This window comes from Astatotilapia calliptera, chromosome 2, assembly GCF_964374335.1.
Source record: "Astatotilapia calliptera chromosome 2, fAstCal68.1, whole genome shotgun sequence".
Taxonomy (NCBI): Eukaryota; Metazoa; Chordata; class Actinopteri; order Cichliformes; family Cichlidae; genus Astatotilapia; species Astatotilapia calliptera.
Window position 1 is genome coordinate 23,248,789 of NC_137423.1, and position 144,179 is coordinate 23,392,967.

A 144,179-nucleotide genomic window follows, 5' to 3' on the forward strand; every position below is an offset into this window, starting at 1 on the left:
CTGTTAAAGATAGGCTGGTTAGCTTCCAGAGCTATCACTGACTCCACACACCAAGTTTCACCACAATCAGACCAAAATTCACTGTATGCGCCGCAAAAGAAGATCACAAAAACACATAGCGGCGCAAATGCGCTAAGACAGAGATTGGCTTACTGTCTAGATTTCCTCCGATATTTTCACCGGTAGCTGGTAGCAACTTGGTTATCAGAAGTTACCACGCCTACCTAGCCGCATCAGAACCATTTTCCGTCAACAACGTCCATTTTAGACCCACCTACAGGCACGTGACTGGACAGACGCCACATGCAGAAAATTTGGGCCCACGTGGATTGTGGCATTGCAACGTCTGATTGGTTGAAGTGTCGTGAACGGGCATCATTACTTTGATTCTATTGGCTAAAACGATTAAAAAGAGGTGTCAATCATGCAAATTGACCAAAAGAAACCAAAGTTACAGCCCCTCGGAGTTTAAAGGGCCCATTACCATGTAAATGTGTGGTTGTTGCATATAATTTAATTTTTGCTTGATGCAAAACTAAGATTAAAACTAATAAAACAAGTTCCAAAAAGAGACTTTTCCATTTGATTACATCTTTTATGATGGATTATGCAGAAAAAGTAGAATTGGGCTGAAATATCTATTGCTTTATTACCTATTCAGGTTTTAAATCGTGTTTTTAAAAAGTAACTAAGTAATTAAGTAATTAATTACTTTTGAAAATAAGTGATCAGTAAAGTACCTTTTGGGGAAGTAATCAGTAATTAGTTACTGATTATTTTTTTCAAGTAACTTGACCAACACTTGTTTTACACATGTTATTTCAGACATTTTTTCCACTTTTGGTAGAGATGTATATGCTGATTCGAGGTACACAGGTCTGGCTGTGAGCACAGAATCCCTACGCACCTTTTGTTCAAGTGTTTTGTTTGCAACAGGCAGCCAATCAGAAGAAAGATGGCTTAAAGTGAGGAACAAGGAAGCTAAAATAGATCAAGGCTCAGTATATGAAAAATAAGCATTATGTTGAACTTGAAATCATGCAAAGCTATGAATATGGAGCGGGGTCTCTTTAAATAAATTTTGTCTACTCTAAGCATGAAACACTGAACATTTTTAATTGATCAGTGCATTTTTTCAGAATGCTTATAAAATGATTTTTGTATAATCCTATCGGTCTTTGTTATTGTGGTTAGTTTTGATAGTTAATTAGAGTCAGTTGTGATGTTATTATCATCGTATTATTTACAGCAGACTTTTCTTTGGCTGGTTAATTACTGGAGTTGTAGCTAGGTTGTATTATTTGTATATTTTTATATATGCTTGCGCTTTTAGAGACCAACATTATTTGCAGATTTTCTTAAAAGTCACAATTATACAGGAAATCATGCATAACAAGCATTCACTTTATAGCACATATCATTTATATATTCTTTGTCTATATGGGTGCTAAGCATGCTATCCAACTCATATAGGGTCATCCTCACAGCACCCCACACTTGAAACATGTTGCCATCCACACTCACAAAAGCGACAGTAATTGAACTCCAGTCATTTGCTTTACTACAAATAGACCTCTGATAGGTTAACCTCTTTTATGAGAGCTTTGTATGCACAGAGGAAGAAACAGAGTAATAGATGGATTGGGACAAGAATGGAGAAGCAGGCCTCGGCCAGACATGCAATTAGAGGCATGTGGAGACACTGAGGTGGAGTCAAGGGTGATATTGCTAGTGGACAAATGCTAAGAAAAAACAAAATCCATAAACATGTCCTCTGGATCCCTTCAGTCCATACAGTTTTTTGTTTGTTTGTTTTGTTCTCCATTGCACTATAATTTTGATGCTTTTTTACTTATTTCAATAAGTGTACTCCAGGGGTGTCAAACTTATGGCCCAAGGGCCACATCCAGTCTGGAATGCAATTGTATCTGGCCCGTGAGATAATTTCATAGATCAATTATTAATGGCCTGTTGGTATGTGGTAGCCAGATCTTCAACCCTGCTGAGGATCCTTGCAGGCAGGGGTGGGACTTTATTTTGATGGGCACACTATGCAGCCAATCACATGCAAAGACAGACTGGGATCATACCGAAGGATGCTACGCAGATGTTCCTCAGAAAGCAAGTGCAGCGGTACAAGCCAAATACAAAGAGAGAAAGGGAGCTTTGCATTTAAATGCAAAAGTGTCAGGAAAAGTAAAGAAATGAGTGACAACATAAAATAAACAGTATGGCTGCATCTGAATGATATTGGAAACTGCAAAGCTGAGTGCATGTATAAAATTAGCAGCTGGCTAAAGTGATACCCATTTATATTCTCAGGTATTTTCCGTTGTGGAGGACAAAAGGTTTCAAACCTGTCAAGGTCTTAAACCTCATGTGTGTTCTCCATAGTAGTAGTAAATGCATAAAAATAAGACTTTTATGAAAACTTGCTTCCTTGAAAAAGACTAAATTTACAGTTCAGTAATGACTATTACATAAATTGTATACAAAGTGTCTCTGAATGGCAGAGATGCAGAAATATCTGCATGAACCACAAACCCATGGCTCAGTGTCTGAGTGTCTAAATGAGCCTCACAGGCCTGAATGTGCGCTTGAGGCAATTTATAATTCTTAACTTGTTTGATCTGCAGCTCACCACAAACAAGTACAAGGAGAAATTTTGGACTTTTAAATGTAATTTCATAAGTTTTACAGCTTTTCCTGCTGATAAAAACCTCTCATATGGCCATTCATACTGAACAAAGTAACTCAAAGTGACGTTGGATTGATGTCTTTTATGTGTCATTTTTGGATTTTCAGTTTTAGTCCACTCAAGGGGTTGTTTTGTAATGCCAGACAACATCTTTTTTTCGACGTCTACTGAACCTTAGTGTACGAGCTATTTGAAGTTCAAGTGTGGTCGTAATGGACGTCTTTTCGATGTCAAACTTAGACTCATTTTATACTTTTTCTACAGGCTCTGTAATCCCATGTTTCCAGGGGGTGGAGGACATGCTTTCTATAGTCCACCAGTTAATTTTTCTGTAGGTTTATTTACGCTTTCATAAATAAATAAATTGAATAAATAAACCACTTAAAGAAAAAAAAAACTGCCATTCATAGCATGCTGATAACAGAGAACCAGGGTTACACTAGTAACCAAGCATTTTAATGTACTTCTTTTTTTCTTTTCTTTGCATTTGTGAAACTACAGAATGGCAAAAAAGGAAAAACCCAAAACCTTCCCATATTTTTATCTAATCAAAATGTAAGTAAGTATACAAGACAAACAATCCTAACCTTAACCCTAAACTACCCTACTGTGTTGTTGTTGGCTTGAAAGAGTTATTCAGAGGGTCTGTCTGTTTACAATTAGACAGCTCTTTCAAAAATAACTGTTTAGTTTCGGTTCTTTTTGTTAGACATGTGAGATGTTTATCTCCTGGTGTGCTATCTTATACTTGTATCTTACAGAACAAGTGTCTAAAGCTCTACCTAATGAGTTTCAGAAAAGCTAAATGTAACCCGATACACACATATGCCAGTCTTATTGTGGTATCACAAAACTTTGAGCAAAAAAACCCCAACAAACCACTGTGGCTGAAGCTGTTGTGAGTGAGCAAACGAGCATGCCTTTTTCACTTTTCAAACCCTAATCTTCCCGGCAATCAGTGGATTTGAGCCAGTGGCACTTTTGATCAAAAAATTTCTTCTCCCTCATGAAAAATGCAAGAATTTCCCTTATGATCAATAAAAGCCTGTACCACTGGATCCCAGGTGATCAGACACAGTGCATAATACACCCTGTGTGTGACAGCCACGTATTGTAGAATGATTGAAATTGATGCAATGTCAATGTTCAGTAATCACAGAGCTCCCTGTCTCTACTCCTTGATCATTCAGAGTGAATCAGACCCAGTCTTTGATCAGTCTCTGGCGCTGTACCCGGGGACCAAGAAAAAGAGACAGCTAGTACAGAGGAGAGGACAGACACAGCCATGTATTTACCCCTGCATTTCAATTTCACTAATGATTATGCACGTCCAGTCACTGTATAACAGCTTGGAGGAAGCCAAGTGCTGAGCCAAAGCCTTTATTAAAGAAGATCTGAGTGAACATTATTGCTTTTGCTGCATGAAACAAACGCTTCAAGCAATTATAATGATTATCATTATCTGCTGAGAGACATGCTCGACGCAAATTGGCTCTATGTCAGTAATTAAGTGATGCACCCCTTTTTTGAGGGAGGTGAGTGAAGTTTTCACAGTGCTTTTAAAATAAAAAGCTTCAGTAATGCTGTGCAGAATTTTAATATCCACTCTATGGGGGATAATTTGACCCATTCTCTCAAAAGGTTCTGCATTTGAGTGTTATCACCTTTCAGAACGGCTAATTACATGTAAGAAAAAGCAAGAGGAAGAAAAAAAGTGTGGCTAATTTGAATATTTCTAATCGAAGTGGCCAACCGACACAATAAATGTAGTGTCCAAGTCAGTTCTGAGTTCTATAATTTTACTTACAGAAGTTCTTTTTTTTCTAATTTCCTAATTCTTTCACTGGAACTTGGCCAAAATTGTGTGTGACAGTGTGTAACAGTCTAATTTCCTCTCCATGTCAGGAAAAGAGAAAGTAGCTGCATTAAAGCAACCTGCAATTGGGGGGACAAATTAAAAGCAAAACCAACATAAAGTCTCCCAGTCACGTTTTAGATCCACTACGTGCCGCCTGAACAGCTTCAGTGCAATTTGGCATTCATTCCCATAATCTTCAATGTCTTATTTGGTGTGACCGCAGATATGCCATAACACATGATTCACAACTTTTATAGTAATTAAACAATTCATTGACTACTCACACTATCTTGAAGGAAACACACACAACAAGATGATATTTGATCATTAGGTAATGGCGATTTGCGAGAACAGTTGATTGATTTGCAGTGACTCTTACATCTGGAAGGGCAAGTAAACACAAATCAAGGCTGCAAAATTTTCCCCACAGCACCCCTCACCCTGTATGGTCCAAGTATCCAGGTGTTTCCTTTAATCCTTCACACACTTAGTCCACAGTTATAGTAGCAGCCTTCCAGCTACAGTAGCCCTACCAGCTAGTCCAGGTGTGAGTTTATGTATACAATAAATTGGATATTAATTCTGATTTTTATCACCTTCCTATGCTTCCACTAGGGTGCTGTTGTGACAGAATGAGGTTAGGCGAAACATGACTAAAAGGGTGACTACAGTAAAACACCAGCGACTGAAAAGCCAAGAACCAGATGCTGTCACAGAAGAGTATTAGTTGTTTACATCTGACAGGCAATTCTTTTTGCACAAAAAAAAAAAAACCTCTACAAAGTTTTCCTCACTTCACACGTAATGAAAACTTTGGAGAGGATTGTTTCAATTTAGAGTATTTTGGAGTTTTTTGGCAGGCAGAAATGCGAACTGAGTGCAATTTGCTTACAAGGGCAGAATTAGCGTTGAGGATGCCATTCTTTTCATGCTTCAAGTATGAACACTTAAAAAATGCAGATAGCTCTGTCAGGGTGTTGATTTGATTTTTCAAGTGCTTTTAACACAGTCCAGCGCTAGCTTCTCTTCTTCGACCTCAAAGACATGCTGTTTCCATCTTCCATAATAAGCTGTGATTATCAGCCAGCCTAAAATTGTATATGCAGTACTATACTACACACCCCATCATGATTACTATCTCTGTTTCGATTTCCTTTGTGCACCACTAACTTCCTATCCAGCGCCATGTGTCTGATGAGTAGTGCATGAGTAAATCAGTTGCTCATTATATTTATAGTAGTAAATGCCACATTTGACATGTTTTATAACACGTAGAGACAATGAGACAATATGTTTTACACAGCACCAGGCTGCTAACTGAACATAAAAGATACTCAAAGGCACTCATTTTGAAACATTTATTGTTCTCAGATTGACATTTTAAAACTGGGTGTGACTGTATTTGGACACAAAAGTATATTCAGAGCTTTATCAACTAGCACTGGCTAGCTAGCTTAAACAGGTGCTTGTAATTCACTATGATTTTAAAATTGGAAATTTGGTGGCTACCTTTTCATACAACCTGAACAAGACAAAACAACATACACCTTTCACCAAAAGTGGCCACAGCCTTAATAAATTTACAAGTTTAGGCCTTAAAATAATTTTAAAAGTATTTGAGTTTTTTTGTTTAAAGTTCCTTTAAATTACTGCCATCTTGAGGCCACAGTCAGCTGTTGTCTCTGGAAGCAGGCATAACTCTGCTTGACTAAAATCCAATGCAGTCTACTTCCGTCTGTCCAATTTGGAGATGTGTGCGTGTTTCATTGATAAAAGCTTGTCCAGCTGCTGAGGCCAGTACCATTATCTCAAATTCAAATTTTATTTGTCACGTACACAGTCATACACAGTACGATATGTAGTGAAATGCTTGGACAACTGCTCGTGACCTAAAGAAAACAAAAAAGGAATAACTGTACAACACAAATTAGAATGAAGGGTAAATTTAACTGGGAAAGAATAAGATAAAATATATAAATTAAAGTTGAAAATAAAATAACTGTACAACAAAATACACAATATAGAACTATATAAGAATGTATGAAGAAATCTAAATATAAATAAATATATACACAATAACAGCAGCTGTACAAGTATTAACCGGAAATGAAGAATGTAGTGACCAGTGTTGTGCAATCCACATTATGTCTTTTGCAGTGCAAATATGCTTAAAGTGATTTAAGTGATGAAGTGAAAACAAAGTCCAGAAAGTCCAGTGTGTGTGTAAGAACTGTATGTGTGGGTCAGTACTGTGTGGTGGTGTGATTGAGAGACTGTATCGCCTGCGGGAAGAAGCTCCTCCTCAGTCTCTCTGTGTTGGTCTTCAGGGAGCGGAATCGCTTTCCTGACCTCAGAGAGAACAGTCTGTTGCTGGGATGGCTGAGGTCCTTCACGATCTTCCTGGCCTTGGTCCAGCACCGCCTGCTGTAGATTGAGTGCAGGTCAGGGAGCTCGGAGCGGATGGTGCGCTCAGCTGACCGCACAACCCTCTCTAGAGCTCGTCTGTCCTGCATGGTGCTGTTCCCGAACCAGGTTAAGATGTTTCCCGCCAGGATGCTCTCTATGGTGCAGGAGTAAAAGTTCCTGAGCACCTTGGAGGGCAGTTGGAAGTCTCTCAAGCGTCTGAGGTGGTAGAGACGCTGTCGGGCCTTTTTCACCACGGTGTTGATGTGACAGGACCATGACAGGTCCTGCGTGATGTGAACTCCGAGGTATTTGAAGCTGTCCACTCTCTCCACTGGGCACTCGTTGATGACGGGGGTCTGGTAGTTCCTCTCCTGCTTAGTGCTGAAGTCCACTATCAGCTCCTTTGTCTTACTGACGTTTAGAAGGAGGTTGTTCCTCTGGCACCAGTTCTCCAGATTCCTAATCTCCTTCAGGTAGGCCGTCTCGTTGTTATCAGAGATCAGGCCCACCACGACGGTGTCGTCAGCAAACTTGATGATGGTGGTGGAGCTGGTAGTGGCCACACAGTCATATGTGTACAAAGAGTACAGCAGGGGGCTCAGAACACACCCCTGGGGGGCTCCAGTGCTGAGAGTGGTGGAGGCTGAGACATGTCCGCCCATCCTTACTGCCTGTGGTCTGCCAGTTAGGAAGTTGGAGATCCACTGACACATAGATGAGCTGAGTCCCAGATGCTCCAGCTTGGTGGTGAGTGTGGAGGGAATTATAGTGTTAAATGCAGAGCTGTAGTCTATGAAGAGCATTTTAACATAATTCCCCCTTCTAGTGTCCAAGTGAGTGAGTGATGTGTGGAGGAGATGAGAGATGGCATCGTCTGTGGAACGATTTGGACGGTAAGCGAACTGTAGTGGGTCCAGTGTGTCTGGTAGTGAAGAAATGATGAAGTCTCTGACCAGGCGTTCAAAGCACTTCATCACTACTGAGGTGAGGGCTACAGGGCGATAGTCATTGAGAGAAGCAGGGTGGGGTTTCTTCGGGACAGGAACAATGATGGACTCTTTGAAGCATGTGGGGATCACCGACTGAGATAAAGAGATGTTGAATATCTCAGTGAACACAGGAGCTAGCTGGTATGCGCAGTCTCTTAGGATCCGACCTGGGATGCCGTCTGGTCCTGCTGCTTTCCTGGTGTTCACTCTTTTGAAGGCTCTCCTTACTTCATGCTCGGAGATGACGAGCACGTTTCCGGTGCTGGCAGTATCTTCCTGTCTGCAGCCGTTAGCGCCACTAGCACTAGCATTGTTGGAGTCCTTAGCTGCAGCCTCGAAGCGAGCATAGAAAGTGTTCAGCTCGTCTGCCAGAGTCACGGCCGCGTTCGTCATACTGGTTGTTGGTGCTTTATAGTCCGTTATTGTCCTTAGTCCCCGCCACAGGCTCCTAGAGTCACTCTGTTGGAGTTGTGACTCTAGTTTCCCCCCTTAGCGCTGCTTCGCCTCTTTCACCGCCCTCCGGACGTTATATGACGCGGCTTTGTACGGGTCCATGTCCCCCGTCGTGAGTCCCGTGTTGTAGGCAGCGGTGCGGGATCTCAGAGCGTCGCGGATGGTTTTATCCACCCACGGCTTCTGGTTGGGAAACGTTGTGATAGTCTTTGTCTCCACGGTATCATCCGCTAGTTTCCCGATGAATCCCACAACCGCTTGCGTAAACACGTTGACATCATCATTGGAGCTGTTTCTGAACATGCCCCAGTCTGCGTCATCGAGTGCGTTCTATATTAAACCTCAGTTTAATATATTTACTACCTGTCATGGCTGTGTGCAGGCAGGCAGGGATGGAGCCAAAAGCAGGACTTGGAGGCAAAAAGTGCACTTCAAACTGCTTTACTGCAGTTTGAAGTGCAGTAAAGCAGTTTGTACTGCAACATATAACAAAACTGAAACTGAAAATACAAATAAACTAAACAGGCAGGCAGGCCCGCACACAGAGAGTGGTATGATGGTACGACACAACACTGGGCAAGGGACGACAGGGGACTAAAATACATGACGGAGTAATCAGGAAACAGGAGACAGAAGGGAAACACGGCTGGTACTAATTACACAGAGATGGGGAAGAGAGGCTGAACATAGAGCAGGACTGTCAAAATAAAACAGGAAGTACACAACAGACACAGAGACCCATGCTGTGTCCCAATTAAGAGACTGCACGCTTGAAGTACATGCACTACAGTACCACATAAGTACTATAAGTATGAGAAGTGCAGAAGTGAGAGGCTTGTGAAATGGGACGGTCTAGCCTTCGTGGTGCTGTTCAGGTTGCCTAGCAACCATGATTAAGGTCGACTATATATATATATTGAAGTAGAGGCTTTAAAACCAAGTTAACGCTGAAAGTACAAAACATCACTAATGTCACATAACTTTGCCGACATGTGGCCAACAGTAATGTTTTAATGTTCTTCATTATTAAACATTCGCACATAAATAAGTGACATCATATTCAGTACTTACTTTTGACAGTTCACTCTTCGGCCGCTCCCGTCTGCCGTCTGCCGTATTTTGCGGCAAAATTATCCACACCCACCGCCGCGCTATGGATTGTGGGATATATGTGACCACGAACCGTGCACCGGACCACGCTTGATATTTGGGGAAATCGACGGCGCATTTGGAGTATGCATTTGAAGTATGTATTTGAAGTACACTTCGGGACAGCCGTCGTCGCGTGGCGGTGACGTAATCGCACTCAAAATGCGTGGGGCACAGGGACCAAAACCGAAGTACCAGAAATCTCAAGCCAAGGAGAACATAAGAGCTAGAAGTACAAACCGAAACTCAAAACACAACCATCCTAAGAGAACAAAAGTACAAACTCAAAACACTAGGTCACCGACCCAGGACCGTCACACTACCTTATTGTAGAGTAAGTCAATCAGTGTTAACCTTTGCTCTCATCAGTAGTTGCTTTAATTTTCCTCTTAGAAGTTGAGAAAAGTTTAATTTGGGACTCACCCATTCTGCATCTCCAGCAGTTAATTCACACTTTGCCACTTTTAGTTTCTAAATTTTACCATGTACCCTTATGCTGGTATGAGACAAAGGCCAGGGTGTTATTGCCAACGTCATAGACATAAAACCAAAATTATGTACAAGATGCTGACTTTAAATTATTTGAATACATGTAAATTTTATTTAGTACAATGGAAAATGTTACATTTAATGGAATCTGGTTAAATGAAATTGACACTGATATAGATTCTGTTTATCCCATGCTTAGTTTTCTTAATGATTAAGTATTTGAATAAATAAAAATGTTATTCTATATATTTTAGTTACATTTTACTCAAAATTATTGCCAGAAACATAAAAATGTAGCAAGAAAAAGTTGGTGGATTACTCTACCTTTGGTAACTAGTCAAGTGTCGGTGCCAAGTTAACACGTAGTGGACCAACAAACTGATATTAACCCTACATCGAATTTCCTGAACTAATAACCCTGTTGTTATATATTATGGTTATAAAGAATGATTGAATGAACGAATCCATGCATAATAATAACAATAATAATAACTAAAAAGAGTCACATTGCTGTAACACAGATGTATTGTGTGAGTGCTAAAAGCTGCAAAACTGCATCTATGCTTCAGATAAGTATAGTTGTTTTTTTTTTAAATCTTTTTTTGAAGCAAAAGCTTTATATGTGACAGAAAATGATGGAAAACAAAGCTCTTCTGATTATTCAGACAAAGTGGAGGTCACAAATGGAAGTGGGTGGGAGACTCATTATGTGATCCTCTGCCAGCAGGTAAGTATTCCTCATGCGTTTAGAGGAGAAAAGGGAACAGCGATGTAGAAATGCAAAAGGGCACAAAACGAAATGCACGACAAACATTTCACAGCAGATTGAGAGAAAGGGTAAAAAGGTGAAAGGATAGACTGAGTATTCTAAGACTGATGTGAGGCTGAAGGAGAGGGAAGACTGAGTGGGTGGGTTGCTGGGTAAGTTTCTCGAGTGCAGGCGACTGGGGAGGGAGCGAAAGTGTGAATCCATGGGATATTGGATGTTCTGACCTGGCCAGTGGAGGGCGTGAGGATGGATTGGCCACCACGGACCATCTGAGAAAGCATGAAGAGAGAGAGAGAGAAAGATGGGGTGATGGAGATGTGGAGAAAAAGAAGGGAGTAAGGAGAATATCAATGGCCAGACAGAGACACGTATGGATTTCTCTTTCGTCTCTTCAGAGCCTAACTTTACAGCAGCACAGGAGCGGATCGAATTGGGAAAGAGAGAAAAAGTGCCTGCTGATCCTCCCCAGAGAAATCAACACTTATGCATGAAAAGCTTCTTTGACTGTTAACTTTGTTTGCCTGCTCGTCGTTCAATAGGATGCACTTGTTTTTTTCATGTCCTTCTGTTTACAAGTCGATACAAGAAAAGCAGCATAAGGTGGCGACAGGAAATAATGAATGCCACATAAATGATGAAAAGTCCATGCCTCAGAGTGAACTAATAATAAAAAAGGAAATTTCTGAATAAGTGTGGTTATTACAGAGTCCTGCCTTGCAACTATTTGCATAATTCCAATTACAGCACAATGACACAGTTCCTTCCTGATGTGATTTGTGCTGACTGTTAATACCATCAGCCTAAACAAAGGAATATTATGTTGATTCTGAAGCTTTGTCTGTCAGTGTATGCATCAACAGTCATATAATGTAGAACGTGAAAAGATGGCCAGAGGTTATCTGCTTTAAAGGAAAAATAGAAATCTGTCACTCGTAACTGTGCCTTTTGTAACACTAGCAGCAATTCAGTCAACAGTGAGAACAGGATAGAGATTTCAGACGGTTAATTATTGTCATTTTACGTCAACGCCACCAGCTGTCCGGTCCTAAAACGCCAGTTTGGCATCAGTAAATGTGGCACATCACGATGTGGGATTGTTGACAAAAAGTACATACTGTGGACACAGCATTTTTCTAGCCATTGTCAAATTTTTTTGAGTGAACTTTTCAGTGGATAACTGCACATACTCAGAGTCTGGACACTCAAAAGGATTAGTGAACAATTTCCAGCCAAGTCAATGTCACCTCATGGTCCATTAGCTGCCTTCCCTGTGCGTTCTCAAAGATCTGAAAAATGTCATTAGGAAGCTTGGTCTTTCAGGTTCATCTGAGTAATCGACAAAGCTCGGCGTCAGCTTTTTCTATTGAGAATATTTCACTGGTGCAAAGTGGTTCTCATTGTTGAATTTCTTTCCCCCTCTTTTTTTTGAGTAAAACCAAAATAGCCTGCATCCCACCGACGCTTGGAATATTCATACTGTTGGTGAACTGACGCTTTAAGCTTTATCTGTTCGGGGAGTGTCGTGATATCACATTCCATTTGCAGCACAATAGAGCTAAATAGAAGCGAGTAGAGTGCTGGCCGTTGATCCCCTACAGGGGGATCGCCTGTGAAGAAGATAATGAGGAAATCAATAAGGCTAGTTGTAAAACTCGGGCTAAGTCATGCCTGCTCAGCTGGGGGTAAGCTGTGTCTTACCGTCAGCCTTCCAGCATCAGCTGAAACATAATTGCGTTACATGTGCACGTGTGGGAGTCGGCGTCTCAGCTTGTGTCCAAATATATACGTACGTGTTTCCAGATATCACATGTGAAAGGCACTGAGGTTATAGTTATAGATTCATGCAGTTTCACTTGCCACATCTCTGCTTAAATTCATGGCATCTCATCTGACAGGAGCCAAGCCGGAGAGAGGGGGGTTCCAAAATAGCCTCAGTGCTGCACTGCATGCTAAGACAAGCATCCTTTCTCACTGTGGGGAAGTGTGAGTGAAGAGGAATGGTGAATTGTGATACCGGCAATATTTCGACATTCTGGAAAATGCACGTGTTCCCCTGAAAAGGTCAAAACCGCTCAGATATACTTGGTGGTAAATACGAAGCTACAGCCAAAAGTCAACTAACTCAGGATAAACACTGGAAACAGAGGGAAACACCCAGCCTGCTTGTCTCTATCCAAAGGTGAAAAAAGATCAGTAAAAAGCAACCCAGCTATATCTTGTTGTATAAAAAGCCCTAGAGGTGTCTGAATTGAGTTCTTTACCACATCTTCAGTCTTCATACTAAGCTAAGGTAAAACAAAAAGAACAAACAAAACAAAAAGATATACATGTGAAATCCACATAATGTTGAATTTTATCTCTCTTGTTTGTGTGCATTTGATTAGCATTCTGACTTACCCAATAAGACACCGAGAATAACCCTGCTAGAAACACATTTTATCTGTGTCCAGTAACTTTTGTCGTCAAGCCTAAATATTTTCGAAGACAGCATGCTGCAAATTGAACACAATCATTTCCTCACACTTATCAGCGAGAGGTTAGCAGGAGGGAACATGCTGACTCTTTTTATATTGCACAAACAATGCTTTCGTTATAGCTGCTGGACATTAGGCAAATTTACAAGAGAAGGATCTGACATGACTGGTCATGTTCCTTATTACTCTACACAGGCAACACATACATTTACTGTATTTAGCCCCTAATTGCCGTTAGATAGGAGGACCATGCAGATTGAAATGCATGCCACAGAAATACTTCAGGTGTTTAAGAGACTGATGCTGCCACAGGGAGATGGTATACATTTTATGAAATGAATTTCACACTATGACGGATAACAATAGAACCTAACCTCAGCTTGGGGAGCAATGTGAGGCAGCTACATGAATGATCGCTTGTGCATTTAATATTTGTTGCTGTTTGATCAGTCAGTCCGTTTGATATTTCACTCGTATAAAGTTCAGTTTAGTGAAACAGTGTTGCAGTGTTCCAGGGGGAAATGTACTTTATCGTAGTTTCATACAGAAGAAAATAAATAAATAAATAAAATAAAGGATTTTGTTTTCACGTTATGGTGCACATTTACCTCATTTTCTGCATTTTTATTTGGAGCATTTTATATTGTGTATCAAAACGTGTCTTGACATACACTGCTCTTTCCCATCCATGCTTATAAGCAAGTCATAAAAAATGCATCCCTAACCATGATTTCTACTTTTGACCCATTTTACATCAGGAAAGCGACGTGAGTGAACTGCACAAGCTTGCGTGCTTGTCATGTGCTATTCTCATTATCTAGTTGACATCAAAAAGGTGTCCAGTAAGAATTTAAAAAAAAAAAGAAAAAAGAAAAAACGATGTTAATATTTTACAGTCGCACAACTCTGTAATGGCAATTGTGCAGAAGGAGAGGAGAGGAGAGCAGAGGAGACCTTGGGCTGGTTATATATTCAGGAAGGAGCCTCGCTCTAATCCAGATACACTCCTGCTCTGTCCCCCATGTGTGCCCTGCCCTTAAGAAGACAAACAATGGATATCTTTCACTCTTCTCCAAATCACCTCTTTCAACACATTATCCTTCATCTACTCATTCTTGATCCTTTTCATGTACACCTGCATCTGTATATCTGCATGTACAGCAGAACCCGAAAAAGAGCATGCTCACATGAAAAAGATTTTATTTTTTAAAAAGGGTGAAGAAGGAGGAGAAAGGGCCTGGCTCACTTTCTGTTTGTGTAAGAGGGATTTTTAGTTAAGCCCAATTTAACAGTCAGTGAGTTTAAGCAAAGGTGCTCCACACTTTCTATTCTGCAGCATAAACACTCAATATATGCTAAGCCTCATTCTCTTGGTGTGCATAATGCTGCCTGGATCTCACCGAGCTCCTGTGGACCTGCACACATGGCCCCATCCTCCTCACTCCTTCTGCCAATAGCTGCCAAGGAAAATCAATATGTCAATACACATTGCAAATGTTGGGTCTTGACTTTGCAAGGTAATGTCCGCTTGTCTCTTCAATTTTGCTCTGTGCGCAAAAGGTAAAAAAAAATCTTCCTTCATTCTCCCACAGACATCGGGTGATGAAAAACACAAACACTGTGGGTATTCACTGTTGCTTCTTGGCCTCAAATATGACAGCGACCTTCTTTCTGTTCATCCTTCGCATACTCGGAGGTTGCAGTGCACAAAACTTGAGTTTTACTTTGCTTTTTTCTTTTCTTTTCTTTTTTCTAAAGCCTGACACCCACAGAGCTGGTGATCAGAAAGAGTGGGGAGCACATATTATCTATGCTTCTAGCTATCCATTAGCAGACTCCTCTCCCCTTCACTGCTCTTAGAAAAAAATATATATATAAAAAGACAAAGATTCAGGCTGATTTCAAATGGAAACCATAACCTTGAGCCTACAGTACTGTATCCAGGTTTCATCCCAAGGCCCAACAGTGTTTAAGCATGGTGCTAAAAGGAGTGGGAGGGAAATGCCGAGGAGGAGAACTGGGGCTCAGCACAGAGAGCCCAGAGACCCCCGTGTCTCAGAGAGATCGGTTCTACTCTGAAAACTCTATCTACACTTAATCCTGTCTCAGAGGGACACACACCCACACGGTGCCCATACAAATGTAAGCACAGAAACACACGTGCAGCTGAATAATTCATACACAGTCACACACAATGAGTGCATATTGCACATTATCACAGCTGCAGCTGCACGAGCACCCTATCCTCAGTGGTAGAGCTTGCACTGATGAGTTTAGAACAGCTAAATGAGAAATAATGGTATTTTTTCAGGCTTAAGACTACTTTCTTATTATGCACTAGTTCGAACACGCATATCACAGCCGAGCTGGCTAGGGGGCTGATGGCTTGCCAAAAGCACATGTTGAAAGGAGTCTTTTGCAAAACATACGAACCTTCTCCCAGTAGAGCTTTGCACAGTACAAAGTGTGTGACAGATGAGTAAAGCTGGAACACTTTGAAACATCTTCAAGAGTCAGGCTGCCCTACCTTAACATGTGAATATGCATGAGATTTCAAATTAGCGCCCCCCCCTTCTCCATTTCAAATAACATCCATGCTGGCTCTTCAGCTGTCACGTACTGTGCATGTATCTGAGAATAAACAGCAAACTTGTTTTCTTTTTAAATGTTCTATTATCAAGCACACAGAGCACTGATTTTACTTGCTTTTTTGTTTTTTTTAAGGACAGTTTCATGAATAAGGTCACTAGGGAGAGACCAAACAACCCTGTCAGACACAAGCAGTTTCTGAAGCCCATCAAGGTTGTGTTGTCTCCAGGGATGGTAAATCGCACTCATTCTCACTGTCTTGTTGTGTTTTGATCCAGGCTTAGCTTTTTGGACGATCGCTGATTTTTGCTGTTAAAGGTGACTCATGAATAATGATATGTTTTCAAGTGAGGTAAATTAATTCTTTGGCATGATGTCAATAACAACACTCTGAATAAATACAGCATTGACACGTCTCCAATTTTTTCAGCAAATTGCCAGAAAGGAAACAGCTGTTGCTTTTGAAATGATTTCCAGCCACTCTGGAATGCACACAACAAATTGTAAGCACAGAAAGTATTCACACGGTGTAAGATGACAGCATGTGGAATCATATATTATTAGCCATTGGAGAGCAGAATAGTAGAAAAGAAAGTAGACAGAGCCATAATAAAGTGCAGTGCAAAAGTCTTTAGCCACCTCTCATTTCTTTGTGTTTTTCTTCCAAGGAGCCAGACTTTGATCTTGAGCAATAGTTGTCAAGGATTTCTGAATGTATTTAAAAGTTTGTCTTTGGACACTGGCTGTTTTTCCACTCAGTTTAATTCCAGTCCTTGCGCTTGACCATTTTCTGACGAACATTTTTATATTTTTCTATGACTTATTCCAGTATAAAAAAGGGCACCTAAGTCTACGTCCACACTAATGCATTTTTGTTTGAAAACGCATCGTTTTCTCTCCGTTTTGGCCTCCAGTCCACACTGAGATGGCGTTTTCTCTCGAGGAAAAGGCAGCGTTTTGAAAACGCTCTCGAAAACGCATACATTTGAAAACGGTGCTTTCGCGTCGCAATGTGAACGGCGAAAACTGAGACTTTTTAAAAACGATGACACATTTTAGTCATGTGATGCAGTCAAGTGACCAATTAAACTAAGATAGCGGAGGGCGTTATACAGCAGTTGTTTTGTTTGCTCTCAATTGTGAGATTAAAGATTAATATCAGTCTGTACATGCTCCAAACAGCTGTTCTTCAAATTCTTTAATTCTCACTTGCTTTTGCAACTTTGTACTTTTGTGTTACTCGCAGCAACAACTCCACCTCATTAATAGTCCATTTAAAAAACTCGGTGCGTTTCCTCCACGTTTTGTTGTGACATTTCAAGAGCTGGAAAATAAATTAACTGCAGACAGAAATGAGGCAGGTTGAATCGTCTTACGTTTCATGCATGCGCAGGACTGGAATGTAAGCGTTTTTGGCCGTTTCAATGTGGACGCACAACTCTGTGAAAACGACTGAAAACGATAGTGTGGACGCGGAGCGTTTTCAGACGAAAATGCCGTTTTCAAATCTATCCGGGCTAGTGTGGATGTAGCCTAGCTCAAGGGATCTACGAGAAATGCCAAGATAACCAACACGTTCTCACTCCCAAAGCGTAACATTTTACGCTAGTTGACAAATCATCTGTATATTACGCTTCCGGGCACCCAACACGTCCCTGTATTACAAGATTGAAAAAATGAGGAAACATGAGAACCATTTGCAATGAATCTACACATGTACATTCATTTACGGTACTTAAATTCCTTTGGAAAACAGTAACTCAGGTTAGGGATAAGGTTATGGTTTGGGCTGGAATAAATGGGTGGAAGGTGTATTACTGTGGGAGCGTCATTCTACTGGATTTCATCCATAACCCGGCACGTAGCATAAGATCTATCAGCTGAAAGCTTGGCATAAAGCTTGGTATGTATGCAACGTATTCTTAAAAGAGCTGAGGAAACTGGACAAGTGGAAGACAAAAGAACAAGTGGCACCGTGAAAAATTACCTTTATAGGTGAAGAGTATCCGAAAGTCTTGTTCTTAAGAAAAAATCCAGCAAAGACCTGACGTCTTTTGCTGGGGCAAAGACCTATGTTGGAGATCTTGTCAAACCTTGATGGAATTGTGAATGCAGAAATTTACCATCAGATTTTGATCCACCATGCAATCTAAAAACTGGCTGGTAATGACTTAACTTTTCAGCATGACAATGGTCCCAAACACACTGCCAATGCAGTAAAAGCATACCTAGATAGAAAAACACACAATGCACATACAATAATTTATGGATTGGTTTCACAAACCCTGGGCCACAGTGATAGAGAAGCGGTGTGGGATCATCTTGATAGAGAACAGAACAAAGAGAAGAGCTTCGAACGTCCTTCACGAAGCCAAGAGATCTATTCCTGAAGACTACTTAAAGAAATGACAAGAAAGCTTGTATAAGAGAGTTTAGACAGTGTTGAAGAATAAAGGTGGACAAATATTGACTTTCAAGCTCATTAGAATTGTGTAAACTCTGTTTTTACCTCATATTTACCTTTTTTCTCTCTTCTTGGCTCTCGGCGAAGGCGGTCGCACTTTTCTCTTCTCCTCCTTCCCCTTATCTTTCCTGCTTAGCCTCTTGTGTCCTTGTCTTGTCTCGTGTGTATTACTCTCCCTCGAACAGTCTCTCACTGTCATTCTCTAAAACCTAAAAGAGAATTATGGATTTGATCAACTGGTCTCTGAATGCTATTGACACCCTTTTCTCAATGAGAAGTCTGGGCTCGGGAGAGCCCGAGTGCCCTGGAGGGACTTTCCCTGCCGGATACACGATGGACGGGGGGCAGAACTGGAGGGTCATGTGCCTGGCGGGACTGTCGATCGAGGACGCTGAAGATATCTACCTATTCGGAACCATGATAACAGGGTTCTTGCTGATCGGAGCTGGCTTGGCCCTGGCTTATCGGAGAATTAAGAGAGCTGAACCAGCTGTTCAAACCCCCCCCTCCAAGGCTGCCCGCTGGAATCGAAGCGATGGGACGAGGCGCGACCTCTCACAACGAACGCAGCATGGTTAACACCTTGGAGACGCTTACAGCTGCCACGAATACTCAAAATAACACCACTGAGCGTATGATGGGATACATCAAAGAGAGGCCTGCTCAAAATGAGACCCTTGAGCGAAAGTTGGATCACATCGCAGATAGGGATGGGTATTGATAAGATTTTAACGATTCCGATTCCATTTTCGATTCTGTTTAACGATTCGATTCTTTATCGATTCTCTTATCGATTCTTTTTTTTTTTAAAAAAAGGAGAACACTAAGGTCGATTAGCTCAGAGCTTTGTTTTATATCTTCTCTTTGAACAAGATAGAAATTTAGGAGTAACATGGCCTTACAAACCCAACAGTGAGATCTTGAGAGATCCAGCCTACGGCTCTTCAATGGGGTGTCACAGGGTCCCCAGGAAAAAAAAATTGTAAATGTAAAATAATAAAATAAATATTCTTGTGAGACATATCACATATTGACGGGGTCGGGTTATGTTAAAAAGTATAAATTGTTATACTTTGTTCATTGGTTCAAAGGTACCCCACACTTCTTTTTTTGTTTGCTTGTTTGTTCTGGTGTATTTTTCATTTGAACTGTTACTCTGCCAGAGTACTCATATTTACAAGATGGCATTGAACGCCCCATTGGTGTATCAGGAAAACTATTTTGTACGTATGTTCCTTGAAGGGGATTGAAGTTGTTCTTTTTTCCACCGCAGCGAAGGGCTAGGAGTAGGAGAGGAGCTGCTGTATGTTTTTGTTATCGAATCGATCTGATTGTGAAATAAAGCATATGCAGTGAGAAAGCAACTCCAGGAGTCATCCCTGCCTTAAAGCTGCAACATTCTTCTGTAGCAATAACAAAGTATAACATAAATTGTTCTGTGGCAATTACACAAGAATATCCAGTAATGTCCCTGCCTACAATTAAACACATTCACTTACCAAAAATCGGGGGCATCTGCTGTCAGAGGTGTGGACTCGAGTCACATGACTTGGACTCGAGTCAGACTCGAGTCATTAATTTTATGACTTTAGACTTGACTTGAAAAAATGTTCTAAGACTTGTGACTTGACTTGGACTTTTACACCAATGACTTGGGACTTGAATTGGACTTGAACCGGTTTACTTGAAAAGACTTGATATTTTACCCCAAATATAAAATTTAACATGCATATTATATAGAGATTGAAAATGTGACGTCATTCACGGGTAGAACCGCAAAGGATTCTGGGAACTCGTGGCAAGCAGGCTTTCAATTGAAATCAGTCACACAGCGATAAAAAGAAACACAAAAATGTCAAGAAGCTGTTGTATTATTAACTGCAATAGCCGGTCGCATGACAGCCACGGGAAGCCGACGAGTAAAGAGATCGGTTGTTATCGGATTACGTCGTTGAAGAGAAATTGTTCGAGCCATGTTTCCGAAGTAACAAAGACGCGACGGATGGTCTGGATTGCAGCCATTCAAAGATCAAATATAACGTCCCAGAACACTCCAGCTCACAGGTTAGTCTGCTCCAAGCATTTACACGAAGGTCAGTGTTTTTTAGTAGTTAATACGTCATTTTCATAACATAATTGGTGATATAGGTTACAAGCAAGTCTGGCGCTGAACAGAAATGGTCACGCTATGCTCCTTTATTTATTGTGCATAAATAGTAAATTGTCCTGACACAATATTGCGTTTCGCTTCTGTTATTATGGTACATTGACAAAAACATATACTTTTATTCACAGGATAAAACAGGTTTTTTGTATCACTAATTGCCCAGTACGATTACAGCATACAATATTATTGTCACTGCTACATTTCTGTGATGCTACCAGAAATTATTTCCACTACTAATTAATTACCGTTGAGCTCAAAGGTCCTATTAATAAACGGTTAACGAATGTGTATTTATGACGACGATTTGTGAGACTGGTAAACTTATGATACGTACGATGGTCTTTACTTTCTACACGGTGCATTTCAAGGTCCTGTATCCATCCGTCGGTAAACTGTACCTGGGCTTGTTGCAGTGACCGGAAGTTACTAAACTTCATGAGTGTATGCACTCACTCCAAGAACCGTATGATTATAAATATGCATATAAATATGCTACGATGAGATAGCTGACTTCATCTAACTAGCAAATGTTTTCCAGGATACGTTGGTGATGCAGTTTTTTTTAATATGTATGATATTTTTGTCATGCGATTTTAAAGCCGGTCCTACAACCGCATCCAAGAATAACATGCAGCTTATCTCAGAACTGTCGGTGAAAATTATTCTTGGAGCTAAGTTTAATTGAGCTGCATTTTAAAGAGGTGCAATTTCACAATTTGTGTATATTTTCTAAGTTCACTATTTTGTCATGTGTTGAGAAAAACACAGATTAAAAAATTACATGGTCTAATATTTACATTTAGCATAACTGCAACATTATTTTTTCGTTTTTTTTTTTAAAGACTCGAAAGGACTTGAAATTCAAAGTTTCAGACTTGTGACTTGACTCTGACTTTTACACCAGTGACTTGAGACTCGACTCTGACTTGCCTGACATTACTTGAGACTTGACTTGAGACTTGAGGATAAAGACTTGAGACTTACTTGAGACTTGCAAAACAATGACTTGGTCCCACCTCTGTCTGCTGTGGCAAATGGGTGCAAGCCTTTGACCACAAACTTAGACACTGCTCGGTGACATTAGTCTATCCTGGCCTGAAAGGAGACGCTACCGGTAGACTGCAGCGAGAACTGCCAGCGAGCGCCAGCCAGACTCTGTCTGTCTCTCTCATCATGGTCACCTACATGTACAGTAATGGCAGGTCTTGTAATAAGGCAGATTGCGCTAACATAATATGCACTGTTAGTTGATTATTTACCTGCCGCATTAACGGGAGAGGACGTGCAAACGTTAGCGCTGCTGCTGGGTTGAGAGTCACGAGTCCGGAGCGGAATTAAAAACGCGTGTCATCGCGTGTTTTGTGAGCAAATGCTTTTGCATATTCGTAGTGTTTCCTCCCTTAAATGAAATATCTACTTTGCAAGTTGCCCTGTTGTCATCGGTTCTCATAAAGTATAATCAAACTTTTGAGCGTTTGAGCCGCTTAGGCGCCATGTTTCCTGCCAGGTAAATGACGCTCCGCAACGTGGTGACATCATTCGGGGCGACTGGAATCGATAAGGGAATCGTTTGCCATTTTTGCAAACGATTCCAAGGAATTGAAACAGTGGGAACCGGTTCTCAACAAGAACCGGTTTTCGATACCCATCCCTAATCGCAGAAAGGCTCACTGCAGTTGTGGGGTCTCAGAATCAAAAGAATGACAACACCACGGAACAGAAGTTTGATACCATCATGGGGAGGCTCGCGGCTCTCCAACGGGAGATTGAGAGACCAGTGTCGGAGTGTTAAAGAACAGCTTTGAAATTCTCCTGAGCTGCTCGCATAAAAGAAAATCAACGACATCAACATGTGGACACCACGGCACCAGCTGCACGGGCCCAAGGCTGGAGCCGAACAAAAATGTGGCGAATAAACTTTGAACTTGATATTCTGTATTTCCATGTATGTTTGCACACATTTCAGTAAATCATTGCACCTTTTCCTGACTGACTCGAAACTTTTGCACAGCATTGAATTGTCTTGTGGTGTTTTTGTTGTCATTATCAGCGAATGACTGATTTCTGTGACCCTGATTAGTTTTTAGCTCTTGAGTGCAAAATGATTGTCCTAGCTAGCAGCTACATCTTACTGAAAAACAACAGAGAACCGCAAATCAGAAAAGATATATAAGAGTTGATGAAATACCGCCTGACACAAGGCTTGCGGGAGACACTAAAGAATATGGTAATGTGTGTTCATACCACAACAATAACAATATAGAGGCTAAAAACCACTGGCTGAAAATTGGATGAATGCACTGTGGGTTGGGGTTTGACGGCATTTCATAAATTCCAAATTCAGTATCAATTCCACTCATGACATCCAAATTGAATCTCCGAGTTCATCCTTTTTAAATAACTATATAAATATAATAAAAGCTCTCAGGATGTTCCATTCCCCAACATAAGCAATATTTATAATATGCATTTGTCAGAAATATTGAAACAAACTTCAGCTACATTGTAGCATCCCCAGGGGTTGTTCTGGCAGGGGGCATTTTGCCTGCTGACTTTATGTGCTGACTAAGAGTTCAGAAAGTATAGTGTATGGGATTTGTAATGTCGAAAGAGACAAACGCTCATGGCTTGTCCTGGGTGTTTTTTAAATGGCATATCTCTTCCTATAAAGCCATTGATTTGTCAATGACTTGTATTGTGGCAGAGGTACGTGCACTACTTCTACTGCAGTTTCTCAGTAAAAGAAACCTTTATATGGCTTCATTCTTGGCACTGCAGTCACAATCAGGCAGGAGGCAGACTGCATCCAAACATATTGAAAGGATTCTTGTTATGTATGCTACACATTTTCCCGCATTCATGTATTTGGTCACGAGGGCTTTCTGCCGAGAGGGGTCTAGAGCACATTAAAAGTTGCTGCAGGGTGTGTTTTAATCAAAAGCATTTTCCGCCCAATCAAAATCGAACCATTTTGTTTTGTTGTCTAAATTGACCATAATTAAAAGAAACTTTATATGTTCATAATAATAATAACTTCATAATCACTTCTGAACTAGAATCCATATCTCCTGGGTGTAAATCCTGTGTTTAACCCAGTCATCCTGTGCAGCCTGCTGCCTCTGCGGCCCTTCTGCCTCTGGTACACTTTTTCTACTAGCTCACCTGACTTCCTGAAGGCTTTCTGGCAGGAAGCCTTGAAGACAAGTTTCTCCCACCAGTGGCATATCTCGGGAGAAAAGTTTGTCAGCACAAATGGTATTTTCCTTTCATTTTAAGTCTAATTCATGTTATTAATTCAAATTACGCAGAACTGCTTTCCAAGTCAGACTTCATGATGCACCCCAGTAAGTAAAAATCCACAATTTCCTTTTGGCTCATATTTCTAAAAAGTAATTTTACACTATTTAATCAGAGATGTGTAAAATTGGTCTTTTCTTCGCTGGATTCCACTCACTGCTCTCAGGTAAAGACAAACTAATTAATCTGTAATCCATGACAGGCTGTATTTTATTGAGATGAAGTCACACACAGTGATTCTTCTCCACTCTGCCAATATCCACACCTTGAGTAAAGTATAATCTACAGGGAAAGCGTGCTACAACAAAGAAACCAGCAAATATACAGTCGGCTTCCTGCCCTCTTCAGTTAAATGTGCTTGGTAATTCATCTTGTTGAATGTTGCTCATCTTTTATGTATATAGCTTTGCTGCGTTGTGTATATTTTTGCTTTTTCTTCAGTGGCTCAGGGGATATCAGTGTTGCCTCTCAATAACAACACCCCTGTTCTAATTCACATGGTGATTTTTTGTTGTAGTTTTCTCTGAGTTCAGACTTCTATTTGAAGGATTGCTGTGAAATCTGCTACAGATAAATTAGCTAAATTAGCATGCTAGCATGCTAAACTAAAGCTAGTTCCAGGCTCAATCAACAGTATCCTGCATCAATCATGCACTCGTAGTCACTTCAATCTATTTGCTTGAAGTTTGTCTCCATTAGTCATAATTAATCTGTGGCTCCCTCCCAACACCTCCCTGTGGTTAGTGGCTCCACAGGGCGCTAATGTGCTAATGCATCTGCCACAGCCCCATGAACTCAGGCTCGGCCACCAAATGCTTACCTGCTCCAGGAGGTAAGCATTTGGTGGCCGAGCCCAGTCTCTAATTTTCAGGCAAGGTTACCAAGCCTCAAACTTTTAGCTTTATTGGAAATTACTGAAAAATGTCCAAGCTTCTAAAATTGTGAGACTCTCCTCAGGGACAGTGTTTTGTGGACCAAACAAGACATGAAGCAGCTTCATTGTGGACTGCAATATAAAATCAATTTCATCACATATGAGACTGGCAGAAATTCTCTAAATAATCAGTCAATTAACAGACGTTTCACCCATCAATTGAAAATAGTTATTCATTTTTCACTAGCTACTCAAGGGAAGACGGCATACAGACAATCAATGAATCTTCTGTATTTCACTTAAGTATTTAAATTCTGAACAATCGTCTGATTTAACTTATCTATTCACCCATTATTTATTCAGCGAGTTACTGAACTAGCGGCAGCTCATCACTCATAAGAACACCTGGTTTTCATGAAACACTCGATTCTATCCAACTCACATCCAGCAAATTAAGTTTGTTAGCAGTGTTCAAACAAGGAAAATGAAGTGATGATTTAGGTGTTTCAGTTGCTATTTGTCAGCTGACACGAAACAAAAAAATAAGACCATTAATGCCGCGTCAACAGACAGTGCAGATGGGAAATACATTAGATTGTACTCATGTATATCCAATGGAAACATAAAAGGAACAACTGAGTGCCCTTCATAACAATAGACAGTTTACAATGGCCCAGGGGGATGGTGACACAACAGGGGAGAGAAGACACAAGTGTCTTGATTAGTAATACTAATTATCATCAGACCGTTAGCAAAGACGAGAGAGCATTAAGTTAAATGGCCTGCTCCAAATTCTCTTTGTTTCAGCAACATAAATAGCTCGACGACAAATCAGATCTTCATCTTTTTCTCATTCTCTCTCTCCCACTCCCCACTTTAGCTCCCTTTGAGGAGAACAAAATGAGTCAAAATCTTGTTCGTTACAATCAAATCAGACAACATTAAATTGTTCGCCTATTAAATCAGCCCTTTATCAGACAAGATATTTTCAGTACATAATTCACAAAATGAAAACCAAGTTCACACAAACTCAGGTCTCTGCAGACCAGGGAATGGACTCCAGCTCTGCTGCCACACTTAGATGATAATTATAGTATATATTGTCACAGTGGATGCATCCTGACAAAACACAAACACACCATATGCAGATTGGCCAGTTTAACAGGCTGAGGATAAATCAACATTTAGTGTGCAGCAACGCTGGAGAAATATTTATCCTGGAGGACAAATGATGTGTGTGACAAAGCAGCCATATTGGGCGAAGTAAATAAGGCAGATTAACCGTTCTGTTGTTCTGGTGATGTTGTGTTCCCAGACATGTTCTAGTAGGACAGATGGAGGCAGTGAGACATACAACCCTCATTGTTATCACAGACTGGGCAAAGCTGCATTAGAATTAATTAAACAAAAATAAACTCAGCATGAGGAGGGCTTCATTACTTATCATGCAAGGACCTAAAATGAGAATTAAAAGATCAAAGTTATTACAGTTAAGATGCAGAGAGAGTAGAGTATTCACAATTAATAGGTTTTTTTTTGCTACTGCTGTATATTTGACCTTATGTGTCAATACAAGATAGCCTGTACAGCTGTCACCACCTTGGTATTTTGGAGCCAGAATAAGGGATGTATTTGGATGAGAGGGAGAACTCAGCCATGGAGGGGCCACAAGCCAGTCCTTCTAGTGCCCAAACCACCAGATAAATGGGCAGGGTTGTGTTCAAAAAGCGCATCCGGCATAAAACCTTTGCCAAATCAAACATGCGGATCATCAAGAATGAGATTTCCATACCAGATCGGTTAGGGCCTGGGTTAACAACGACTGCCTCCGGTGCTGTTGGCCAACAGGGTGGCAGTGGAGACTGTTGGCTGAAGACAAAGGAGGAGGACAGGGGGAAGGCATGTCCAGAGGCAGCAAGAAAGAAGGAAAGGAAGAAGTGCTTTGACTAGTAAAGGGAGAGAGCTGCCTGATAAGACAGAGAGAAAGAAGGAAAATAGATATATTGCGTGCTCAGGAGACCTTGTGGAAGGGAAGCAAGGCCAGGAGTACTGGGTGTGGATTCAAGCTGTTCTACCATGGTGTAGCTAGAAGGGGCAATCCTGAAGAAAAAGTATGTAACAGTAACAGTTTTGTGGAGTTTAAGTGAGAATCAGACAGGATCATGAGCTTGAAGTGTTGAGTGTTATCCGTGTGTATGCCCCCACAGGTTGGATGTCAGTTAGAAGAGACAGTGATGATTCGAGTGGACGTCAATGGATGTGTAGGTAAAGGGACCAGAGATGATGAGGTGTTGGGTAGGTGTGGAGTTAAGGAGAAAAATGTAGACGGGCAGGTGATGGTTGATTGTGGATGATAATATCAAAGGGAGACATCACGTTGAGCGTTTTGGAGACCATTAGAGAGGCAAAGTGGGGATGGCTCTGACATGGATGTTGATGATAGAGCTGCCAGGAAGACCCCAGGGCAGACACATGGATGTGATGAAGGAGGACATGCATAGGGTTGGTGTGACAGAAGAGGATGCCAGAGATAGGGTGAGATGCCGAAAGAGCCGAAAGAAAAAGGAGATTTGGATGAGAGGGTGGATACAAAGTTGCAGTTAAGCTAGCATGACACATTCACAGACTGCAAGGATGTATCACACAGCAAGAGATCTTCTAATTACCGCTAAATAATATATTATTGAGATACTAGAATTTGACTCATAAACGGTGGAGCAGGCTTATTAGATGGGGTGTTAATTAACCAAACGAGCCATATTACTTGCTTGATTATCGCCTTAAAAATGATGCATCATCACTAGCAACACAAACATGGTGAAGAGGTCCATTTCAGTTCATTCAGTGAGCCTAGATGAAAGCTAGAAAACTGCTACCTGTTTGTCAAAGCAGAGACGCCTGTAATGGTAACATTAAACATTCACAAGATTTAAACAGGTGTGTGTAAAACCATTCAACCCTATAGATTATATAAATCACCCCAGATTATTTAATGCAAGTAATGTTATAAATTAAATTACTAATGACTAATTGACTCTTTCCTCCTTTCTCCTGTTTTTTTTAGAGCTCTGCCACTGTTTGCTTTAATTCCACAATCCTACTGTGTCACAAAAAGGGTGCGAGTTGTTTTTTTCTCTCGCTCTTTTATTTCTGTCAGACAAGTCCGTCTCATATTGATGTCAATCCATTGGTAAGGTCTAGCCAGTCGAATGAAAGGTCAGAAGACAGACTCTGTATTCCTTTTCAGTAGCAACCAAAGCCACCCACATGTAATACTGTGCGCTGCATTATCAATCCTGATGAAAAGACACGAGGCAATCTTTCATCTCACCTGGGAAATGTCATCTCTTTCAGCGGGACCTTGCCTGTGCTGAAGTTTGTTTGTCATTTCTGTTTACTGATCGTCCGCTGAAAAGATATGTGTTTCCTTGAGGGATTATTCAAATTAACAGAGTTGAAAATGATCAAGTGGTATTTGCTTCTTTTTTTAATTCATGCTACATACCTTTGATTGGCTTGGGCTGAGCACACTGTGAGAAGGACTGATTAAAACATAATGCCCTTTCTAAGTGAATATCATATATTACCCATATGAAATAATGCACACGCGAGCTTTAGCAGCATTTACCTTCAAGCAAAGATCAGGCTGAGAGCCTGAGACACAGATCAGTGGAGGAGTCTCTGGGGAAAAGTAAGTCTCCCTCCTGCTCCCAATGATAATAACATCCATGGTTACAGAGTCGAGAATGCAAAGATATCACTTTCTTTCTTCTTTTAGGGTCTCTTACACACACACACACACACACACACACGCATGCACGTGTATATCAATATATAGAAACATTGCAATTACCTTCATTATTACCATAAAAACAATCTCTGTGTATATTCACACACCAGAGGGACCTATCTAATCGAATCTATTTCCTTTGCAGATGATGGATTCACCTTCTGTCATGGTGGATGTTGTCACATTTCCATGCTGGTGGAAATATGGTTTTATTTCCCGGCTTATCTCGACTGCCTCTACCTCATCTGCTCCCTGTTCCGACAGCATCTCACACCCGTCTCTGCCTCTCTCTCTCTCTCTGAATCTCACTAACATTACCACCAGCAGCAAAAAATGATGGTAATTGGCCATTTTGGACTTGGACAGCTGCTAACATGAAAGCAAAAGTGGCTTCAGTTTGGAGTGCTGGGCTCTATAACCTCTTCAACAGTTTTCCCCTAATAACCAGGATATCTCTTTCCTCTCACATAACCTCAATAGGAATGCATGAAAAGATGAATGTGGAACTCAGGTAATACATACAGGACACACAAACACACATGTGAGAACCATCTCTACTGGTTTTGCTCCGTCTTGGCTGATTGGAACTGAGAGCTGAAACAGAGGTATGTCTCCCCATATACAGATTAAAAAGCCTCTTATCTTGCTTCTTAAAGCCTTTAAGCAAGGACGATGTGCTTCACTGAATTATAAACGAGAAAGTTCCACTTGACTTGTAGTTTTTAATTTAAACCAAGCCATTACCTAACTTGCATCAATTAGGCATCCTTGGATTCTATGGAACTGGCCAGGAAAAAAGTGGCAGATCATGTTACTGTTATTTTTCTCAACATTTTTGCAAATGTGCAAAGCAAATAAAATGATTTCACAGTGTTACATGGGAAAATCATGATATTGAATGGAGGGATTCCGCTGTTTTGAAGAACATCCCGAGGCTCGGTACCTTGTAACAGAGATCCAATCGATGCCTGTGGCTTTAATCACATCTAAGTTTAATGCTAGCCACATCTCCGAGGTCTAATGCTTTACTTTCACACCAAATTACTTTTTAGCCCAGGGCACATTTTCTGAAAAAAAAAATGTATCTGTGGTCACAGCTTGAACAGTACGGCCATGATCCATTGATTGACACACGGCTAAAGGCTGAATCCCACTGGAGAGGATTCCTCGTAAAGCACATGCAGTAGCAGGAATCCTGCCTGTTTCTGTGGAATTACTGCACATGTAACGAGATATTTATTACAGAGTACGGTGCCCAAAGCCTTACGACAACTTTTTTTCATTTATAGCGAGCCTGGATTCAGGTGCAGACTAGTGCTGAACACAATCACAACCCCTTTATCAGGTTTGGTAGCAGTTTCTTATTGAACCTCCAACAATTGCCAATAATCCGATGAGAGAGTGAAATAAACCTTGGAACTCTGGTAGTTAATTAAAATCCTCATTGGAAATTTGGTTCATTTCATTTCATCATTTTAGATCCATTCCTCCAGTTTCACTTTATCATTCTGATTCCCCTGAAAACTGGATTTGCCTGTGTGAAATAGACAATATTCTCAAATGCATTGTATATCTGATTTTTAATAATAAAGGATTGTCTTGTAATCCAAAGCAACTTGCGAGATGAAGCGGCACGCTTTAAAAGAACCAGAGTGCCATCATGTGGAGGACATATTTAACTGCAGGGTGCTGTGTGGACTGCATTATATAAACTGTTACACTATTAAAAGTATTTACAGGAGTGACAGCATATTTCAGTGACATAAGTTATTGTTTTTTGAAACTTATTGTGTATTTTCTGTTTAGAGACTTGATTTAGTAGAAGAAAAAAACATCCCTCATGTCCCTGGTGTAAAAAGAGGACAGTTTCAGTTGGTTCCTCCAGATGTCTCTCTTTACCCAATTGTATTTGCATATTTGGCAAATCACACAATCCCAAACAGTGAGGATCTAGGGGGGGACAGTTGTTCAGATGGCACTGAGTGTACACAAGTAAATGCAAAGTCCAGAATATACAATGTCTGTCCATTTTCCATATATTGTAAATACTGGTATGTTGGCATTTGCACATTTATGCACTCTTCTCAGCGCCAAGAGCTGAACCATGTTCTGCTATTGTAATCTAAGGGTCTGCTGTGGCTATAGAAATAGCACACAGAGCTGGGTTGGCCCATAGACATAAAAACTGCAACTAAGTGAATAAAAATACAATTTTTAGTTTAAAGAAATGAGGCTTGTGTTAGAATTCCAGACAATACTTAGTAAGTGACTACCAGATAAGCAGCATTTGCTTTTGGATGAGTTTTGTGGGATTATAAAAGAATAATTTTGTTATGCTACTTATAGAGGCATCCTTTTACCACCTTCCTTTATACAGAGTATCTGATGATTGGAAGAGCACTTCCATGTATTTCCCTTTGCCAGGAGACAGTTCACAGAAAGCTGAGAGGACACAGGGAGAAGAAAGGGAGATAAATGATAGGCCTCATTATAGAGCTATTGTTTCGTATCTGTTAAAAACACAGTTGGTTAAACTTGATTTCAACAGCTAAACCAGCACAGCGGACACTGACCAGAAACAATGACGTGGTCAGAGGTCAACATTCATCACGGAGATAAAACAGACAACTCTAAAAGGACTTTTCCAGTGACGACTCAGTGCGAGGAATGCCGGTTTACTATCAATCATGCTACTGATCGTGTAAGAGATCTCGCCTAAGATCTCAGACCTTGACTCAGCTCAGATGTACTGACACATTGTGCTGAGAAGATGCAGAATGATCTTCAAAGTTTTTATATCCTTTTGTTCTCCTCAGCCCTCCTCTGCTGACTATAATCCCACCCTTCTTTTCCAAAGTCCCCTGGGTTTTCCCAGTCAGAAACACTGCTCTCTGAAGAATCTGGAAGCACCCAGATGAGTGGAAATGGTGCCAGGGTGCTTTTCTGTCACTTTTACTGACCCAAAAACACAGCCAAGTTCAGTTCACCCCGAGGGCCCGTATAGAAAGATACAAATAAACAACGCACTGATAAAGAACTGGGGTGAATATCTGCATCATCGAAGTTTAGATTTTTGACAGCCACAAAACACAGAGGACATGCAGGAAACTACTGAGCCACATGCGAAACTAGGCCGGACAAATGCTGAATGCTAAAAATGCCGAAAATGCCAAAAAACTAGAACATTTAATGTTTTATGAAGAAAGTCCATCCAGAGTGCACTTATGACTTAAATTCCTAAAAAATCTGCTGTTTCCTCCCTTGCTCTAAAACAGGAAGTAGAACTGTGCTTGCCTTCCGCTCGTCTTGTTTATTGGAACCCGCCTTCCTGTTTTCAGATTCATCCTGATAATGGCTGAAAGTCCCCAGCTGAAAGCCTCTCTCTCTCTCTCTCACACACACACACTGTCAAATCCCCCTCATTCCTTTTTTTTCCTCCCTCCCTGCGCCTCTTTCTCCCTCTTGCTGTCTCTCAGATCACTGCTAGATAAGTCATTTTGTGAGACCTTCCAATCACCAGCAACATTCAGACCTTTCAGCACATTCCAGCTGTCCGTATGCGTGTGCCGACTGAGGTGGTATTTATGTGTGTGTGTAAGTGTGCAAAAAAAAAAAAGGCTCATGATTGATTAACCCAAGTGATTGGAAGGTTCAAAGAGTCAAATGTCAAAGCGTTAGCTTGTAGGATGAGCTCAGATGTGTGTGTGTGAGTGAGATTTGGGGATTGTGCCATGTGCACCCAAGCCAAGGAAATATGCAGGTCAGTGCAGAGGGAATGTCAGGAATGTCAGTGTAATTCAAACTCTTGTCTGCCACCGGAGGCGAGTGCTACCTGGAAATAGTTTTTACGCCAAAAGTGGGCAAATATGGGTGTGTGTGTGACTTTACATCAGAGCATGGTCATGCATAAGGAGTCTTATACACGGTCGTGACAGCAATCGGCGCCATCTAGGGACATGTGCTAAAGTTCCACAGTGTTTTCCAAACACCTGCACCGAAAAACAAGATTTCCCCGACTTCCCAGCTGTTCTCACATGACCTACACCTCCCGAATCCAGTTCCCAGGCTTTTAGTAAGCCTTTCATTTGATATCACAACATATCGGCCAACCCCTCCCTCCCTCCTTCCCTTCCCTGTCTGTCTGGCTTTTTCACGGCAGCCTGTTTTCACTCAGCGGCTTTGACAAAGACTGGCGAAATAATTACAGCTGGGCCTAAACTGGGTTTGTCTCCAGTAATCTCCACCAAAAACCAATGAGTGCGGACCGTGTCATAGGAAGAGGAGGAAGAGGCTGATTGTTCTGAAAACGAGAAGCCAGTGACATCATTTCAAAGAGCTCTGTTCCGAGTGTTCAACACTCGGGGTAAATGGGCAACAAAATAAACTCGCTGTAATGCACGCGGCTCGCCAGACACCAACAGAACTTATCATTTCAGGCAGAAGCCCATCTCCATTCATCGCCCATTTCCCCGCTTTCTATTCCCTCATACAAGATGCTGCTTTAATGAGTTTATTTTCCAAAGATCAGAGGCTGCTTTTTCTGTCTGTACAAACCAGATCTGAGCTGAAACATTTGTCCCGTTTCAGCCAGGATGTCTTTTGTGATGGCCCGGGGACAGCAGGAAGACTGCTTGGGGTTCTGAGGAAGTGTGAGTAAGGGAAGGGAGGAAAGGAGTGAGGGACTGGAGGCAAAGGAGAGGAACAAAGACATAAGTTAACTTTATGAGAAAAGATGAACAGAACACATAAGAAATGACAGAAGGCATTAATTTAAATCAGTCAAATGTAGCTTTCTATATGTATAGTATAAAAAAAAAGGGGGGGGGGGGGGGGCAAGCCATTAGCTCGGCAAATGAAGACGTGACCTAAGATGCTCCATCATACGAGGGGGTCATATGAAGATGAGGTGGCTTTAATTCGCAGTGACAGCTGCTTATGAGTTATCTGGGGAAGTGTAGCATGTAAATCACCGTCTTGCTGCTACTACAACCGCTGGAGCACTCCAGGGACAGCAGAGGAGAGGAGTACGGCTCCATGGGCAAGCAAGGGAAGCATGGACACGCAGAGATATTTACATACAGTCAGACAGACTTCCTGGCATTGTCAGCCCGAGAGCGTTGATGTCAGATCCACTCCTTCCTGTGCAGAAGGGAGAACGCTATGTGATGACAATGGGCCCAAAAACAGGACAAAGAGGAAATGTTTAAATTTAGGCCCCTTCTTCCACCATCTCCTCTTTCACAGCTATGGAGCTCTGGAGCTGTTTAGTTTTGTGAATTCCTTCAGCCCCCCCACCACCCTGCCTCTCCAGAGCTCCCTCTCCCCATTGTGTCATTTCAATAGAAGGATTTTCACATTCAGAGCAAATCCCAAAGGAGGATCAGCTAGTGAGACCAGAGTTCAGTCAATCACTTGTTTTCACTGATGTTCCTTTAGAAATTATAAGTGCTTTCTCATAAATCCACCCAACAAATAGAAGAGAAGAGAAAAAACCAAAACATACATAAATATGTGCTTAAAAAGCGAGTGGAAAACAGATGAGGGGTTTTTAATGAACTGAAGACTTAAAATGGGATTAAAAATGTGATAAATATTATTTATAAAATGAAATGTTTCCAGCATAATTTAGCTCTAAACGCGTTGTTATGAGCCTGTTTAACTCAAATAATTACAGCTGCTCTGCTGGTGTGCAGGCATGTGTGTCTAGGTGTGTGTGTGTGTGTGTGTGTGTGTGTGTGTGTGTGTGTGTGTGTGTGTGTGTGTGTGTGTAGGGGGTGTTGGTGTGTGTTTCTCTGTCTGCGTGAGAGCTTTATCACAAATCAGAGTGTCGGCGTCTGTAGAAGCTTACAGGGCAAGAGTTCACCGGTTTGTCCAACTCGTTCTCGGAGTCTTGAGGATAGCGGACGGACTTCACAGGCAACAAAAAAGCCCCAAAACACACGTGATCGGCAAAGGAGTCGCTGCAGTCCACGACTTAACTCATGGATAGAAGTTAAGCCCGCAGAGGACGGCGGATAAGTCTGGCTGACGTTAATAGCGACTGCTGTTATTGACTTTGACGACAGCAGCGACGATGCCTGTTTGACACGGAGGGGGGAAGCTTTCTGCTTTCAGGTAAGTTGTGAGCTCCAACAGCTAACTTCTCTTCAGGAGGACTTGTAAGGGAGAAAAAGACAGTTCGTTTTTCGCGGGTGTTACTTGACAAGCAAGTTTATGAAGTTCGTGAATTTCACAGCGAAGCCCACATCGGCTGACTTTTGCGCTATTTCGACTCCTTGTTTTCACTTTTTAAAACACTTTTGAGGTGGTTAAAAACTTAAAAGACCGTCTTACACTTCAGCCTAGCGTTAGGCAAACGTTAATTTTATTGACGCCATTTTTTTTAAAATGACTTAAACGCCCAGTGCGGCAGCCGTCTGTCGTTCACTGACAGCGGGGTAGAGCGAGCTGCTGGTGCCCTTAAAACTTTTGTGACACAATAAATACTGAAAGCCAAAACTTAGTGAAACTTAGTGTATATCTCATTACAGTATAACTACCAAGCAGGGTGTATAACACTGAGCAAAACTCATAATGCTGCTATCAGAGAATAACAGTCTTTTAAAGCCATTTAAAAAAAGTACATGAACTTTTCTGTTTAAATGCTAAAATAAATACTAGCTAATGTGTGTAATTAGACAGCGCTTGTAAAACTGTCATTTCTTCTTTTTCTAATTATTTTTTTTTAAACTTTTTGCGCAGCTACTGTTTATTTAAATAGCCCTCTGAAAGGCTTATCAGTAAATTGAATTGTAAAATTGTGCTGAGAGGCCAGCTTAATTGAAACGCATCTTTCGTTGTGATCTGAGGGAACAACAAAGATTTGTGCTGGGGGGCCTCCAATTACACAAAATGCTTCCATACATTTAAAGGGATTACAGTAGAAGAGGGTGCTATTAGCATGTGGTGGGTTCGCTGTGTCACCGAGCATCTTCTTCCTCAGAGGGAGCTTATCTGAGCTCTGATGATGTCACAGCTGGAGCGGTCCTGAAATAACCACACATCTCTGTAGTGGGTGTTTCCATGACAACACATCCTCTCGGTTTAAATGGTGGATGGCAACTGTGTCGTAAATAATTACTTTGAATAATATGGGCAAAATACTGGGAAAGTGGGGAGCTGGGTGTTGACTTGTTGCACAGACGTCTGCCTCTCGCAATCACAGAATGAGACTTTGAATACTGTCATGGCGTTTCAGTATTTAAGCTCATTGTATTGGTTATTCTTGAATGTTTGACCTGCGAATAAAATTCAGTTTATTTAATATCCTCCGCTGATATTTCCCAAATTTGTGGTGCCCATCTACAGGCAGGCATTCTGAGCGAGTTACATTGGAGTAAGGATGATATAAAATGACAAGGCAGTCAGTTTAATGTCAAACTCCTGAATAAAAATGTGGTTTTGTTCCTCTAGGTGATTGAGAAAGGGAAGGGCCTGAAACATGATGTCCATTGGAACTGATAGCTGACACCGTAGAATGAGAGAGGATGGAGCAGACAGGCAACCCTGCCCTTGAGAGCAACAACCCTAATGGGTTTGTCAACCGAGTGTTTAATGTTTCTCTGGATGTGGAGAATGAGACCAGCAGTGTTTATATTCAGGAGACTGGAACAGGGCCTGCAGAGGGGCAGGGAGAGACCCAGGCTGCCTCTTCTCAGACCCCTGTCAAGGACAGACAGGAGGTCAACAGGAGGCCTCGTGCCACAGGGGGCATCTGGAGGATCCTGAACCGAAAGCGAGCTGTCTCAGAGCTGGAGAGGAGACCCCACTCCATGATTTTGCCTGGGGAGGCTTCCATCCCGAAACTCTCATTCGCTGACAAAGTTCGATCCTTCAAGAAGCTTAAATCCCCGGCTGTATTCAGAGGGAAGGCAGGGAAATTGTCCACTGCAAAGTTTACCAGCTCTTTGGTGGATGAGGAGTCTTTCTGCCGCGATATTGGCACACCTCAGCAGCCCAGTGGTGGCACGCTTAGACAGCGTGGCCAGAGGCATTCATATGCTGGCTATACAGCACAGTTTGACTGTTTGTTTGAAGACATTGACCTCTCAACTTCTATGGATGGCCATCAATCCACTATAACGGGCGAGGCTGTGACTCAGAATGGCTGCAAACCATCTGAAAAAGTTTCTTATACTAAAAGAAGCCACAACAATTCAGCCAACTGCAACAAAACTGCTGCAGCTTGTGAAGAACTAAGCACTAGAGATAGCCCGAGGACCCACCGGAGTGGAGGAAGGAGGCACAAAGATGTGTGGAGTTACCTGAGGAGGATTTCCCTTTTGGGGAAGACCAATCCTGTGTATTCAGAGAGGAGCTTTGACTCTGAGCTTCCCTCACTGGACAAAACAATAGACTCAGACTATGGCTCTGTGGACTTTGAGAGTGTCAGAGACTTTCAGCCACCTCCCCCAAAACAGTCGGACACCAAGGGGCACTTTGGTGGTCTCTTCAAATTTTTCAACAACTTTGCAGAGACAGCTAGACGATGGCGAACAACATCACGCTCCTTCTCTCCTCCGGAGGGGGAGAAGACTCCGATGAGCTCCCCACGGGCCCCACAGCGCGCAGTGGACAATGTTCACAGTGTGTCTCTGACACTTCACAATGAAGGACTTCCAACATCCCAGCCTACCCCTTCATCACCAGTGACTAGTAAATTCTTACACTCCAATAGCTTTAATGGTGACACTCCAGCACCTGTGACAGGTGGACGATCACCTCCAGTGGTCCTTAAAGCCTTTAGGCCCTGCTCAGGACCTCAGGCTGTCAATGGCCTTCAGAGTTTTGAAGTTACAGACAAACCTGCTGACAGAGAGACAAACCTCCGGTCCAAGGCCATAGTAGAAAATCATGTCCCTCATTTAGGCTTAAACACGGAGGCTGAAAGTGAAGCAGAAGTTGAAAGGGACCAATCAGATTCTCTCTGTCAAGAGAAAAATGTAGCGGGACAGACAGGAAATGAGCAGGATTCCCAAGATGCTCCGCTTGACTCCCACCAGATACAGGAAGTGAATGTCCAATCACAACAAGGTGATAAAGAGAGCACAACCAATAGCGTACCAGCATCAGATTCCACAGAGGAAATATTTAAGGTAGGTAACTTTAAATAGCTAATGAGCCACCGAATTCAAATGAATGCATTCAGTAAACAAGTGTGTACTTTGTGTTGTTAAACCACCTTTGGTTTTCTGTTATTTTTTAGACAAAGGCATTTTCATGTGTAAAGGGTCACGTTTTTATGCCATAACTACATTCCATTGCAGGCTTTTATTCACAATATTAACACTGCCAGAAGCATGCGTCATGTCATTACTTCATAAATGCTGGAAATATCATTTATGTAACTGCTTTAATCATGGTCATTCTTTTGCTTCTGAAAAAACAACAAACATAGAAGCTAAAAGGGACCAGGGGTGATTTGGTTGCATGCAGGTAGCATACGTGTCAGGAAAAAACAAAAATCATTCAAAGAGCTAGACTATGACATGATTTGGGCACCTGCTTTGCAGTTGTCCTTTTGCCCCATCTGTTGGAGAAAAGAGGAAATAGTAACTGTAAAGGTGCACAACATCATAGTGGAGGAATTTGGCCTTTTCTTGCTTAGTCGGCCTTTTGTAGCCTGCAACAAAACCCCACGTTTCCCACAGAGCCAGGCGTGTGTGTGTGGGACTGCGGCAGCCCAGAGTTCTGTGACATCCGCGCATCATGACAGCACCCTTCCCTTCTCACTCCAGTGGCAGAATTAGTCATCTCCCTTCTAGTCACAGCAACGAGTCAGGACATGTTGGCCCCAGCTCCTAATGACAAAATCAGATATGACATCTCAGTACTCAGCACACTTTCATAGGGGCTTATTATGCAAAGGCAAGGGCTTTGGGAGCATGTGTTTTGGGAAGGGTGCTAATGTTTGGTCCCACTGTAAATTAGCAGGGTTCTACGCTGATACCACTCTTAAATGGAAAAGATAATAGGGGCAGAAGGAGGAATTAGCAGATAAAAATAATTCATGTTTAACAGTATTACAAGATGTAACTTAACTTGAAGCCTACTGAAGAATTTCAAGATGGAAAATGTTTTGAGCCTTAAGAAGGGCAGAATTTCACTTATTTAACCCAAATCTTTTTAAAGGGCTTAGTAAACCTGCGTGTGTTGAGAGTTCTGCTTTTTGAAGTCAGTGAAAAACTAAACAAGTAAGCCTTAAAAGAGCTAGCTGAAATCTGTAGGGTGATAAATGTCAGCCTAATTAAGGTTCACAAGCCAAGTAGCTGTGCCATGAAAATGGAATAAAACACAACTTCATTTTTTTGCAGAACTGTTTGTGCCAAATGTGTACACAGATCAGCAGTAGAAGAGAAACTGCAAACACTGATTATGTATTCACACACTGACTTAACTGCAACCCACTGGCTTTGGGGGAACTTGTTTCCCTACTAATACAAGTACCATAATACTTAAAGCCTTGCTTCAAGTATTGTGGTACCTCATTAAGTGAAATTGATCTATTTAATTCAGCCGTGCACTCATGATTTTGAACGTGAGAGGCTGGTAGTTACAAAGTTTTTGCTGCTATCAGGTTTGTATCACCTGCTGTCAAGGTGATACAAACCTGACAGCAGCACAAATGTGTTTTGGCCTGTCATCAAGATAAGTTATTGAATTAACACAAGTTTGGCAAGAGCATTGCACATGGACAGCAAAAACTGTGAAGCTGTGTACACCGAGCTTTGCTAAAAAGAGCGTTACAGCTCAAAGTTGTGCCAAAATAATTTGTCACATTTACACTGCAAAGCCCTGTTTAGGGGACGTGATGGCGTGTGACAAGAAAATCCTTCTCAGTAATCACAAATTATTTAAAAATGAAATCCACATGTCTGTTGTGCTGATGTTTCCCTTGATTTGCCAACAGTCTTGTCATTCAGTTACCTACTGATCCACTGCAATTAAGCTACTGGGTAGAAACTTTTAAAATAAAAAAAATTTGAGGTATATTTTGTTGAACCTGCAGAGACATTTTTCTCAATTCCCTACACAAGAAATGTATTGTTGCACCTTTATCTGGGCCAAACTGCTGAGTATCTGTGCCAATCGCAGCTGTGTGAGCAGATTGCCAGCCAGACAGGCTGCAGTGTAAGACAGCCTGGCCCGGCCTTGCCCCACTCGAGCACAGAGAAGACCTCTGTACCTCAGAAGCGCTTGCGCCCTCGTCCTCGCCCGGCATCAGCTGTCCTGGATCTTTGGAGACCCAACCCGGACCGAGATCTCGACAGCCATTACAGTGAGGTCGGCTCACTTTCCCGAAGGAGACGCAGGCCTGCTACCACAGTGCAACACTCTCTGGGGCAGAGAGGGATGACTTCCCGCGCCAGGCCTTGCTCTGTCATAGAAACCAGTGTTACTAGGGAGACGCAGTCCACGGAACTGCATCACAGAGTAAGATGTTAAACTCACTAAAAGCAAACATATAAATATGAACATAGACACGACAAGTAGTCCCATATATATACCAACACATGCAGCTATATAAAGTCTATGTAGGTGTGTCTATTACACATAAATATATCTCATTTTTACACTGAAAAAGGGAAAATAGGTAGGCCAAGTCTCACTAGTAGTCTCCACCAACTCACTGACAAATATAGCACAAGCCCATAATGAATCAAAGACACACCACAGACTATGAAGGGCATCCCAGTACTAACCCAGTATTTATATACCACTCACTGTTTAGCTGCAACAATGCTCAGCCTCTGCCTGCATTTTTGGATGCAGCTTTTATCCCTAGCTCTCATACTCCCTTTCTGCCTTTCTCTCTCTCTTTCTTTCTTTTTACTTTCTTCTGTCCTCCCTTGTGGTTCCCCTTTCTCTCTCCTTCACTCTCATTCTTTTTCTGTGGCCAATTTTCTGCCTCATCGCTTCCATAAGCTCTACCTCTCATTGCCCTAACTCAGAGTCAGTTCATTTTAACCTGAGAGACTGCCTGGTTGGCATGATGTATAGTCTCTCATGGTTTGCTGCAGGGCATGCACACTGACCAATGCACCAGAATAGACTTGCTGGATGTGAAATACTTTAATTCTCTGCACAAAAAAAGAAAAAAAAGGGGGACAAGGCAGTAATGTGAAGGGCAGGAGAGAGTGTGCATTCAGCCTTGTGTGTGTGTGCGTGCATCTGAGTAACCGTGTATGGAATATTTGAGGTGTCCTGACTAGTCAGTGTTCTCCAGGCCTTGTCTCGCCCCCCGGGTGTGTCACCGTTAGAGCCCCCACACAGGGCGTCTCTCCAGCGGTGTCGCTCCCTGCCTCTCCCCCCCAGCACTCTCACTGCATTGGCCCTGCTCCTGCCACAGTCAGGTATTGTTCCATATTTTTATTCGTTTAAATATGCAGATTGTTAATTGATGTATGCTCAGTTCTGCATGTCTTCTTGTCTCTATCCAGCAGACATGGGGCAGTCCTCATCTTCAGTGCGCCTGCGGTCTGGAGGTTCTGGTAGCTGCAGGAGGAGGAGGCTGTTAAGACCTGGGTCAGAACCGCTACAGGTCAACATAGTGAGTATAATATACACACGCTTGCAAATAATGGCATTGCGTAATTTTATTTCTTTTATTTCCTTTTAGACTTTTCAGGCCTTTGGACAGATTTATTAAAAAAAAAAAACACTGCACACAGTGGACGGTATGATGACTGATAGCTTCTCTCTGATACCGTTAATATTGGAGTTTACAAGGCGTTGCTCAGTGTTTCATCAGATAATGAAGGGACTGATCCGTGAAGATGGTGGCCACGTGGATTAATGTCACGCAGTACTCTTTGGCCATTACTCATCCTGAGTTGCACACCCAACATTTCAGATGTGTTGTTTAATGTGTCGAGTGCAATTCACTCAGACCAAATTGTTAATTTTCACAGCAGATAGAGAAATAGCAGTCAATTCTAAATAATACTCTTTGCATGCTGGATTCTCTTAAAACTGTCTAGAGTGTCAGTTGTGTAAAATTGGCTGTAGAGTATGCTGGAATAACGCTGCTCGGGAGGTGAAACCAGGCATTTCGGAATCGATGCTTTGAAGTGGAAGTGGCCTCTAGAGGATTCTAGTGAAAGGAGATACAGAGTCTTCTGATACATCCTGACAGGGTAGTGGCACACATTTCTAGTGCTGGGTCCAGCAGCTCTACTTACAGAACTATAATGCACAAGACAAACACTGTTTTTTGTTTTGAAAAATATTAAGACTAAAAATAAAGTGTCAGGAAACCACTCCTCTTTTTGATACACGTGACCCAATATAGCAAACAGTGCCCAAAAAGGGTCTGCAAACCTTTTCATACGTTGTCTGGTTGTCTTCTTTATGTTATTCTTTCTACCCCCAAACTTGCCATGATTTGTCTAACTTTGAGCAACATTTTAGGGTTTTTTCTACCACTAAAATTATGCTTTTAGCTTTTTGACACAAAAAAGGAAAAAATTAGGTTCACTGATGTTTGTTCCTTTTTTAATATAACTGTGCTTTTGTGGGTACAATCCAAGTAGAAATGACTTTGGGTCTAATGAAACTTTTAATAATTTGCTCACATTACTTTTTCCAGAATGTTTTAATCTCTCTGCACTCCCAAACTCACTGTTCCTTTCACCTCTGTGCATCATTCATTTATTGTAATAATTAAAGTGCTTTAATCTGAAGCGCATCTGAGTAGCTAATTTCCAATCCTCCGCTGAGATTTCAGGTTCCAAGTCTTTGTTCCATGTGTGTTCAGTTTTTCTAGGTCTCTAAAGGACTCGATATAAACTCGTAAAAGATATTTTTTCCCCAGAAACAGTCTTTTGTCATCATTATTTCGACAAGTGTAGTGAGTGAATTATGTTTGTTTTTAAAAAGCTCAAAATAAAAAAAAGGCTTCTTTTCAGATCAGATGTATCCTTCAGTTCTTTAACATCACAGTTTGGATGAGACAGCTCTTAAGCCTTTTCATTGCTTTAGAGGGCCAAAATTTGAATGTAGAATCTGCATTTCCTGCGGTGTAAAACCGGTTAGACCACACTGTGACAGTCTCTTTGTTTTAAAGATTTTTCTTACATTATATCAGAATGGAGCTACATGTTTAAAAGTCAGCTTACCAGCCTGCTTTGGGGTAAATATGGAAACTTCAAAGAATATTATTTATTTGTAGTATCAGAAAAGTATTTTTTTATTTTACTCAGAAATCACATAATTCAATGCTTTTAGTTGCAAAGGTATATTGCTACAAGTTGCATTTTCCACATCAGTCTCAAATTTCCAGTTATTTACAAGCAGTCAATGAGGACTGACTACAATATATGAATTACATTAAGGAGTCTCTTCTCATAGCAGTAATGCTGTCTGCTCAGCTGCTGAATTATGATCCCCGGGCTTTCGGTCCTGGCATGTCTTCCCATTGAAATTTTGTAAGCTGTGCCTTTGAAGAAGTGACACTACTGCATTTATAGGCTTTGATTATAACTTTTTTCTCCTGCTGATCTAAATAGTGTTTGTGAAACACTGCGCACTGTTGCCATGACACTCACTGGCTCCAGTTCATCTTCTTGCTTCTATCTTTAGGCAGCCTTTTTAAGCGTGAGCTAAATAGAGAAAGTGTGTGGGTGAGAGAGAGAGAGGCAGAGAAAAAGGGGTGGGAGAGAAAAGAAGAGAGATGCTCCCTTTGTCGTGGTCCTCCCCTGGGGTAGGGAACATGGACACATAACACTGGCAGTGTCTTATGTGTGCGGTTGAGTGGTGAGAAAAGTTTATTTGGAGCAGGCTCAAACGCTGGGATCCAAATAAAATCAGTAACGATAGCTTTATTGTCATTATAGTTACTGTTTAACAAAATTTCATATGACTCCTTAAAAAGCAAAGGGGCGCATGGTGACTTAACCTGATAGTATATAGATGATTGATGGATGGATCTCTCCAGGTCTTCATTGTTAAAAAGCTCTTGTTTGTGATACAGCGTAGTGTATATTATAGTCTTCCTGTTTGGATGACTGGTAGAGGCCGGAGGCCGCAGGCACAGAGAAAGCATTCTCACTGCAGTGGATTAACTGCTAATGCTGACGCCTCTCTTCTCCCTTTCATTTAAATGGATTTCTCCCCCAGTCAACCTCCTCTCCTCGTCTCTCCTCTCTTCTCCTCTCCTTTCCTCTCCTCTGACAAACTCTGGCAATAGGCGTCTTTAATTCCTATGCAGATGAGAGGACAGTTTCCTGTGTGTTACTAATGCTGTGCCTGAAGCTCTGCTGTCAGCTTGTCAGTGAAGGGGACTGTCTTATTAACAGCTTCATGCAGATTAAGAGTTTCAACAGAAATCTTCTATGATTAAGTTTGGGCGAACCTAGGTCTGTCTGGACATAATCATATTATGCAATGCTATCTATTTATTATGAACGCATGACTCAGCAGGCAGTGGTTAGCTGGGCAAGAAATGGAGCAATGATAAAAAAGGACAACGTCCTTATGCACACACTTAAACACACGCGGGGAGTAACAGTGCACAAAATTTCTGTTCACTAATTTAATCGGACACTCGCAGATTTCGTTTGTATTTGCATCCTGGGTCTTTGGCCCCCATGTGATACACCCTCTTTGCAACCCTCTGATGCACACACACACTTCACATGCTCTTCTGATGTATTCAGTATTCATCTGTCAGGATGTATGAGTCATTGCATTGACAACTTCATTATTTGGTGTGGAATGAACAGCACCAGCTAGTGATATTTCTGTCAACCACACTATGAATGTGTAGCGTTTGTTTCACCCTGGGCTTTCTTTTAGAGTCCCGAGAGAGAAACCATGGGAATAGCTCCACCTCAAAATAACTGCACGTTTGTACAGTTTGCACTCAGAGCCAGTGGCGACCTAGAATCCTTTATCAGTGTTCATTCAGCATTGTTCCTCAGTCAAGGTGCTGTAACTTACCGCAGCCACCAGCTAATGCTGTTTTGTAGGACGCTGTAGAATCTGATAAATAGCAGTGCCACTGACTAAACCCGAGTAGATGGTTGTGTTAGAGCCTCCCCAGGCTGTTTCTTCTTAAGAATGATTTTCTGCCTGTCAGGTGTGTGCATGTTGTTGTTAATGGCGCATAAATGCCCATGTGACTGTGCTTACATGTATGGGTGTGTGTTTCTGCGTGTCAGCGAGTGAGGCAGAGAGGCTAAGGGCCTTTCTCTTATATAACTGAGGAGAGCGTTGCCTTCACTGTCTACAAAACCCATTTCCACTTTTCAGATGGCTGCACGTTCCCTGGGACTGGAAGAACAGTGCCTGCGTATTAATTCTCTGAGTCACTGGTGTATCCTGTTTTACAGTAGCTCCGCATTACACTCTGTATTTTGTCAGAGCATGCATGCCTGTGCAAGTACTGATTTGCGTTCATGCTTTCTTGAAAAACACTCCACCGTTCTATCTCTCAAACTGTGATATGTTGTTGACAGTGTGGGACAATGGAGAAATACTGGTGGATGATTTCAGCAATATCACAACATGCAGTCATTTCACCTATGAGACCGTTTCAGACCTAAAGGACTTAGGGCTTGTTATCCAGCACCAGTTGTAGTTCCATGTGTACAAGTCTTCCCTGGCTGATTTTACCCACAGCCATCACTATCCACTGCTAGTGCTACTGTAGCACCTTGAAGGTGCACTGCATTGTCCTGTATAATATATAAAACCAATTAAACTAAGTTTGTGAGAGAGACTTGTAATGATGCCAGGTTTAGCAGAGAAAGCTGTAATTTGAATCGCCTATACAGAAATAGGTTAGAAAATACAAATGTCAATAAATAAAAAGTAGCTAACTTTCAATATGACGCATATTCATAAGGAATATGTGTAAAATATATTTATTATATTTAACAATTTATTAAAAGAGCTAACCCTGGATGTATTCAGTTAATATTGATGGTCAGCTCTTTGAAACCCCTATGTTATCTGTGATTCTTTACTCTCTCTGTGCACATTTAGAGACAGTCTCTCTGATTTGAATTACTATAACTAACTTACTCTGCTGAGTGTTTGGAGTCTGAATAAAGAAATAGCTCCGGCCCTGGTCACTTTATCCTGCATTAAAATAATGAGACAGAAGCTAACTGTCTGTACAGTGTTCTCCTAGTTAGAATGTATCCTGCAGGCCTCTGTGAAAGATGGAGTGTATTTTTCTGGCAGCTGCCACTTCTTGTGTACATTATTTAGCTTAACTTTCTGCCTTTGACCTCCCTGACTCCCAGCTACGCCACATGCAGCATCAGAGAAAACCCTCCATCACATCCACGTATTATGCAATCTCCTTGCTCCTTGTAGTTCTTCTTCTTCACCCCCCCCCCGTCTCGATCCGCCTCCCTTTCTTCATGACCTCAGCGCTCGTCATCCCTTCCTCCATCACGTCCATCTCTGTTTTCTCCTCTGTTCACATCAAGTTTTCTTCCCCCCCACTTCTTTCTGTGCTTGCTTACCTTCTCCCCCCTCTTCCTCTATTCCTCCCTCCAGGCATGTGAAAACACCTGCTTCCTGTGGCCTGTTGTGTGGATGTGAAAGCTTGTGTGTGAGCACAAGAGCACAAAGTTTTAGTGCGCATCCATGGCTGTGTGCAGTCGTATATTTTAGCTTTTCAATGGAAGATGGTTATCAGACAGCCTATTAAGTCTTTGATGGCAAGAGCTACCCTAACAAAACAAAAAAAAAAGAAATAAGGTGCTCAGCAACAGAAAACAAGCCAAACAAGCTTTCACCCAAATATGGTTTCACTGCAGAGTTTTGCATTTCAATCTGCTGTTCTGCTTTTGAACTCTTGTGGCGTGGAAGCAGTGAGAATGTAAAATCGTTTTCGCTCAGAGGACAGGTAGAGGTTTCTAACCATCCCTGCAGTTTGTAGCTAGTCGCACATCTATGGCATGCACTGTGTGATAGTAGATTAGAGTGAAAGCATGGACTCATCACTGCTAACTGCTGTCCCACAGACTATGTGAGAAATGTTTTACAGGAAAAATCTAAACATGGACGTTTTTTTTACTCCTGAAAAGCCGTGCCCAACAAGCATCGCATGCAAATCATCCTGAGTTGGAAAAGTCAGGAAGAACAGGAAGGCACTTCTCTCTACATGCTTCCGGGGGGGTCTGGGCTGCAGGTGGCACCCAGTGGCTCTGATGAATGGTGACAATAACACATGCTTACTACACACACAGCCAGCACAGCTGAGTGTAGTGAAGCAATGCCAGTTTTTACAACCAACCTAGCAAATGCCACTTGACTTTATCCCTCACACCTTAGCTGGGGTCTCTCCAGCGACGAGTCTGTGGGCTTCATGAAACCACACACTGACTCTCACGCTGAACAGAACCATAACTAAGAAACTGCAGTTACAACAGTGCTTCGTATTGGTTGCAATGTCTCAAAAGCTGCCTCACCATTACATACTTTGTTATGTTAAGTAAATATTTTAACAGAAACAGAGTTCTCCCCTATATTAGAAGACATTTGAAAGCGGTCATTTAAATGCATGTTTTATCACTGAGATGATTCAGGGAGGCAGCTTAATGAGTGAAAGGGATATCAAGATGATAATTTAATGGCATCATTTAATGAAATAGTCACTTCTGTTATCTTCGTTAATTGTCTTTAAAGAAACATTTTTTCTGTTTGGGAAATTACACGTATTTCTCAAAGAAGAGAGATGAAACTATCGTTACAACTCACATAAATGTGAAGCTACAGCCAGCAGCTGTGTGGCTTACAGCAAACAGTGACAGCTTGAACAAGTGCTTTCAATCTCATTAGGATTTTTTCTTAATAGAGGTGCGGGAGGATAATGCTGAGATTCATTTGTTTATTGCATTTTTGAAGCTATCAATGCACAATTAAATTACTCTGTGTTATACGGTTATGACAGTAGCGTGGTAAGCTTCTGTCACAGAAGTGCGGAAAACAGGTGAGGCGTGCATCAAATGAGTTTCTAATTTTATATGTTTCAAAAATCTTCAAAGGCTTGCTTTCATTCCACAGAGAGACTTGATGTGGCATTCCCTAAGTTCAGCCTGTGTTTATTCAAAGACTTTCCGTCTTTAGTTCTGCTAGTGCTGCACAATGCTATGCAGTCTCACCAGGGACTGACCCAAAGACCACAGTCGCTGGACAGATTCAGTTTGTTTTGCAGTCTCAAGAACACACAGATACTGTATTGATTTGTGATTAAATAGCAATTCATTCTCGTGACTGTATCATGCATGAGCAGGACTATTTCTCTTGAAGCTATTAGGCCCTGGAGTGTTTTGATATCACTTTTGAAATATGTATCCGTGATTTTGTCTGCCCTACTTGGCATCTATCTTACTCTATTTCTCAAATCTCCGTGCGCTGACCCACTGACTTGACTTTACACTAAAAGCCAAATTGAGCTGAACGAATAAACAGCTGATGCCTGAACAATGGTGACAAAACTGCGTTCAGGAAAAGTCCAGCACTTTATTTTTAGGGCGCTTTTGTGGCTGAAAGGCCTGGGAGGAAGCAGGAAGTCAGTGTGGTTGCCGTGGGGATGGGAGGAGAAGAAAAGAATTGGAGCAGACAGAAGGGAAATGGGTGTGGTGGGCTTTGCCTCCTATTAACTAAATACCTACTGACCACAAACAGATTCATTTGCTAGCACTGAAACTTAGCAGTCTTTTTCAGAGAGAGGTCATAAGATAGTGGCGGCTTTTAACTAATCCAAAAATGAAAAGTAAGAATTAAAGTAAGTCTCAAAAGAGCTGATCCCAGACCAGCAAATGAGCAGCACTTGTCTTAAACTGATATCATGTAGAATCCAGCTTTTACCCTGGGGCATAAATTACTGGTTAATGTTCTGTCATATGCAGGGTGTTTTTTCCACATTGTGCAAGCCTTGTTCAAGGACGGCAGTTTTTACTTAGCTTTATTCTAATATTATTTAACCACCAAGTTGATATATAAACACGCACTGCATTAGCTGCTGTTCATTGGACCGACGCGTTTACACAGCTACCATATTGTTCAGGGGCATCAGTATCCCCTAATGTATTCAGACCTGTAGGAAAAAAGTCTGTCTACCTATTTTAAGCAGTTTATCTCAAACAGCACATGTTTAGTATTAGATTTAATAAGCATTACACGTGTTAGCAATTTACACTGTGACAGAAGAACAGCAGCAAAAGTGAAAGGGATGATTTACAAGATGGTATTGAGACCTACTGTGATGTATGGTTTGGAGATGGTTGCACTGATAAAAAGAGAGGTGGCAGATCTGAATATGTTAAGATTTTCATTAGGAGTAAACGGACAAGAATATTAGAGAGACGGCTAAGGTTGAGTGGCTTTGAGACAAAGTTAAAGAGAAAAGGCTGAGATGGTTTAGACATGTGCAGAGGAGGGATAGTGGATATACTGCACAAAGGACGTTAAAGATGGAGTTGGCAGGCAGAAGGAAAAGAGGAAGACCTCAAAGAAGATTTGTGGATGTAGTTGAAGAATGACCTGCAGAGGGTTGGTGTGACAGAGGAGGACGGTAGGGTTAGGGTTAGATGAAGGCAGATGATCTGCTGCGGGAATCCCTAAAGGGATCAGCCGAAGGAAGAAGAAGCAATTCACAGGAAATTTGTAAAGATGCTTAGGAAATGTAAAAATGCTCCTTAATTGCATTGAGTTGTTTGTCAAGTCTTTGGGTGTGTAATGACAGCAACAGTTGACTGAAAAGTCATGTGACTCACTGTGTTTTTATCAAGGCTGCTGTCTACTAACTTCTGGGAACTTACACAGTAAATGAGTCTGTGTGAATGACGCTTTCTACATGCTGTTACAACTTGATCACTTGCATGCAAATGGATTGTCAACAGTGTGTCATGGACATAGTTTGGGACTCGTTAGCAACATAACACAATATTTTACAAAAACTTGTCACCATTGGAATCTTCTTCCTTTGGTGCTTAGTTTTGACTTTTAATTTTTTTTTTTTTATTAAAACACAGTAAGCAGAAAAAACATTTTACAGTAATAATATCTTCAGAGAGTACAAAGTCACTGTGAACATGAACATCATGTTATAAGGTTGTATTGAACTCATTTTTTTTTTTTTTTTTTTTTTTTTTGCCTGTCCCGTTTGGATCTTTAGCCATCAGAATTGTTGTCTGAAGGCCAAGAAAGATGCCAAGTGGATTTACTTTACCAAGTGGATCATCATGGCCTTGCCATATTGGTCCATTTGATTGACCTTTATTATAATTATGTATTTATTTTATTTTCGTTTTTTAAAGACAGGACAGACATGACTGGGGGATAGGACAGGGAGAAAGAATGAAAGAAAGAGAGGGAGAGAAAGAAAAATAGAGGGGAGAAGAGATGGTGAGAAAGGGGGGAAGAAAAAAAAAAGAAAAAACAAACAAAACACCTGGATCAACCGTATGGAGATAAAAAACCAGAAGGAAAACAAAAACAAACAACAAAGAGCAACATAATAAAAACAACACCATCACAATAAACTAGCTAACAATAGATAACAGTAGATACTTTTTTAATTTCACCTGTTGAGAATGAAAAAAGAAAACAAGCAGAAGAAAACGAGAGCAATAGAGTAAACAACATCACGATGATATATGGGAATATAACTGTAAATACTAAATATTAAACATTATTATTGATCTCATATTAAGATCGCTGAGGTCTAGACAATGGTTTTTTTTTTCTTGTCAATAAACCCATAGAATAGAAAAAGGGTGCACTTTCTTTTTCACAACTCGATATACAAATGAATCAGTAGTTATATTCAGACCTACTGAGGCTGGATTTCACCCATTAAAAAAAAGAATTCCCACAATTTACCTTTTATAAATTTCACTCATCTCTCCTTCAAGGTCATCTTCTGATTGCCCTTTGGACTGCTTTCCACATAGATGCTATTTTTAGATCACTCTGCTCTGTCCCCTTGCACTTGTGTCATTGGTATGCACAGTGGATCTTCCCGAGTATGTGAAAACAGCAACATTTCAACTTGAATTTGAACCCTGAATTGTGTTAGTGTGGCTTAAGTAACCTATGTTTTCAGTGCACAGAAAGACTATTGTCTCCCTCAGATGCTGCAGTCTGACCCTCTAGAACAAATTAATACTGTACAACCCTGTGAATACTTCATAAAAACTATAACCATGGTCCTGGTTTTGCTTCTAACCTTAGATGCAAATTTGAGGTTCACTGTAAAATTGCAAACCGTGCAGTGCAGGTAGTCGTGATGGGATCTAAATATAGCAGCAGTCCTGGAGAAAGTCCAGAGGTGCACGATAAGATCACCTTCGGAGTAGGATCGGATAAATACTGATCTGGTTTGGTTTTTAATGTCTGTAGGCAGAATCCCAGAACTTCCTAATTGTTACTCGGGTAAATATGAAAGGCAGTTATTTGTAGATTAGTAAAATAGACCTTTGTTTGTGTGAGCTGTTCTCTCATGGGTAAAACATGTCCCAGTGAAGTGGGGAGCCAGCAGCTGCTTCTGTGAAAGCGGTTCAGGGTCATTTTCACATGAGAGGATGAAGAGTGATGTCACTAAATTGACTGTCAGTTTGGTTTAGTGGTTGACAGTCCTGAAATTGGTGCAAGTCATACGACTGAGCTGCGTCTGTGCTCGTTCCCTAAGTAATGCACATTCACTAAGTGTAATTTCAGACTCATTTAACGTAATTCTCTGCCAGTGGGAAATATTCTGCCGTTTATACCATCTTTTTTTTTCTTCTGTATATGTATGAGTATATTAGCATTGGTGTCTGTGCAGATTTAGACTTTCAGATGTGACCTTTGTTGTCTAAATGTCAGGGAGATTGGAGAGGGAGCCCACAGAGGTAGGGTAGGCTTATGTAATCTCCTCACTCTGTGTTGCACACACACAAGCAGAGAGAAGGGGGGGAAAAAGCTTGTTTGAGGACGGTTGTCATATCTCAGCTGTGATGCCTTGTATGGCTCTCTGTTCTCTGAAAGCCAAGCTTTCAGGAGCCATTGCTTTTATCAGCATGTATGTGCAGAAAGTGCCCTGGAAATTATTTATGGCTTTAAAAATACTGATATATTGCACTCCTTTGGTGTTATTCTCTTAAAATTATTCTGAGGTCTTTTGATTCATTCCAAAGCTCACAGCTCAATGTGAAGTTAGAGTGTAGTTTGGAAAGGGAGTGTGTATCCGTGTGTAGGATGGTTGACTAGGGAGATGGAACTGAAGTGATTCTCCTATGTTAATTTATTCACAATCACGTTGTGCTCCACTCATAATCTGCCAACAATCCCGCAGGCTGGGATGTGCTCATGTTCATCTAAGGTATCACTGTGAACATGAAGGCCAAAATTATGTGCATGCCAATGGCAAACACGTGCATCAGATCGGAGCTTGGGCCATTTTGTCCTGTCACTTTCGATAAACTTAAAACAACTCAACACTGAAAAACATTGCACTGCACACCAGACACTAGTCTCCTTTAGGTCTGAAAGGCTGCTCTGTAGTTGTAGTAGTTGTTCCTCTCTCTTTTTCAGAGGACTTCACCTGTTTCCTGCACAAACTTCTAGCAGTTAGAGTTGATTTTGATCCGCAGAAACTTAACAGAACAACCCCACAAGCACAGCCTCCTTTTCAACCATTCAATCAATATGCTCAAAATGCTCCAGTCACACTAAAAGATATCAAACCACAGCTGCACTTGTTTATGTTGGCCATGGGTGTAAAACGCTAACTAAGCTAGCAGTAACAGCAGTCTGTGTTTCACATATTTCTGTTGCAAATGTGACAGTTTAGAATATATTGCTACTGACTTTTAAATACTTTATTTCTACAGTGGGCTGCTGTTGAAATCCTCCTCATTTCCCAGTGACCGTAGAGTCAGAAAGTTGTTCTTGAGTTTTGTAACTTATGCTTCACCGAATCACAACAGTAATCATCTCAAGGTACTTTACAGTGTAAGCTACAAAAATGACAGAAACGAGAAATGAGCAGGCATTTGGCAACAGTGGAGAGAAATAACTCCAGCAGAACCAGGATCAGGGAGGGAGGCCATCTGCCACGAGCGGTTGGGGGGGCAAAAAGAAAAGCACAGAGATCACAAGTAACAAACAGGACAACACGCAAACAAGAGGAGAGAGAAGACAGAGAAACGACATGCAGTTGTGGCATCTAAGCACATTTGGTGTCGAGGGGAGGGGATCGAAGGAGAAGTGATTTACAGGGAGCCGCTGAGCCAGTGTGGGCGGGAGATTTGTGATCTCCCTTTCTAGTGCCTGCACCTTCAGTTATTACTACTACAGAAACATAATTTAAGACTATGATGATGTCACATGGCCCATTATGGCCTTTAAAATACACTTTGGGGTATAATTACAGTTGTTGTTTTTTAAAATATCCTTTATTTTTGGGAAACAGTTACTATGATCTGGTTCTTTTACAAGTGATGTATATTGTTTAGTTTTTCGCAACTCTAGCTGGGGGTCTGAGGTCTACCAGCACTGTCAGGTTTGACATATCATGTCCATAAATCCATGTTTGCATAGATCATTGTCAAACAAAGCACATCAAATACCCAATCATTTGATGTCTAAGATATTAAAATGTAAAAACGTCCAATGGGTGATTTCTTTTAATTAGGCACCGCTTGGAACTGACATTTCCTCCATGAGATCAGTTTCAGCCTTTTTATTGCAGCAGGCAACTGAAATAATTTTTCAAAAGTGGATACCAGTGCTGAAATTTACACGTTTGTCCCTCTGGAGCCATTAGTTTTATAAATCCCATTAGCTGCTTGAAGTTTCAAAGTTTTCCAACTGACCCATCACTTCTATCTAAGGAAACTGATTTATTACACAATTTCAACCACTGGATACATTTCACAGGTATTTCTCTTGATTTAAAATTTCTATGAAGTCAAATTTATAACTTAGAAACCTAAGCACCTAAGAGCTTCTTCTTTTCAAGTAAAATAAAATGATGGCAATGACACATACAGCATGTTCATTAACGTTCATGTAGTACCAGTTTTCCCCTTTTTCCCCCTCAAAGCACTTTTTACACTGCAGGCTGCATCCACAGATACATTTTCAATGCTAACACACATCAGGGGATTCTTGGGGTTCGGTTTCTTGCCCACGGTCAGCATATAGATCCAGGAGCTGGGGATTGACTCACCAATCTTCTGAAAACTATGCAACCCACTCTAAATCCTGGGCCCCCATGAACAGGATATCTGTTCATGGGGGCAGATATCCTGTGAGAAATTTGCCACCAGTGAGGAGTGCAAGGGTCCACCCAAGAGACGTGACAAACCCCATAGAAATAGTGAGACTACTGAAGACTTGTACATGGTTAAACGTGTATGATGTAACAATAAAGTCATTCAGAAAAAATCTAGTTTAGTGGAAAAAAATTTACTTTGTTGCAACTTAATTGATTAATACTACATTTGTGGAGGCATCTTCCATTTTAAAAAAGCAACAACAGCAACAGGTAATATTAAAACTGTACAGAAATTGAAAAAAAAAATAATTGCAAGGAAATGGTGGTCTTAATTTTATCTCTGCCCTCTATAGAGAGTAGTGTCAGTGTCCTTTTATGTAAGGAACTCTTTCTTTATGGATGCACTTCCTTTGTTTTTGGAGCACTTTATTAGATACTAGAGCAAAGGTAAGTCTGCATCAGGCAGAATTATTGTAGCATAGATGTGGCTTGGACTTTGAACTGCATATGCAAAAAAGGTTGCACTGCAAATGAAAGAAATAACTTTTAAGGTTAGCTCCACAGAGTACATCTAGTCCAAGTTCTCCAGTTAAGTGCACGCTGGACCGGTCTTCACACGAACTTAGAACTTAAAACTTGAGGTTCATCCACTCCAGCAGGACTGAATTGGACACCTTTGATCCCCGAGAAACCGTTGCATGTCCGAGAGATGGCACCTTTAAACGGTCTTCTTGCATCAGTGAGGTGCGCCCGGTGCACCAGTGGTAATGCAGAAAGTGCATGTATTTGAATATCAAACCAGCTCCTGTCGATGAATCTGCTGCCACTGATAAATTGGCAGACATTATGCCAATAAAATTATAAGATGGTGATCACTTTGAGGAACATGCATCCATTACTCTGACATTTATTCTCCTTCATGCCGGGGTTGTTAATGGTAAATGATAAATCACCACGGCACCACCACGATATTTTTAGATGGGGTGGGAGATGAATGAGGTTATGATTCTGGTCTCAGTGGTCGATGTAGTCAGCGAGGGGCTGGCTGTGCCCCTCCCCCGGCTGTAGGTGATGGCTGACGCCGGTAGTCTAGCGGCAGAGAGCTGATCACTATTAACACAGGACCGCCTCTCAGGCTCACAGCCGTTCTCCCTGGTCCCCCACTCACCGGAAGGCAGCTCAGCAGCTGCGAACAGCCTGCGCACAGCCTCCCTCTTGTGTGCTCTGAGAATCTATTGGCCTGAGAGACGGTCGGGTTGAGGGAAGAGGCGAAACACCGGCAGGTGTTGACTAGCGGGGAGAAATCGCGGTGCAGACTGATGACGATGATGATGGTGAGGATGATGCATCTCTTCCCGTTATCTTTATGAATCGCATCGCGCTGTGTGGAGAGAAGTAGGGGCATCTTTTCGTCATTTCTTGCCTAACTGTAATGGAGGATTTCTGGTTGCTTTGAGGCTGCGTGTCTAAGTGTGGAGAGCTGAATACCGCCCGTAACTGAGAGCACAGCTCAGCATCGGCCCGCAGCGCTGCGCCATGGCCTTGGACGTCCAGACTTGCGCGGTGTTTACGGTGATCGCGGTTCTGGTGCTTGTGAACGTGCTGTTGATGTTCATCCTCGGTACTCGTTAAATGGATCTGCGCTTGGGGCCCGGTTCGCAGCGCAGCGCACTTTCACACAGGAGAGGAGAGAACAGCAGTGCGCGTTGGTCGAGAGCGGGGACACCCGGCGCTCCATCACGGCTACGCGTTGAAATGAATGACGTTGGTACAACATAATGTATTTCTGTTTCTTCCCACCACCCTACCACCACCCCCCACCCTCTCCCTCCTTCCAATCCTTCGTTATGTTTTGTGTCCTCCTCCCCCCCGTTTGTGATAGCTAGTGTTGTCTGGTGGTGGTCGTAGTTGTGCGGATACAGATCTGTGATGCGCTTACCTTTTTCTGTGGTGACTGGAAATTCATTTTCCCCGCATAATAGTATAAACATCTCCTCTCCAACCCACCTTCCCCAACCCCACGTCGATCTTCCCCTCTCCTCCATGTTGAATATTGTGGATTATGCGCATTGATGAATTTTATTCTATAATAATATGACTTTTAGATGGGAAATGAATGTGACGGTGTTTTTTAAAAATTATTCTAACAACGTCCTACTGCTGCATAAGGACTTGTTTTTTTTCCTCCCTTTTGTGATCCACTGTAGCCTCATCCACAATATGGCAGCTAATAGCTGTGCTGTGATATCTCCCCACAAGTCAGTGTGATATTTGTAGCAAATAGCGGTGCAAGTGAGAGGTTTGTGCTGCTGATCACACACTCTAGAGCATCATTGTAGTCTCAGCTGAACAGTAACCAACAGCATGGCAGGGTAGGCCTAATAAAGCAGGGCCTCATCACTCCAGGTTTCCCCCATTTTAGATTCAGCTAAACTGAGCTCCCATTTCACAGCCCCCCCCCCCCCCCCCATATTGTGCCCTGTTTTCTCTCTTGCACTTGTAGCACCTGTTTCTGAAGCCCACACGTTATGTCACCCAGGCACTAAATGGTGACTAATAAAAAATGCATCATTATATATTTCTTTCAGATGCAATGCAGTCCAAGTGAAAAGGCTTGTCAGCTGGAGATGACAAAAAAAAAAGTCTTTTTCCTTCCATTCCCTTCCAAGTGCATCGCCATAGTCTAATAAAGGATTGGAGGCAGGTGTCATGAATGTTGAATGAACGTCTGAAATAGATATTCTGAAAGCCCTATCCCAGAGCTGTCCATGACAGTCCTATTAATAGGGATGTTAGACTCACCAGGTTTTCTGAAGATACTGTATGTGCTTCCTCACACTCACTGCTAAGTGCTGTGTGTTTTCTGTGCGTGTGCAGTTAAGTGATAAATGTTGGACTGCAGGTGCTGTGAGATGTGTATTATGAACACAGATACCTCCATCACATGCTGTTGCATGAGGGCTGGTGTTTTCATCTCTGTGGCTGGTACAAACGCATAAACAGCATCCCCCTTTCGGAGACCCTCGCAGGACTGTAAGCATGCAAATCGTCGCAACGTCACAAGATCGTAACGTGGTTATGGGTCACATGGCCAACAAACGGAGTGCTAATTACAGATGTGTTGCTCACATGTAAGTATGCGAGCATGTTAAGTGATGTGGGTGAGAGGTAGTCTCAAGTGGGTGTTATGTGCTGTGCCTTTTCAGTCTGCATCCTGCGCACATCCCGAGCATTCACACGTTTGTAATTCCACCAGGGCAGGTGCCTTCTAATAGAGTTCTGTTAAATGCTGTGCAGTCAGAAGTGTCAATGTGCAGATGGTGTGCGCGAGTGGGACAGCGGCGTGTGTGAGGATGTGTGTGCATTTCTCACCGGTTTTAAGCAGAGCATCTTTGATTGGCTCCCAGACTCGGGGTATAAGTGTATTACATAACAGGGTTGGCAGACACAGGGAGGACGGACCGCGAGACTCACTCGGTGCATTGGAATACACTACCTTGTTACTTTACGGCTCAGGCTCTCGCGGAGGACCGTCACCTATTCCAAAACAGGAGTTCGATTATCATGATCGTATGAACCGGACTTCTCCATGCATACACTCTCCGAACAGTTACATGCCACAAACATGGTAAGGTTGGCTAAAGGCGTATGTGTGTGTGTGTATGCGTGCTTGTTCAGGGATGCTATTGGTACTTTGGTGCAGCTGTGCTAAGGTTGGATACAGAGGAGGATGTTGGAATGCAGTGGCTTTGCCAGTGCAGTGAATGCTGATGTGTTGCGCTGCAAAGATGATATAAGCAAGTGAATCTGCTTTCTATTCATACACATTTCCGTGTCAGGCTCCATGTCTGTGCTCTGACATGTAACAGAAAGCCCTGTCACAAACGCCTATATAAAGGGAAAGATTCCTCTGCATTCATTTGCATTGACCCAAATACGGGTTTTGCAGTTCAGAGATATCTGCTTAGCCCTCTGATCTTTCATGTAGGAACTGCAGTGTGCCCATAATGATGACATAGGTCATGACAGCTGATAGACACACATGTAATGATGAGTATGATGAGCAAGCCCTCTCTGTGCTTGGCTCTGTGTGTTTACTGTATTATCCAGCTAGGTATGGGGCCGTGCTTAGGCGGGAACGGGGGAAGATTGATTATGTAATGCTTTTAATTTATTCAGACATGTAGAGGGAAAAAAGGATGCAATATATTGGAGAGGGCAGTACTGATCTCATTAGAGAGATGGAGGGATAAACGGAAAGAACTGAGGAGGGAGGAACACTGTGAATGGATCTCCATCCCTCTTTCCTTTGCTCTTTCTGTCTGTTGCCCGTATTACAGCAGATTGATGGGGACAAGAGAGATTGCACTTGTAGTGAATGGGGCTGAAAATGGAGTGGTGCTGGAGGGACGACGAGGGGGTGGGAGGGCAAGAAGCAAGGCTGACCTCAGTGCCAAGGCTCATCTCTTCTATGGGCTTCTTTTTATGGTGTAAGTCAAGTGGAGCTGATTTGGCTTCCACTAGTTATTCCTTCAGGTGTTTTTTCCCTAATAGATCATTTAAATTCCCTTTCCTGAACCAGCAATGATTTTTTAATGTTTTTGAGCACTACTTATTGATCCTGTTTCCATGGCAGCGTGACACATGTTTTTGCGGTAACCCTCCTCTCTTCCTGAAGTGGAGCGCTTTGAGATATAGGCTACAGCTATTGTTACCCCAGCTACCTGTCCAAAGTGATGCCTGGCTAAACATCTTTGATCTCCGAACTGTCTGCAGAGGCCCGTACTGTTTTCCTTTGCATTTTTAGATTTAATTTGAAATTGCAGTTTGTGATTGATTTTAATATTTAATAGCTGAGTGACACTGCAGTTATTCGGTGGTCACTCTTTGTGTGTGACTACTCTCTCACACACGCACACGCGCCTAAATGTGGAAATATTGTGGTGCACCCTGAAATGTCCTTGCCTCATCCCATCATCTTGTCAATATCAGTGAAGCATCCTCATCTGTCACCATGACGACGGCTGTTCTTTCACTTCCAGGCATGGAAGTCCGTCCCTCCCTGTATTCACTTCTCTGCCCTGATTGGCTTATAGCCCCTGTAGCTGTCTCAGTAATCCATCAGGGTGGTGGTCTTGTCTACAGGTTGGAGGGCCCATGTAGCTTCTGAGTTTGACACATGCACACACTGTGTTGTTTCTTATAGACACACTGCAAACTCACTGCATCGGCAGGAAGGTAGAAAAGCAATTTTGTGCTAGACTGAGGTAGAGGTAGGAGGGTCATTTTTGTCTTTTACAATAGACAAAATAATCTTAGATAATTAAAGAGAAAAAAAACAATTAGCTAAATGTATAAAATGAAAGTAGCTCAATAGGATTATGCAAAGGCCTTAAGAGAAGTAAGGAACTAATTTTGTAGCCATCCCTGTGACAGCTATTTCTGCAGGCCTTTGATAAGTCCTTACCTAGAGCCACAGCATCCCTTGTCAGGGTTGGTTAGCGCTGGCTGCTCTGCCCACAGCCCCAGGGACTGGATGCGTGGTTAAGCTCCGGACTGGAGAATGCTGATGAACACTACTGTGGAGAGAACAATTGGGACAAACAGTTGGATTTGTTCCACGGATGCATACACAGGTTTCATGCATACAGAGTAAAAACGTGGGGCTGCACGCATGCATGGGGTTGTGCTTCACAAGGTAACAGAGCTAAGTGATCAGTGTGACAGATGGTGACGCTTTAGATTGATGATTTCAGGCACTAAAGAACATGTCTTTTAATGAGAACAACCTTTAGCTTCTCCGGTTCCCCTTAAAGACTACTGATCACCTTACAATCTCTAATTGATGCACATCAAATAACTTTGCTCATGTACGTTGCACAAATTCAATCTTTATTTTTAGTGTCGCATAATGTCCACATTATTTATTCATGATTTTAAAGTCAATAGAAAAGATTTGATGAGTCATCCTTTCATGTTTGGTAGAAGACTGCTGCAGATAAAATAACAAGCCCCAGTGACAGCATGAAGGAAAGGAGATTATCCCTTCACATTTGTTTGCTCCTTAGCATTTATATTACATTAACACATGTAATTATTCTAATGTCATAATGGGCCAATTACCGTCCCTGTGTGGAGACTGGTGCTGTGCCACTGAACACAGAATGTTTTCCCCACTAACGGCTCTGCCTTTTTTGTATCGTTGTTTTATTGTTGTGTTGTACTATGATCTGTGTTGGCTATTGTGCCGTTCTATTTGCTGTGCAGTCCCCGAGCTGCTAGCGGGCCCTGGCTTTGAGGGCCTATGTTTAACTCCATTAGAAATCTGAGTGGGTTTAACAACAAGGACTCACACATACTGGAGCCAAAATCTGGCATATTACTGTACTGCATTCAGTTTCAGATTTGATTCATTTACCGTTTTGGATCACGTTGGATTGTGTTCTGTTGATCAATGTTTAGTGTTTACTCCTGCTTCACAGCTTCACGTGATCAGAATAATACATAAGGTATTTCTTGTCTCTCCTTCCAATTCCTACAGTTGATAAGTGGAGGTTCAATCGTCAACGCTGAGGCGGTATGGGACCATGTGACCATGGCGGACCGGGAGTTGGCGTTTAAGGCCGGTGACGTCATCAAGGTGCTGGACGCCTCCAACAAGGACTGGTGGTGGGGCCAGATTGATGAGGAGGAAGGATGGTTCCCTGCCAGCTTTGTACGGGTGAGTTAGCTGCAGCCATGGCTGGCCAGCGACCACAGACACAACAGACACCCACACACGTACACAAATGGAGGCACATGAACATATGCACCCGAGCTGATAAATAAACATACTGGAAGGTACACATGCACAATTATTCCGCCTTACACAAACACACTTTCACAAAGCACACACATTAATATGCTTCTTCCACAGTTCCACTGTTAAGTGCTGCTTTATTTTAATAATACATAACACTGAAGAGAGGAGAAAACAGCTAGCTAGGTGCCTTTATCGGATGTTCAGGGACAAGAAAACAAAGATGCTGATGAGCCCCCTTTTCTTTTTTTTTTTAGCGTAGCATCACCTTCAACTTCTATCCTTGAAATCCAATTAAATTTACAACATCCTCGCATTACATCATGATTATGTAATAGCACCCATGTCTTAGTTCAGCTGAATCCAAAAACTGCACGCTGCCGCTGAATGCCTTTCCCTACTACTTTTACTTCTGCTTTCTGTAATTGCACTTCTCTTGGAATGGTGAAGCGTGACTGTACAGGAAGATGTATATTCATAGTTTAACTCTGCGATATGTTTTTGAAATTTCTTTGGATGAAAGCAGAAGGCTTCTCGCCTAAAGTCTTAGTCCAAGGCATATAATAATAAAAAATATTTTAATTAGACACAATTTATGATGCAAAGTAGAATATATCGTTGAACATTCCTGATATGGTTTAGTGTCTTTATGAAGGAAGGAAGAATTAGCATCTTTGCTGTAGTTGAAGGGATCCCACAGCAGAGCACCCACCCAGACACTTTCCATGGTCATTCCCACCTGTCCACCCTTCCATATTCACTCCTGAGAGGGCAGGGCAGACAGGCTGACTGACTGTCAACCAAAAAGTATCTTTCTGTTCTGTCATTCTCTCTTTCCAAGGTGGAACCCCACCCTCCTCAGCCCCAAACAAAACAGGTTTTCTATATCAACCCCATAGCAACTCCACGGTTCCAAAACACCACGTCAAAGGTGCGTTTTTTTTCCCAGCTTCATCTACCCATCCAGCCTGCCCGCCCACCCGCCCGCTCCAGTCTGTCCACGCAACGTGCCCTCGACATTACCAAACATTAACGTTATCACATCATTCCTCAACGGGCTCGATAGAGAGGCAGAACTGATGAGTCAAAAGTAAAGCTAATGTGAAATGTCTCCTTAAAGGGCCATTCTAAAAAAAATTGTACAGATGTATTCACGTAGAATTAGATGGATTTGGGAAAAATTACTCATGTTTTTTTTTTATAGTTCAATTATGGATCATTCTCTTCAGTACTCTATTTACTATTGACTCTGACTATTTCTCAGTCTTAATGCTGTGCTACTAGTTCTCGTCTGCAGTCAGTGCTCTACCACCCGTCACTCTGCTTGTCTGTGGCGCTACATTCCTCATCTTGTGTTTGACATTCTACCCGTCGGTTCTTTGATGTTCTCTTGGCAAACTGTGTGTCATCAGGTGTTGGCTGCTGGGCATCTGAAAACACGCTCACTTGGCCCTTTCTACGAGCGAGAGTGGAATACACGATGTATGTGGATCTCTATGTGTGTGCGTGAGTGTCGGTGAAATCACGAGGTGGTATTTGAGCGCATGCATGCATATGTGTAGGGGGCAGATTTTGAGTCACACATTAAATGCCCTCAGAATATGTGCTCGGTCTCTGAGAGAGGCTTTTTTATACTCTGGAGTGTTTGGCAGTGTGTTTTTTGACATGCTGGAGAGCGACTCACTGTCTAAACTACCAGAGGACCTCTTAATGAAGCGCTGTGTTTATGTGTGGGATGTTTGGGTGTGTATGCTTTCATGTGTGACTGGTAACACATTAGGAGAGCTAATATTACTTGTTAATACTAACAATAATCATTATATATAAATATGTTGTCTAATCCTTTTTTTCCCCACCCAACCTTTAAGAAAGCTCTTTACTCATTCGAATGCATGTGGCTCTTGTGTGTGCATGAATGTATTTGTTCTCAGCTGTGGGTGAACCAGGAAGACGGTGGAGCAGAGCCAGCTGAAGGAACCAGCGAGGTACAGAACGGGCACCTGGATCCAACCAATGACTGCTTATGTCTGGGCTCACCCCTCCAAAACCGAGACCAGATGAGGGCTAATGTTATAAATGAGATTATGAGCACAGAGAGACATTATATCAAACACCTCAAGGACATCTGTGAGGTACTAAACACCGGCACACATTCATAAATCACACATCTATATACACTGCTGTTCCCGGCTTTGCTTTAATATGTCAAGTAAGAGCAGGGCAGGTTATAAACTATATGGTATGAAGCTGAATTAATTAAAAAGCAGCAGTCTTTTTGATGCTACGCATCTAGTATCTTGCATAAATTCGTAACACTCCCACATTCACACTTTTATTCCAGGCATTTTTTTTCTTTCTCGTTTGCTAAACAGGCCAAAAATAATGCTTCTTTAGCTAAATGCAAAACCGCAATATGTCAGCTGTACACAGTGGTCCCAGCAGTCCAGACCAAATTTGTCATTATATTATGAATCATCCTGAAGTGACAAGCTAAAATTCACACCTAATAAAAATAAACAAAACCCTGGCCATTTTTATATTATTAGAATTGCAGCTCTTTAAAAATGCTCCCAAGCCAGGAATCTCAGTCTAATAAATAATAAACAGGCATGTATCCTCTATAAAGTGCACACATTGTAACATTTGAATATATTAATAACTTAATTTCTAAAATATTTGGAGCTAGTACAATTTTGCCTCTATATGCTGCATCATTTGATTTAAATGTCTTTACAACATACACTACATACAGCCTGCTTTTCCCTGGCATGTGTCTGGTCTTTAAACAGTGGTATCTAACTCACTAATCTAAGTGACAATCACTGTTATTTACTGGCCACCACACTAATGATAAAAGGCACTTGACTGATTAATCATCAGCAAGTGTGAGCACCTAAAGGAAGACGTTTTGGCACTTTGCTGTTCAGGTGTGTGCTCACACAATCCCACAATCTTCCCAGGAGTACACGTCCCAGCATATTCACTCCATCATCAGACTGCGTGATGCTCGTAAAAACCCCAACGCTACATCTCAGACTCTGCAGCCCTCAGTTAGCATGTTTAAAGTTCATGACAGTGCAATCAAAGAAAGACTGAACAGGTATGGCTTGTTTGCAACCTTTGCCAGGAGAAAGCCTCTTCTCTTTAAAAAGAACATGCTTATGTTTTGATAAGCATCTGAAAAAACAACAAGACCTCTGCAACAATGTCCTTTGAACAGACAAGACCAAAGTGGAGATGTTTGGCCGTAATGCACAGCACACAGCAGTGCTCTATGCTAGAATAAACAGTTTTGAACTTAGACGATTTCCATCACATATTTTCCAATCATCTTTCCCTAAACTGCTCTATACATGTTTGTATTCCAGATCATATCTAGGTAAGCATCTTGTTTAAGAATAGTTGCAATAAAGCGTGGATTTTACCTCTGCACGTCTTGCTAATGTAAGCAACTTTGATCTTCCAAATATTCAAGGACATGCACGGGCAAAGGATTTTCTGAGCTGAGGAACAGATTTGAACAAGCTCACTTTTAAATAATAAAAACTGAAGTTGAAGAGCTAAAAACCAGACCAAGCAATCAAAAATACAGATGTAGAATATTCTGGATTTAAAAAGCCGGTCAGTTCATTAAAGTAAGTTGCTTCGGTGTTTTAGAAAAGTTACAAAGAAGAAGAAATTTTGCACTGCTGAATTCAAAATGATGCTAAGATATTTTTTTTTTGTTATTTAAAAAATTATTTATTAGATGCCTGTAATGTTTTTTATGTTTCTCAGATGTTTTAATTCATCACCAGTAAATGACTTGATCGTTGAAATGTCACATTTCTCAGATACAATAATGTGAAGTCCCTGTTGTGATTATGCATATTTGAACTGAGCCTGACTTTAAGAAACAAAACAAAAAGGATTAGCATGCATATTTCACAATGACAGCAGGGAGAAGTCTGGCTATCTTATATCAGATCTGTTCCCAAAGTGCCAAAGCTTCAGGGCATTTAATTAACTACAAGCAGCCATGGCACAGTTCGAGACCTGATACTCATTTTGAAAAATGTTTGTGCTCATCTGAACAGGATCTTCTGTCAAAGCCTCACTGTAGCTGTAACCGGTGTTGTTTGCAGGGCTACTTGCGCCAGTGCAGGAAGCGCGTGGACATGTTTAACGACGACCAGTTGAAGGTCATCTTTGGAAACATCGAGGACATCTACCGCTTTCAGATGGGTTTTGTCAGAGATTTGGAGAAACAGTACAACACAGAGGAGCCGCACCTCTCTGAAATCGGGCCGTGCTTTTTAGAACACGTGAGTATATTTTAGACAAACTTCGACCAAAAATGAAAGAAGAAGAAGAAGAAAATAGATTTTTCTTTTATCTCGTCTCGTTATCTTGAGATAATATTTAAATTGTGGAGCTAATTAACCAGCTAACAGCATCCTAAGATAAGAAGAAATTAATGTTTTAGAAACCATAATCACTCCCCTATTTATATGATTTTTCTTTTTAATTATCCTGACGATGTCCATCTCTACTCCTTTGCACTACAGCAAGACGGTTTCTGGATTTATTCAGAATACTGTAACAACCACTTGGATGCCTGTATGGAGCTGAGCAAACTGATGAGGGATGGCAGGTACCAGCACTTCTTCGAAGCCTGTCGCCTCCTCCAGCAAATGATTGACATTGCCATAGATGGCTTCTTGCTCACGCCCGTCCAGAAAATCTGCAAATATCCACTCCAGTTGGCCGAGCTTCTTAAATACACCGCACAGGAGCACAGGTACAGTACGCCGAGGCCACGAATAACTTTTCAGCTGTTTCATTTGTTGCCCTTTCATAGAAATGCATTTGCTTCTAAAAGTGAAGTCATTACTGATGCATCATTTTGTTCCAGATGCATTGTGTTGCAATGCAGCTGTTGCAGGTGTTGGGTTTAAACCACTGAAGCGGTAATTATCCATGCATGAACTGGAGCAAATGTTGTTTTGTACTCTTTTTTTTTTTTCCTTTTTTTTTTTTTGAAGAAAACATCTCATTACGAACTCTAAGTTGTCTTGAAAATACTAAATTCCACTGTTCATATATACAGTATTCCATTCCACACACACACATATATATATATATATATATATATATATATATATATATACACACACATATATATATGTGTGTGTATATATATATACATCAAATAACTTTGCTATATATATGTCTATATATATATATATGTAGAGAGAGAGATAACAGGTTAAATATGAATTGAGGATTATTTTCTTCGGGTGTTGGCACACACACAACAATCTATGTTTTTGCAGCACAGAAGCAGAGTATGTAATCTAAACATTTGCTGATGAGCTTTCATGCATTAAACGCATATGTGCGCATCCAGATGTGCAAACTCATGCGTGCAAACCCACGGAAACATGGTGTAAGTGATTCAGCATGTCTCAGCCAGCTCCAGGTCATTCACAAACCACGCGTTCTCAGCCAGAGAGGGACAGGTGCCAGCTCTGCCAGCGAGGCCTGCCAGATCGCAGTGTTTGACTGTTAGGAGCAGTGGAGAATCTGCCAGATATAGGACTTTCTCTGTCACACAAGCACACACACACATATTATCTTCCAAAGTGAGGATTGGATCTGCAGCACATCTAAGCCAGAGGGATAAATCCAGCTCAGTTAGCAAAGACGCAGCCGGAGTTAACTGTGAATAGAGAAAGTGGCTGATTAAAATTAAATAGCAGTGTCTTTTTTCCCTTTTTTTGAGTGTGTTCCAGCAGATTTACTACTGTTACTTGAGTTTATAACCCCGCTCTTTAATAGGCTACTCTGTATCATTAACTACTACAACATTACATGCCTTTGAGTGGCCAACCACCAAGAGCTACAACCCTCTTAAACACCCAAGAGTAATTATGTGTGCACTGTGTCTGTAGTGACTATCGATACGTGGCAGCAGCGCTGGCAGTAATGCGGAACGTCACCCAGCAAATCAACGAGAGGAAGAGACGGCTGGAGAATATTGACAAGATCGCCCAGTGGCAAGCCTCGGTTCTGGACTGGGAGGTATGTGTATGAATGTACCGTACTGTACTGAACAAAAGCTTAATGTTTATGTTTTTATGTTTTCCCAAATGGTGCCATTAATTCCTAAAATGTGGGGCGTAGACAGCATTTACACCCAAAGCATCTCAGACTAAAGAAAAGGGTCCATCAGCAACACCTATGCCTTTGTTTTCATTTTACCACCAGAAAGGGTCTTTGCACAAATGGCAATAAAAGAAATCCAGCCATGGCCAGCAGCCCGTAGTAGCAATGTAAATTACATTGAATGGTTGTGATATGCTACAGTAAGCTCCCCCGCCACTGCTTTTCCCTGTGGGCTTTTCTCTAATTTTTTCATGGCAGATTCGGGTCGAGTGAGTTTAAAATACTGAGATATTTTGGCGGCATTTTCAGACGTTTAGTGTTAACTATGAGGTGTCAAACTGGAGAAAAAATGTTAAGAACAGCGATACAGAGAGATTAAAGCGGTTAAATTGCCCGTTAACGTGCTCGAGACTGACGTGTGTGAGAAAGTGTTTGTTTGAGAAAGGGAAACAAATGAATGCAGATGATTTGATCTGCAGACTCTTTTCAAGAAACTCTGTGAATCAAGCACAGGCCTTCCTGGGGGCAACAGTGCTGCTCGTTGATAATAATTAATTTACTCTGATGGTAGAAATTCACACTGCGACACACACTTACTCAGAGCATACTTTTTATTTTACCACCAACAAAAACAGTAACATACAATAATAACAATAAGAATATATCATAATATATTTATGCTCTCTCTTTCATAAACAAGCAGAAGAAAATGAGCAAAAACGCAAAAAATAAAATCCAAAGGTTACGTTATAGTCTCCTGCTGCATTTCAGATGTGTCCTTTGTATTTAATCTTAAATTTAAACATTTACTTGTGCCGGTAATTTTTTAAATAATAAAGAAATAATAAACAAAATAATGTCTTTATAACTACTTCAAGGCATCCTGGTGCATTTTAGTCGACAGATGATCTCCTGTTGGGAAGTTTTAGTTGTACTTACAGTAACGTAGTGGCTTGACTTGAAGTTGAGTAACATCTTTCCTCTGCTCCTTTTTCATTGTTACACACATAGTCGAGACACGGTGAAACACAAAGCAGAGGAGACTAATAAGGCAGAGACTCTCACGCTGGCCTTCAAAGTAATGACTGCAGTAATGTAAATAACATAAATAAGGTAGTTTGTTTTGACTTGCTTTGCCAGCTGAACACTCTGGACCGCCATCTTATGTTTAAATGATGTGACTGTCTTAGTCTCTTTTTAAATGCCTGTAGGCCAACGAGTGCTTTTTTACTAACATACCAAAAAACAGATGAGCTAGGATTGAAACACACACAGCAGGAAAGCGAGTGTTTAAAAACTGAAAAAGACACCTTGATTTTCAGAGCAGGACGTAACTGTGTGTTGACTGATTTCCAAAGGATTAATCCAGCAGTTTACTACTGCACTTTGCAAAGTTGGGCAGCTTGTAATAAGATTTTATTTTATTTACTAGTTGGTTTCAAGATTGGTTGGTTTCAAGCACTCCCCCTTCCTAACCTGGAGAGACATTTAGATGTTTCAGCCTGTAAAAAACGTTCCATAATTCCGATTTATCCCTGATGACATGATTATGACATTATCAGGTTTAATTTCCAAGACTTCTTTGTGAACCACAAAATATATTATGTAACTGTTTCCACAGGCTGAGTGCGACTAACTGTGATGAGTAAATAAATTTTTGCTGTAGCAGGAGTATTCTTTTCATTCGTTAACTCTTTAACTGTTGTGTTTATGTCTAGGGGGATGATATATTGGACAGGAGCTCAGAGCTCATCTACACTGGGGAGTTGTCATGGATCTATCAGCCGTATGGACGCAGCCAGCAGCGAGTCTTCTTCCTCTTTGATCACCAGCTGGTCCTCTGTAAGAAGGTAAGGCTGTGTCTCTCTTCAACGTCTTCCCTTTATTTAAAGACTTTATTGAGTGAAAACATGCTTGGAAGCTAAAATGTAGCCTCCACTCGTGTTCTTGGAAGTTGCAAGATCACATGGCTGGTGACAGAGACGCTTGAAGACAATGTGAATTCTTACAACCTGAAAACAGATTATATAATGCTGCATGAGACGCACCAGCCCTCGCTGAAGATGCGTTCAAATCCTCAGTGCCTTTCACAAAATGGAGCTTTGGTAGTTTAGGCTCTAATGCACCAAGGCTGTGCTCGCCTGTCAGACGAATGTTCACGCCTGGATTGACTCAATACACGCACAGAGATACAGACACAAATGCAGGCAGACACTTAGACACAAACACACACAGAGGCTGAAAAACTACATCACGAACACACACGTGTGGAAGCAGAGGAACAATAGTTTTATCACTACACAGACAAACACACACACAAAACAAAAAACAAAGACTTGGAGTTATATTGTCTTTCCACGCACACACACGCCCTCCCCTGACTTGTCACATTTGAACATCTATGGCACCAGAAATGAACTCAGGTGTGTCCTCAGACCTCTCTGTGTGCCTGCTGTTCTGGTCCACTAACAAAAATCTGCTCCGAGTCATTCTACATTATAAATTCCAGTCTTTGTTTTTATTCTTGCTTATCCAGCATCCTCAGTGCTACATATGTATCGGCTCCTAAGAGCCCTCGAGATGCGTGAGGAGCACATTACATGTTGCCTGCCTTCTTTTCCTCTCATCTCTTCCTTATCAGCACAAAGATGCACATTTGCCTCTGCATGCTTATTAAAAGACGCCCCGATCCTTTCTTTGTACCTTCGTCGACCTCGCAGCGTAACGGGATGTTCATTTCCTCCTGAGGGAGGGGTCGCGGCGAAGAATTTTTCACGTGGCCATCTTGTTCCTGCAAATGATGAAAGTTAGAAGGGTTACAGTTATTGTGCTGTGTGCGCGCGTGGAGAGCTGAAATGCAAAGCAATAACAATGTCAGTCAATACTCATTCATTAGTTGTGTTTGTGTCTTTTGCAGTATGTGTTTTATAGCTGCTGGTGTGTTGGGCTCAGGTACTCAAAAATCATGTTGCTCAGAAATTAATAGATAGAAAGTTGAAATTTCAGAACATAAATTTTGAACCTTTAACTGAAATTTCTTCTTACTAAAAAGGACATATTCCATGACCTGACATACACCAAAAAAAGCCCTTTTCACAATTTACAACAGAATTTTCAGTTTTACACAGTAAAAAAAAATATGATATTTTCTATGAATTCACATGAGATGTATTTTTTAAATTTCAGGTTCTTTTATTTCTTTATTTCCTTTACAGTGTAAACCCAATGGGCAGTCCTGAAACATTTCTGATTTAATAAAATTTTCTTTTCATGCGAAAAAACAAAGATATTGCTAAAATTAAGCTTTTTCATCTTAAGATAGCTCAGGAATTACATTTATAGTTGAACGTCTTCATGTGCTTAGTAAATGGACATTTTTTAAAAAGTTACTAGGCACTGTTATCAGGCGTTATTAGGCACCTTCACTGATGTGGCCCATTTAATATGAAATTACACTGGATGCACCCTGTGATGTTAGATGAGTTTGAGACCCCTGCTATACAAATATTCGATTCATGGCGGTGTCATTTTACAGTCATTCGTCTGGTTTTAGTGTGTATCTGATAATCTAGTGCCATGCGTCCTTTTTTGTGATATTAGGCAAAGAACTGAAAAATAGGGCTGTTTTCTGCAGCGTGTGAGTGAAAGGTGTCACGTAAGGCAGACTCTCGAGATACCGTGTTTGTCGGCTCCTCTAAGATTCAGCACACACACAATGACAAAAATCTATCTGCTCTTCACCAGGATCTGATACGCCGGGACATCCTGTACTATAAGGGCCGCATTGACATGGATCGCTACGAGGTGCGGGACACTATAGACGGGCGTGACGAAGACTTCAACGTTAGTGTGAAGAATGCCTTTAAATTGTGCAACAAAGACAGCGAGGAGATCCACATCTTCCTGGCCAAGAAGCCAGAGGAGAAGATCCGCTGGCTCAGGGCCTTCGCCGAGGAGAGGAAGATGGTGCAGGAGGATGAGAAAATTGGTTAGTCACACACCGCTCTACACCTCCCTGTTTGAAAACTATTAGTTTTGTTCACAAAATGCTGGAACTTCAGTTTATTCTTTTGTATATTTATCACATTTACATAGATGAGATCGTCAAGCACATTTTAATATTTTACTAAGAAAACCTGAGTAAATCCCGAGTTTTTAAATGGTGATTTCATTCATTAAGGGAAAAAAGCTATGCCAGTCTACCTGGCCCTGTGTGAAAAAGTAATTACAAAGCCATTTCTAAGGCTTTGGGACTCCAGCGAACCATGGTGAGAACTAATATTCAGAATGCGGTGACAGTGGTGAACCTTCCCAGGAGTGACTGCCCTACCAAAATTACTCCAAGGATGGATGCATTAGCGGCTCATCCAGGAGGTCACAACAGAACCCAGAACAACATCAAAAAGAACTGCAGGCCTCACTCGTCTCAGTTAAGGTCAGCATTCATGATTCAACAATAAGAAAGAGGCTCGGCAAAATGTTCAAGGCGAAAACCACTGCTGACCAAAAAGATCACAAAATCTTCTGTTGCATTTGCCAGAAACCATCTTGATGATCCATAAAACTGGGAAATATCTTCAAAAGCGGAACTTTTTGGAAAGTTTGAGCCCCATTGCATCTGGCAAGGAGCTAACAAGGACATCGTACCAACAGTCAAACATGGTGGTGGTAGTGTGATGGTCTGGAGCTGCTTTGCGATCGTGGCTCAAGAGTTGGGAGTTCACCTTGTAATCGGAAGGTTGCCGGTTCGAGCCCCGGCTCGGACAGTCTAAGTTGTTGTGTCCTTGGGCAAGACACTTCACCCGTTGCCTACTGGTGATGGTCAGAGGGCCCGGTGGCGCCAGTGTCCGGCAGCCTCGCCTCTGTCAGTGCGCCCCAGGGTGGCTGTGGCTACAATGTAGCTGCCATCACCTGTGTGTGAATGTGTGTGTGGATGACTGGATGTGTAAAGCGCTTTGGGGTCCTTAGGGACTAGTAAAGCACTATACAAATACAGGCCATTTACCTTTGCTGCTTCAGGACCTGAATGACCTGCCGTAATTGATGAAACCATAAATTCTTCTCTCTACCAGAAAATCCTGAAGGAGAATGTCTGGCCATCAGTTCATGCCTTGAAGCTCAATAGCACTTAAGCTATGCACCAGGACAATGATCCAAAAACACACCAGCAGGTCCACTTCTGAAAACACAAAAATTAAGGTTGTGGAGTGGCCTAATCACTTCAGCCTGATTGAGATGCTTTGGCATGACCATTCATGCTTGAAACCCTCCCCTGTGGCTGGATTAAAACAAATTTGCAAAGAAGAATGGGCCAAAATTCCTCCACAGTGATGTGAAAGAGTCATTACCAGTTATTGCAAGCACGTTATTACAGTTCTTGCTGCCAAGGGTCACACGGTCAATTATTAGGTTTAGGGGGAACTACTTTTTCACACAGGGCCAAGTAGGCTTTCGATACTTTTTTCCCTTAATAGATGAAATGCTCATTTAAACACTGCATTTGGTATTTACTCTGGTTATTTTTGTCTAATATTAAAATTTCCCTGATTATCTGAAAGATGAAAGTGTGACAAATATGCAAAAAAAATAAGAAAGAAAATAAGAAAGGGGCAAATACTTTGCTGGAATTCACTGCAAAAAACATGAGCTAACATCAAAGGGACAGTTCACCCAAAAAGTTACATTTTTTCTTCCTCGGCCATTTAACCATTTAGATCGTTTCAGTGCAAGTTGTCTAGTTTTAAAAATACAAGTTTTAGAACTATCTGCCTTCACTTGAATTGAATGGAGATGCAGGTAATCAAACAATTTTTGAAAACATTGCAGCAGCGCCCCTTCCTAGAAATCATGACCTGCATAGCCCACAATGTCTACAAACCTTGTTGTCAGCAGTTTCATGTGCGACCTGTTCTTTCCAACCAAAAGGAGCGTGGTTGTAGGTAACGTTACAGTTCAGCAGATGCAGACATCAGTGTTGTTTTCTTGTCACAAGCATGAGCCTCTTGTGATGGTTACAGGGCCGTTGCTGTCTGCAGGGTGATGCACCTTTTTTTATCTCTGAGGTTTATAGATTTTGAATCTGAAAGACCAAAGTGATAATTGGGCTTTTTCTCCGGCTGGCTGGGCTGTGATCAAAATGTAGCAGAAGGTGATAAACTACAAAGTGTTTTTCAGACTGGACAGGATTTTGTTTATTGCTGGGACTGAATGATGCTTCCTCTAGTTTCCACATACAGTAAAATTAGTTCTCAGGAGCTCTGTGAATTCCAAATTAAAGAAGTTTTACTGTATTTTAAAGTTATTTAAATAAAACTTTTTTAATCTGCAGACCCTGTGTGAAACTTCTCTCCAGCACATAACGCTGTTGTCTTTTAGGTTTTGAGATCTCTGAGTACCAGAAGCGACAGGCAGCCATGACAGTGAGAAAAGTGACCAAACAGAAAGGTGAGGCAACAAGAAGATATCAGGTGATTTCCCTTTTTTTTTTTTCTTCGCTGGTGTGCTCTGTCTTCTCATCGCTGTTTACTCTTCCCTTTACCTGCTCTGTTTTTTTGCTTTCTACACCTTTTTTGACACATACTTTGTTTATGGATGGACCTAGACTAGCCTTGTAAGTCTAAGTAAGCTAGAAAAGTCACGAGCATTCACGCGTTCTCGCTATATTACTTCAGATGTATCTCCTTTTAAGTTAAATGTCTGTCAGCCTATACATGAGACTACGTTGAAGATATGACCTGATATGAGTTGTAAAGCAGCTGTTAAGCATCAATGAAAAGACAGAGGGCTGTTTGCATGAAGTATTGAGTTTAAAGGAGGATGCCGGTGTTCATGACATGTGGGTCCTGTGTCACGCTTGCCTTGAAAGTGATTTAAAATATCGCACAGAGCTTGAATTTTTCTTCTCTTACTGAGGAAAGGCCTCTTCCCACTGCACATGTTTCGCAGAAGGTGCCGAAAAACGTTTTATCACTTGTAATTCTAATGCTGAAACACTCAAAACCCTGTTTTAGATTTAAACAAACTGCTTGGTTTCTGAGCCAACTACTGTTTTGTCTATTTTTATTCAATGCAGACCTTTTATTTATTTGTTTATTCGAATAGGGACTACATAGCATGAACCATGTCGCACAGCACAGCATGGGCTAATAAGTTAATTTGCATTGCTAAGTATAGAATATAAGAACTTCAGGACTCATAACATAGCAAAGCACACACTGTAGTATAGTGAATTATTATCCAATTATTCGGGAACAGCAGGATTGATCCCTCTTTGAAGGAAAAGTGATCCTAATCCGGATCCAGTTTGAGTCCCCCTATACAAAAAATCCTGAAACCTGTTTTTTACAATTGAGGATATAGACTATATTGCCAAAAGTATTCACTCGTCTGTCTTCACACGCATATGAACATGAGTGACATCCCATTCTTAATCCGTGGAGTTTAATGCCGGTCCAACGTTAGCAGCTTTAACAGCTGGGAGGGCTTTCCACAAGGTTTAGAAGTGTTTATAGGAACTTTTGACCATTTTTCCAGGAGCTCATTTGTGTGGTTGGATAAAAAGGCCTCCACCCTAATTCATCCCAAAGATGTTCTTTCAAGTTGAGATCGGGACTCTGTGCAGGCCAGTCAAGTTCTTCCACACCAAACTCGCTCATGCCTGTTCACTGGTGCACAGTCATGTTGGACTACGTTAAGAGTTCCTACGGGTTCAAGCCCAACTCCTGAAAAACAACCCCACACCACAATATCACGCCCACCAAACTTTATACATGGCACAATGCAGTCAGACATGCACTGTTCTCCTGGCAACCACCAAACCCAGACTCGTCCATCGGATTGCCAGACCAAGAAGCGTGATTTGTCTCTCCAGAGAACTGATCGAGCTCTCTAGAGTCCAGTGGTGGTGTGCTTTACACCACTGCATGTGACGCATCAGCTGCTCGACCATGGAAACCCATTCCATGAAGCAATCTACGCACTGATCTTGATCTGAAGGCTGCATGAACTTTGGAGGTCTGTAGCGATTGACTCTGCAGAAAGTTGGACACACAAGCTTGCAGTGATTTTTAAAATACATGGCTTGATTTAAAGTTTTTGCATACAAAACGTGTTTTGTTCCCCAGACACAATACATATGTGTGTAAATTAGTCAAACTTATCCCATTCTTTACATACTAGCATGTGTGGAGTCACTGTAGCCTCTACTGACAACCATGTGAGACTCACGAATCTCCTCCTTCTAAAAGTACGTGTTTTGATAGTGAACGACTAAAGCATTTTGAAATCATATGATTTTTTTTGATTCATCCTATATTTACCGAAAGGATTGTTGAAATGCAAACGGTGACATCCAATTGATTTTAATGATCAGACATTATTGTCTGTCTCATGCAATTTTATAAGACAAATGCTGCATTCAGTGGGAATTGGCCATGAGAGTGGTTGTTGGTGCTTTTGGTGCAAACAGAAACAAAACAATAGCTGTTTTGGTGAACACTGAACGCTGTGATATCTCGTAACATGTTCCACAGTTGGTCATGATTTATAATAAAATAGGGAGATTATGCCTTTTCTTCTAATTTACAGATTGAAAGTGTTCTGTTTTAATGCTACATATGTGACATTAAAAATCTATGACACATGTGTGGTATCAAAAACTGCATAGAGACCTACACTTGCCACTTATCTCGGTAAAAGAAGGAAGACGTTGAACAAGTTATTCAGAATGATAATTCTCGACGAAGCATCGGCGACAAAGCACCCACATGTCCAAACTGCCGGTATCATCCTTTACTATTTAGCCATTTTAGTGCTAGGCTAGATGTTTGTACATTTACCATTACTGATGTTCTTGCCAGTTTCACAATAAGCATGACCATCCATTAAGGTATTAATGAACTAATGACCACTGCTGGAATGTTCTCTCTGACATTAGGAACCCAGTAGATGTCTGTCAGAAGTAAATGTTGTCTGTTTCTAAGTGCTATATGTGTACATTGGCTGGCACAAGGTGAAGTACTCTCTTGAATTTCAGATTCATTTATAGATTTCATCTTGAGAAAGAGGGCCATGTTGTATGGACATGGTTTGAAAATGATAAAGGTATATGCATTAGAGTTCTCCTTAGAGCTAGCACAATAAGATGCCATGGCAACTGCTAAGCAGCATTGGGAGGTGTTGTGTCTAACGTTGGCATTGGAGCATGCGGTCACTGTCCAATCTGTTTACAAGCATTATGCTGTCTATAAACAGATAAACAGGTTCCACTAACACAAAGAGATCGAACCCTTCTAACTGCTAAAACAGTGTCTGGCCAAAAACAAAAGACACTGTTTCTCATCTTCTCATATTCTTTTCCTAAGATGCCATGGCAACTTTTGAATATTTCATCTCCAAATATTGATTGTATTTAATAATGACAGTAGCATAGTTGTGATGCTTGTAGACTGTAGCTCGACGACATTGTAGACTGTAGTTAAATGCATATTAACAGCTTTCTGTTGGCTCTATTTTCGCCACTCTTGTGTTCTCAAGTGTCGAGGGTGCTATTCAAACAAACGTGCTGTTAACAAACATGGTGGAACAGCGCCCCTTTGTCCAAATGCTCGATTTCATCGGCGTATCAGTTGTAATCTGCTGCTTCTCTTGTTTGCCCGCCACAGAGTTTGATTCAATAGCATCCTTAGTCTCCCTTGTGTCATTGCTAGAGCTGAATCTCCCAATTCAGCTTTCATCATATATTCATCATATTTTCGGGATTAATATGCAGGAATGTTAACAGTGAAGACCCATTTTGTATGTCTATGTGCCTGTTTTTGTGGAAGCATGACTTGATGTTGTGTTGTTGTGCCTGTTCCAGATGCAGTACTGATAACGTTTCCTCTTTGCTATCTGCCTCCCTCCTCCTTCTTTTTTTCTCTTTTGCTTTGTGCCCTGCACTGCCTCCTTGTCCCCTCTCCCTCCCCCACAAAACCTTCTTGCTCTTTTTTTTGTTTTGTTTTTTTGGCGCCTGCCTTCCCAGGTGTAAACAGGTGCACGCCCCCTTCATACCCGCCCCCACAGGACCCCCTCAGTGTGGGGCAGTATGAGGTAACGGAGGACATGGCACAAGGAGAGGTTTTTGAATTCAGTCAATCCAAAAGAGGCCAGGCTCCTTTCTGGCAGAATTTTAGTAGATTAGCTCCATTTAAGAAATAGAGATACACAGACTCTTCCGATGGACCAGCTATTTTTCTTAGAAGCACTAAACACTGGATGATCATGTCCCCCCTCCCCCCCCATGATGAAGAAAAAAAAAACAAAAAAAACACACAAACACGAGACTTTGAAGTTAAGGACCAATGTTAATATAGAGTGTGATTGGAAGCTGCGAGAGGACTGAAGACTTGGATTTAAAACAAAGAAAAAACATATAAAAAAATAAACACAACTTTACAGTTCATATATGTTAGTAACATTCTTAGTTATCATGCTTCTCTGGCTGAGTCAACTGTCACAAACTCTTCCCCCCTTTCTGGATAATCACGCCATCTGAATGTCCTGAAGTCATCGAGATTGTTACATGAGATCATTTTCAATCCATCTTCTGGATAGAAACACGAGGCCAAGCCAAGTCATTCCCAGTAGTATGATTGTGACCAAAACAAAAAAACTACAAAAAAAGCTGAGATCTTGCTGTGCTGCTATGAGAGATTGTTTGATGCATTCTTCTGAATGCGAGACGACGACCTCAGCCGATCGCCGCGGCCTGTGAAGGACTTGCCAAGCTCGGCTGTCAACCTCACCTCTGAGTTAGCTCCATCCTGCCACTGATCATGCACCCATCCAGCCATCTCTGCGCTGCTGATGTCTGCGTCTGGACCTCCTCCTCGCACTCAGAGCTTCATTCTCTTCTCTGTAGCAGCTTGCATATAATAGCCCCCTCCTCTCTCTTTCTTTTCACAGTCTGACATTAGGTGTTCCCTTCCTTCTCCACATCCCACTCGTCCTCTCTATCTCTCCATCCACCTGCTCTGCCTCTGTGAGTCAGTGGCTCTCAGAGGAAGAGTTTCACTCTTTTGTAAACCTGCCATTGGCCGTGATGTGATGATGGGTCAGGGAACAAATCAATAGGCGGAACATCAATAGTATATTTACATCCGTTCACCAACCACTCGTGACAGGGTATTCATGTCCGATCGCGCTGAGGGGGTGTGTGCGCGCGCTGGATTTGGCAGTGAGCTTAGATGAAGCAGCTGGGAGCAGGAGATAGGCCGGCAACGGTCCGCCTGCCTTGTGCCACAGCCCCTCTCCCATCCCGCCCTCCCTAGAGACCACCCCTGTAGCACTGTGCTGGCACCTGGGTGGAAAAGAGAGAAAAAAGCACAGCCTACCTCCAGAAAACGAGCGGTAAAAGTGAAGTTGTGATGCATTGGCCAAAAGAATAACATGTCAGCTGTCAAAGAAAAGACTTCGGTTGATTATTTTGTGTCACTCCCACTGTAAAAAAGCACAGCACGTACTCCCGTTTTGAGTATGAGCGATACAAATATCAACACGTCAGTGTGACCAATAAGTAAGAAGCCCATCCAGTATTCAAGGGGGTGGGGGGTGTCTAAAAAAGTGATAATGATTTGTGAAGTGGACCAAAACTAACTGGGGAAACAAAAAAGTCCACCGCAGCAGCGCAAGTCGATACCGTATACGGAGGTAAAAAGGCGAATTTAATCTGTAGCATGCAGGTTTCCTCTGACACATTCATACATCTCTATAGACTCCAGCTCCAAACCTCTGCTTTCTGCCTCACCCCTCCTCACGTTGCCCCACTCCCCCCAGATCTGGCAGTTAGCTCCAGCTCTGCTTAAGTGATTTCCAAAGGACTGTGGCGTGATCAGATTGGTTTTGTTTTATCAACAAAAACGTGTGTGAAGCCGTGGTCTGCGAGAGATCCTAGCATTATAGAGTCCTTCAGCAGTAAAAGAGAAGATCTGAGGAAGTGAAGAGGAAAATCTTACATGCATCGTGAAGACGTATTCTTTTTTTCCCACACTTGGAATGTAAGTGAAACATCTGTCCACGGTTTGTGACCACGTTTTGACCTCAGACACAGGAGTACATTTTGTGTTGAATTATATCACCAGATGGACAGTACATATACAGTTTGACAATTTGTGCAATGTGATATATCATTCTATATCTATCACTATTCACTACAGCGTGATATGAAAGAGTTATATTGTTCTATGTCATTTGTTTGCCTTCTTATAGGCCTTATAACCTGTTGGAGAAAAAACAGACCTTACAATTGCTTTGTATGTTGTAATTTATGTTTTGTTTCAGTAAAGGAAGTTGAGAAATTTTGTGAGTTGGCTGCTGGTGTCTGTAGAGATGGCTCCCAGTGAGATTGTTTTGGAAGATAGTTCTCCTGGCTGGGACGGCAAAAAAAGATATGGTTCCTAGGCTATCGTAACCTCAGGTCCCTTGTTATGGCCCGCTCTGCCTACCTTCCCTGCTCCCTCCAACTCCCTGCTTAACACTACCACCAGTACCAACATACAGATACAAGCATGCAGGCAAACGCACACACTAATAATCATGCTTACTTGCTGGCCCGTTCTGCTGCGGAGAGGAGAGATGCTATCTAACAGTGCCTTCCAGCATTCCACTAGTGATTATCTATTCAGTTTCACAGGCAGATTTGAATTAGTCATGTATTTTCCCTTCAGTGCATCTCTCACTCTCTCTTCCGTTCTGTTCCCACAACCCCCGCCCCTTCCCTCATGCACACTGGGAATTCCTCGTTCCCCAGTGCACGAGAGCCGCTCGGACAGAAACTTAGGCTACGTTCACACTGCAGGTCTTAATGCTCAATTCCGATTTTTTGATCAAATCCGATTTTTTTTGTCTGCTCGTTCACACTACAAATAAAATGCGACAGCAAACGCGCTCTAGTGTGAACCCTCAAAGCGGCCGCATGCACAAAAGAAGACGTCACACACAACGCGCTCTGTTTAGACCCAGAGCAAACAGTATTGTTTGACTGTTTCAGACTTTACGTTTCCCATTTTTGCTTTAAGTTATAAAGTTATTTTGTTATTTACATTTGGCCTAATAATTATCCTTATTGCTGTTTTAGAGAGGAGCGGTGCTTCAAAGGATAGTTAAAGACTTCTGTCAGAATCTGCAGATTATACACTACTAATAAAATGTTCACATTTCTCCAACGTTGTCTTCCCAACAGTTTCACTGACATCTACACTGGATGGCCAGGAAGCGTTCGCGATGTCTTCTCGGGCGCTGATAATTGGTGTCTGTCTTGTGTCAGTGACATAAAAGACAGATTTAATGCGACATGACCATTTAATTAATGACCATTCAGCAGTCGCTTTCTAAAACATCGGATATGTATCGGATTCAGTACCACATACGAAAGTGACCCAGATCGGATTTGAAAATATCGGATTTGTGCCGTTCACACTGTCATACCATGATCGGATATGGGTCGCATAGGGTCAAAAAAGTCGGATTTGATGTGCTTTAGCCTGCAGTGTGAACGTAGCCTTAGAGGTCAGCCCACTTTTTCCATATAAGTAGATACTGTGCTGTTTGACTGCGACCCATTTAAAAATTGAAAGACGACTCATTTTCATATATTATCGCACATTTACATAGGAGCAGTTTTATTGCACATTAGAAATGTATTCCAATTTCAGATGTTTAGAAACATCGACTTCTTTTATTGTGTATTTAACACGCTGAAAAACAGTTTAATTTGAATATATAGTAGGAAGCAGATTTCCATTGGTCAACTTAGGTTCGCGTGTCGATCTATATTATTAAAAGTGAGTTATGAATCAAGAGTCATCTATTTTACCTTTATCAGCTACACACTGTAAATACTGTAAAAAGAACAGATCATATATTTGGATATCGGTATTTTGCGTTGGAGACGAATGTTGTTCCAGTTCTAGCGTGCGGTAGATCTCAGTACCAGGTAATTGCATGCTTGTGGCATCCAATATTTTGCATGAGACTTAAGGCAACACTTAACGAGATCATTTAGTTTTGTTTAACTTCCAATTGAATCTTCTTTTCTTTTTTTTCCCCCCGGCAACACAGAACCATTCATTTGTGTGTACCCATACCATCTCACTAAAGGGAGTTCTTTTCTCTGTCCACCTGTCTCCTGCTCACTTGGCATTACAGGTTGTAGCTTCTGTTTTTTGTATTACTATTATTACTATTATTATTATTTATTGACACATAAGAGGGGAACATCTTTTCCTGAATAAAACACTGAACTGCTGATAGGGAAAATCAAAGGCACTGATGTTCTCTTAGCCCAGATATGATGGGTACTATAAACTCTAGCATCGTTTTAAACCCACACTGCTATGCTACAGACTGCTGGTTAATATTTTTTTCCTAAATATATGACTTTTTTTGGTTTGTTTTATTTTTTTGTGGAGTGCCATTATGTGCAGAGGCAAAACGGGTAATCATTTTTCTACGACAACAGTGAACCAAATATGAGTTAGCACTGATCTTGGGTGTTTGTGTATAGATTTAGAGCTGAATAAATTCGAAACCTCTTGGGACGGGCTAAAAATAAACATAATCCTGAAGAGACACACACACACAGTATTTCACAGCTGTTCATATCACACTCTTGTTCCTTTTAAGTACAATGACTTGACATTACAAAGCAGTTCCTCGCTTGTATTTATTGACAGCAGTATTAAACAGTACCATTTTGGCCACATGGTTTCAATGATGTATATACGCTGGTTTGAGTTTTCTTATAAAGCTATCAATCTGACCTTGTGCTCCGAGCTGAGAGGATAGCCTTCTGTGCAAATTTATTTCTGTTTTTTCGCTTTCTCTTTCCAGTCATATAACTAAGGCCAAGTTAGTTGAATGCATCAGAAGTTGCACAGATTTATGTAATTCCTTCTAGTCCAGGGTGAGCCAGTAGACGCGTTCACTCACAGTTAGCATAGCAACATCTTCAGTAGGAACTCCTTGGAGTCGGTTATGCAGTCCTGTGCTGTTCCAGAATAGTCAGGGTAAAAGTCTTCAATGAGCCATATGCCGATGTTGGTGTTCAATGGCAACAAACAGAAGACTGACATCCCACATTTGGACACTATTCATTGTATATTACCATCTGGTTTCAGGGTTTGGTTTGGGAGGGGGGGGTGTCTGGATTTTTTTTTTTTTCTCAAGTGAAAAATGTACTCACAGAATCCATATCCTTTGTCATCATATGCAAACATTTGTCATTTTCTTTCTTGCTGGCTTTTGAGTTTGATTATTTGTTGTAGAGATGAAAAACCTGAAAAATAATGCCTATTCAATCCAGAAACTGTGAATGGGAGAGTGGAAATGTCAACTGTATGTACATTATATGTTTTGATGTAATCAGAAGCACTGGGAATATGTTGTACTTTGCTGTAAAAAAAAATCAATCCATATCTGATATAGCTGTACTTTTTGTTGAAAATAAAACTACAGAACTGCGGGGGGGAGGGTTCGAGGCATCAGTCTGTGAGTGAGAGCATTGTGCTGGCCTTCCTGTCGTGTGACATCATCTCCTGTTTGTTTGTAGGGCCCATTCCTAACAGTTGACACATTAACTCCAGGATATATTATGTACGATAAATAATATTACAGTGGTAATCACTAATCACACACACACACAAAAGAAAACTTTTTTTTTTAAATCAACAAACTTCTAAACACTAAAATTGAATCCTGAAAATAATTATGCTCTAATCAATAAGTAATGAGCGTTATGGAAATATATTCTCCCAGCTGGAGGCACTGAAGTGGAGGCTTTTCATTCTGCTTCCTGGTGTTTTGAAGTCCAAAGACACAAGAATGTTTTTCAGGCAAGATCTAAGACATCCTGTTGTGGTGCAGACAGTGTGTGTGTGTGTGTGTGTCTGGATGTCTAAATAAGTAAGGTGACTACATGTGTCTGTGTAATGTTACCCGAGTGAAGGAGTGAGCCAAAGTGGATTTAGTGAGGTAATATCAGAATAACAATAGTGCCTGTGAGGAGCCTCAGATTTTGATATCCACAACGTATGGTGTTACTGTGGTCTCTAGTGGCCACTGATGTTGTTACACTTCCCAAAGATACAGTGGATTTTCCAACATGGAGCCCTCCTTTTGCTTCTAAAAGCTTCATAGACATGAAAGAAAATCATCTGACTTCACAGCTATAAACAATTCGGATGTAAAACAGTCCTTTAGCTTGTTCTGGTAAAAATTTAAAAAATGTATAAAAGAAAGAAAATTTTTAAAAAAGAAGAAAAGCATCACATGGCGTCTGAGGTTTCATGTTTCAAGTAATTTCTCAGGATCAGAGGAATGTCCAAGCTGTCAATTGCAGGCTCCTTGTTAGCAAAAGGGAGGTATCCTCTGATTGCCAGTCGAGCCTGTGACATCAGAGATTTGGGGCAAACTGTTGAAGAAACAGAAAACAACATTTGTATGCTGAGGTATTATAGCACCAACTCATAACAAAAGGCACTTTATGACAATTTAGGTAAAGACCCCACAGAGTATTAAAGGGAAAACCACAACCATCAGATGATCCCCTATGAGCGAGCGCATGGTGACTGTAGGAAGAAAAAACTTCCTTTGAACAGGAAGAAACCTCTGGCAGAACCGGGCTCAGGGAGGGGCAGCACTTCTGCCATGACTGGTTCGTGTAAAGAAGAAAGACGAGAGAATATAAAATTGAATGGCATGCAGCAGTGGTGTATAAACATATGTGAAATGTAAAGAGTAAAGAAGAAATCCTCATTGCATCACGGGACAGCCCCCTGCAGCCTGAGCCTATTACAGCATAACTAAGTGATGGTTGAAAGTCACCTGATCCATCCTTACTATAACCTTTATTAAAAAAAACCCAAAAGGAAAGTTTTGAGTCTAATCTCAAAAGCACAGAGGATGTTTGTCCCCTGAATTCAAACTGGGAGCTGGTTCCAGAGGCGAGGGGTCTGAAGGCTCTGTCTCCCATTCTACTTCAGAAACTCTAAGAACAATAAGTTAGGCTGCAGCGTGAAAGCAAAGCTCTATCATCATGGGGTCTGATCATTCAAGATTTTGTATGTGAGGAGAAGGATTTTAAATTAAATTCGGGTGTGACTCGCTCTCACCTCTCTCCTTGAGGAGAAGAAGCAGAGCTTCGTTCTGCTTAGTGGTTTTGTCAATGATGAGTGTCGGCAGATAGACGTCTGCTCCAAAGTCTATAAGAAGCTGAATGTACTCCACCCCACAGCCGTAGCGGAGACACACCTCCAAAACTGTCTTCGGCTGTTTGATCCTGGCCAACATTTTCTCATCTGTGCAGTTGTAGTTGGAATTTGCACCGTGAAGAAGGAGCAGTTTAAAGCAGTCCAAGTGTCCATACACAGCTGAGATGTAGAGGGGCCCTCTGCACGCTGTGGCGTTGGAGGCCCATTCGGGGACTTTGGGCTTCACATCTACCTCAGCTCCAAACCGAAGCAGCTCTCTGAGTATGTCGACGTCACCCTCTCGGGCAGCGGTCAGCACCGGGGAGCAGTTGTTGTACTGGCTGCCATTGGGATCTGCTCCAGCATTCAGCAGTGAAACTACACAGTCCAGATGTTTCCCACTGACAGCTGTGAACAGAGGCGTCTGGGCCTTCACGTCCAAGCTGTCAACCTGGATTCAGACATAAGAAACCAACAGGCTTTTTTAAAAGTAGAAACAAAGTTTGTTGATACAAGAAATTACGCCACTGATTTATCACCGCAAGTACTTTTCCCCTGAGTAAGTATCAAATACCGTCCTGTGTGCATGCGAGTAAGTGACTGGATCACAGTTTAACACCCTTCTAAGTGAAGGTATCATTTGCACAACCCAACATCCACATGTGTGCCACCGCAAGCTGTCACCTTTACTTCAGTACGATATGGTTAGCAGCTCTGTAGCTCACTGTAAGTGAAATGCTGAACTGACAATGTTGACTCTGCTCTGCTGCTGTGGGAAATCTAACCCCCCAAGGCTACTGATTAGGCTTTGACTGAAGATAATCAATTCGTTCTTCAAATCTGTTGATAGACATCTGCTGGCTTGTGCACTGAATGCACTGGAAACAAAGAGAAACATTGTTAATAGCTTGAAAAACCCAAAGAAGCATCTAATAGATGCTCTGCAGAACTGAGACGTGCTGCGAAGTTGGACTGTGTTGGTCTTGTGACTCCTAGTAACTGCTTCCACACTGCACTTAAAAATTTGATCTATTGTTCGAATTTAAAAAATCATTACGCCAGCTTTAATGCCCAAATTGTAAAATGTAATGATGCAATATATTGTAATATCACACCTTGTTTTATTACTCTTCCCTTTGAACAAAATAAAAAGAAAGAAAATCCATGATGTCCAAGTCCAAAATGTCATTTTTGTTAATAAAAAAAATGAAGGCAACTTGTTACACCCTCAACATTTCATCATCCTCTCTACAAAGTCTCACCTCTGCTCCGTGCCCCAGTAGCAGCTCCAGGCACCTCAGATGTCCCAGTGCAGCAGCAGTGCGCAAGGGAGTTACGGGGACCCCCCACCCACTTCGAGCATTGATAGACTTTCTGTAATCCTCCTGAGACAGAAGCTCTGAGAGCAGAGCTACATCGTCGCTGCTCACGGCGTTGTTCAGAGCCTGACTCTGCTCGCCGTCCTCATCCTCCTCCTTGGGCTGGAGCAGGGAGAAGATCTTAGAAATGTCCATCAAACTCATGTTGGCAGCTCGGCCCAGAACCATACTGGGACTCCAGGCTAGTTCAAGTTAAAACCCTTTCATCTGCAACAGCAGAGAAAGACCATAACACCATAACTTGTCTATCGGCTTATGTTTTGTTAAGACTCATTTTTTAACATCAGAATAGCAGAAACATGAAAGAATAAGGCTCACAAGCATACACCGCAATCACGAGATAAATCAGTTTGTGCCAACTGCAACTGCAGCAGTGTGGGATTTACACTGGGAAGACACCTACCTCACCTTGTTGCTTGTTGATGGTGTTTCCAACGGGATAAGTCGAAACCCTTTCAGAGCTCCAATAAAACACAAGTCACGTGAAGTAAAGGTCCTTGAGGAATGCCCAATGCTTCCACTGGTGCAACGAGTTGAGAAAAGTGCAGTGTGTGTATGTGTGTGCTTAAACTGACAAAGGTGCCAGAGCTCCTTTCTGGGGTGGGGCGGGGGGTGTTTGGGGGCTAATTTTAGGCCACAGATGGGCCTGACTAAACTTCCATTCTTGGAGACTTGAGTCTCATGTTTATAATTAGAAAGGTGATAGAGTTGTGACACTTAGCGATTGCCCAGTGTGACTTATCTCTGGGACATTGCTGTCTCTTTGCCACAGGTCAGCGTGTGTGGCATGTTAAGCTGGAAGGTGCTGCGCTTCTATGTTTCTTTTCTAAGAAGAGTGGTTATTCTGCTGCATGTGTCCTGTCATCACCCCGCTTTGCCTGGTTCACACTGAGGGAGCCATTTTGGTGAGTGTCAGCTGTGTGACTGTCAGGGTCTTCAGAGAGGCTTCCTTCAGAGAGGAAGCCAGTCAGCTGTTACCCTGCCAAACCCACCCATGTCTTCATGCTGTCCCACGTTCAGAAGGGAGGCTCTGACACACAGCACTCTTTCAGCAGATGGCACAAGACACCAGATTCCTAGCATTGTTCAAACCCCACGAAGAGGTTTTAATTTATTTGAGCACAAAGAGCAATTAAATACAGACATGGAGGATTGGCTTTTAATGCAAACTTCAAGAACACGGACTGAAAAATGGCGCAATCTCTAAGCTGGAATAAAAATGCAATAAGAAATACAGTGGGCTTTTTTTTTACCACAGCCAAACTAATAACATCAGTGAGACAGTTTGAAAATAAACTATGCAGACCATGAAAGCAATGCGGTTGCTGGAAATGTTTAGTCCTTCACGTCACATTCCCTGCTGTGACATATCACATCAAAAAAGTATTGTGTCACTAAACTTGACTGTACTACTTTTATAATTTTTTACAATTAATACATTGCACACAAAATAGCACCAAATTTTAAACACAACAGTCCCATTTTTAAATTTCTTTTAAATAAACATATGTGTAACTAACTGCACAACATCGCTCTCTTTTTTAAAGTAAGAAGTTTCTTAATTTAAGTCTGTGAAGGTTCTCAGTCATCCAGGTCATCGTAGTCAAAGGAGCTTGCAAAGAAATTTAAGAAACTTCACCTAGCCCTTAATAAAACAATAATGTAATAATAATAACATCAAGAACAATAATGTTCTGTTTTATTAAAGTCTAGAAATAGTTTCTTAATTTAATTGAATTGAAAGAAAAGAAAAAAACTAAATATGCTTTATTGGTACCCTTTAAATTCCCCCGTCGACCGCCAGATGGAGGTAGTGGCGCAGTGATGGCAGGAAGTGCAGCTGTAGTAAAAACTAAAGAAGCGAGTGACGTGTTGGGAAAGCCACTTTCTTAATGAGCCGTGTGCCACGTTTTCAATTGTTTTACTAGGGCCTGGTTTAGCTAAACAACAACGATTGGTTTCGATACTCTGTTATCCCTCCCAAAAAAATAAACACTTGGTGCCAACACTTAATTTAGCGCCATAAGCTAAACTTAGTCGAGGTTAATCGGTTGCGGTATTCATTTTCTTGAATGCCACTTTATCGTTTAAATAGATAGCAGTGAAGCTCTGCGTCTGTTTGGCACAGAATGGAAGAGGAGGAAGCGCTGAGAAACTACTGCAGAACAATGATTTCTCGTGTCCGGAACAAGCGCCAGTGCCCCCGGGAGCACAAACATGGAGGAGCCAAAGGGAGCAACTGGTCCGAAACTGAGAGACAAGTTGCATCAGCGCACAGAGGGAGTAACCTCCATGTTCTTGAACGCAACATAGACCCAGCCTCCCCTCATGTGGGTCAAGGTCCCGCTGTCCCACACGCCCCCTTTCAACTAGTTACGATGCTGAGGATCAAAACCTTGAAGGAGGAGATGAGACGGGTTATGAAACATCCTTGTGTGACTCTGTTTCGCCCTGTCTGGATGTCATTACGGCTGTTTCAGCCTTCATGTGCTCTTATTTGTTGACAGGCTGCAGAGGTGGAGCTGCACGGTCCCGCTGTGTGCAGCGTGTGCGCGCAGGAACAGGCTTCTCTGGCCTTGAAAACTTTTATCAGGAGGAAAAAGACACAACTGCAGATCCAAGCCCTAAAGTCCAGACTAAACACACGTTTGGGTAAGTGACTGTTAAGAGGTGATCATCTTAAGCTAACCCGCCAGCTTACATGCATGTCAGAGTAACTGATCACATCTGTTATCTGATTCTGGGTTTTTTTCTCTTATAGGATTGGACACTTTAGGGGGAGTTGGCACAGAATCTCTCAAAGCCCTCCAATGCCCCTCTCTGGATCTGAGAGGAACTACTTGGCAAAGATATGCAGGTCACAGCAACCTGGGTTTCCTTAGCAACCGCTAAGGAACGTGGAGTTGCCCTGGCAACAGATGAAATGAGGGGTTACCCTGACAAAAAAGCTACAGGAACTCATTTAGGAGACCTCGCTGTCCTTTTTCAGACAGATAGCTGCAGACATGACAGCTGCGGTATTAATGGAGCGAGGGACAGTGGCGTAAGTGCAGTCGAACATATTCTTGCCTCTTTATTTTCAAACACAGGCTAAACCCACCAACTTGCACTGCTCGGCAGCAGCTGTTTACATTCACACCCCTAAATAACACAAATGTCCAGCCTTTGTTTTGAGTGTAATAGTGGTGGTGGGGGGAAATGCACACTAACAGGGTTAGTACAAAACAGCAGTTTATTTTCTTATCATTGTATTAAACACACAAAACTATTCAAAGCAAATGAGTCTGGCCTTTTTTCCCCTCCAGTTTTGGTGGTTACTGAAACACTGTAAACATTAAAACAACACTGTGTTGCATTTCACTTTTAAACCTATTCGATTTTATCTTGGCACAAAAAAACAAAACAAAAACACAACAGACAGCCGTGGCAGCAGGCATGCACTGCAAAAGAAACGAGAAAATACAGTAAAATATCCAAGGCAATAACCAATAGCAACACGGGCAACATTATTCAGACAAGTTCAAATTTTCTGCATTATTACAATTACAATTGTCAGGTGCTAATAAACTACCATGGAAGTCGTACATTACATATAAACACATCCAAAGCACTGGAAAAACTACAAAATAACATTACTAGATGCTCAACCAAATCTTGACAGGTTAGGAGCAAGTTACTAAGACAGTTTGTTAAACTGGGGGGACTGTGTGGAAACTGGAAACACAGACCTGTCAGACCAGTCGTGGACTGTACACGGCTGATTCAAGGTCAGTGTCTTGGACCAGTTGTCTTTATACTCCTCTGAAGCTAAAGGTGGGAGTCTACTCATCTGGCTTCCTCTTGGGCTTCTTTGGGTTGCGGGAGCGGCTTTTAGCCTTACATAATGGACAGATGGGAGCGTTACGATGAATCTGCTGGTGGCAGGACAGGCAAGCCTGGAGAAAGGTGGAGGTGGTTAGTGCGAGAACTTAATTTGAGGACTTTCTTGTGTTGTACAGATAAGAAGCACCACAGGTTTCATGCAGCTACGTAATCCATCGGATAGTGTCTGTTGACTGAAGCACCACTAAAGAAAGACACGAGTGAAACTCATCAACTTGTACAGAAATAGCCACAAGCAATGAAAAGTGGGCAGGTCACAAATTAAATTTATCTTTTGTCCTTATTTTGTCCCCAAAGCTGATTTTAGAAGCAGGAAAAATGGGCAAGTGTAAAGATTTGAGAGAGTTTGACAAAAGGCCAAACTGATGGCTAAATGACTGGGTCAGAGTTTAAAAAACTGCAGCTCTTGTGGGATGTTCCCAGTCTACAGTGGTCAGTATCTATGTAAAGTCCGAGGAAGGAACAGTGGTGAACCACTGACAGGGTCATAGACGGTCAAGGATCACTGACGCATGTGAGGAGTGAAGTCTGGCTTGTCTAGTCTGATCCAAGAGACGAGGTCCCGTGGCTCAAACTGCTGAAAAAGTTAACGCTGGTTCTGACAGAAAGGTGTCAGAATACACAGAGCATCACAGTTTGTTGTTTACAGGGCTGCAGACCAATCAGGCTGCCCATGCTGACCCATGTCCACCACCGAAAGACCCAAGATTGGCATTAATAATAATAATAATAATAATAATAATGGATACTTTATTGATCCCCATGGGGAAATTACTTGTTTTTCTCTGCATTTGACCCATTCACTCAGTGAAGCAGTGGGCAGCCCACTAAGCAGGCGCCCGGGGAGCAGTGTGTAGGGACGGTACCTTGCTCAGGGGTACCTCAGGGTAGCCGTTAAGTGGATTCGAACCGCCGACCTTCCGATCATGGGGCGACCACTTTACCTACTGAGCTATCCCTGCCCCCCTGAACTGGACCACGGAGTAATGGAAGACAGTGGCCTGGTCTGATGAATCAGGTGTATGTCCGTTACTTACCCAAGGACTACATGACACTAGGATGCCCTATGGGAAGAAGGCAAGCCAGCAGAAGCAGTGCAATGCTTTAGATATTGTTCTGCAGGGTTCAGTCCTGCCATTAATTTAGATGCTACTTTGACCCGTACCACCTACCACTGTTGCAGACCATTAACGTGTTCTGCCACAAAGCAGAAATAGTTCAGGAATGGTTTGAGAAGCACAACAACGAGTTTGAGGTGTTGACTTGGCCTCCAAAGTCGAGCATCTGTGGAACGTGCTGGACAAACAAGTCTGATACATGGAGATCCCACCTCTCAACTACAGGAGTGAAAGTATCTGTTGCTATGATACCACAGCACACCTTCAGGGGTCTAGTGGAGGGTCTGCGGATCGGGTCTGAGGGTCGGAGCCGTTTTGGCAGTAAAAGGGGGACCGACCCAATATTAGACGGGTGGGGTGAGAATGTTATGCCTGATTGGTGTATAAATAGCTGAAGTTTATGTCAGTTAAATTCACAGTGCTTTGGCATCATTATCTGTGTGTAGGTAATACCTTCATAGGTGGAGGTTGCTGTCTGAAGGTGGCTGTCTGACGGGCATCTTGCTTCCTGGACACCTGAAGCTGCTGTGCTGCGGCTGCGGCGGCAGCAAGGGATTCTGGAATGGCAGGCTCATGCGTCTCCTTCTGCCACTCTGCCTTCTGCTTCTCAAAGTAACTGTTCAAAAGGAAAAGCGAAACCTGGCTAGCAGTGAGTCCTATTTAATGCTTATGAATCATATTCCAGTTGAGATTACCCCATCTACACCGTGCACCACGAGACGAGGGGCGGCAAAAACTGAACAAAAGGAAGACTTAAATTGAACATTATAGTGGAACTCACACGTTCTCTTTTTATGCACAACTTTGAGCAAAAGCACAGTCATGTGAGACTGTCTGCATGCATACAAACGTGTGTGTGTGTGGGCAGGGGAGGGCTGGAAAAAGAAATGTGGCCTTGGACTTTATGCTTGACTGGCTCGTTTTCAAAAAAAAAAAAAAGTGATATCCTATTTCATTACGCTCTGATTTTTCTCAAAATAAGTCTGCGATAGAGCAGAACTTTGAGCATTCACAAACCAAACTCGATGATCCACCAATGCTCCGAACAATAAAGATCATTTGCAAGCACCACATTAACACACACATCGATTCATGCGCTAAAAGTTTATGTGCCATTTTTGTTTTCATACAAGTTAATACCTCAGTGTGAGGTTTTCTTGCTATTATGGAGGTGTAGCGTGCTCATTTGTGTGCTGAGACATCACTCTTATACGGTCTCTTTAAAAAAAAATACCCAGCAGCACCCCACAGGCCTGTGAGGTGTGATTTAATTTTCTCAGAAACCGCTCCAACACAACTTGTGATACAACTACAGTGGCTACTATTACTACTAAGTACGGTTACTCAACGAAACTCGAGCAAATGGTGCTTCAAACGTCTCCTCCGACATCTCATGAATCTTTTTCTCACTGTGGTGACTTGTGTGTATGAAAAGCACTTAAGAACAACAGCGGTATAAGCCAGAACTTGCATTTACCAAGTACTAAAGTTGGTATTCAAGTATCTCATACATTCAGGATGAACATGAAGGAGCATGCCACTAAGAAAAAAGGAAGATTACCACCTGGCCAAAAATGAATTAATCAGCTAAGCTTCCTCATAGCACGCGGCCAAATTAAGAATCCAAACTGCCAACAATGTCAGCCTGCCGAATTTCCCCAACAGCAAATATATTGACACCCCTTTCTTTCTTTTTTTCCCCCAATGTGCTTTCAAGTTAGAAAGTTTTTCCTTGCATAGGGAGGAATGTCACATACTGCGAGAGAAATACCAGGGCCCGTATCCCTAAAGATTCTGAGAATCCTCTCAGAGAGCTCCTAACTTAACCTAAAAATTCCTTGCCAGGAGTTTTAGCTTAGAAGTGATTCCAGAACATTTTCAGTGAACTCTGAGCAAGGAATGGATGGAAAATCCTATCTTAGTGAGGAGGTGTGGTTGACCCCGTTGCTAGGTATGAGTCATCATTTCAAAAGCCGTGATTGGTTGATCCTACAAGTTTGATGGAAATGAGCTTTTGGTGATAATGAGCAAAGGATGTACCCTCAAATCAATAAACATAATTATACACTCTAATCTTATGCTGACTGTAATTGTAAATAATATTTCACATTCAAGAAAATATCTGGAAAATGAATAGTAAGCTGTAGGGGTTATAGCCTAACATTAGAATCTAAAATATGTGAAAACTTAAACTCATTACACCCTGTTCAAATAATGATTTGTGTCTTATTTGCTCATATTAATATCCTAGCTGACATATTTTGTACTTTCACTCCCATATGGACCCTGTTGAAAACAAGATGGCCTATCTCAAGGGGCTGTCCTTAATGAAGTAGAAATCACAACGTTACAAGTCCAGTGTGGTCTTAACGAGGGTAACACGGCTCAGCTTTTAGCAATGTCTGTGATTGCAGACCCAAGTCATCACTGCTGCATTGTTGCATTTTCCCGGTTGCCAAATACCTCAGGGTTGTGATTACTTTCGTCTCCGGTGTAATAGTGTTGTGGCGTCGAGTTGGTGAAGTAATTGCATCTCTAAGGAGATCCACCACAAACATGATTCCTGCACGGTCCAATCTGTAGCGTCTCAATAATTCTCTGTCATCCAGTGTTTGCAGGACATCTCTCCTGCCTCTTCTGTTGGCCATTTTGTGCAGCTGCTTAGGGGAACTCCTAAGCCACTAAAAGTCCTCTTCCCTGCTCTTAGCAGATCTCGCCTTAGGAGCCCTTTTAAGCGCTAGGAATCTTGAGGAATAGCTTTTATATTAACTGGGATTGTCGTGTCACTTTTAGGGGAAATTCTAAGAAAACGTCATGACTCTGAGAATTTTCTTAGAATTTGGCCGCTAGGAGCCACTTTTTGCACAAAGATTCTTTAGGGATACAGGCCCAGATCATCATCAGTCTGGTAGAATCATTAGTGAAAATACACAAGTGTGATATCTCCACTGAAGACTGCTTTTCTACAGCTGTGCTAGCACAGACCTGAAAAAAACAACATGCATTTGCAGTATTAATTTAATCACTTTAAAATATTTGCACCTATACAGCAAAATGTAAAGGATACAATAAACAAAGCCAAAGCTGTGGAATACTTCACTTCCTAGCCCAAAAATGGGATCCACTGCACTATTAGGACCATTAACTATGATTTCCTCCACATCGTAAAATGTACAATCACCTACTGTTGATGGATGTCAGCCTGCAGTTTGTGCTGCTGGGAGTCTACTTATCAGCCCCCCCACCCCGCGAAGATGTACCTCTGGTGTTGTGGATAACAGGAACTTTTTGAAGCAAGAAATTTCTGTCAGCAGCTGAAACTGGAATCTAGACAAGTGGAATTATTTTATATTAGACTTAAATGTCTGAACAGGCTAACAAATCTGTTGATCACAAGAATACCTATCTGATGTTTAAACACCTAAGTGTTCAAAGGTTCCTGCTAAGACAAGAAAATTTGCCAGAGACTCTAAAAGTGTGTGAAAAAAAAGTAAATACTGGTCTTTAGAGTTTTAATGCCAGTTTCTAATAACCCCTATTTTAGGTGCCAGCTTCTAATAGCACATATTTCCCCAGTTACTCTTTATATAGTCATGCTGATTCTGTTGAGGTGATTTAACTTGCCAGTCTTTACAAATAACTGCAGTTGTTTCTCTGTTGCCATCCAAATACAGTCTAGGGATGTCACCAGACGTAATACTTACAACAACTTTAAAAAATGGAAAGACTGAAAATGTCCTGGAACTTGTTTTTTTGCTTTTTCCTTCCCCAATTCCATATGTGCTGTAGGTAGCACAGGCCTAAGTGTTTGAATCTATCTGTACAAGCTAAAGAAGAAGGAGGCAGACACGCTCAGGCATAGGAATACACGTGGAAGATGTGTTGCAATGGCTCCACCCAGACTTACTGATAAGAAAGGCAGAGTGGGGTACAAAGATATTTTGCAGAACTGTTAACTGAGTTCCCAAAACGTAATATGTAAAAAATGTTACTGTTACTTCTTTACTGTAATTCGAGAACCAAGAGAGGAATACTTCCAATTTAGCGAAGCACCTAAAAGCCTGTAACTAAGTTTGATTTGCATGAACATCCAAAGCAGGACTACACCTCATATTACCATTTTGTTTGAGACAGCTGGCACAATTGCTGTGGTATCCACTATTTTCATAGACTACAATGTTGGCAATGGCTTATGTTAAATGTGTGGCACTTGTAGGTTGCTTTGCTTTCACTCTTCTTTCCAGTTCATCCCAAACCAGCTCGATGGGGTTTAAGGTGAGAGACTGTGCTGGCCACTCCATGTTTTCAAGCTTACTACCTTATCCTTGTTTCCTAAGGTGGTCCTGGCATAGCTTGCACTTATGTTTTGGATTATTTTCCTGCTGTACAATGAACTCCTCACCAACTAGGCGCATTCCAGAGGCAACTGCATGGCGCCGCAGAATGCTGTGGTAGCCGTCTTCAGTGTGTGCCTCTCACTCTCTCACAAAGCAAAACAGCCATAGAACATTATGCTTCCTCCTCCATGTTTGAAAGCTGATGTCACACAGTGTGGAACCATCCTTTTGCTTAAATCCTCAGTGATGAACTGAATATTTAAAATTTTTATTTATCAGTCCATAACACCTTCTTCCAGTCTTCAGTAGTCTATTGGTGATGTTTCATGGCTCAGACAAGCCTCTTTTTCTCATTCTGATGTCTTAGGTTTCTGATGGCTTTCATGCTGCAAATCGACTTGTAAAACCTGCAACATGAAGCTTCTCTTCACAGATGAAACTGAGATGTGCCTACAACTGCTATTAGGCTGTGTTTGAAGCTGTGTTCCTGTGAGCCGCCTAGCAAACCAGCTGTTGACTCTCAAAAACCTGTCTTCTGATTCTGTTGTGGTTTCCTGTCATCGTTTCCCCCAGTTTCTCAGTGCTTTTTGATGGTGAAGGAAACCGTACTCGCTGACACCTTGACTTTCTTCGCAATTTCTCTGTAGGAAAAACTTACACTTTCAAATGTTATGATGGTCTGTCTCTCTTGCATTGGTAATTGCCTTTTTCTCACCATTTTTATAACACACTACTTTCTGCAGTACAATACTGTTCAAATAATGCTCAAGCAGGTATGACACCACAGTGTTTGTACTTTTATGGAGACATATGGAGTTATATGGAGTTGTAAGTAATCAAGAAAATTTGGGACACCTGTAGGAATCGCTAGCACTAACTTTGAAAGCTCAATCAACCTCCATTGCTGCAGAACAGCTATAAATTGTTAACCCATCTCTTGTTCCTTGAAATAAAAACCTTTTTGGATAGCTGAAATATACATCGTTTTCAGTTTTGGATAACCTTACTACTAAAAAAAAAAAAAAAAAAAACTTCAGTTAGTTCATCACTTACCTCTGTACCATTTATTTTTTTAAATATGGTGTTCTAAGACTTTTGACTGGCAGTGTATATACAGTGGGGCAAAAAAGTATTTAGTCAGCCACCGATTGTGCAAGTTCCCCCACCTAAAATGATGACAGAGGTCAGTAATTTGCACCAGAGGTACACTTCAACCGTGAGAGACAGAATGTGAAAAAAAAAAATCCATGAATCCACATGGTAGGATTTGTAAAGAATTTATTCATAAATTAGGGTGGAAAATAAGTATTTGGTCAATAACAAAAATACAACTCAATACTTTGTAACATAACCTTTGTTGGCAATAACAGAGGTCAAACGTTTACTATAGGTCTTTACCAGGTTTGCACACACAGTAGCTGGTATTTTGGCCCATTCCTCCATGCAGATCTTCTCGAGAGCAGTGATGTTTTGGGGCTGTCGCCGAGCAACACGGACTTTCAACTCCCGCCACAGATTTTCTATGGGGTTGAGGTCTGGATTTTTTCACACCAAGCTGCTTGCCTATTGTAGATTCACTCTTCCCAGTCTGGTGCAGGTCTACAATTTTCCTGGTGTCCTTCGAAAGCTCTTTGGTCTTGGCCATGGCGGAGTTTGGAGTCTGACTGTTTGAGGCTGTGGACAGGTGTCTTTTATACAGATGATGAGTTCAAACAGGTGCCATTCATACAGGTAACGAGTGGGGGACAGAAAAGCTTCTTACAGAAGACGTTACAGGTCTGTGAGAGCCAGAGATTTTCCTTGTTTGAGGTGACCAAATACTTATTTTCCACCCTAATTTACGAATAAATTCTTTACAAATCCTACCATGTGAATTCATGGATTTTTTTTTCACATTCTGTCTCTCACAGTTGAAGTGTACCTCTGGTGCAAATTACTGACCTCTGTCATCATTTTAAGTGGGGGAACTTGCACAATCGGTGGCTGACTAAATACTTTTTTGCCCCACTGTAAACTAAACTTAGTATAAACCAAATACTCCAAATATTAAAAACACTAAGGGATCCAACACACCAGAGATGGCCACGAGACCACACAATGAAGCAGTATTCCAGGAAATCATCTGCCTCGCCACTGGAGCATGCCAAATTTCTGCTCTTAAAAGAATTTTCTCCTTCTTTTTCGCACCTGTGTTTTAGCACTGTCAAGTCTTCCTTTAAGGACCTGGTCCACCATATTGATGAGAGGGAAAGGCAGCTGTCATTCTCTGTAGATATTTATCCAATCCAATGGTCTTTCATCTCAGCAGTTTTCTCCAATGACTTAACTACTGTGTGATGGTACTAAATAAGCCAAGGCACAGAAGTCACAGGAGAGCCATTACTCTGCCAATTATAGCCACATAAGTCACTGACTGTTTTCATTTGCGTGATCAGGCAGATTCTCTCATGAACATTACATCACAACTGTTGAAATACTATCCTGTTTGCTCAAAAGATAACGTCTTGGACTTTGATAACTTTGTAATCACTTGAATAGACTTTGAGCCTGATGCTTAGATAATGCTGTTTGCGATCCAAAGCCAGAAGTAAATCTTCCTTTCTGTAACTACTGCAATCTCTGTTTTAATTACAGCAAAAGTAGAGCAATAGAGCAACAAGAACAATAAACGTTTTTAAAGGCTAACTATTTTATGTCTCATCCTGGTGTCATTTTCTTTTTAAGTACTGACAGCGAAATTTTTCTAATCTTAGAAATTTAGGAGTGTGTTTTTAGATCTCTTTATTGACATTCCCTACCCTTATCAAAATACAGTGAGATGCACTAGACTGATCCCTCTGTGTGAATTAATTCATCCCAATATACAAGTCCTCTAGCCCCGTCAGCAATACCTCAACAGAATCCCGCTCATTTAAAATTGTGTAGAAACCAAATTGCTGTCTGTCCTTTGGTTGTGTGTGAATATTTTTATGTGCCACATTTGCCAAAAAAATTAAAAATTAAAAAATAACAACATGCCTTTGCACAAACCACTTTCCATTAGTGACTGGATAATGCAATAATAAATTTCAAGTATGAATTCCGCTGTTGCTTCATCCCTCTGACACAGTGTCTCTGAAACAGATCCTGTCATCGGGTCATTAATTACAAGTTGGGGCCTGTTGAGAAATAAAACCTGCTGCTTGGTTGTGTTTCATGATTAATGTCGAACACCTGTGTATCATTATTACCTGAAGCAACAGACTCTTAGATTTGAACTGGAGTGTTTTTATTTCTTTTTTACCAAATGGAAATTTGCATCCATTTGAAATTCAATGATTACACGAGGTGTTCCACAAGGTTCCACTTTTGGACCTTTTTTTTGCAAATGCAATAATAAAGTTAACTACTAATTATGATTCTGGTTACCTTTGGGCATTGCAAGTGACAACATTTAAATGTGTAAATACTTCTATTTCATTATAGTAAAATGACTACAGGGTTTCTATTAGACCTGATGGCTGTGATAAGGGAGTTAAGGTTTAGTGATTGTGGTTGGTCAGATCTATGTGTCCTTCTGAATGCTGGAAAAGCAGCCAAAGAGAGACACCAAGGAATTTGCTAATTCAATCTCTGAAGAGGATGAGCTTTCCTAGCATACTCATCTGTAGTCTTAATCCATCAGCCGCAATCCAGTGTCAAGTATCCAAAGGTAAACAGGTAGCACTTCCACAAAACATAATGTCAGTCTGTTAACATCACCGAAATACATCAGCTAAAGTGAGATTGTCACCTTTTCCTGAAGTTTTATTCAAATGCTGCCTGTTCAGATTTGGATACTTGAGACTGGAAACATCTGGTCATTTATTTCCCACATGTAGCATAAAAAAAATGGTGTATGCATATAGAGTACTGTGCAAAACTCTTGTTTTGTGCCTTGTTCGTTTATATTTTGTTGGGAAATGGGAAATAAGTGTAGCGATTTAATGAAACATGCAAGTATACAAAACGTTTTTTTACCACTTTAACTAGCTTTAAAGTCAATATATTGTATGGAAATCTTTACTTTTCAACAGAGCCTGAAATCACTTCCTTGAAATTTGAAAAAGTAATACTTCTCCAGGCTTCTTGAAGGACATTCCAAAGCTCTTCTTTGGTTGTTGGCTGCCTTTCTGTGCCTTGTTTTGTGGATCAACACAGGGCGTACAAGGCACCAGTTCAAAGGGCCAAATGCAATTCCCACTAATCAGTTTCCTCAATTTTTTTAAAGGACACAAATATGCTAAGTTATTGGCTAATATCTAGGAATCAGCTTGTCGGTACAAAAATGCTATTTTATGCCTGTCAAACTGTGGTAACGATGGTATTTTTGTAGATTCAACTAAAAGAATCGGTTGCTAGTAATCATTTAAAATTATTGTTTTGCTAATTTATCTATTATGTGTAGATACAGCACTGGTTTGTCTGGTTGGGTTAGGTGTCTATGCTTGAATGATTCAGTGTTCAGTGGCTTAACTAAAAAATAAACAACAGTCCTTTGAAAATGGGCAGGTAAGGCTGTATGACCACAAATCAAAAGTCACAAGTCACATCCATGACAGCTTTGATTGATTTTCAATCAGTTGTCCAGCCCTATGTACAAGGACTAGAATTCAGCCAGTATCCAAAGAATAAGTTTGAAAAACATTCTGAAAACCTGGAGAACTATTGCTCAATACCACTTTACAAAAAGTACAAGAAAGTCTGGGTCTTTGAAAGGAAACTAAAGAAACAAGAGGTCACTCAAGTCTACTGTTCCAGCAGGAAATCATATTTAATGTTGTTTACGTGATGCAGCTTCCCTCTAAGTGGAGATAAGTTGGTGGATATTAGCTGCACAACTAAAACAATATGAAGTCATAACATTCTCACTAAATTTGTATTCAGTTTTTCAAACTGCTGTATTTTTTCTACCCATGACACACTGTAGATCACATTGTCTTTTAACAGCACTGCATTCTTTGTTATCATTTCCATCCTGTTGCATCTAGACAGCAATATCTCAAGAGGGCAATAGACAAACTCAACAGCTGAACTACTGAACAAGTAGTAGTATGCACAACTACTTAATGTTGACAAGAAAATTGGATGCACTGTGTGTGTGTGTGTGTGTGTGTGTGTGTGTGTGTGTGTGTGTGTGTGTGTGTGTGTGTGTGTGTGTGTGCGCGCGCGTGTGTGTTTTTACTGACTCCAAGGAGAGCTTCTCCTCTTCTTCATTCAAGTTAGGGAGTCTGTGTAGACCTAAAGTCATCCTCAGGGCATCAACATGCTCCTTCAGTGGTTTGTACTCATCATGCAGGCGCCGAGTTGTTTCAAGCAGTTTATTGAGGTCATTCTCTGATTGCTTGATCGTGCTCTCCATCTAAAAGCACAAGCAAAGCAGGGGCTGATTTTTGAGAAATGCACATGTAATATACTCAGCCTAAGCTATCTGTAGTAACATATAACCACTGGAATCTTTCATCCTGCTACATTACACCAGCAGACACTGCAGTGACTAGAAGTTGTTGTGAAATCACATGAAAGTTCACCAGTGATTTAGTGGCACTTACTAGAGAACAGCACCCACTCACCACATTGATATCTGCATGGATGAGGCGCAGCTCCTCCACATGGGCCATTTTTTCTTGAAGCAGGAGATCCATTTCTTGTTTGTACTCTTTCAAATGTTTCTCCTCAGACTCCAGAGCCTCAAACTCAATCTTCAGACGAGACTTAATCTTCTGCATTTGGATAGTCTTATTCCTGCAGGCAGTGGGACAAGGAAAAAGACATGAGCTGCCAGGTTGTCTCAGTCACTCCTATGCACACGGCGCAAAAGATTTTAAACATAAAAGCAAACACAAACACATTTCCATCTGCTTTGCGGTATTGAATTTGTGCATATTTCTAAGCTCTAATTGCAGTAATGTTATGACCTATTTAAGTGAGCCTGCACTGTAATTAATTCATACATAATTACTTTATCAAAGCGTTATAGCAAGGGAAACATTACTTTGCACTACACTACATTACACCGACAGCCTGCTAAGCTAAGGAGCTACCTGGCAGACAGTAACAATTAGCAACGCACATCTGGCATCTTGTTGTCACACATCTGGAATGTGGATGCACATGGCTCAAATATGCGGTTAAATTACAACTTGCTTATATGTGTCATATTCAGCCCGCCTGCCACTTCGGTCAAAAACAAGTTAACACAGAGCTACACTCGCTCAAACCTGTTTAAAGAAAGGACACAGAGCAGGTCGGCTAATATTAGCTAGCTCAGTAACAAAAGCGAAGCCAAAGGGGCTTTTACCTTGGTCGGCTAATGTTAGCTAACATAGCGTATACTTAGTACGTGCCAAACATTCAGGCAACCTTTAACTGTATCCGACATCTGAGTTTTACCGTATCTCCAGGATGTTCTCCAGTTTGCACATTATTTCTTGTTCGTCTGCCATCATTCACCAGTCACTAGTCGTTCAGCTGGCCAGCTCAGTTACCCGCGAGGCCAGGGTGGTCCCCTTGTTGATAAAAACACAATAGCCAACGCGAGCGCGCACACGAGCACGTGTCCGTACTGTAAAAGCGTGGCTACGTAATGACAAGTGGAACCGCGAGCCCCCCTGCTCCAAGCAACCCCAAGCAACCTGCGAGACACTCAAGTACAAACTGTCCACTCCCTCTCTCTAAAGTAACTATATAAAAGCTATTTAACAAACAAACAAAGCACAAGAACCATATATATATATATATATATATATATATATATATATATATATATATATATATATATATATATATATATATATATATATATATATATATACTTGTGACTGTGTTAAGTGCTTTGTGCAACAGATCACGTTTCCTTAAGTTGTAACCTTTCACTGAGGTTCAGATGGATTTGATGTACTCATCAGAGTCTTATTCAGCTAAATCATCATGCAGTCATTGTTCACCACCTGTTATAAATATGGCTGTGCCTCAAGTTTCCAGCTTACGAAGTAGCACTGGCAGTGGGAAACATGGCATCAGATCTAAGCCAAAATGTCAAAGTCTAAAGTGCTATTTCCAAGCATTAATTTGCAGTACTGAATCCATAGCATGCACAGTTTTTACAAATAAGACCAGCTTAATAGTTTAAATTAAGAGAGTATTCTGAAAACTTGTTCATGAAATTAAGAATTTCTCTATTGTACTTCCCAAGCTCTCCCGCGGGGTTGATGCTTGTTATGCTCCATGAAAGTGTGATGGGGTTGAGGTCAGGTGACTGTGGAAGAAAAGCGCACAAAAGACAGCACTCTCTGGTCTTCTTTCAAGTAGTTCTTGCACAGCTCGGAAGTGTGTTTGGGCTTATTACGGCACTGCAGTATGAATCCTTTTCTACAAAGGTGCAAGCCAGAAGTTGGAGCATGTCCCTAAATAACTGAGTGCTACTCTTTGGTCAGACTGTCGCTGATTTTGTCAAACTCTACATTGCTCATGGTTTCCCTTTGAAATTTTCTGCTGTAAACTGGCAGGACAACCAAATTTACCTTAGCCAAGGAGGTTGTGTGATTAGTTTGAGCTGCCTGTTCTAATTTGAGAGAAGGTTTTATCAAAAAGTTATGGAAATACGGAGGGAAATGGGAGACATTATCATGATGTCTTCAAGAAATAACACAAACTAATCCAGATCAAGATATCCTTTTGGATCTGGGAGACTAAACTCATGTTATGGAGGAAATTTTCAGTCTTGGAGGAGGTATGCAGTCCCAGACTTCTCTTGTTATACCACAAGAACAACGGCTGGAAACTCATTTTCTTTAACAAGGCTCTGATGAGTACACTCTGATGAATCCCCCCGAGTGTAATCTGAACACTGCTTCAGCAAAAGGGATGCAAATCAGTAACTTCTGACAATGTGCACAAGGCGGTTAGAGGGATCAGTTCCATAGAATTACTTAAAAACACACTGCTGGTGTTTAAATACTGCAGAAACATAATTTTTTCACTTCACAAGTTTAGATGTTTCTAACTCTTCAAACTTTCTGTACTTGGTTGTGTGTGTTTGTAAAGCTGAGAAAAATGTACTTTTGAAAATGTATGATCTTAGAGTCTATGGAGTGCATAAACAAGGAATATTTAGTATAACTTTTTTTTGGGGGGGGGGGGGGGGGGCTTATTGCAGTTTACTTCCAGGTGAAGTAAAAAAACAAACACTCTTCCCTTTTTAAACTGTATGCCATAACAACATATGCGTTGAACATTTCTGAGAGGATTAATAGATTAGAGGAATGCACTGCCGCATTCACTGATACTGAGAAATAATGGCCTGTGGTTAGTTACTGGTGATTTGTATCCGTCTACAGACAGGTTTGGCAGACGCACATCATGCCTCATTGAGATACTGCGAGTGATACAAGGTCAAAACCTCAATGATTCATGAAGAAAAGCGTAGACAGTGGGTGAAGGCTGCCACTTTAAAACCTGTGGGCCAGGGCTGCCACTGGATTAACTAAATGAAAAGTACTTGGGAATAATACAATGGCCCATTCTCATTCAGTATAATCCTTGCAGGTATTGCAAGCAGTTTCATATGACTCGGCAGCAAAAAGGCAACTACAAGCACCTCTCTGAAGAAGTGTTTTGACTATAGGTTAAAACAGAATACAAATGTCAACTGTAAGTAATCTGACTTTTATTATCTTTCTATATTTTTATTATACTGCGCTACATAAGTGGTTTAAGTATGGCAATTGGACCTCGTCTGTAAAAGCTACAAGATTCTTAGAGGTATTTTTAGTGCTTCTCTTATCAAGCTGTGATATTAAAAAGGTGTTTCTGATTATTTGCATTTGTGTTCCTGCATGTATCGAAGCTTATTGTTTCAGTTTTTTCTCTATACAAACAAAACAGTTGCAAAGTTGAGCTTTCTGTTCTTTCTTTCATGTGTAGCCTATTCACTGAAACAGTGTGTTCGGTGAGACTATCAGCTGTGCGACATTGTTATTGTTTCTGTCATAATTAAATCAGGTTCTAATGGAAGCTTAATAAAGCTTTAAAAAGCCTTACGGGGAACAGCGCAAACAATTTCCCCCCCACGTTGGTGTTTTTTTGTTTTTTCGCTATTTTACAAGTCAATCTATACCAGGGATGTCAAACTTACATTTTAGATTGTAGGCCACATACACCCCACTTTGATTGGCCTGGAAGAGTGAAACTCCCCTTTCTGTGGGTCTAAAGAAATTTAACTACACATTTAATCTCTGAGTTATCTTTGTTTGCTACATGATAAAGAAATGCTGCTGTAGTAAGTGAGAGAAATTTGTCAGCTCTTTGTGCTTAAATTGTGAGAAATACATGAGCAAAATTACAGAAAAGCATCTAGCAGCTCATTGGCCGGACTGTGCTGTAATTATAAAGCAGAAAATTTTTGTTAAGTCACAGAAAATGTTGTTTTTACTGTCGACAAATTTGGAAAAAACAGACATTTCAATAGTAGATAGTGAAAAAACTGTTGTTTAACTACTTTAGTGTAACATGAGGGATGTCTTTATCAGGAGGAAAAACATAAAACGTCTGAAAATACAGTTAAGTTTTAAAATGTATGCACTCCTTCACATTTTCCAAAGTCAGCTAGTGGACCAGAGTGGAATCTTTATTGGCCCCCAAACGACATGTTTGACACCCCTGGTCTATATCAACAACTGCAAAAAGTATGTGCTATATATATGGTGTCGCTACTTTGACCCATCATTATAAATACTACTAATGCATCATGGAAAAAACCCAACATGTTGCAAGTTAAGTCTAAAATACACTGTGGGCTTCATTTTTTGATTGTAGTCCCCACCAACCTCTTGCGATTGGATGCTCCTGGTTGAACAGAAGAATGTAAGGAACACTCTCTTTTTGTTTTGCTGTAAAAGAACCAAGAAATTTAGCATTTTTTTAACGAACAATGTTAGTACAGATTTTGTAGTGCTCTTTTTTTCCACCCAGTTGCTCTCCATGCTCCTTGATGCTTCTCCAGTGACGCAGATGAATGCACAGCAGGGAGCATTTCCCCCTGTATCTCAGTGAGAGTGTTTTTCTCTGGCAGATAAATGTCCGAGTTACAACCATGGATGCAGAGCTGGAGTTTGCCATCCTGCCCAGCACAACTGGCAAACAGCTTTTTGACCAGGTATGCCGTGCAAGTACAGTCAAAGACATCATCTGACTTGCAAAAGCATGACTTTGATTGTGTTCCTTCATGTATTTAGATAGTGAAGACAATCGGGCTGAGGGAGACGTGGTTCTTTGGGCTTCAATATAAGGACAGCAAAGGCTTCTCCACCTGGCTCAAGCTGAACAAGAGGGTGAGGTGAACGAGATGTAAATTGTTTCCACTGTGTCATATTGTGAGGCTAATTATTAGCTACTTATTCATCCCTCTGCTTGTAAAAAAACACAAATAAATCAGGTGACTGCTCAAGATGTGAAGCGGGACAACCCTTTGTTGATCAAGTTCAGGGCCAAGTTTTACCCCGAGGATGTCGCCGAAGAGCTGATCCAAGAGGCAACTCAGCGGCTCTTTTTTCTGCAGGTTGGAGATGAGCACATTTACAAAAACCCAAGCTTTTGAAAGGAAGGTTATGTAAATTTGCACCAAAAATTGCAATGATGAGCATTCCTAGTCATTCTAATTCATGTGGAACCATTTGTTTTTTCCATTAAGACGACTCACACCTGTCAGTTTATTGCAAATGGCAAATTTACTGAAACATAAGAAACATTTGCATTTAGATAAAAAAAAAAACACAACAACAATAGGAATAATACAAATTTCAGTAAAAAGAAACAGCAGGTTTTGCATTGTTTCCATAAGAGAGTGCTTGCCTTGGAAAATGTGCATTCGGGTGCACTAGTTAAAGACAAGAATACACAGGGTTTCTCTCTGTGTATTTATACATCAATACTGCAATCCTTGTCCTACTATAAAATGGGTTATTCGTGAGTTTTTGTTCTCTATTTTAGGTAAAGGAGAGCATCTTAAATGATGATATATACTGTCCACCTGAGACTGCGGTGCTCTTGGCCTCATACGCTGTTCAGGTCAAGCTCGGAGACTACAGGGACGATTATCATGTACCGGGATATCTCGCAAAAGAGAAGCTGTTGCCACAGAGGTAGTACATCCTGTGAATATTAGCATTAGCCAGAGTTCACCTTAATTTCGAGTTTCTGCGACCTTAACTCTAACTGGCGTACCTACTCTACTGACTGAACCAGGGTTTTGGAGCAGCACAAGCTGAACAAGAGTCAGTGGGAGGAAAGAATCCAGGTGTGGCATAAAGAGCATAAAGGGATACTCAGGTACTACAGTTTTACTGCAAAAAAACCAAAACAAAACAAAAGGTTTGAATACACTTTTTTTGCATTCTGGTGTTTTGTTCATAATGATACTTTCTTCCACACAGAGAAGATGCAATGTTAGAGTACCTGAAGATAGCACAGGATCTGGAGATGTATGGGGTCAACTATTTCAACATCAAGAACAAGAAAGGCTCAGAGCTGTGGTTAGGGGTGGACGCACTGGGGCTAAACATCTATGACAAAAAGGACAAGTGAGTCATAATTCATGAATGCCTCTGAGACATTTACATACGTCACAGTCTGTAAATCTTTCTGTTCACTGGTGGATCACAACCACTGGCATTCATGGTGGCCAGATGACTTTGCTTTTCTTTATCCTAGAGACACCATTTTTTCATTTGAATGAAATGAGCTACTTTTTGTCGATTTTTCTATCCATATAATCAAGTGCTTGAAAAAGGCTCTACCATGTAGTTTGGTTCTTGTTTGATTATCAAATTCTATCATGCTAATATGTTAAAGTGATTGTGAAGATATTTGCATGCTGATGTTAGTGCTAAAGTCACAGAGCTCCTATCAGTAGGCAATCAGTTTCCGTCTGTTTTGTATTTTCAACATGCTAACATCTGTTACATTCCCTGTACACCACAGTATAATGAAAAACCACACACCATTTTTTTTGCAGGCTGACTCCAAAGATTGGCTTTCCCTGGAGTGAGATCAGAAATATTTCCTTCAACGACAAGAAATTTGTCATCAAGCCCATCGACAGGAAAGCTCCGGTATGCGAAACGGTATCGTTAACGGTGGCAACATCGCCTTCCATGAAGCTAAACTAAAATCTGGCAACAACCTCTCTGTTCAGCTTGATGGTGTGCTTATCGTAACTCACTTCATAGATGCTCATGGACGGTATTAAATAGTCTTTCCTTGTGTACCAGGGAGGGTACATAATATGTTAGTATTCAAACATAGGCTTTTTTCACGATATTTCGCTGTGACTGTAAACAGGAGGTGTGAGCGAATCCCATATTTTTATTACTGCCAAAATAAAAAACTTTGCAAACGCATAAATTACAGCAAGTAGTGTAATGAGCTTCTGCTTGATCTCATTTACAAACATGAGTTTAGACCCTCAGTCCAATTTGCCTTCTGACTGCATGCAGAGACTTGGAAAGTGCCCAAGAGTTTAGAAAAACTAATGCTTTCCTCAAAAACAAAACTATCCTTTTTGAATATTTAAACCCATCCTTGATGGTAAAATGGATTTGATGTGCTAGGGGCCTATCACAAACCAACCCTTGGACATTCAACGATTGCTGCGTTGTGTTTGGTATAGGACTTTGTCTTCTATGTACCTCGTCTTCGCATCAACAAACGCATCCTGGCATTATGCATGGGGAATCATGATCTGTACATGCGCAGACGCAAGCCCGACACCATTGAGGTGCAGCAGATGAAGGCCCAAGCTCGTGAGGAGAAAAACAAGCGACAAATGGAGAGGTAAGAAAGTGGTGGTGGTGTTTGGGGGGCAGGGAGTGAATAATGAAAGTTTATTTTTACAGTTTACAGTGTGTTCTCTCTGCTTTAAGAAAGGACTGTCAGGAGATGATGTTTTTTTTTCTTTGGATGTGTATTTATGCACAATTCTCCTGTCAGGGCTCTGCTCGAGAGTGAGAAAAAAAAGCGAGAAAATGCTGAGAAGGAAACAGAGAAGATTGCTCGGGAGACCATGGAGCTGATGGAGAGATTGAGACAGATTGAGGAACAGACAAAGCGAGCTCAAGATGGTCTGACGACTTTCTGAATGCAAATATTTCTTAACTTTGGTTTTATTTTTCTGTTAAAAAAACAAAACACTGAAGCATGGCTGTGCGAATTTAAACACTTTATATTTCGTGATTGTAAAGTTTAAACGGGCATGTTTGGGTGTGCTGGGACGGATGTGTGTTGGATGTGTCTGTGTGAACGTGCACGTTTGTTTCAGAGCTGGAGGAGCAAACTCGTAGGGCGCTTGAGTTAGAGAAGGAAAGAAAAATTGCTCTGGAGGAGGCTGAGCGCCTGGACAAAGACCGCAGAGCTGCAGTAGAGGCTAAAGCAGCCCTGCTGCACCACTCTGAGACCCAGATCAAAAATCAGGAAAACCTGGTACAACTGCACACAGCAGCCTTTTATTCATTTTCAGTCAAATTCACAGAATCCTATATTGACGAACCTACATACAGATTCAATCCGTGAAGCTAGGAAAGAGATTATTTTATAAAATCTGATTTTTAATTTCAATTTCAGTTAAATGCAAAGTGCATGCAAGCATACGTTCTCTCCTACACGTTGCACTAAAAGAGCACAATGACCTAATACCAGGAGGGCTTCTAACTCTCTGTCCATTCCTAACCATTGTTGTATAGGCCACTGAGCTGGCAGACCTTACTTCTAAGATCTCTCAGCTGGAAGATGCAAAGAAGAAAAAGGATGAAGAGGCGAAAAGATGGCAGAAAAGGGTGAGGGTAAATTAAAGAATCATGAGAGAAATCAAGAAGGGCTTCAAGCTTATACACATATCTGTCAACAGACCTGAGTACAAAAGACAAATACAGTGTTACCCACATCACTGCACTATCATATACAGTATATCTATCTATTTCTCTATCTAGCTATAAATGCTATACTGCAAATACTATAATGTAATTGCATGAAAGACAAAAACATGAAACAGATAATCCAAACCATAAACTGTACATCATCATAGTTCTTTATTTATTCTGCTAAGGTCTGGCTTCTTTGATCACCTAAGAGCTTCTATGAAAAACCTTTTAAACTAGCTGTGAGTCCACATAGTCTACTATCACATAGCACCCATGCCTTAATACTAAAAATATGTTGATATCAGTGTTGCCAACTTAGCGACTTTGTCGCTATATTTAGCGAGTTTTCAGACCCCTTAGCGACTTTTTTCTAAAAAAAAAAAAAAATTCGTTTGATGAGGGAATCTGAAGCATTAACAATTATCAGTCATTACCCCCTTATATATCATTAATAAAAATAATCATAAATGTCAAGCAAAATAATAAATAGATGTCATGGTCAGCTATTTCAGTGATTGTACATCCATAAGACCTTTTTTAAGAATGGGACTCCCATGTTAGTTATATTATAATAGTGAATAATTACTTCAATTACTCAGTTACTTTTAATGTAACATTCCAACCCAGCACTTCAGTACAAGTCATGTCTGTCAACAGGCAGTGATGGTAGAAGCTGGTTTGGAGCAAACAAAAGAAGAGCTGAAGACTAAACTCATGGGTGTCCACATCCAGGATTCGGTCCATTCTAACATCCTCGACCACGATGAGACGGATGAGAGCAGCGCAGAAGCGAGCGCTGAGCTGACTTCTCCGGGGATGGTCCGAGATCGCAGCGAGGAGGAAAGAGTCACAGAGGCCCAGAAGAACCAGAGACTACAGAAAAACCTAAAGGTGAGGTCAGCTGAACACAGTCAAATGTCTGTCTAGTAACACATCACCTAGTCTAGCCAGAGGTCCTATTCAGCTAGAAGTTAGCAGTCATGGATTGTTTAAGAGAGCGGACAAATTATTCACAAAATACCCTCGATTTTTGTTGTTGTTGTTGTTTTTAATTGAAAAGCTTTAGGTTCTCTGAATAATATTCTGTAAATTAGAAACCACTCAAGCTGAATACTGAGACTAATGTGACAATGAGTAAATGGCCAGTTCCTGCAAAATGAGTCTGGATTAAAATGAGCCCATTCTACCAATGTGGGAACAATTCACACAAACACACACATGCAATCAATTCTAATTCCTTTTGCATTAATTAGTAAATCCAAATGTTACAGTTTTTCTTGTTGACACGACAGGATTTGAAGTCTTTCAAAGCCCTTTGTCCTCTGCACAACCTAAAGCATTTCTCATTCTTTGTTACCGTTTGCAAATTTTAGCACATTTAAGTAAAAGACTCAGCGTAATTGTTTACAGGGTGAAAAACTGTCGGTTGTATAAACCTTTGTGATTGAAATAGATTATGTACTTTTTCTCAGTTTAATGTCTTTACTCTCAAATATGCTGGTATTATGTAATGGTGTATGTACACAGTGTTAGACATCACATTCAGAGCAGTCCTACTGAACAGTCAAAATCTGCCCCAAAGTAAACATATTTACAGAGCATATGCACAACAGAGAGCACGGTCGCAGTGTGGGACCATGCACGGACTGCTCAGATGAAGATTTTAGGAGGGAAACAGATTGCCCAAAGAAAAGGAAGAGGAGTAAAAGGGTGTGACAGTGAAGAAAGGGGAAGACGACAGTGAAGACGCAGAGACATGCAAGTGGCCATCCTCCTGTTAGACTGCATGTGAGCAGTTATTACAGTTTAATAGTTTTTAATTAGTTTTTATAATTTCGTTTTGACATTCTATTTTGGTTCAGTTTTGTTTCAGTTCGTTTCCACAAGGGGTTTCAGGTTAGTTTTTACAGGTTGAAAATGTTTAGTTTTAGGCTTGATGGATGCTCAATCATCCAGGTAAGTAAATCCCAAAAGGTTGATTCTGAATAGAATAGAATAGAATAGAATAGAATAGAATAGAATAGAATAGAATAGAATGTCTTTATTGTCATTGTCACAGGTACAATGAAAGTGGTCTCCGATCGGTGCATCATCCATAAAATTAAAATTAAATAAAAAACAATAAAGATAAAAAATAAAAAAAAAACTTAAAGTGCTAATAAGAATAATATAGCAGTTTGAACAAACAATTCCCGTACATTCAAACACACATACCTCACTCAGTGCATAAACCATATAAGCTGCATAATGACCATTATTTTGTAGCAACATTAAGAGCTGTTATTGCAGTTGTGTAAAAGCTGTGTTAGAGTCTGTCTGTCCTTACATTGATTGCTCTGTACTGTCTGCCAGAGGGCAACAGTTCAAACAGGACGTGGCCATAGTGAGTAGTGAGTAGTATCTCTTGTAATGTTCTGGGCTTTTTTTAAGACAGACAGCTGTGTAGGTCTTCCAGTGTGGGGAGAGGGCAGCCAGTGATCCTTTGGGCGCTGTTAATGACCCTCTGGAGTCCTTTTCTCTGAGCCACTGTGCAGCCAGTGTACCAGGTGCATATGCAGTAGGTTAGTATGCTTTCGATGGAGGCTCTGTACAAGGACACCAGCAGTCTCTGTTTGATGTAATTCCTTCTGAGAATTCTCAGGAAGTGCAGTCTGTACTGGGCCTTTTTCAGCAACTCATAGGTGTTCACACTCCTGGAAGGGTTCTCCTCTATATTAACTCCCCAAGAAGCAAAAGTCTGCCACCCTCTCCACACAGTTAACGATTAGTGGTGTTCATCTGGATGTAGTGTTTTCAATGGGAGAAACGTTTCGTCACTCATGCAAGTGACTTCTTCAGTCAGCTGATTGCAGGTTTCCCCAATCTTATAAACAGTACATTTGCACAATGAGTGACCAGCCCACTGAATGAGCAACAGGCTGTGAAGTCAGTTCCTTGATTATTAATATGCAAATTGTCATGACCATTGATCAACAGCCACTGATCAAAGCCCACTAATCAAAACCCATGAGATCCATTCACAGAGAGTTGGGGAATGGCTCCAGTCACAGCATTGTACAATGGTGAAATATGTACCCTTAGGCCCCCTCCTCGATTCTGAGATGGTCTTTCTCTTTTCACATAAATGGCCTCCTTGAGTCCGCGCTAAAACCAGCGTTCCTCCCTGTCCAAGATGTGTACGCTCAGAGTGTCCACTGGCCTGTAGGTGTAAATAGACTGCAGAGTCCTGGCCCGACGAGGTAGCTCTTCTGTGTTGTGCCATCCGCTTCGCCAGAGGTTGTTTGGTTTCCCCGATGTATAAATCCTGGCAATCCTCCTGGCACTTAACAGCGTACACTATGTTACTCTGTTTGTGTCAGGTGACCCGATCCTTGGGCTGGAACAGTTTTTGGTGGAGCAGGTTTTGGGGTTTAAAATCCACGGAAACGCTGTTTTCAGAAAAAATGCGTCTCAGCCGTTTCGATACTCCTGACACGTACAGGAACATTAAGGGTGTTCACTTTTGGCAGCTTATGAGCAATGATCAGTCAGCTTTGATCTGATGTTGTTTATCAATGGACATGACAGTTTGCATATTAATAATCAAGGAACTGACCTCATTGTTCATTCATTCGGTGCTAGTTTCAGTCATTGTGCAAATGTACTGTTTATAAGGCTGGAGACACCTGCAGTCAGCTGAGACTGAAGAAGTCACTTGGACGAGTGATGAAACATTTCTCCCTCTGAAAACGTTACGTTCAGATGAACAAAACCAACCTTTCAGGATGTTTAGTTTTAGTTTAGTTTGAATTAGTTTCAGTGTTACTTTTAGCTTTTGTAGTTATTTTATAAAAGCATGAGGCAGAGACAAGATATAGCAATAAAATCATACATTTTTGAATACATACATTTATTTTATTTTAGTTAATTTTACAAGTTTTACAAAATAACTTCTGTTAGTTTTTATTTTCATTCTAACTTCCATCAAATATTTTTCACATCTAGTTTTAGTTTCTACTTAACCAACTATAACCTTGCAATGGACAGCTTTAGAGGTCAGGTCACTGGGACTCTGTGACCGAAACAAGCGGCTGTAGTGTAGCACAGAGTGTGCCGATTATTATTTATTTGCTTTTTAGTCTTAATAGTTTAAATGTTTTTGTTCTGTCCACTTTTTTTTTTGCACATTTTATTTTGTTTTTTTATGTTTTTTCTTTACTGCATCGCAATATGTTGAGTGGCCATTGCATTGTGTGCCTCCAAAATAAACACTTTGTTCCTCTCATTATATGCAAAGGGCTCCTTTGCTTTACAAAACACAATGTAAAATCATATGCATCTCAAACCATCAGTATTTCCTTTGATACACAGCGCTCAATGTCAGTGTAGGACAAGACTGGAAGGATAGGAGTACACTGTCATTATCGTAGAATATCAGCAATTGTTTTACCACTTTGGTGTCATGTTAAAGTTACTTGCCCTGTTGCTCTATTTGTTGACACAACTTTGGATTCTGAAGCATGAAAATAAGCTTTTAAGCAAGTTATGGCTTTTGTAGTTTAACTAATTTGTGTATCAGTTATAATATTTTCAAACATGTTTCAAGAAATGTGTGAAAGCGATTGAGAAAAACTGCAAACTTGTAAGTGCCACTTGGTGAATATAATAAAATATAATAAATACAGATTTATTTATATTGACCCAAATCACAATTTTATATTGTGAGGTCAAGACCCTGCAATAATACAGAAAATAGAGAAAACACCATCAATCGTACAACTCCTGGCGACAGTGGGAAGGAAAAACTCCCTTTAAAGAGGAAGAAACCTCCAGCAGAACCAGGCTCTGGGAGGGGCGGGGCCATCTGCAGCTGCAAGTTGTTGGTTAGGGGTAGGGGACAACACAAAGACAAGATGTGGAAGAGAGCCAGAGATTAATAATAACTAATGAGTAAACGCAGAGTGGTGTGAAAGCACACAGAGAGTTAAAAAAGGTGAGTGAAGAAAAAACACTCATTGCATCATGGGAACTCCCCAGAGCCTACACCCATCCAGCTCCAACTATTAACTTTGCGAGAAAAAAAACGAATTCTAATCTGTTATTAAATTTGTATTGGTGTTACATACTTTGTAGTAAGTGGCTGAGTTACATTTTTAGAGATTATTTATTTGACATTTAACAGTGGGACCACACCTCAAACCGACCCTTTCCAGCAGCGAATGCATAACTGTCCGCCGCAGCCATTTTTTTCTCGTTTCCATGTTCCACTTGCCCTCCCAAATTCTCTCTTAGTCATGCTTTTCGATAGATATCAAGCCAATCCTCAGTGAGCCTCATCCTCTAGTGTAGATTGTTGTTCTTCACCTAGCCGTCATGTTCATTTTAAATAACCATTGCAATCTGGTTTGGAGTTGTGAACTCTTACCTATTCCGCCAACCAGCTGATTGTTCTTTCCTACAGTCTGAAAATCGCATCTTTAGTTCCTGCTGTCCTGTTGTGCTGTCACAAACATTTAAACTAGTTTGTTAAATTTTCTGTACATTTTGTTGACACATTTGTATGGAGGTTTTGACTCTGCTGTAAAGACGTGCCACATAATTACTGCCACAAATTGTGTTTCACCAGAGCTAAGTGCACTTTACATAATTAAACATTGGTGGGTCGGTACATTATCATTCTTTTGTTTTTATTCAAGTTGCAAATCCCGTCTGTGCCCCTATCTCACAGACGTGACGAGAATTGATGCTGCATAGACAACGCAACACAAAAATAGACTTTATAACTGGGCACAATAGAGTGTTTTTTAGATGGGATTGAGGGGGAGTCTAGGGGAGTGGGGTAAGGCTTGTGAACAGTCTTGTACTTTGAGGTAAGAGGATTTTATTCACTTTGTGTTTGTGTTCTTTTTTTTCCCCAGTTCCTGAGCACCGAACTGGCTCGAGCTGTAGACGAGAGCAAAAAGACCCCCAATGACCTGATCCACGCTGAGAATGTGAGGGCGGGCCGTGACAAATACAAGACCCTGCGTCAGATTCGTCAGGGCAACACTAAACAACGCATCGATGAGTTTGAGTCCATGTGAGCGGGAGTGCTGTCGGCTGGCTCAGCCTGCAGGAGAGACTAAGTTCGGATGAGCTGGACACACACACAGAGATTTTAGAAGTGTAGGGGAAACATTATCACATTAATCGTAAATTTAGCTTAAGAATGACAGTGTGAACCCGAAAACAAATTATATTATAGACAATGTTGACGATTTCTTTAGTAAGCAAGTCAGTGAGAATGTAGCAGCTGTTCTTCTAGATGCATTTTTAATTTTGCACACACCCACATTCCCACTTCTCATTTATAAACAGGTTTGCTGTTGCCCTTATCAGTCTGATTACATCTTACTGCACTTCCAATATGTCCTATTGAAAACCTTATTAATGTTGATTAATTGAAGCAGTGACATTTAAGGCAAATGTTTTTATTCTAGCAAAATGTGAAATCATCTTTTCTTTATCTTGGAAATAGAAGTAAAAAATAAAATAGAGAGACACAACTGATGTGGGTTGGGTGCATTATTTTCCACATGAGCAATATTGGGTGTCTAATGAGTAAATCTGCTGCTGGTTATCAGTTTTAAATGCATGTTTGTGTAATATAATGTGATATAGGCGAAGTTAACTTGCCACTGTGGAGCAGGGATGTGGCTGAAGGGGGCTTAAATTCAACTGGCCCTGTCAATGAAAACAAGGGAAGAAATGAACCTTTTTGGTATAAATGCACCTTTGTAAGCATATTTATAAATAAAAAAACAACAACTTTATTTGATGATTTTGATTTTTATGATATGAGAAATGAAAACAAATTGCTGTAAAAATAAAAATCTTACAACATAATTTTTCAGTATTTCAAAAAATACAGTAATATTCTGTAAACAGCAATGCATTCTGGGAGCTTGGATAAAGTCTATAGGCTACTGTAAAATTCCATATTTACAGATGCATTGTGGGATTTAGAATAGTCGTGAGAATTTCCAGCAATGCGTGGAGGGATTTCTAGTGGTGGTAAGTGACTTAGTTAATTCATTTCTTAATTTTAATATTTCACTCTTTGTGTTTAGCAGCTTTAAATTCGACATTTTTGAAAGTAATGTTATATCACCGCTCATTTTCTGCTAACAAGGTTAAGGTTAGCTTGATTGTTGCTGATGTAATAATAAGTGAATACAGAGGAGCTGTTGGCACTGATACATAAGGTCAGCTTTCAGCATTAATCATAATTTTGCAAATCACGAATTTAGTTTATGGTTAAATTAATAAAAGTTGATGTGCTCAGCAAGTAATACCAAACCTTTTCATTATATTTATTTTAACAGCATCTTTAGGATTTTACATAATTGTCCTGTAAAACAAATACAGCATCATCCTGTAAAAAAAACGTTTTCAAAAACTACAGGGCAGGCAACCCTGCTGCCAATATTTTTACTCTAAATTTTACAGGGTTTTTCTTACAGTGTTCATTAAGTCTTTCACTCTGCAAAGAGGAACCTAAAACAAGATGAGTGCACAGACTTTTTTTTTATTTCGCCAACTCAGTACGATAAACCATATTTCTGATTAAAACCGGACAAAATTATCTTGTCTTGTCCTGCAAAGCACAACATTTTTGATAGGATTTTCTCATTTCCCATGTGCCCACCCTGAATGTGAGTGTGCGCCACTCACTCCCTCTTGTGTCACCCCATTAAAAAAAGGGTCTGCCTAACTTCTTCTCCTCCTGCAATCCAAAAAGGAAGCTTTCCACAAACGCCCCAACCCAATCCAGACCTTTTCTATATACTGGGTAAAATTAATTTGCAGTCCCCAGCTCCTGTCGTGTGCTGAGTCATCACAAGCTATCCAAAAATAAATAGTTGAAAGCACTGCGTGACTACCTATCAGAGCCTCCACTGACCACCCCGTTCTTTTTAGTTGTTATTTTAATATGGTTTAAACACATCAATGATTGTGCATTCTGGTTTGTTGTTAACCTGATTCTCTGTGTGAATCAGACCGACAAACACAAGCAAGCTTATATAACTCTAAGTAGGAAAACAAACTACTGCACAGAGTGCTGTAATTATTAATCGCAGCTATGCTCTTGAGACGCCATTAGATTTGCACGTAAAATAGTGAGAGGCACGCAGCTGGGTTTTAAAATTGCTAAAAGTTAACCTACACTGGGTTCATTAATCACTGTATAAAGAAGAGTCTGTGCGAAAACCAATTCTCACTATGCTGGTGTTTCTCTTTCTTTGTTTTTGTTTTTTGGTAATTCGTGAGGTGAATTTTAATCCTGCGTTGAAAAAAAAAAAGAAAGTTACTATAAAAGTGTCGAAAAGCCCCCGTCATTTGTAAATCATACCGGCGGGACGTCCCTTCCCCTTCGTAACTTACGTCGACGACTGATGTGCATTTCCCATCCGCCTAGACGCACGAGAGTAGTGTCACTGGGTAGGCGTTTTCTAGCCTGGAAAGTGTTGTTTTGTTTGCTCGCCGCGCACCCAGTGCACTCTAACTCCGAGAACCGGAGCCGAAAATGTCCTTTCACTCGGTTTTGGAAGGAACAAACTCTTTAACGATGAATGAAGGGGATCGGTTGGATACCACCATCTATGCGTGTCCGGCTTATGAGCTCAGTAAAGCGGTGTCGGTGTCTTTGGGTTTGGATTCGGTGTCTTCTCCGCCCAATAATATGAACCAGAGCTCCAGCAGCGCCTTCGCAGAATGCGACTCCACTGTGGCGGATACTTCTCGGGGAGTGCCAGAGTTGAGAAGGACTGGAAATATGAACTCCGACAGCAGCCTGCTTGTCCTGGGTGACAGCAGCCTTAGAGAGGACGACTTTGGAGAAGTGTGCCAGGGCATACAGCAGGTGAGCTGTATGGATCTGTTCGGATCGGGCGAAATGGACGGTGCGCAAACTGTGACGCGTGGCTCGGTGATATCCAGATACGTCTGCAGGGAGTCAAATGTGTTTATGAACCCCACGCTGGAGCTGCCCGCGACCCCTCAGGTGGCCGAGGTCGTACCCTTAAAACCACCTTCGTCTTACTATGACAGTTCAGACCTATATAGGGATTTCCCACCGCAAATGTGGTGCGCAAATGAGCGCGCATACATCGACCGATCCCAGCCTCAGCCACAGCCACAGCCACAGAGGGGAGAATCAGGGGAACATAATTTTTTGTGCAAATACTGTAATTGTGGGCAAGCTCCTCGCGGAAACAGGCAGGAATGCCGCTGTATCTGGTACGGTAGAGGTGAGAAGGGTGGCAAAGGTCGCATGCGAGCGACGGCACAAGGATATGGTCAAACGGAAAGTTACCCAAGTGCGATTCCTCAGGGGCAAAGCACTTTCTCCACTATCAAGAGCGAGCCTTCGGTGTGGATGAATTGCACAGATCGCAGTTTAAGGTAAAGATCAGATTCGAATGATTTGTTTTGTGTGCGTCAGGTCAAAAGCCCATTCATACTGAGTACAGTACATTCAGTATTACCGATCCCTCCCATCTCTCACACGTTTCTTTAATGAGAAACACACAGCATGAGCATCGTGCCAGTAACTGCGCTCAATGCAGTCGGGCTTTGGTCATTTTGTCTTCTAAAAGGAGTGCTGTAATGAGTTTAGGCGTAAGTTCGCAGATGTTTAACGGTGCACTGTCTTTCCGGATTTCATGCTTAGTTTCTTGACGTTTCTGTGAGAGCCACAAAGCATAAGCTAATTGGATAAGTGTCAGCACAAATAAATCAAAGGCAGCGAACACGATTATTATATATCGCTATCAGCCATGACTTCTATTGATACTCTGTGGAGTCCTGAAATGTTCAGCAGCACTGAACCCTTTGTCCTCCAACAGCATGGTGTGTGTTTTTTTTTGTTTGTTTGTTTTGGCTTTCTCTAAATCATGTTATAGCATGCAGCTACAGCAACTTAAAGTTTATCCTATTCTTAAGATTTTCCAGAAATGTCCTTATAAGCCCTGGGACTGCAGCAGTAGGAAATGTATCAGTGTCCCTATAAAGAAGAGATACAGCACCTGTTGCTGTTTCTGCTTCTAGAAAGAAAACCTTCTATTTTATTACAAGTTACGGATTCATTAAAAAAAAACTTCACTCTGGCATGTGCTAATCACAACTTTTACTTTGGAGCAAACTGACTCCCTTTGCTGACAAATTGTCAACCACACCCAAAACCGATAGCGTCTGTGTGAGTGCTTTTTAATGTCTGCTGCAATTCTTCATCAGTGTCTTCCCTCAGTTTTTACGGTAAAAGGGTTTAAAAACTGAGGGAAGACACTAAAACAACACCATTGCGTGCGCGTGTGTGTGTGTGTGTGTGTGCGTGCGTGCGCGCGCGCCCAGGCATGAGGATTTTTTTCCAGGTGTGTATCTGTCAGAAAGGAGAGTGTGTCAAGTGTGCGGAGATGACGCCTCGGGTTGTCACTATGGAGCAGTCACCTGCGGCAGCTGCAAAGTATTCTTCAAGAGGGCCGCTGCAGGTGGGTGCAACTCACACACACACACACACACACACACACACACACACACACACACACACACACACACACACACACAATTACTCACGCACTGATTTTAATTTCTTACACCCACTTGCTCTCTCCTGTAGACAGGGCACAGTGACCCTGACATTATGAGGTCGAGTTATTTGTTATCAGTAAACGCCCACATATCGTTGCTATGAGTGGAAGCCTAGGCATTGTTGAACTCGCACTCCTCATCCCCCAGCACTCTTGTGTGCCTCCAGGTAAGCAGAACCACTTGTGTGCCAGCCGAAACGACTGCACCATCGACAAACTGAGGCGGAAGAACTGCGCGTCGTGTCGCTTAAAGAGATGCTTCATGTCGGGAATGAGCCTTAAAGGTGAGCTACCAGAGACGAGGAAATAATGAGACATAAATAAAGGAAAGTATTTTGCAGTTTTAAAAAAATAGGTCAGCATGGTCAGATTCCTTACATTTATTAGATTAGAAGCCGTCCATCTGAATTCTAACAGAATCATCTCTCTAGGTCGCAGGCTGAAGGGAACCGGGCAGGCGAGTAATGGAGAAGAGGAGCAACAGCCAGCTAGCTGGGGACACGGAGAAAAAGAAGAGAGGGCAGCGAAGAAAGATGCAGTCTTGGAGTCCAGAAATGCAGCTGTCAGGGCTCAAGGTGGTAAGGATTAGTTGCACAGAGCTCAAATGTCACGTTTATTCAATGTTACTTTTGCCAGAAAAGACTCGATCTTGCCACACTTTCTGCTTCATGTTGTTTTTACATATCTACATATCTCGAGCAGCTTCCCAGGCCCTGGTTGCGGCCATCCCCCCACCCCTGCACTCCTGCCTGTCGCTGCTCAGCATCCTACAGGCTATTGAGCCAGCACTGGTCAATGCCGGGCATGATCCTGCCCAGCCAGACAGCCCCGTGTCCTTGCTCACCAGCCTGAACGAGCTGGGAGAACGGCAGCTGGTAACCGTGGTCCACTGGGCCAAGGCAATACCAGGTAAACTAATCTGAGCCAAGGTAATTAATTCCAAGTAGCTCTTCCAGAGAATCTGGTAGGGAGCACATTTCCATGGCTGCTTCCGTTTTGGTTTCTAGTCAAACATACCACTTGCATTCCTTGTTAAGCAAAACCCTGAAAGATCAGACTTGTAAACAACTTTGACTAAGACAGTGGATGGTAAATGGGCAGTTTGAGAAGAAATAAGCGTAATTCAATCAAAAATGACATTAGAATTCCCTGCGGTTTGGATGAGCAGTACCACTGTTAGGAAATGTATTTAATCTGCCAGCACTGAGCAAGGCCTCAGTATCTAGGTCAAAAGATGAGATACCTTTCCAGAAGTTTGCGCTGGTTTAGTGTCCATGCAAAACAAACAAAGTTGTTCAAATATTAGCCACTAGAGGGGGATGTTTCCCATTTAAACAAAAAAGATAAAATAGAGGAAGGCTGAGAATGGCCATCATTGTATCCATGTTTGCCTCAACAGTTATTTAATTAAGCCAAATCAGCTGATTTTTTTTAAAAATAATAAAACTGTGAATGCTTAACCCTGAGGAGAGCTTGATAACAGCGACTTTTGTTAACAGGGTTTCGGGACCTGTATGTGGATGACCAGATGTCACTGATTCAGCTGTCATGGATGGGGGTGATGGTGTTTGCCTTAGGCTGGAGATCCTACACGCTGACTAACAGCTCTATGCTGTACTTTGCTCCAGACCTGGTTTTCAATGAGTGAGTTTCAGCAAATATTCAATTTAACATCAAACAACGAATTCACAAAAAAGGAGACACAAAATCTTTATCAAACTAAGAAACGAGAAATTATCACTGTGGCATGGGGTTTGCTGCGATGCCATGAGACTTCACTTGTCATCGTGAAATGCGATGAAAGGCACGGTGCGACACTTTTCTGGTGTTTTTCAGCAGGAGGAAAACAAACAGCGAATGTCTCTCCGGGCACACCAGCAAACCCGTCACTTTGCATTTGATAAATGCGGCTGGCGGAGGGAATCGTCTCAAATGCTTTGCTCTTTTTCATCATCGCATAACCATTCATCAGTGTCCAAGAACTTCCACTCTGACAAGTTTTAATTTACACTCCAACCTCACCCCTCGGCCCCTTATCAAAATGTTTCTGACACCTCAACTCCAGCCTTTGTTTTTTTCTTTCTACTCCCAAAAGAAACCCAGACAACAGAGTTTGTGTCACAAAAATCACTGCACATGAGTCGTCGTCCCCCCCCCCCCCCCCCCCCAGGCTGTTATCAGTAAATTGTTGTGTCAAGAACAAAGAAGGTATGACGATGTTCGCCAACTCTCATGGCAGCTCTGAATTGGTCAGTGTTTTGCGTGACGTTAGCACTCATTCTGTCTGTGTTACACCCATGTCACTCTATTAGGCTGCTTCTGACCTGCATAGTAATGGATACGCATGCCCTTGTTGCTGACCCTCATTTTTCAGTGCCTCACTGTCGTTCTCTATTTTCCATTATCCATCTAACTCGTTTTTTCTCACCTCTGGTGCCTTTTTTCTCTCCCTTTTTCCCCTTCATGTCCCCAATAACTACTCCTTTCTACATTTCTCACTACGTGACCCTCCTCCTGCGTCACGCTTTTTTTTCCCCTTTTTTCTTTTTTATCCCTCCTCACAGCCAGCGGATGCAAGTGTCCAGCATGTATGAACACTGTGTGAGGATGAAGCTACTATCCCAAAGGCTGTGCATGCTCAAGGTTACCCAGGAGGAGTTCCTCTGCATGAAGGCCCTGGTCCTCCTCAGCATCAGTGAGTCACCCGGGACCATGAGTAATGACGCGAATGTCAACTCAACATGTGAAATACAACTGCAATAGAGTACAGCCATACTTTAGAGAATTGATGGGCTGGATAAAGTCTGTGAGAGTTACTGTTGTGTTCTGGCTTTGTGGTCACAGTGCCAGTGCAGGGCCTGAAGAGCCAGAGTTGTTTTGACAAACTGCGGACCTCCTACATCAAGGAGCTAGACCGTTTGGCCAGCCACCACGGAGAGACCACCCGCACGCAGAGACTGTTTCAGCTCACGCAGCTGCTGGACTACCTCCAGTCGGTAATACACACAACTGCATTCCAAAAAATGCACCATGCTGTGACACTGGACATGGATGCACATGTCATTTTTTTAGAGTGAGCGCAAATCACTTGTATTTTTATTTTTATTCCTATTTATTCTATTTATCCCCTTCGTATATTTTATTTATATTTTTCTCTGTATTTATATATGTGTGTGTATGTGTGTGTGTCTATATATATATATATATATATATAATATTCTGTAACTGTAACTTCTGTCGGTGCCGTGCTTTTTGGAAATCGAATTTTCCAGAGGAACCCACCCGAGGGATTAATAAAGTTCTATCTTATCTTATCTTATCTTATCTTATCTTAAAATAATGCTCCTTCCTCTCGCACAAAATGACAGACACAACACTATACAGGCTTGCAATACAACTGTAAACTTATTATGAACACACAAGCAAGATTTTTATTGTTTTAAAATTTCACGGCTGGATTCATTCAACCGAATCTGTCAGCCATTGCATTTAATATCTAAGCCCTTGTTTTCTCCACAGGTTTAAGCCTGTTATTTTTTTATTCTCTTTTAGCTACTGTGTATCTGTGTTTCGGATTATATGATAACCTGGATTTGAGATTTGCTTCCTTGAAACGCCTAATCCATAACAGCCTACCATGATAATTAACAATTATAAAAGAATAGTGGTGCCAGATGCTGCTGTATTAAAGCCAATAAGATGATTTCCATTTGTAAATTATTTATATGGACTGAAGAATAACCCAGACACAGTAAATGAACTGCTAACTACAGTCATGTGAAAAATAAAGTTTAAAGAGGCCTTTACTGCTTTGTGAGTAGCTCTGTGAAAGCGTTCATGTGTGTTAACACAATGCCACAGTCTTCCCAGGAGTGGACGTCCCAGCAAATTTTCAAACCTCCGAGAGAATGTTAAATGTTAAAGTTCATGGCAGCACAATTAGAGAAAGACTGAAAAGGTATAGCTTGTTTGGAAGGGGTGCCAGGAGAAAGTCTTCTCTCTGAAAAGAACATGGCAGGATAACTTAATTTGAAAAGGTGCAACTGAATATTTTGCTTCTGGAGATTTTGAGAAACAATGTTTTCAACGTCAAAAAAATTCAACTGGAGATGTTTGGTCATAATGCATAGTACTCATTTGGGCTTGTTTTGCAGCCGGAGGACCTGGACACATTGCAGTGATTGAGTTCAACATGAACTCTTCAGTATACCAAAGGTTTCTAGAGTCAAGCACCGCAACAAATCTCTAACAGAATGGCTCACAAAGAAAATAATCAAGGTGTTGCAAAGGCCCAGCCAAAGTATAGACCTTAACCTGACAGAGATGGTGTGGCAGGACATAAGCAAGCTGTGCTTAAACAATTGCCTGCAAACCTCAAAGAACTGAAGCAATGCTGCAAAGAACACAGGGCCAAAATTCCTCCAGAATTATGTGAGAGGCTGATAACCTTTATCAGCCTCTCTCATATGACCTTCATACAGAAAATTATTATTTTGAGTTATTGCTGCTTAATGTGGTTTTACAAGCTACCAAATTATGGGCTGTTTTCACATGACTGAATACAGAGGTGGAAAAAGTACAGACTTTCTTTACTTAAGTAGAAGCACAGATACATTTGTCAAAAAAACAGTAAAAGTTGAAGCACTGAAACAACTTTACTCAAGTAAATGTGAAAAAGCATTTTTGGACAAAGGCAACTGAACTTTGCACTATAATAATATAATAAAATAATGTTAGTACATGAGAATACCAATGCTATTGAATCTAGAGTCTAACTTTAAGAAATCCACTCAGTTTCAATCTGTTGTGCAGTGACAGGGAATTAAAAGTCGAAACTACCTAATATTTTCATGCAACACAAAATGAGTTTAGCTTAGTTTGTGTTGCAGGACATTTCACAACATGAAAACACATAATTTATCAAAACATATCATATGCAAATCCAATATCTGATTAAAATGAAGCTTTAAATTTGCAGTTTTTCAAGTATTACTGAGCAGTCCTTACCTTCAAACCTCTCTTCTTCCTGTCCTGTCTTTCTTATCTTAGCTGATAGAAACGTTGAATTTGAAATTACCACCTTTTAACCACCAGAAAACCAAAAAACATGTCACTTCCTTCCTTCTTTGTCCTCCTCTGCAGCGCTAGCTAGATGCTGTACCGCGTACCGTGAACCTGCACTTCTATCGGTCCACTTTAACCCCGAGTGTAAATGCTATAAATGATCATTTTAAAACAAAAGTAACGAGCCTGTTTTGAAAATGTAAGGAGTAGAACGTTCAGATATTTGTTTAAAAATCTAGTGAGTAAAAGTAAAAAGTTGCTAGAAAAAGTATTAAGTATAAAAAGTATTTGTACTTCCTTACTTCCAACCTCTGACTGAATTTGACTGCATCTGACTGCTTTTTCTACTCTCACTCAAAACACTTTTCACTACAAGCCACATGTACCTATTCACACACCAAACACTTTAATCTGTGGCCATAATTTTGACGTGATGTCATAAGAGTAGTGTTAAACCTCGAAACAAATGCATAAGCAATAAAAAAGCAGGTTCATAAGATTTGCCTTCATATGCGCGACCATGCAGAAGGTTGATTAACGAGTTTCATTGTTATTTCTGTCAAACATTTGTGCACATATATACCCAATACCAGCAAAATCAGCAACACCTGAAAAGATTTTTTAAAAGCGCTTTTTATTATATTTTAACAAAATATAGAAAGGTCAAGTTGTGCTGTGACCTTCAGTAAAAAAAGAAAATGGAAAGATTATGAACCAAAAAAAAGGCATAAAAGTCCAAGTCCAGGCATTTGAGGTAGATTTGAATGAGTAATAAAAGGTCTTTAATTTAGTTTAAATTCACCCTAAATAAGACACACGCTGATAGCCATCAGTGTATTTCTAGATTTATATTCTGTTTATTTTGTTAATAATATTTTTTCCTTTTTACCTCTAAGCCGTAAAAGACTGACGTGGTATTGTAGGTACGCAGGTGTATCTACTTAAAAACACATGTAGTTTTCCTGTTACGACTTCTCGATGTGCATTTCTTGCATTTTTATTTTCTTTTTATTTGGTGAACTTTCTTTTGTTGTTGTAATACACACTAATCACTCATCTCATCCTTACTGAGGTTTAGGAGGGGGAAGTGTGTTGATGTAGATGTGCAACCACTAGGGGGTGTAAATGCACTACTTTTAACCCTTTTTAGGATTTTTTTTTTCTTTTTGTACTTTTATCTCAATGATGAGAACAATTAGCTATCAAAGGAAAAACCCCTTACATCATTATATGAGTATGACCAGAAGAGTTAAAGCGCTATGTGGAGAGGAGCCACAACAGATTGAGCCTCCTGTCTTTCACTGTGGATTTACCTTTAAATGCTCGGCTTTGTGGCTTTTGAGCTGGAGGGCAGCCAGAGATTGTCTGGAAGGGCCCTTTAGGAAGAAGATCAGAGTTGATGAGGACTCCTTCAGCTTTGCCCTGTCTGTGGAGCTTAGTGTCACAATAAGTGTTATCTCCTAAAACCGCCTCTTAAGCTGTGCCATGAAAGTCTCGTTTGTTTTTGTTCATTCGTATTATTATTTGGGGATTTTTAGTCTTTATTATACAGGGACAATAGACAGCATCTACATGTTTTCCACATTACATATTTATTTATCTCTTTGTTTCTAATAACCCCAACACATGTATGTATCATGTTTGTCTCTTGACATAGGTTGTGAGGAAATTACACCAGTTCACCTACGATCTGTTCATCCAAGCTCAGTCCATGCAAATGCACGTCAGCTTCCCAGAGATGATCTCGGAGATTGTGAGCGTCCACGTGCCCAAAATCCTCTCTGGGATGGTCAAGCCCATCCTTTTCCACAACGCGGCCTAGTGAGTGAGAGTCTCCAAGACTGTCTTTTCATCAGCCACACCGACCGGAAAGAGTTCTCAATGATTTTTACACTTCTGTCCTGAGAGTAGGGTGCAGTCAAGGTGTAAGCAGATGTTAACAGAAGGGCAGACAGCACATTCTTCCAGTCTAATGTAGTTTGATTTCATCTTCTCACTTCTTCTTCTTATTGCCTGTTTGAATGTATCCCGCACATACACAAATGCTTTTTGGGGGCTGATTAAAATACTTGCATGCATTTCTGTCCACATACTAATGGTGAACCTCATGGCATGTGAACTTCTTCGGCTCTTCATGTGGATAATCACAAACTCTTCTGGGGCGTGCGGTGCAGGGGGCCAAGTTTGAAGGCAGCACATCCCGGTAGCTTGTCTGTGTGCATTAGCATGACATTTTGAACTAGCTATTTTTCACAATGAATGTTACTGTGTGCACCTGAGATGAAAAAAGGAAAAAAATTAATAAATCAGTGACTGACAGTTAATAAGCGGTTGTGACGTTCATGCTTGGAAGCAAAGCTATCTGGCCCGGAGGCATATAAAAACATTTTTTTGACAGCTGTCATCATCTATTAAAAAAATATCGGACTATTACTAGATTTCTGTTTTGTCAAAATGAAAGCACTTTCAAGGTGCGACTGGAGCGTCACCAAATTTCAAATGTATATTTATCCATTTTTGATGCCAAAAAGGTCACAGCAGTCACAGTGAAGGACGTAATTGGACAAAATGACTCCATTAGTCGAGAAACACCACGGGTGACTTTATTTTATTTTTTTTTATCAGGAAAAAAAAAGGTTTTTCAGTGCCAAATATTATTAAAGTAAAGTTTTTCCACAGTGGACGTTTCATACTGTTGTAACTTTTCTACAGTTTCCTAAAGTGTTCTTTGCAAATGTTTTGTTGTGTATTACCATGTAATCCTCGTAGCTTATGACAGTTTTTGCTAAAGGTCCAGCCAAGAACCCGCTCTATTGTTGCAACATTTACAGCTTGACATGTAATAAAACAAAATAAAGCCAAAGTCTGAGTGCATACCTGATGGGTTTTTCTTTTTTGCTAATCTCATTGTCTTGATGATTATACGGGTGAATATTCCAGTTTTTCCCCTCCGCCTCATTCAATTCAAGCCCGCGAGGAGTTTAACTGGCTGAGCAGGGCGAACGAAACATCAGGCAGACATTTCTACTACTGCATTACCCACAGTCGGGGTTATCACACATTCTCCATCCAGTCAAGTAATACATTACAGCAGAACACGGCACAGAGCTGGATATTTAATAGCAGGCCTGGAGGATTTCTTTCATCAGTTGAGCCTGTCTGCCAATCAGTAACTCCAGCCTTTCGCTACCATCTAGTGGCGGCTGCGATAACCTGCACCAGTGAAATGAAACTTGGAAGTTGTGTAGTAGCACAACATCTGTTGGATCCATTGACATTTGCTTTGTAATGTAATTGGACACGGGTTCACTCAATGTTTGAGTGAGGTTACCATTAAATAGACCGAGGCACGAGAGTGGACTTGAGTGCATTAAAGAGTAACAGCAAGTAAAGGCTACATGAAAAGCATGATTCAGGATTGAAAAACTTAATATAAATGTTGAGTGTAGGACCCTCACATTTAACCAGGCTGTGATGTTGAAATAACTGATTTAAAAAATGTTTTTCTTTCCTTTTCCAGAGAAAGACTCAGGTATGAGACACTATAAACAGTATATATAAAGCATTTACATAACGTCTGTAAGTCTAGATAAACAATGAGATTACTTTAAGAGCTGGCTCATTTTAGTTACGTGGTACATTTGAAAGCCTCATCCATAAAAACATGGGTAACCTCTGCCGCCATTTTTAGTCCCATTTCCTGAACCACCTCTTTCAGCAAGTATTTGTCCCTCTCATAAATGAATCGGAGCTGAACGAAGTCGGGATTGAAAGACACGCTGAAATATCACTTATTTCTAAATACGTCCCTTGCTCGGCGTGCCCCTGTGGCTTCCCTTGAAGGGAATTGCATCTGGTAGGTTTGCAATGATCAAAAATGTATGCGCTGAAGTCGACATTTGAACTTAGTTTGGATTCCATTTGATTTTTTTTGTGTTTCTCCGAGTCTGTTCCGCATCAATATTACATGTCTGCTCTGAGAGAGGAGGGGATTTTTTTTTCTTTCGGGTAAGGACGACCACAGAAAGCGCAGTGACTCTGACCACAAACAACAAAAGTTAAAACTATTTCCTTATGTGTAGAAGAAGGAAAGATTAACACGAGGAAAGACAAAAAGGGCGCCCAATTAAAAGAGAAAGGGCGCGCCGAGCTTGACCCCAAAGTAACTGAACACCCACAATACCAGAGTGGTGGGGAAACGCGCTTTGCGCTTGGTACAATACTTTCTTTGCCAGAGCTTATATAAAACTCAAGCGATAATGTCTTTAACACCAGGTTACCGCAACTCAACTGCTACGGTGACCGGAAACCAATTAGATGGTGGAGGTGGTAAGATGACACCCCTGAATGGGGTGTTTCAGTGGCCTATCTAATGGAGGGTGATTCCTACCCAAGCACCAGTCCATTAACAACCAATTAACTTCCTATTAATATTTTACCAGACAGGGCCTCTCATCCTGACATGTTTTTAAGGAGCTTTTCCCAGGAGTGTTTGAACATGAGCAGCTTTTAGCGCAGCATAAAGAGGCCTGTGTAATGGGCTGGAGGAGGAGGAGTGGCAACCTGATAGCACTGAGAGCAGAGGAGGGGAGAGAGGAGAGGAGACAGACTTCTGCAGCTGGTCTGCCCCGAGCCGAGCCAAGCCTGAGCAGGGCCAAACGTACAGAGAGGGTGTAGAGGGGGGTTGCAGTGATAGGAAATCCACGAATTTTGAGACTGTGACACCACATCAGACATGATGAGTAATGATCTTGAGCGTAAGCGTGTTTTATCGGTTAAAGATGTCAGCGATGAGCGTTTTTGCTGTTTGGTCAAAAAAGAAGAGAAGGGGGGGAAAAAGGCTGAGTAGCAGTTTTGCTTCCAGGACCATAAGTGCTTCTCACCATCACGGGGTTCATCGTAAAATAAGTCTTAAAGAGCAACATTCCTGCTACCGATCAGCCCTAAACTTGCTTTATGCTGCGTAACGCTGGTTTTTGTGGACATTTCAAACTAGTTCAGGGAAACTCCCTGCCTTCAGAGAAGAGGAAAGCGAGAGAGAGAGAAAGGCCATTATGACTATAGCCTGCAGCTACTCCCAACGGATAAGGCATTTGTCTTCACTTGAAAGTATGATTTATTTTTCCAGCAGTCAGAAGGGTTATGTTTGTCACCGCGCACTGAAAGGACTTTTGGAAATAGCAGCAGAAATGGGGAAAAAAGAATGTCTGCTGGTTTTCTAATGTAGTCTTGATGTTTTCTCAAATGCTTCTCCCTTCTATGGTTACATCGCCTGCGATCGCTTTCAGTCTTCATTAACTTTAGTTAATCATACTGAACCTCGCGTCTAATTTATCAGCGGGAGCGTTTAGTGTGTGTGAGCTGATGATTAAGAGAAAGACGGGTATGTGGGAAGGTGGCGGAGGGGGGCTGCAGGGGGGAGGAGGCGACGTGGTTGTATCAGGTTCCTCCACTGGGTGTAGATGTGGTCTTAGATTTCTCTCCGGGCTGCTGATTAGCCGTGCGTACGTGTTTGCGTGCGCGCGTGCTCAAGTGTGAGCGCGCGAGCCGGGAGTTGCACCGGAGGAGGAGACGAGAGGAACTTCAGCTTTAATTTCCCCCAGCTCCAGATATTACACCCCCGCGCACTCCTGTTTTTATTGGAACGGAGACCAAAAAACACCAAGTGTTTATGATGCATTAAAACATGGCGGGGAACTTGAGTGTGGAATTGTAAATCTATACGTTTGGCCCCGTCTCTCCAAAGCGAGCTTAATTCTTTTATCGAGGATTTTGGCGTGTTTTACAAAGACTGATGATTGTAGTGCTCCGTGAAATCATGTTTATCATCTTAATGTGGAGGACAGAGGTGAGAGAAGCAAATGGAGGCAGAACTTTGGAAATAAAATGGGTTGTGGTTGAAGCACAGAAGGAGAGAATTATTCTGCATTCCCCTAATGGACATTTGAACAAACAGATAGGTGAGGAGACCACATTACATTCTATTAAGACCACTTTTGTTGTCAGTGAACTGTTAATGATGTACAAAGGGAGTTTTGCACCTCTCTCCAGGACACTGCGAGCTTTGTGTTTCTCATTATTCTCAGGAAAACGCCAACAGCTTTTATACCTGGAGACACATTAGCTGGCTCTAATTAGAGCAAATATTCTTCTGGTATAACAGCGGTATTGCCTCACCAATCCGGCAGCGATTAGCTCTGTGTTTTTCTGCAGGGGTGCTTATTCATTCCCGGCCCCTCTCCATCTCTCATTCTGATGTTTTTTTCTGTCTTGATCATTGCTTTCGCCTCTTCCTCACTCTTTCCCTCTCCGCACTCAATTTACGTCTCGTCTCTCTCCGCCGCTCTCTCTATCTCTCCCTCCCTCCATCCTCACAGCAGGCACGGAGCACCGCTAGCTGTGACAGAATCACACTGCCTGCCCATGCTCCACACACCTCCCAAGTTCATTATATCTGTACACACAGGCCATCTCTTGTAGGCCCTCATACCGCCTATGTCCCAGCCAAATACAATGTGACAGCGCCGCCAAAGCCCTCATTTAGGGCCATCACAGGACAGATTTCCCCTTCCAAGGCTCCCGTCTGCAGCCTGATAGATGGTACCCCTGCTTTTTTCTTGCGCGTGCATGCTCCAGTGTTGTTATTTTGTGGGCGTGCACACAGTTGTGTGTGCTTTTACATCCCTACATTCATCTACGTCTGCACCTGTGTTAGTCTTTGTGTTTGCAGCAGGCCTGACTTAGAACAGCAACGTTTCCCCTGTCAGTAGTAATCGCTGAAACAATGTGTTATGATATTACCGGGCTTTGCTTCCACTTACTCACACGCAGTGTTTTTATATCTAATGCACTCTGCATACGTTGTTCTGATTTTGCGCTTAACTTTCAGAGCGCTGCTCAGTTTTAAGTGCACGCTTCGTGCGAGACCCTCCATTCCTGTGGCGTGCTTATTGGCTCACCCTTGGGGCGGGCACATATCTAGTTCGGGGGGGGGGGGGGAATGCTGCAGCACACTTTAGTTAGCGTGCACACTTTCTGGTATCTTGTCTTTTCTTCCCTCTGAATTTTAGACTAAGAGTGGCCGCCCCGGGCATCAGTTCTGTGTCATACTGGGAAGGTCAAAAACAGACACACACACACACACTCATAGATTTCGAATATCTCCATCAGCCCTCAGAGGATCAGATTGTTTTACGGGAAATCATGTCACGGGTCAAATGATTGAATTATTAATGGAGGTGTGGTGCAATAACAATCGGCCCTTGTCTATTATGATTCCAACGTGATATTCACAGGCCCCCTCTCAGCCTGACTTACTATGTTACAATCCAAATCCAATAATGCCGACTCGGCAGAAGAATGTTTCCCCTCCTCCTCCTGCTATTGTTTCATCAGTCGAAGAGCGTCTTTAGTCTGTTGAATCCACAGGCACGAGTATTTCCAAGTCTCTCAAACCATATCGACTGCCGTGCCATGTTTCCAAGGTTAAAGCAATACATTTTCATCAAAGGAGTCATGGTAAAGTAATCCGTGACGTAGGACTCTTTCACAACATGCTGCTCTATGAAAAGTGTATGTTTTTGTGCATACACTGGGTCTAATACAGTATGAGGGTGCGTAATCTAGCATTCCTTCAAAAAACTCTAATCTTTGTTCCTTTTTGCGGTGCCAAATATGGATTTTGTTTCTGAGCATAGCTGGAAATCAACCAAGCAAATCTAAGGCCTATTCATGATTCACATTATGGAAATGAAGGCAGACAATTCGGTATTCCCGCATTTGCATATGTAAAGATCCACACTCTGAGAGGTACAAGTATTTTAACCTAATTTGAAGCACAAGAGATTCAATTGGAAGCAATATGTTGGTTTTATGATGTTTTGAGAGGGGCTCAGTGCAAGTAGAAGCACTTCTTATCATTTTCCCTCGGGCCTGCTTCTCACACAGAGCCGGTATGGAAATGCATGTTCATGTAGGGAAAAGGGGAGGGGGGGATGGTGATGGATTCTTGACCTCGACTCAGGAGGATTTCTCGGGTCTGTTTTGAGAATGACCGTAAAGCAACACGGGGGAAAGAGACGTTAGGTCAACCATTTCGCATTTATTATCTGCTGGTGCCAGAAAACACAACTCTTTTAGACATCCTAAACATAGCACACTGGACACATGGGCTGACAACTTCACTTAGGCAAAGGAAATCAAGCAGGCTTGTTAATGCAGCTGTTGAAAACAGTCCCATTAGGAGCAGTCACTCCTTTGCTTTGTTTTTTAATCATTTGTTCTTGCCTTTTCATCGTCTCTCCCTATTGGGTATGGCTGTGGGTTTTTTTTTGTTTTTTTTTTAATTTTTAAAAAAGAGAGAAATGAAACATGTTCCCAAACATTTAATGAAGACATCTCTCTTCCTCTTATGGCTCGAAAAAGGATATCACAGAGAATAATAGAAGAAAAGAAAAAGAAAAGTTGTAATAGGTTTCTTGGTTTCATGTTCCCCAACAAAGGTGCAGGCATGTCTAGCTTAATCAAGCTCGTTTGTGTCATTATGCATTCTCATTACAGCTTAACAGAAGTTTCCCATCTGGAGAAGCAATGTCGCTGTTTACAGTCCTCTCTTCCTCCCTTCTCCTCCCATTTCAAACCCCATAGACATTCTCCTAGGCCTAAATGAGCTTGAAGACAAAAAGAGCACTGTGTAGTGTTACACGGTTCTGTGTAGAAATGAGCTTTTTCCCTCATTATGCTCCTCATTTTATGGGAATAGAAAACAAAAGAAGACATATGTAATTACAGCATGAGCAAAGCATAAACATGCCACATACAATGAGGCTACGCTCTCGGCAGCAGGCTAATTGTAACTTTGCCCTTCTCCTTCAGTGCCTGAGTTATGCGATCGCTCACTTCGAGACCCAGAAAACACGCATATGTGCTCCTAAACACGCACGTACGCACCCATGCTGTGCGTGTGCGCCCGACCGAGCTTCACTTTCAGTTTCTCAAAAACGGGGACAATTCCCAAGGTTGTTTGTGGTCTTTATTGCTTTATAGAGAGAGGCACGTGGCTTTAATGAGGGTAAGTGACACTGCAGCTATTTTGTCAAGCACATGATAGTCATATAGTTATATCTTCTGCACTTTGCTCAAATAAAATTTTGTTTTTTTAAAAAAAAAGATTCTGAAGCAAGCAGCATTTTTTTTTAGACGCAAACAGCGTTTGAGATTGCGACAGGCCATGTGTTAAAACTACTGTAAAGAACTTGCCAGTCACAGCCTTAAAGTCTCCTCAGGCAGTTAAAACCACAACACTACAACCATGAATGGCATCCCAGCCTTGGTCCACACACACATCATTCCACACATTACTCCCTTCAGCTCCCCTTTTGATGTGTCAGAGAGAGAACTAGCCACTGTTCCACTGTTTTTTTATTGCTCACACAGCAATGTGCGTGTACATATATGACTCTGTGTGTGTGTGTGTGAGAGAGAGCAGCAAAGTGTTTGCTCTTCAAAGGCAGCAAAGGGGTGTGCTACTTAAGGCCTATTAAACCTGGAGCTCTGTTCATTGTGGCTGGGAGAGAGACCACTGCATGCTGAGGCAGACAAAACGGCAAAGGCGTACCTTTGAACTGGAATCATGTGGGAGCTCACATTTTCACAAGTGCTGCAGAACAGAAAACAATGTTTTGGAGAGTCCCCTGATATATATATATGTGTGTGTGTGTGTGTGTGTGTGTGTGTGTGTGTGTGTGTGTGTGTGTGTGTGTGTGTGTGTGTGTGTGTGTGCTAAGGACCAGCTAACAGAGAATCTGTTATGGCTTTGCCCCTGACGGTGTGATATTACAAGCTCGCAGTACATAATCCAACATACTGCAACTTATTAAAATATGACCATAGCAGCTCCCTGAGGCTACATAAACTCTCTCTCTCTCTCTCTCTCTCTCTCTCTCTCTCTCTCTCACACACACACACACACACACACACACACACACACACACACACACACACACACACACATTGGTATACATTCCTGTGGCACACATGGGAACGCACTGTCCATACTTCTGTCTCGCTCTCTTTCTCTAATAGCACATTCTGTAGACCCAAGCTGCACTGTGGCTCAGCGGCTGTTAGCACTGTTACCTCACAGCACGTCACTCCTGGGTTTGAACCTAGCGCTGGTGCGGATTCATCTGGGGGCTCCATTTCCGCCATAATTAAGCCAAGATCAATATTTTCTCTGTATTTGCTTAACTAAGGCTCTGGCTTACAGCTGGAGTTTTGGCACTTCGTTGTGGTTGCCTGTTGCTCCTTAAACTCTTTTTTGAATAATCTTTATTTTGTTATAAATAATTTACAGAAAAGAGGCACAAAAAGTACAAATATGACGGTGGGAGTTATATAAACAGACAATCATTTAACAGCATGCAAACTATTGTTCTTGGGAACACTTGTCAAATGTCAAATAGTATAAAGCTGTGCTGTAAAGTGATGCTAATACATTTTTCATACAAAAACATCATCATTTCAGTCCAGAAAATCCTTACATCACTTTGCATTTCATCATTAGTTATTATTAATCTCTGTCTTCCACAGTGTGTCTCTTGTCTGCCCCTCCTTGAGCCTGGTTCTATTGGAGGCTTCTTCCTGTTAAAAGGGAGTTTTTCCTTCCCGCTGTCGCCAAGTGCTTGCTCAAAGAGGTCATTTGATTGTTGTTGTTTTCAAATCAAATTAAACCACTTTTATTGTCACATCACATGTGCAGGTACATTGGTACAGCACATGCAAGTGAAATTCTTGTGTGCGAGCTTCACAAGCAACAGAGTTGTGCAAAATACAATAACATAAACAGGCAAAATATACGAATGGCTAAATCTGAAACTAATAAATATATGTACAATATATAATAGTATATGCAAAAATAATAATAATTTCTGGATGTGTATACTAAATGTTTTTCTACGTGTGTGTGTGTGTGTGTGTGTGTGTGTGTGTGTATAAATATTTTACAAATTAAATAGAGTCAACAATAAATAAAATATATAAAAATATACAGAGTTGAGACATGTGCAAAACAGTGGCATTACTGTACAGTATGTAGTGCATAATGTTGAAGTTCCAGTAGGTAAGCTGAGGTGTCTATGACGTGTTCAGCAGTCTGATGGCCTGATGGAAGAAGCTGTCTCTCAGTCTGCTGGTTCGGGACCGGATGCTGCAGAACCTCCTTCCTGATGGGAGTAGTCTGAACAGTTTATGGCTGGGGTGACTGGAGTCCTTGATGATCCTCCCCGCTTTCCTCAGGCACCGCTTCCTGTAGATGTCTTGGAGGGAGGGAAGCTCACCTCCAATTATCCGTTCAGAGCACCGCACTACTCGCTGGAGAGCTTTGCAGTTGTAGGCGGTGCTGTTGCCATACCAGGTGGTGATGAATCCAGTGAGGATGCTCTCAATGGAACAGTGATAGAAGGTCCTGAGGATGCGGGGGTTCATGCCGAATCTTTTCAGTCTCCTGAGAAAGAAGAGGCGCTGCTGCGCCTTCTTCACTGTTTTGTTTATGTGTACTGACCACATAAGATCCTCAGCCAGATGTACACCAAGGAACCGGAAGCTGCTCACTCTCTCCACAGCAGCGCCGCTGATGGTGATGGGGGTGTGTACTTCTCTGCACCTCCGGAAGTCCACTATCAACTCCTTTGTCTTTGCGACGTTGAGGGTGAGATGGTTGTCTTGACACCAGTGGGTCAGGGCGCTGACCTCCTCCCTGTAAGCCGTCTCATCACCGTTGGTGATAAGACCCACCACTGTAGTGTCGTCCGCAAACTTCACAATGATGTTGGAGTTGTTAGTGGCTGTTCTCTTGTTGTTCTCTTTATTATTGTAGGGTCTTTACCGTATAATATAAAGGGCTTTGAGGCGACTTGTTGTGATTTTTGGCTCTATATAAATAAAACTAAATTGAATTGTGTGGGAGCAGTTGCAGAAGAGAGGCATCACTGCTCACAGTTAGGATGGGTTAAATACATAGAATCAATTTCCCCTAGGGGGATTAATAAGGGAAAAAAATCCAGGCATGAGCACACACTTTTATTTAAAACTGCATTTGAGTTCACATCCCGCCATGGGAAGATAAATGTCGCCAACAAATCAATACTCTGATGGAGTTTCGTACTTTCATTACACACCTCTTGCTGCAGCTAATTGTCCCGCAAGGTGAAGAAAGGCATGCCTCAGGAAGAGCATACCAGTGTATATGTTACTCAATATCACTGGATACAGCTGATAAGCATATCAGACACAGCTCTCTCTGTCAGGAAGCAGGAAGGAAGTGAGTCAGACGCACCGAGTCTGATCTGTACCACAGACTGCAGTTTATGTATAGGGAATCTAAAAAACAGAGTGAAAGAATTATCATAACCTGCAGGGCGTTTGTGCAAAGCAAAGTTTGGCTGGATTGATTTCCAAAACTCATTCCAAATAACAAGAAGCGAGTTGAGCGCAAGGGCTGCAGTAATGATAGATATGCCCGTATTGGATTCTTTTATAGAGTGGGAGTGGAGCACTATTGTTAGATCATAATTCAGACAACCTGCTTCTTTCAACTATGGTGGATGAGTCTCCCAGGAGGGTACTGTTGTAGTCATCTGCATTATGTGTGTGCTTGCATGCTTACACATAATGCATCCACATCCACCTAGACACGCACATGCACACACACATTCTGTGGGCTCATACAATTTTGGTGTTCGTGCAGTCCCCAGGGCGCTGAGCAGGACAGGAGATTTATGTTCTCTGTCGTCCAGACACGGTTCTCCCGGCTAGCTCCCCACTCATTAGAGCTCCTACATGGTCATACGTGTTACTCTAACAAGCTGAATAAAGCCTCCCTCCAAAGCCTGATGGATTCGATGGGTGGAGTGAGTTCTCCTCATTGCAAGAACCCCGAAGGAGACGTCACAATACACGAAGCAGCGCAGCAGCAACTTATCTCCATCGAAGCGGGAGGGGGGGGAGGGGAGAAGGACTACGGTGTTGTTCAGCCATCCATCATGGTTATACACATTTATTAGGACTTAGTTTAATGATCCTTCCGTGGACATGGAGATGCACTTAAATTAAAATGTTTGGTTTGCGCTGTGTCGTGTGTAAAACTGAGGCGAGAAGCCCTGTTATCACCGCTACGACTGCAAGTGAAGCCAGAGAGCGTGTTTGCTAATCTCTATAGTTACCAGATATGAAATGAGTGTTGTACTCATTCACTCCCGGTTACAGAGACCGGAGTAAACATGGAGGCCAAATGAACAAACAGATGAGTTGTTTGTGAACTGCTCTGCTCACAGGGTTTATCAGTATTGTTTCTAATCCACCTGATAATGAATCCAGAGTCTATTTTGCAACCCGTGCCTGACTGGTCATGGTATGTGCACGTGTCTTTGTGTCTCTGTGTGTGTGTTGATTACAGCAGAGCTACTGATGTATCTTCCAATGAGAGCTGTTCGCACTGGTGGAATTGATTGCAACGTAAAAAGAGCTGTGCTTTGTTATAAATTTAATTTCTTGTGAAAGCTCGGGCAATAAGCGGTAATATTGCTGCCAATGAAGCTCATTTCATCTAAGTCTGCACCCTGGGATTTAATCAAAAACCCTTTAGCTGTTCGCTTACAAGTGTTGAGATCAGGCTCTCCACTACAGAGGAATACATTATAATGATTTCTGTATGGGAGATATATTGAATGTTCTCATGCTAACTGCTGAGGCTCGGATCAGGAAAATGACTGACCAAGCCACAGTTAATAATCTCCCACTGGACTAGTTTTTTCTTCTCTTTTTACAACCAAGGCAACAAAGTTGCACACAGGTGAAGGTTGCAATGAAGCAGCCATTAGTTGGTAAAGCGAGATGGGAGACAACCAGCCAAGCATTATTTACAACTTAGTTGGCGTAAGACGGGCTGAAGAGATGCCCCTACATGCTCCACACGGCCCATATTTCACACACAGCTATCAAGAAGTGGCAAATAAAATGTCTGCAGTCAAATTTTACAGACCAGTAAAGTGTAACTTAATAAAGGCGGTGAAATGCATGGTGCATTGACTGCCTGTGCAACAACATAGTGATTCCAGAATGATGGAGGATGCCATTAACAGCATCATTAATGAGCCAACTCAATGCCTTTGTAATCAAATGAATCCATTCAACGGCCTAACTTATTCAAACAAACAGCAGGGAGTGAAAAGAGCGGTGATAGCACAGCCACAGCCGGCAGTGCGTTCTTCCCAAGCCTTTCCTGATTAATCGCGCTAGAATTTTTGCGCGCTGGGTCATTCACCTCAGCAGTTCTGGCACTGAGAAGGACTTGGATGGCTCTTGGAAAAAGCGCTGTTTATCATCGCACCAAGAGCAGGCTTTTTTTTTTTTTAATGTAGCACAAGTCAATTCATTCATCCTAAAAGTGTTTGAGTTGGCATGCGGCGCAGGTTTTTAAAAAGATATTTAGTGATCTGGGGAGAGTTTCACTTTTCTAACGCAACATCCAAAGTAAACCTTTTTCACTTCCAATGATAGTGGATCAGCGCGGCACAGACAGAAAGCCATGCCATTGTAAATTAATCAGGTTTGTGGAGGAGAAAGAGGAAGAAAGCATTCCTCAAATGAGACAAACCCCAGCCCCAGCTTGATGCCGGCAAACCCTGGCTGTGTGATATGGCCAGCTTGCATTCTAGAGCCAAGGCAAATTTAGAGCTGATAAAGTTGGCCAGGTCTGTTACAGAGAACCTCTGCGTTATCACAGCTCCGGCCAATTATCTGTACAGATTCCTCCACTTGTGCGCTTGTCTATCACTCCAGGGGCACAGATGAGAGCCAATAAGTATGTAGGAGTATTTTTCTTTTAGGGAAATAACATTAGAGTCAAGTTGTGTCTTGGCTGTGTGACTGGGATTCCACCACTGAGTCACTGTCAGATTTGTGCCTTTTTTTCACCTCACTGGGGAATAGAGTAAGGGAGACTGTTGTGTATGCAGTCTCTGGACAAGCTGCTCTGTCTGGGGGGGACACCAAGCCAGCCTGGCTGCCCGGCCCCTTCATGGAGACAGTGCTGGGTTTAATTATTCCCAGCTGTGCCTCATCTCCCTCCCCAGCTGGGCTCTGTGTCCCAGTGTCCTCTGCAAGTATGCCACCTTCAGCAAAGTCAAGGTGAGACACAAAGATGAGTGTACCCACACACAGAGCCGGTGCTGGGGCTCATTCAAATCCACACAGAGAGAATCTCCTCTGCATAGAAGAAGAGAGACAAAGTAGCATGAATTCCATTTGGGACAAAGGTTTAGTTTAGTCAGCTTGCAGAAGCTGGCATTGTTCTGCAGGCTCAGTCAATTTGAATTATAACAACCCAGTTTTACATCAAATAGCACTTAGAGGAGTGTTATGTCAATATAAACAAGTGTGGCCAAAGTTATACCAGATGAACTAAAATAATATTTGGAGGTTTGTGTAAATTCCTCTGCAGTCAGTGACCGCCTGGAGTCTTTGACACAAAGACATCTGCAGATCCTTTCAATCCACCTTCTCTACTGCACACACGTTTTCAGCTTTTGCTTTTTTTTGTGGGCGCTCTCCACCTTTAGTCTGCTCCAAGAAAGTGGAATGCAGCTCAATCAGGTTGAGATCAGCAGACGAGGATTTCCCGCCTACACATTTAAGGCCGATTCCGTTGTGTGCTTCAGCATTGTTGTCCCGCTGAATTGTGAAACGTCCAATATGTTTTGATGCGTTTGGCTCAACCTGAGTGCACAGAAATCCCCCTGCAAACCTCTGCATTTATCCTGCTGCTTGCAGCGTCAGTGAAATCATCAATGAATACCAGCGTACCGGCGCTAGTGGCAGCCGTAATGATGACGGGGGTGCTTTAATCATGTCGCTGTTCTTTTTCATCCGCCTGACAGAGGTGAAGTTTTGTTTCATCAGACCAAAGAACTTTGTTCCACAACACTGCCTCACTTTTGTACATTTTTGTGAACTGATGCTTGGCCTATCTGTTTCTGAGTCTTACCAGATGTTGCATGCCTTCATCCTGGAGACCATCGAGGACTTGTGCAGCCATAAATGGTTTTTTTTTCTGAACTATTCAAATGGGTTGCCATTTTCAAGTTTCTTGTGTGCACAGGCTTCTTTTTTTTTTTTTGTAGAAGGAAACCAACTGTTGATTTTACCTTTGATATCTCTCTCTGACAGATTCTGCCATGTTATCTCATCTTACTCTCGCTCTCTCTCTCTCTCTGAGCCACTTCGGAGCTCTTTTATGCATGAAGGAAACTTTGAATAAACACACACCTGGCTCAAAGGGATATTGTGGCAGTTTCCAATTACTTTTGAATCTTGCCGTCTGGGCACCGTGTGGTTAAAATAGCTATATCTCCCACACAGTTTTTTTTTTCATCACTGACACAAACCCACTCAAATCAATGCTGAAATTATTTCATTTCAAATTAAATATACAGAATCTCAGGGAGAAGGACGTGACAAGTGGAACTATCCAAAAAACTTGTATGTTTTTGTGCTTTAATTCATTTCAGTTTCATTTATATAACACAAAATCACAACAACAGTCACCTCAAGTTGCCTTATACTGCATGGCCCTATCTAGGTCCTATAAGACCCTACAATACTACAGAGAAAAGCCCAACAATCAAACGAACTCCAATGAACAAGCAGTTGGCAACAGTGGGAAGGAAAAACTCCCTTTAAACAGGAAGAAACTTCCAGCAGCAGCCATCTGCCACAACCAACCAGCTAAAGTTGAGGAGACTAGATTGCATTACTACAGAAACACAAGTGAGAGGATGTCAGGATAAAATGCTGTCGTTTTTATCAGAGAAACCATTTCCACAGGTATGTCTCCATGTTTTTAAGAAGAGCCAGAAACACTATCATTGCTCTAAGTGTACCAAAAACATGGTCAGTTACTCTTCCAGGTGTCCTTTACCGGTCCTTTTTGCAGCATGTCGCCATGGTACAAAAGTTTTTAAAATAAAGGTTGAATTAAATTTGGTCTACTTTAAATAGCTCGCCTAGTATTAATGCTGTAAAACTGAGTAGTTGGATTTCACAGAGTTGGATAAATAGAAGGAAAACCAGGCTGATCATACCCCACCCATATCTGACTTGTATTAATCTAGAGCTCTACCTCATATTGGGAAATCCCATAATCATCCAAAAAGAAAACTGAATTAACAGTGTTTTCAAGGATCTCAGTCTCAGAACATGAAGTATTTTTTGCTAAACCAGCATGTTACCGAGTTGCTCTTGTTTCCGTGAACGTGGCCTGTGCGGAAGGACAGCGACGCATTAATCATGCACACTTTCGCGTAAAACAGATGTGATGTGCTGAGATAACAGAGCAGCGATGCCGCATACTGTTTTCAGAATGAGACAAATGCTTATGAAAGCTGTCCCTGCGTGAAGCTTTTGCGTGACCACCACTCTGGCAGTTTTGATTGAATCCCAATCTGACTGAGTTTGACTTGGTCCATCTGTGCGACTGTCCTTGGCCTTGGTTTAGGGTTTTGGGGTAGAAGGGAGGGGTGTAGAGTTATCACACTGAGAGGCTGTTAGGGTCATTACAACCCTCTGCTTCGATATTTCAATTTTTTCCCCTTTTTTTTGATGGGAGCCAAATGTTGTGCTGGAATCCCTGTGTCTGTCTGTCTTTGTTCCTGTCTCTCACCATCCTGTCCAGGGCTATGCCAGCACAGCTGTGAGCGGCAGCGTGTAATAAAAGTCTAATGCGAGCAGCTGCTGGGGGTTTAAACTGTAATGAGATGGTGTGTGAGATTACCACACTTCGCTAGTCGCTGAGAGAAAGCCTGGCACCCCTACAACACTGTCCCCCCCAATGGTACAATTACACTTTAGATATGGCTAATAGAATATCCACACAACGCCTGTAAGCAAGATGCATAATGAGCTTTAGCTCTGCCTCTTCTCCTTCTTTTTATCTGTCTCTCCATCTCCCTCACTCTCTCTCTCTTATGCCCACAGCTGCACAGAACGTCCACCCCCAAGGAGCTGCTGTAAACTGTGAGGGGCTGATGTAGGAAACAGAGACAGTGTTTTTGAAATCAAAGGCACGCCTAGTCAGAAGATTCCCACAGAGGGGGACAGTTTTTTTCTCCCCCTTTTTTCTCTTTTCTATTTTTTTCCAGGGTCTGATCGCTGGAAACACAGTTTGCCTTCTTACATCAACCCAACAAATAATTCAGGCCTCAAGTCATGAATAGTTGAAAGCCCTGTGTCAACTTCATTAGTCATCACGGGGGAGTTGGTGGTGGAGGATGTATGCATACCCACATGGTGCCCATGCATTGAATGGCAGGGTTACAATAGAAAGGAGGCTTGCTTTAGGTCTGCTGTGGAGCCTTTGTTACGAGCTACTTTATTATGCAAAATCTTTTTTTCCCCACTTCTCTGTTATTGTCTTGCTTATTTTTCTCTTCTCTTCTCTTCTCTTCTCTTCTCTTCTCTTCTCTTCTCTTCTCTTCTCTTCTCTTCTCTTCTCCTTCTGTGTCATCCTATTATTAGAGCTCTCTATCCCGGGCTTGATTCGATGAATGTAGGAACATAAAAGTCCTTGTTATGATTCCCGCATCTCTTCTGAGTCTCTCTGTAATGAAAGTTCAGGGTGTCTGGGTGTGAGGCGTACGTACCTGTCATAGCGGTGCTGCGATAATAGGCCCATTGGTGCCACTGCCTCATCGTGGCGGATGAGGAACTCCTCTGAATGCATGCTGCTATTCATTACCTCATGCAGAAAGGCTAAACTCCAGATTCACAGCTCTGTAGGGCTGGATATTGTGAACGTGACCCCAGGGAGCAGAGCAGCGGAATTTCAATACGCCACTCGGCCAGTATTATTCCACACCTGAATGCAGAGCCTTCCAGACAATTAGCGGAGAATTATAGCAGGGGAGACGTTGGGTAATTTACAGAGTCCGTCTCGCCTCTGCCCCAGCCTTGGCCTTGCCATCCGTGGAAGGATATTACACATTTTGCACAGCGGGGAGATTGCAAAGTCGCTGGCAGGAGAAAGAAAATGGATGCTCTCAGAGTACTTAAATGGGAGCAAACTCCATTTCTACAGGTATTTAGGAGATGTCGAGTGAGGCGGCTCCTGCCTTTCAAAATCTTAAACATTACTGTGAGAAGTGTGCACATCAAGCCTAATGTCTGACTCCTTTTTTTTCTCCTCCAGCTGCACTCATACGTCTACATTCCCTGCAGGTATGGCTGTGAGGCTTTACGTGCAGCAAATGGCCTGTCACTGTTGCCAACTGTAACTGTTTTATCAATCCAGCGCAGACGAGCTCCATCCCATTATAAATGCAAAGGATGATCAAGTCATTAAAGTAATGTTTGAGCCTGGACCGTGGATATGCAGCCTTATCGGCGTATTCCACCGTCCCTTTCATTAGCCCACCTCGTCTTGTTATTATCATCAGCAGCAGATATCGTCTGCTGCAGATAACGGTTGTCATTTAACCGCGCCGCAGCCCTTGATTAAAGTGCTCCATTAACTGACACACTGTTGTTATTTTTGCCATGAATCCATCTCTTCATCTATACAGAAATTTGGGTGATTATAATACGGCATGAACATAATGGGAAGTTGAGCAGAATCTCCAAACAAATGCTCAAGCGAATGCATCAGTCAGCCTCACTTCTGTTTGCCTTGTCATCTTGTCGTGCGACGCCTCGGCTCGCCGCTCGATGTGGAATGCTCCTTGCCACATGAGATCTTCTCAGTATCCCAGCCCTCTCCTTCCAAAACGTGTGTTCCAGCTGTTACCACTCTCCGGAGTTGTGAGGTTATAATGAGCATGGAAGCAGCTGCTTCCTCCTACAGTAGAGGCCCCAGCCTCTCTAATCCTGATCATTAAGAAAGGAAAGGGTGTGTGGAAGCCAGAGCGCGCAGACT

The 144,179-nt window shown here is 41.6% G+C and overlaps 5 protein-coding genes across 16 annotated transcripts; 3 read left to right on the forward strand and 2 right to left on the reverse strand.

Annotated features, from left to right (window-relative positions):
- Nucleotides 1-34,211: 34,211 nt before the first annotated feature.
- On the forward strand, nucleotides 34,212-88,810 carry arhgef9a (Cdc42 guanine nucleotide exchange factor (GEF) 9a). 9 transcript variants are annotated; one of them, XM_080287616.1, is made up of 16 exons: nucleotides 34,212-34,580; nucleotides 35,919-37,600; nucleotides 39,600-39,938; nucleotides 40,732-40,858; nucleotides 40,946-41,055; nucleotides 60,269-60,448; nucleotides 61,368-61,457; nucleotides 62,458-62,658; nucleotides 64,651-64,830; nucleotides 65,074-65,306; nucleotides 66,460-66,589; nucleotides 68,392-68,523; nucleotides 70,418-70,661; nucleotides 73,049-73,117; nucleotides 87,785-87,929; nucleotides 88,039-88,810. In XM_080287616.1, the coding sequence occupies exons 2-16, from the start codon at nucleotides 35,993-35,995 to the stop codon at nucleotides 88,157-88,159; spliced, it is 3,909 nt and encodes a 1,302-aa protein (XP_080143742.1). In that variant the 5' UTR covers nucleotides 34,212-34,580; nucleotides 35,919-35,992; the 3' UTR covers nucleotides 88,160-88,810. The 9 variants fall into 9 exon arrangements, with proteins under 9 accessions (XP_080143742.1, XP_080143745.1, XP_026044119.2 ...); XM_080287619.1 differs by having other exon boundaries at nucleotides 40,949-41,055; XM_026188334.2 differs by lacking the exons at nucleotides 87,785-87,929; nucleotides 88,039-88,810 and adding exons at nucleotides 75,708-75,775; nucleotides 76,695-76,867.
- LOC113034082 (ankyrin repeat and SOCS box protein 12) lies at nucleotides 82,659-85,852 on the reverse strand. The gene is made up of 4 exons (XM_026188397.2): nucleotides 85,681-85,852; nucleotides 85,161-85,484; nucleotides 83,821-84,349; nucleotides 82,659-83,120 (listed from the first exon to the last, which is right to left on the reverse strand). Exons 2-4 carry the CDS (start codon nucleotides 85,443-85,445, stop codon nucleotides 82,975-82,977), a joined length of 960 nt encoding a protein of 319 aa, XP_026044182.1. The 5' UTR covers nucleotides 85,446-85,484; nucleotides 85,681-85,852; the 3' UTR covers nucleotides 82,659-82,974.
- zc4h2 (zinc finger, C4H2 domain containing) lies at nucleotides 88,492-101,301 on the reverse strand. The gene is made up of 5 exons (XM_026188425.2): nucleotides 101,026-101,301; nucleotides 100,206-100,377; nucleotides 99,822-99,994; nucleotides 90,731-90,893; nucleotides 88,492-89,212 (listed from the first exon to the last, which is right to left on the reverse strand). Exons 1-5 carry the CDS (start codon nucleotides 101,079-101,081, stop codon nucleotides 89,099-89,101), a joined length of 678 nt encoding a protein of 225 aa, XP_026044210.1. The 5' UTR covers nucleotides 101,082-101,301; the 3' UTR covers nucleotides 88,492-89,098.
- A 1,846-nt stretch (nucleotides 101,302-103,147) lies between these two features.
- LOC113034125 (moesin a-like) lies at nucleotides 103,148-115,069 on the forward strand. 3 transcript variants are annotated; one of them, XM_026188471.2, is made up of 15 exons: nucleotides 103,172-103,284; nucleotides 104,449-104,496; nucleotides 104,705-104,788; nucleotides 104,868-104,963; nucleotides 105,068-105,190; nucleotides 105,622-105,773; nucleotides 105,877-105,960; nucleotides 106,065-106,211; nucleotides 106,646-106,742; nucleotides 107,300-107,463; nucleotides 107,620-107,750; nucleotides 107,948-108,108; nucleotides 108,369-108,461; nucleotides 109,203-109,436; nucleotides 114,443-115,069. In XM_026188471.2, the coding sequence occupies exons 1-15, from the start codon at nucleotides 103,276-103,278 to the stop codon at nucleotides 114,605-114,607; spliced, it is 1,788 nt and encodes a 595-aa protein (XP_026044256.1). In that variant the 5' UTR covers nucleotides 103,172-103,275; the 3' UTR covers nucleotides 114,608-115,069. The 3 variants fall into 3 exon arrangements, with proteins under 3 accessions (XP_026044264.1, XP_026044256.1, XP_026044273.1); XM_026188488.2 differs by having other exon boundaries at nucleotides 109,278-109,436; XM_026188479.2 differs by lacking the exon at nucleotides 104,449-104,496 and having other exon boundaries at nucleotides 103,148-103,284.
- Nucleotides 115,070-116,975: 1,906 nt separating this feature from the next.
- On the forward strand, nucleotides 116,976-127,090 carry LOC113034111 (progesterone receptor-like). Of its 2 annotated transcripts, none has more exons than XM_026188461.2 (9): nucleotides 116,976-117,968; nucleotides 118,917-119,053; nucleotides 119,320-119,436; nucleotides 119,584-119,727; nucleotides 119,855-120,061; nucleotides 120,652-120,796; nucleotides 121,717-121,847; nucleotides 121,997-122,148; nucleotides 125,874-127,090. In XM_026188461.2, exons 1-9 carry the CDS (start codon nucleotides 117,091-117,093, stop codon nucleotides 126,036-126,038), a joined length of 2,076 nt encoding a protein of 691 aa, XP_026044246.1. In that variant the 5' UTR covers nucleotides 116,976-117,090; the 3' UTR covers nucleotides 126,039-127,090. The 2 variants fall into 2 exon arrangements, with proteins under 2 accessions (XP_026044246.1, XP_026044237.1); XM_026188452.2 differs by having other exon boundaries at nucleotides 116,977-117,968; nucleotides 119,584-119,730.
- The last annotated feature ends 17,089 nt before the right edge of the window (nucleotides 127,091-144,179 follow it).

Bases quoted from the DNA above. Each gene is read 5' to 3' on its own strand.
- arhgef9a (XM_080287616.1), top strand. From the start codon at position 35,993: ATGGAGCAGACAGGCAACCCTGCCCTTGAGAGCAACAACCCTAATGGG. The intron at 66,590-68,391 runs GTATGTGTATGA...GTTTATGTCTAG, and splicing joins CCTCGGTTCTGGACTGGGAG to GGGGATGATATATTGGACAG. The intron at 73,118-87,784 runs GTGAGGCAACAA...ATTTGTTGACAG, and splicing joins AAAAGTGACCAAACAGAAAG to GCTGCAGAGGTGGAGCTGCA.
- LOC113034082 (XM_026188397.2), bottom strand. From the start codon at position 85,445: ATGGTTCTGGGCCGAGCTGCCAACATGAGTTTGATGGACATTTCTAAG. The intron at 84,350-85,160 runs GTGAGACTTTGT...GTCTGAATCCAG, and splicing joins TACTGGGGCACGGAGCAGAG to GTTGACAGCTTGGACGTGAA. The intron at 83,121-83,820 runs GTGAGAGCGAGT...TTTCTTCAACAG, and splicing joins TCTTCTCCTCAAGGAGAGAG to TTTGCCCCAAATCTCTGATG.
- zc4h2 (XM_026188425.2), bottom strand. From the start codon at position 101,081: ATGATGGCAGACGAACAAGAAATAATGTGCAAACTGGAGAACATCCTG. The intron at 99,995-100,205 runs GTGAGTGGGTGC...TTGTGCTTTTAG, and splicing joins TCCATGCAGATATCAATGTG to ATGGAGAGCACGATCAAGCA. The intron at 90,894-99,821 runs GTCAGTAAAAAC...CCTTTTGAACAG, and splicing joins GAGGAGAAGCTCTCCTTGGA to TTACTTTGAGAAGCAGAAGG.
- LOC113034125 (XM_026188471.2), top strand. The intron at 105,961-106,064 runs GTACTACAGTTT...TCTTCCACACAG, and splicing joins GAGCATAAAGGGATACTCAG to AGAAGATGCAATGTTAGAGT. The intron at 108,462-109,202 runs GTGAGGGTAAAT...GTCTGTCAACAG, and splicing joins CGAAAAGATGGCAGAAAAGG to GCAGTGATGGTAGAAGCTGG.
- LOC113034111 (XM_026188452.2), top strand. From the start codon at position 117,091: ATGTCCTTTCACTCGGTTTTGGAAGGAACAAACTCTTTAACGATGAAT. The intron at 119,054-119,319 runs GTGGGTGCAACT...GTGTGCCTCCAG, and splicing joins CTTCAAGAGGGCCGCTGCAG to GTAAGCAGAACCACTTGTGT. The intron at 120,797-121,716 runs GTGAGTTTCAGC...CCCTCCTCACAG, and splicing joins CCAGACCTGGTTTTCAATGA to CCAGCGGATGCAAGTGTCCA.